The sequence below is a fragment of the Sebastes fasciatus genome, chromosome 19 (assembly GCF_043250625.1).
Source record: "Sebastes fasciatus isolate fSebFas1 chromosome 19, fSebFas1.pri, whole genome shotgun sequence".
In the NCBI taxonomy this organism is placed as follows: Eukaryota; Metazoa; Chordata; class Actinopteri; order Perciformes; family Sebastidae; genus Sebastes; species Sebastes fasciatus.
In genome coordinates this window covers 6687254-6801772 of record NC_133813.1, presented here as the reverse complement: position 1 = coordinate 6801772, position 114519 = coordinate 6687254, and the positions used below count along the sequence as shown (strand labels likewise).

The 114519-nt window shown below is 40.2% G+C and overlaps 5 protein-coding genes across 7 annotated transcripts in view; 1 reads left to right on the top strand and 4 right to left on the bottom strand.

Moving 5' to 3' along the window:
* nfil3 (nuclear factor, interleukin 3 regulated) overlaps positions 1-5326 on the bottom strand; it is a 5986-nt gene extending 660 nt beyond the window's left edge. Inside the window, exons 1-3 of one of the 3 annotated variants that reach the window (XM_074618133.1) lie at positions 5072-5300; positions 4044-4162; positions 1-2939 (exon numbers count right to left, since the gene is read on the bottom strand). The exon at positions 1-2939 is cut by the window's left edge and continues 660 nt beyond it. In XM_074618133.1, the coding sequence (XP_074474234.1) occupies positions 1514-2857 (1344 nt within the window). In that variant the 5' untranslated portion in view covers positions 2858-2939; positions 4044-4162; positions 5072-5300 and the 3' untranslated portion in view covers positions 1-1513. Of the gene's footprint in view, positions 2940-4043; positions 4163-5071 lie in introns of all 3 variants that reach the window. The other 2 variants (XM_074618134.1, XM_074618132.1) reach the window with 2 other exon arrangements.
* Positions 5327-9699: 4373 nt separating this feature from the next.
* ror2 (receptor tyrosine kinase-like orphan receptor 2) lies at positions 9700-51937 on the bottom strand. Its single transcript, XM_074618125.1, has 9 exons — positions 51625-51937; positions 25670-25741; positions 18866-19162; positions 18642-18672; positions 13673-13794; positions 13207-13521; positions 12716-12970; positions 12360-12544; positions 9700-11357 (listed from the first exon to the last, which is right to left on the bottom strand). Exons 1-9 carry the CDS (start codon positions 51686-51688, stop codon positions 9876-9878), a joined length of 2823 nt encoding a protein of 940 aa, XP_074474226.1. The 5' UTR covers positions 51689-51937; the 3' UTR covers positions 9700-9875.
* Positions 51938-53106: 1169 nt separating this feature from the next.
* sptlc1 (serine palmitoyltransferase, long chain base subunit 1) lies at positions 53107-60660 on the bottom strand. Its single transcript, XM_074618131.1, has 15 exons — positions 60554-60660; positions 58732-58839; positions 58540-58634; positions 58351-58444; positions 58181-58253; positions 57726-57858; positions 57315-57444; positions 57063-57152; positions 56803-56910; positions 56253-56348; positions 55568-55664; positions 55329-55383; positions 55027-55144; positions 54518-54591; positions 53107-54290 (listed from the first exon to the last, which is right to left on the bottom strand). Exons 1-15 carry the CDS (start codon positions 60605-60607, stop codon positions 54197-54199), a joined length of 1419 nt encoding a protein of 472 aa, XP_074474232.1. The 5' UTR covers positions 60608-60660; the 3' UTR covers positions 53107-54196.
* Positions 60661-62240: 1580 nt separating this feature from the next.
* Positions 62241-67212, bottom strand: chsy3 (chondroitin sulfate synthase 3). Its single transcript, XM_074618126.1, has 3 exons — positions 66235-67212; positions 64874-65157; positions 62241-64746 (listed from the first exon to the last, which is right to left on the bottom strand). Exons 1-3 carry the CDS (start codon positions 66812-66814, stop codon positions 63175-63177), a joined length of 2436 nt encoding a protein of 811 aa, XP_074474227.1. The 5' UTR covers positions 66815-67212; the 3' UTR covers positions 62241-63174.
* A 3040-nt stretch (positions 67213-70252) lies between these two features.
* Positions 70253-113498, top strand: megf10 (multiple EGF-like-domains 10). Its single transcript, XM_074618486.1, has 25 exons — positions 70253-70462; positions 77149-77284; positions 78835-78936; positions 79499-79599; positions 82596-82688; positions 96606-96852; positions 97448-97568; positions 98926-99062; positions 101821-102033; positions 103019-103193; positions 103493-103613; positions 104393-104556; positions 104876-104978; positions 105104-105250; positions 105983-106117; positions 106352-106480; positions 106650-106778; positions 107219-107347; positions 107903-108031; positions 108269-108493; positions 108621-108736; positions 108832-108955; positions 109455-109499; positions 109595-109801; positions 109973-113498. The coding sequence occupies exons 2-25, from the start codon at positions 77166-77168 to the stop codon at positions 110131-110133; spliced, it is 3372 nt and encodes a 1123-aa protein (XP_074474587.1). The 5' UTR covers positions 70253-70462; positions 77149-77165; the 3' UTR covers positions 110134-113498.
* Positions 113499-114519: the final 1021 nt, after the last annotated feature.

Here is a 114519-nt window from a genome sequence, read left to right as displayed (position 1 = left end):
TATAGGGAAAATAAGTGTCCTTAAAGAAATACTTCTAAATTCATGTAAATATGAGGTAACACTTCATTTTACAGGTCCGCAAATGTCCTGGTAATTAGCTGATAATTAGCAAGTAACTTATTTGAAATTTCTTTGGAATTGCTGCCAAATTACCCCAATATTTACCTCAACATTTAACAAAAATTACTTTATTATAAACATTATTTAAGAGTATGAAGAAGAAGAAATTTCAAAGAAGTTATTTGCTAATTATTATCTATTTACCAGCAGACATGGAAATAAAGCATATCAAATAACTTTGTGTTCTTTTCCTGGAAATGTAATAAATAAATTACCAGCTATTGGGAAATAGCGGAATATAATATTATAATATAAATTTGCGGACCTGTAATATTGCAAACTTTATGTTCAATTATAAGTTTGTCTGCAGACAAATTACATAGTTTTTCCATGTTCAGCTGACTTGCTTTGCACTGGACTAAATAATCTCTTGGTTACATTAGCAGTTTATTTGAATTATAATTGGAAGATTAAACATATTTTCCCTATAATTAGTACCAAATTACAACGTTCTCTCTAGATAATTCTTGGAAATTATTCAGAAATTAAAAACCCATAAAATTAAGCACACTTTACAGAACATTCCCTTTAAAGCAGAGGCATAGACTAAACCTGTCACCACACACCAACATACAAATGAATACGACAGCCATACTACATTATTTAAAACCAGCTTTAAAGCAAATACCGGCCTGACTGACCCACAAAATCAGTGTTCGGTGATAGTCGTTGTATACTGATTGGCAGAGGGACGGGGACAGCAGTCATGAATAATTTGGGAAAATAAAAATAAAAGCTTCACACGTATTAATATGTTAATATCCTACACATGAAGGATGTCAGTCTCACATCATCGATTAACAACTTAATGTAAAATGTGTTTATTTGTCGCATTTTGTTTTACAAAGTTAGGAAAGCAATGTTAAAGACAGGTCCTTACACATAAAAGAATGATCTCAGTCACTTCGACACAGTGAGGCATACAGACTATTAATAAAACTCTGGTATCGGTTGTGATGTTATGTGCTGTGCCGAGGCTTCCGAGCGTGTGTCGAGTAATCCAGGAAGTTTTCTGTGAAGCGCGTATCGAGACTTGTATCGTCTTAGACCGATGACGTCATTGAAGACGCCCGAAGCCGAAATACAGTTGAAACTTATTATTCCTGAATAAAAACGAAAAAATGTCTCCCATCTATCATTTTCCTATAGATACACAAAATATATCTGCCTGTTTTACACTATTTGCCTCGTGAAATGAACCCTTTTGTCGAACCAATTTGCTGGAGAGCTTCAGTGCTTCATGAAGCTTCACCTCGCCATCACTACGTATCGGTACTCGGTATCGGGACTGAAAAAGTTGGATGATCAAAACATTGTTTAACCCCGATATCGACCACACAGTGCAACAACAAATACAGTGGAAATGCAAAAAAAAAAAATACAAAAAGGTCATTCAAAAGGAAAATCTTTTTGATAATGACTCGTGATGATCAGCTGTGCTTTTGGTCGACTCTATCACGGACCCTTGCTGTGCTGTGATCGGTCTTTTCAGAGAGACCGCTTTTGCAGACAGGTCGGCGGGGCCCTGGTACGAGTCCTCTGCATCCGAGTGTTCTTTCACGTCCGCAATGTTTGAGACGGGGCTCGTGGTAAGTTGGAAGCGATTGGGCAGCGTTTCTGTGCTGCTTTTATGCCACTGCTCGGACTGGTGGGTCCAGTCTTGCATGTTGGTGACCTGTAATGACAAAGGGCACGGGGAGGACTGAGGGTACTCTGGAGAGTCCTGAGCGGTCTGGTAGTATCCTCCCTCTGAAAACCTGACGGGAGAGGAGGACTTTCCGGAGGACTCGTACTCGGGGTCATTGGCCTCCACTTTGATTTGGATGGTTCTGGCTTTGAGCCGCAGTTTATGGGGCAAAGCCGAACAACTGGCATCTGGCACTTTGTGCGTGGAGACGATGACGCTCCTTGGATCAGCTACAGACGGCGTCAACCCTTTGGGCACCTGCTGCTCGTCCTCGCCGTCTGATGATTTGCTTACAGCGCCATCATCTGAGCTCCTGGGGGAGTTACTGGACGACCTCGCGAGCTGCAGGAATGAAGCAGGCTGGGAGTAGACTCCGGACAAAGGGCTGGCCATGTAGTTTCTATACAGTTCGTAGGGACTACTCCTCTCTTGTGCATAGCTGCCGTTCTCTGCTGGTTCTTGCTTGCAGATACTAAAGCTGCCTTGAGTTGTCTCGGGCATGTGAGGTGAATGCTTGATGACCGATATGCAGCTGCTGTGTACGTGAAGAGGCTCCAAAACCCTGCTGGAAGAACTCTGGTCGGCATTGGGTGGAACAAACTCCTGGTAGAGGTCGATATTGGCGGCGCTGGATATATTTTGGACTTCTTGGGCGTACGCTGCCAAGCTCACCAGGCCAAACTTCAGCTTCAACGACAGCAGCTCAGCCTTGAGCGAGGCGTTTTCCTCTCCGAGGGCCATCAGCTTGTTCTCGAGCACCATGTCGTTTATGCGCCGCTTCTCCCTGGAGCGCTTGGCTGCCTCGTTGTTTTTGCGACGCCTCTCCCAGTAAAGGTTGTCTTTCTTCTCCTCTGGGATAAACTCTCTTCTCCTGCGACAGGTAGTTTTACTCTTGAACGGGATTGCAGAGATTTTGTGGCCTGTCGCATCTCTGTTAGCCCCTTGTAAAGCCAGGACCAGGGCATCCTCTCCACTGTACGACTCACTGGAGTCCACCTCTTGCTTGATTGATTGCATATTATCACTGTTGACGGCTGTCAATATGTTCATAGGTCTTTAACTGTTCACCATAATGCTTGGATGCAGCAGTAGTAGCTGGCACGTTGGATTAATCCACTCGAGTTGAGAAAATCTGTGGAATAACAGACAATGAGAGAGGTTATGTCAGTGTCAAGTTAACGATATTCTAACGCATTTCCCATAAAGTAAGTACGTCTCCCTTGCCGATGATACAATATGAATGTAGATACTAGGGCTGGGACGATTCACCTATCTCCTGATTTGATATGTATTGCGATTTTTAAGTATTGTGATTCAATATTACAATTTATTGCGATTTTTGTAAACTTTTTTAAGTTAAATCATACACTTCTAGGGACTTTTACTTCGGAAAATCTCTAAATGAATACAGTAAAAAAGTTTGATTTTCAGCATGTATGTAGTCAGAGATGTCTTGAAGTCAAATATATCACTTAATGTCAGGCAGTATTATTTTTTTTTTCCAGCAACCCAAAAATCTACAAATAAAGACATTTCCCTCACAAATTATTTGTATTTTCTTTTTAATTTATATTTAAATTTAATTTTTTAATTTTTTGTTGTTAACTTTTTTTTTCTTACTACTTAATTTTGAACCATCATTCCCTGTGTAGATATGTTATTAAACGTTATTTTGTATAGGCAGTGGAAAATATTCTATGTTAAATATCTGTGAAAAATTTTCTTTTTCTTAAATAAAAATATTAGTAAAAACAAATAATAAAGGTAAGGGGTGTGGTAAAATGTCCCAAATAAATGTCTCTCCTGACTTTGTGTCCTCATTTTGTCCTTAGCTGGAGTCTATATTTAGAAAGTAAATGATTAAGGGAGATGAACATGATTACTAAATGAAAGACTAATGTATAACCTGGTACCTTTACTATGGAATGGGCTTGTGGCTTAATGAGATCCTAAGTCCAATGTCAGTTCTTAGGTAGTCTATAGGCAACTTGCAATTCTGTGAAATTGTTTCTAATTTTACCATTTGAAAAAACAGCCACATGCTTTATACTAATCTACTGTTTTGATTGTTTTCTTTGTCTATTTTCTGAGATCACTGGAGAAAGATTTTACAGATGTTAAGATTTTATATAACGCAGCTGTGGCTGGATGCGAGGATCCTTTCTAACAAGGCAACAACATATGACAACAAGACTAAATCTGGATCACACGTGATAAAAATGTGTGGTAATATTACCGCAACGTGAGCTCGATTTAGGGGTGTAGTGGAGCGGGAGTTCAGCCGTCGGTTCAGGGATCGGCCCGGACCGGCTCGGCCCGCAGCGGACCGTCAACACGTCCTATTGTCCCAGATTCCTTCATTGTGTCAGTAAAACACAATAAACTCCCCCCGGCCGCAGACTATACTAGACATTTCTACGGCTGCAGACATCATCAATGTGTGGCAATAACATGTTTGTTCTGCTCTATAACTTAAAATATCTCTTACTAAATATGTGTCAGTCAGATATTCAACGGTAAGTGTAACAGACAATGTGTCCATTGACTGTGTTGACATCATCGCATCGCTGCTGTCTTCTATGGTGCTTACTCATGATGACAGTGTGGCGGGTGGAGAGCGAGGGGGTCTGTCTGGTCTCTCTACGCCCTAAAAAAGTACCGTGAGGTCGGCTAAAGTACAGTACAGAGGACGTTGCTTTGTTAACGTCATTAACTTACTGACCCGTAACAGTTACACAACGACAGCAGCCACAGCAGCAGGTTTGTTTAGAACGTTGCTGACAACACTTCGAATTCCGAGAATTCGGAGTTAGAACGCTGAGAATTCTGATTCAGAACGTTGTGTTGCAATCTGTAAACTCCTGCTGCCGGGCCTGAACATGAACGTTCCGTGCCTTGGTACAGTTCGATACATTCAGTCTCATTAACCGGCCATCATTAGCCTGCTTTTATAGCAGTAATGCACAAACTACTAATACAGTAACGGTACAGTTTAACCTTAACTAATAACAGCCAATACACCTCGAACTTCGGCACCTTTATTATGAATATTAACGTGGTTATTCTACATGTTAAGTGGGTTTCTAGCAACGTTACGCAAGAAAAACATAGAGGTTATGACACAGAATTAGAAGCTAGCTAATGCGCTGCTGTGATTCACGGACGTTCTTCCTAACACGTAAACACAACACCATCCCGCAGGAACACTAGAAGAAGAAGGTAGAAGAGTTTAATTTGTTAATCTCAAATAAAAAACAACTGTACCTTTTCTAACACCTGGTTGAGGGTTTGGTGTGGTTCTCCACTGCGTGTCAAGCAGAGTAGAAGTTTATGTTCCCCGTCAGCTAATAATAAGGAAATAACTGTCGACGAAATCCTACAAGTTGTGAAGTACCTGGCTCTCTCCTCCTCTTGGCTTTTCCCTCTAAAGGTGGCTACAGACTGGATCTGTGTTAGTAGGTCACTGCTTAAGTGTATTGGCAGTGTGGTATTAGATGACAGCAGCTGCAGCCAATCGGAATGCAGCATTTTCCAATTTGAGCCAATGACTCTTGGCTTCAGCAGAGAGAGCTCAAGTCTCATAGAAACTGTATGTCGTCATCCACAAAGCGTGTGGGGCTTTTAGGTGCGGCAGTTCACGACACAGTACTTTGTACTTTGTACTTTTAGGAAATCTTACAGACATATTTATGCTACTACTCTTAGTCCTCTGAGACCCACAATAGTCAACAGAAGATGTCACATAGAAGTGGTGTACATCAACTGAAAGCTGAGAACCTGAAGATTAATTTGAGATGCAGCTCAGTGCTGTGTGTCAAGTTGTTCTAGTCATGAATCATATATAAACATGAGTTAATTAATTATTTAAAATTAATTGTAAAAGTGTATAAGGGTTTAGAACATTGTGATTTCAATTCTCATGCTCTATTATGTCTCATAAGTTGTTGCAGCAATTTCTGGGTTGATACCATTTATTACATAGATTTGGTGCTAAATTTAACCTTTTTTTACCACTCGAGAATTATTATAAATGATCAATAATCCCTCCAAAATGCCACAATAAGACACCAAGACCTTGAGGAACACCATAGAAAAAGCCATGCGGTGATTTGGTGTAAAAAAAAAAAACTTTTGACACTTGGAAATTTCTGCAAGAATTGCATTTTTTGGCGATTGGATGGCAAGCACTTCTGTTGTGGAAACTGCTCAGAAACCCCCTTATTGTCAATCTACCTAGGAAAGCCATCCATCCTCTGAATGCTCCAGGTCTCTAGTTTGTGGCTGTAAAGTTTCATGAGGCTGTGATTATCCTAGAGGTCACCACAGGTCATTTTATACAGTGAGGTCAAGTTTTTAAAAAAAAAATGGTCTCACTACAATGAAATGGCTGCTATGGGGACTAACATTATCACACATGAATACAGTTGGGCTCATTGGATCCACAAGAGTCTCAGCTTTACAGTGATACACAATTTATGTAATTCAAAACTGTTTAGGGACCCCAGTATGCAGAAATATTCAAATACACCATTTTAGAATAGGAGACAATAACACATTTATACTGCATGAAAAAAACTGCATGTGATTATCATAAAGTGGGCATGTCTGTAAAGGGGAGACTCGTGGGTACCCATAGAACCCGTTTTCATAATTATTATCAACAAAATGTATTCTGGCTTGAAAAATGCATGTTCACATAATTTAATGGATTTGGATAAAGTGACAAAGTGAGGTTATAGGCTGCGGAAAATATAAAACATGCAAGTGAGAAAACAGAGCAGAATTCTGTAATAGAAAAAGAAAATAATTCCAAAGACTTAACTGAGATCAATACAAGAACATTAAAAAAAACTATAATTTATAAAAATAATAAAATGCATAAATGGTCTGCAAAGGATTTCCCTTAGATCCACTGCAATATACTCTGCATCATCATTTTTTTTAAAAAAAATGTTGTGCATGTGTGCAACCCAGATGTTGTAGGCTAATAACTGAGGGACCCGTTATCATCCAACTCTATGTTGTGTTGCATCACTTCATTTGCTCCTCATACTGCACCAACACCTCTAGAGGTCACTGTTGGATAGCTGGTGTAAACCTGCTTGTACCTGGAGGATCAGCGTTAAGATGGCTGCTGCATTCCAGAGTGCATGAGTTCCTAGTTGTTCCCAAATGTTTAGATGGTGAGGTTGAGTGCTACGAGCCTTTCTCCAGCCTGAATGTCCTTGGCAATTATTATAGAGGACACTTGTGTTGAATCTACTTCTGTGGGTTGTGAGTCTCTCTGGTCTGTGATGCCTGTATTTGGTGTTCAGCCAGGCAAAGAGTGTAGTGTACTTTGTTCCTGAAGTGGTTGGTATATAGAGATAGATTCTTTCTGCAGATTAAAATACTATGATGACCTCATGCTATGTTTCATTACATTATACACAATTTACTATATCCAAATAGCTTCTATGTTTAATCTGTTAATTTCAAAAACAAACTTGACACCCACTATATGTCTGGCAGAGAATATTCATTCTTCTGTTTGACACCCAACTTTTGCACACACCTCATGTGTTGAGATCAGGAGATAAAACCAGTATTCCCTAATAAATACACACTTGATGTTTTGAGAAACAAAGACCTTTCAATCAATATGTTGTTTAATATGAAGGTATTATTCGGATATTGTGTTTTGGATGGGTCATTGAATCACCCTAAAAGAATCTTTGCACCTTTTTATCCATTTTGTCCTTTCCTATTGGTCTTAACACTTTTATTATTTTAATGTCCTGTTGGTTTTACATTTTAAAAAGTCTTTATTGTGTTGTTTTTATGTTTAATTGTACAGGACTTTGGTCAACTTTTTTTTTTTTTTCAATGTGCTTTATAAATAAATTTGGATTGGAATTGGTTCTATCTCGTTTCTTTAAAATTAACAATTTTGAAAAGTTTCCATCAGTCTTCCCGTCCAGGAAGGAGTCCAGCTTGTCACCTCACACTCTTTTTTAATTTTGAGGTGGTGTGAATGGCTAAATAGTTGAGGACAGTTTAAATGTGTTGGGCCCTGCAGTCTGTTTTTTTTTCACACTTGTTGAATAGACTGGCACTGTCGCCTCACAGCAAGAGGGTCGTAGGTTAGAATCCGGCTTGGTGGCCCTTCTGTGTGGAGTTTGCATGCTCTCCCCGTGATAGCGTGGGTTTTCTCCGGCTTCCTCCCACAGTCCAAAGACATGCAGGTTAATTGTTGACCCTAAAATTGCCCTAAAATCGTGAGCGTGAATGGTTGTCTGTCTCTATGTGTGTCAGCCCTGTGATAGTCTAGCGACCTGTCCAGGTTGTAGCATACCCCGCCTTCGCTCAATGTCAGCTAGGATCGCCTCCAGCCCCCCAGGTGGTTACAGATAATGGACGGATAATCCCAACAAACCAATATATAAAGTAAATGAGAGTTGTTTAGATTGTTTAGATTATTTGATTAGTATCAGCAATACATGTATTTCTTCACTACAAGTATATTACTACTAAGTTTATTTTTGGCCTAATGTAACTTGACTGCGCAGTGCACCATATATTAGACTCTCTGCACATGTAATGACAGATGATGACCATATATAATACCATTTTTTTTCATATGACTTTATTCGATACTCCATAGATGGATGTACACATTATATGGTAAGCAAAAAAAACTACTTAAACAAAGCAAACATGTGGTGGAAAGGACATTGTACTAACACCAGGCTTAGGAGTCTTCACCAATAAAGAAAAAAAACTATAAACAAATAAAATGTTCAAACCAAAGTACATGAATTACAAATGTGTACAATTTGGTTATAAGTTGATGTTAAAAGTATCAACCTTGTGGGAAATAAGTCATGTGGGAACTTTGGCCTGAGGAAAAAAAACATATTTTTTGTTTAGTTTGATTGAAAAAACATCTCGGTGAGTATAATTATTAACAAAGGTACCCATAGCCTGTTTCTTTCAAAACTGCTACAGCATTTCTATTCATCATACATTCTTTTGCTCTATGATTGTGGCGTTCACTAACCATAGAATAATAACCTCAAAAATAAAAAAAATTTCATTAAGGGGTGCACAACGAGCAAAACGTCATCACTACAGAAACCTGGGTTCAGTTCTGGGTTCTGGTAGCAATACCTCTGGCTTGGTTGTGTCTTACGATAAACACCAACTGGCATTGTGAGTGAAGAGGGTGAGAGATCATCTCACTTTTTGCTGAACTAGCAATTCTTTCTGATAGGTCCGGGTGCCTGTATAGAGGGGTGTGGTATCTGAAGTTGGGAGGGCGGGCGCTGGGGGCATGAATCCAAGCCCCCAGGAAGAGCACCGGTCGTTGATCCCAATTTTCCTAGTGGCCAAACGGCGGTACTATAACTTCCGTGTCCGTCATGTGATGCCATTGGGCCCAAAAAGACTTTTTCCCATAGACTTACATTGGGAAAGACACGCCTTCCAGTACGAACACTTGAATAGTCCTTATTTAAATCATTAGGTCTTAAAAGTTGTGGAATGCACTAATAGCCGAATCCAGAGTTATTTCCCTTCCTCCGCTCATGTGGCTCAATGGATGCGGAAGATCGCCGGAAGTCGAGCCATTTTGGCATCATGTGCCACTGAGCAACTTTCATAGGAATGAACGGGGCCCCGCCTCCAACGCTGTATCCAGTTCTCTTTATACATCCGTGCGTGAATCACACCCTTTTGGCCTCCCAGTGAATAGCTTTGCTTACAAGTGAAAATAAGCAGCAACCTCTACGTATTTGTGGATAAGAAAATGTTTTGTGTTGCACAGCAACGGCAAGAACATGAATTCCTCTGAACGGCAACGTTACAAAAACAAGGTCTGTAGAAAATTCATTTTGCTTAATTGTTGAGTTTGAGAGGTGCAAACATGAGACACACTTGACATTCAAATGTGTCAGTACAATCTAAGAAACTCGTAAAAAAAAAAAAAACATTCAGTCACTGTTCCACTTCATTTTATGCTGCTTATTGATTTTTTTTTTTGGCAAGCTCAGCTCACAGAATATTTCAGTTCTTCAAACAGCACCACACTTTATGTGTCTGACAAGTGTATCACCAGTTCGTCAGTCTGTGGAGGGTCATTGTCACCTAGCAATTCTGTTTCAGGCACTAACGAGTCCTTGTTTTGGTCCGGCTCTTCGTGGGACGCCCTGTCGGCCAAGTCCTCATCCTTGGTCTTGGTGGAGTCGTCGTTTAGCAAAGCTGCTCGCTCTGTGACAGACGTGTTGGAAGGGGCAGTGGTGACGTAGCCGGTAGATGTAGATCCACTGCCGCTGTGGTGAGAACCAGCTTTCGTAACCATCTGTGGCGGGTGGTGCATCTGCTGCTGCTGGTGCTGGTGCTGGTGCTGGTGGGGAATGGGCATGGGTATTTGCATGGGGTAAAAGTTCTGCAGGTATGGGTAAGCTGGCATGGGGTGGTATCCGTTGACGGGGATGTAGAGCTGCGGCGGCACCATCGGCCGATGCATTTGACCCTTCATGGGTATGAACTGGGGCTGGTGGAACGGCAAGCTCTTTTTAGGGCTGGTGTAGCGTGACGCATTCGCCGTGCTCATGCTGATGTTGCTAACAGGGCTGGTGCTGAGAGAGCTGGTCTGGGTGGTGTTGCTGGTGCCAGACGTCTGAGCGGAGCTGTTATAGTTGGACAGGCTTTCCCAGGAGCGCAGGCGCGTGTGGATGTCCTTGAAGCGAGGCCTTCTCGCTTGGAATTCACTCCAACACTCCAGCATGAGGGTGTAAATCCAGGCGGGGCAGTCGTCCGGACAAGGCAGGAGCTGGTGGCTGCGCACCATCTCGATCACGTCCTGGTTGGAGTAGCCGCAATACGGCTGCAGGCCGTAGCTGTAAGTCTCCCACAGCAAGACGCCGTAAGACCAGATGTCGGAGTCGGTGGAGAATTTGCCGTAGCTAATAGCTTCTGGGGACATCCAACGAATGGGGAAAGGGATTGGGCCCATGAGATTGTAGTAATCAGCAGAGTAGATGTCTCTGAACAGACCCAGATCCTGGATCTTGATGCTGAGTTTTTCAAAGACCAGAATGTTTCGGGCAGCGATGTCTTTATGGACTACTTGCTGGCTGGAGAGGTACTCCATCCCGGCAGCAATCTGGGTGATAACATGAAGGAAATCAGCCTGCTCCAGAGTGGATTTGACTGTCTTGTCATCATCTGAGCTGCCGACATCTGAGTTGGGGGAGCGCATCACCAGATACTCGTGCAGGTCGCCGAGGCCGGAGTAGGTGAATATGCTCATCGGCTGCTCTTTGGTGACCACACCCAGCAAACAGACGACATTTTGATGTTGTATGTGTAAGCGGAGCATGGCTTCGTGGCGAAATTCCTCGCCGAGAGCGGCGTCGACCTTGTCCTTTAATGTTTTGATGGCCACCACCTGGGTCTGCTCACCAGGTGCGGTGCCGTACATGTGGCCCTTGTAAACCTTGCCGAAGCGGTCCTCGCCGAGCTCCTCCATGAAGCGCACTGCTGACATGTTTATCTCCCGCAGCTTGGCCTGCAGCCACAAAAGCAATGAATATGATTACATGTCATCAAAGTGTACGGCCGACAATAAAACCCTAATGTAATACTTTACCACTGGAATGCAACAGTTCATAATTAAAGTGTACAGAGGTTTCTTTCTTTTTCATTACTGGGTGTTCAGACCAAAACCAGCACTGCATTAAAAAAACAAAAGCATCTGCGTTGGTGGGGGTGTGCTGCTTCAGTTACCGATGAGATGATGAAATAAGATACACAGATACGAGTTTGACTGATGAGAAAGACCTTAAATTGACGCCAGCATTATTGCATAATCTTCAAGCCCCATCTTGTGGAGAGGTCTTGAGTTTAAAGCCTTTATTATGGCACAAATTCCTCAATGAATTTGAGCTTAAAGGACCAGTGTGTAACAACTAGGGGGATCTATTGGCAGAAATGGAATATAATATTAATAAGTATCTTTGCTTTTAGCGTATGATCATCTGAAAATAAGAATCGCTATGTTTTTGTTACCTTAAAATGAGCCATTTATATATATAGAGAGAGTGGGTCCTCTTCGTGGAGTCCGCCATGTTGCTACAGTAGCCCAGAACGGACAAACCAAACACTGTTAACTTTTCCTGCTTGGGCCGGAGTCAATGACGTTATTCGCTGCCGTCGCTGCCACTCTCTCTCTCTCTTGCTTCACCACTCACTTCCCACGTACACACACACTCTACACACTGGCTCTGCTCCAAATGACCTACGCTACTCTTAGAACAACTGGCTCTAGAGAGGGCTAATTCGCATTTTTGCGTCAGCAACTGTAGTTATTCTACACGCTTGGCACACAGAATTCAGTGAGTTGCAATCTGCAAACTCACCGCTAGATACCTCCAGATCCTACACACACTGTTCTTTTGTGTTAAAATGACTGAGGGGGGCTGCATTTTCTAATGCAGTGCTAACGTCGGTCTGAACACAGCCATACATCAGAAAATGTAAAATGAAGTACCCCTATCAATGAGCCTCTTACCGGGTGTTTTTGCTGATTGAGAAGAGACAGCTCCACATCCTGGCTAGGTATTAGTGTGTCAGTTGGGTCCTTTTGCTTATTGCGACACATGCACACCAGAAAGAAGAGGCAAGCGATGACCAACGGGATGGCAATCGCAGGGATTAGAATGAACAGGATCTCCTTCCTGGGACTCTCTGGAGGCTCTGGAGAGAGTAAGATAATAGAGATAGTTGCTCAGTGTTCCAAGTGTCAGCCCTGTGATAGTCCCGCCTTCGCCCAGTGTCAGCTGGGATCGGCTCCAGCGCCCCCCCGTGACCCTGAATAGGATAAGAAGGTTACAGATAATGGATAGATGATGGCATTATTGTACTTACTGCAGGGTTGGATGTCACACAGGTCCACCCTGACCTGAGGGTCCAGGGTGAAACACCAGGGCGCCTGCATCTGGCCCCCTGGGTTACGACAGAAGTTGTGACTTCCCCAGAGCTCGGGGTAGTCCTGGGTCAGGTGGTGAGCGTGAGGGTACTGAGCGCTCCACGGCTGGCAGTGATGACCAGACGCAGTGACGCTGACTGTGCCCCTGTAGTCATCCCCACCTTCATTGTAGCAGCTGTGGTCTGGCGGGGAATCTGTAGAGCAGACAGGGACTCCGTGTGAATGCTCCGAAAAGAGGTGACTTTACGTTCTAATGTCTTTTCCTAACCACTTTTCCTTGACCTCGATGGAAAATGTCATGAGGTCAAGGAAAGATGTGAAGGAGAATTCATAAGAACCGAGGAAAAAACAACCTTATTTCATTCATTTCATGAGCAGGGTGCTGTTACATCAATATGTGTAATGCTTGCATGCCGTAACGTCCACCTACATGGGCCCAGTTTTTCTGGCGGTACTCCTATCCTCATACAGGAGGCAGCATCAGGCGTGCCCGGCCTCGGCAGCAGGTTGCAGTTGGGCAGCTCCAGCTGCATGAGGATCATGGGATTGGATCGGGCGATGGTGTACTCGGTGTGGCACAGGTCGTTCTCCAGGGCCTCGCACTCGTCTCTGCAGAGCTGACGCCGCCGAGGGGCCCGAGAGCCCTCGTCACACTGAGGGAAGACGTAGTAGCAGAAGGACGGGATGGCGAAACTGGAGCACTGATCCGACAGGTGGGTGGAGGTGCCGATCATAGTGAAGGCAGCTTTGGAGGGAGGAAACAAGAGACACATTTTTTTAACTGTTTCCCACATGCTTTTGTAATCTCAGATATCTTTAGTAGTTAGAATTATACCCAGCTGTTTATTGGTAATAACTTCTTGTAATGCAATATGTTAACTAAGAGATTTTCTTACCTGTGATGCGGTTTTCACTCTCCCCCTGCATCTGCAGAGACTCGACATAAATGCTTTGGTTGCCAATAAAGCGAGCACAGGCAATGCCTCGGTATGGCTGGCAGAAACCTTTTTCACGTGACCTGAAAAGTAAAACAATATTTTTTTTTTAAAAAAAGCAGAGAAAACAAAGAGAAAACAAAATAACTCCTGGCGTCAGGGGAGGGTGGCCAACTTTGCTCTGTTGGTAGTCCAGCCTTGGTCCACCAGAGGGCACTCAAAAATAATAGTTTTAAACTGAAATGAACGAGCCACCATGTATACATTTGTTATCCATAGTTTGAAACATCCATGTCTGCAATTTGTCTGCTCTGCCTTTGCACATACACACACACACGCACGCATGCACCACGCACACGTGGCCAACAGTTCACAACTTATGACTGCGTATGACTGTGTGGGTCACTCGTTCCTGGAAATCTATTAAATCTATTATTCTATTCTTGTTAATCTATTCTTATTTGTTTCACTCCCCATATCTCATTATGAGGACTTTAAAACATTATGTAATGGAAAAGTCATTAGCAAACGGGGCCTCTGGCATTCCTTCTATGAAGAGAAGCAGGTCCCCTGGAAGTGTTGGGCTTACTGCGGAGCTCTGCATTTACTCCTGGAAACTTATTTAAGAACTGTTACTGGAAATGTTGAATGAGTGAAGAACCGATAGATAAATTAGAGAGGAAAATTTTCATTTTTGGGAACACAAGTTTTAAAAAAAGAATAATCATTACTCAAGGTCCACTTAGTAGCCAGCTTATACACCGATCAGCCATAACATTATGACAGCATGGGCACCCTGACCGGTCTGCGGCTACACAGCCCCATACTCAACAAACTGCGATGCACTGTGTGTTCTGACACCTTTCTATCTGAACCAGCATTAACGTTTTCAGCAGTTTGAGCTACAGTAGCTATTCTATTGGATCGGACAACACGGGCCAGCCTTCTTGGACCACTTTTGGTAGGCTGCACCACTGCAGACCGGGAACATCCCACAAGAGCTGCAGTTTTGGAGATGCTCTGACCCGGTCGTCTAGCCATCACAATTTGGCCCTTGTCAAAGTCGCTCACATCCGTACGCTGGCCCATTTTTTCTGCTTCCAACACAAAGTTTAAAATGTTCACTTGCTGTCTAATATATCCCACCCACTGCCAGGTGCCATTTTAAAGAGATAATCTATGTTATTCACTTCAACTATCAGTGGTCTTAATGTTATGGCTGATCGGTGTAAAGACCGGTGGTGAGGACCCTCTACACAGAGCACAACATGTCATCAGTGGGGAGGAGGATAGAGAGAACTATAGGTGCAGCAGATCCAGGCCAATGGGTACAATGAGTGGATGCTGAGGATCCAACACCAGACCAGGACAGACACCGCTAAATCATCCCAGAAGCATTCCAGTGGGACTCCTTACGGGGCTGCACTGTTTGTTACACCCCACAAGTGTTGGGGGAAAAAACAAACCATCTAAATACAAGTGATTTTGCTATTCATTAGTGGAGCTCATAATGTAAAGTTTCTCCTGTGGGTGGTGCTAGAGGAAAGGTCATGTGGTCATTAAAATCTCTATGATTGATGAATGTGAATGTGCTCAGTCAAGCTAGATTGTGATATTTCATGTATAGATGTGGACGAAGATCTGATCCTGACACGAGAGAAAGGATCAGAACATCTCTGGCAAGGCAATATAAGAAAAGAAAGAGATGTTTCTCAAGATATCTTTCTCTGGACTATAAAGTACACAGACATATGAACCTACTGAGCAATATTATAATCTGACTGCTAACAGAGCAAAGACATCTTTTAAACATATTAACAAAATGAAAGTCTATAATGTGATGAATTACAGTGAAATACAAGCAGGGTATTCAGCCTGGAAACACCAGACCTGAACACGCTCTAACACAGTTTATTGGTACTTGTCACCTGAGGATCTGAATCCACCGATTGTCTCAAGTAGACGACAACAGTTGGTCCACAAATGAATCAATGTTGGCCCTGCTGAGATACACAGTGGGTGGATTGTAAAGTCTGATGGCGGCTGGGAGAAAATGACTTCCTGTAGCACTCTTACCCCAAAAACCTTCCTGGGGCTCTTTGCAGAATCCGACTCCCATCATGAGCTCCTCTGGTGTCCCAGTATAAAAACCATGCATTGTGCAATCACAACGTGGTCTAAGTCACGTATTTAAACACGTAGGAGCAATGTGTAAATTACTGCCATTAATTGTTGTTTGATGTTATTATAAAGCCTGTGACACTAAAAGATAACACAAAGCAACTATGGTAAGCCGTTTTAACATTTAATAGCAAAACAGGATATTCATGAGAGATATCTGCAACGTCATTTTGCCTAGTCAAAACTCTAATTCAAGATATCCGTAATTACATTTTGACTAGTACGATTCAAACTACTTTTGCAATTCATGTGTATGGGGTTTATCATTACGGATATCCACAATTCAAGTTTTTGATATCTACAATTTAATTCTGACTAGTTATAATTCCAGTTCAAGATATCTTTAATTCCCCCTCAATTGTAGATATCTACATTGTCCTTTTTAGATATCTAAAATTAAATTATGACTAGTCAGAATGATGTTGTAGACATCTCAAACTGGAGTTACGGATAGTCAAAATGTAATTACAGATATCTTGAATTAGAGTTTTGACTCGGCGATATGACGTTGCAGATATCTGTAATCACGTCAGCTGCTACGGCAAGTGGGAGGTGCAAGCTATTCAAACATACTATGGCGCTGCACTGCAGCCGTACGGGTTCATAAAGTGTGTCTGGAGACAATAAATCTACAACACGTTGTAAATTTCTACCACAGATCTCTAGAGAACAAAGCTCTCGTTCCCCACATATTCCTTCATGATCAGCTCTTTCTATTTCATGGCGTTTTCTAACTATCTGATCCACAACGGTAGAGACCGATGTTATGTGCCGTGAGACTGGGTTGGCTGGTCAGTGTGGGTGCTGTACAGGAAGTTGTTTGAACTTGTTGTCAAACTTGGCTCTTCACTAAGGTCATTGTGATGTTATGTTTGTACTTGGTTTAGTCTCCCCGGCCTGACTTGAGTCTTAATCCACAAAACAAACATTCTGAGCCCAAATCTCAGGATATACACACAGCAGAGGCCTGCATGCTTACAGTACTATAATTAGAAACTCAAAGCTGGTTAAATGGTGAATGATGTACTGGTGGCTCTGTCCTGTGCCGTGATAACAGGCTGGGAGTCTTTTTGCTTTTGAATACCCAAAGTTATAGAGCTATACACCTCTTACTTTTACAGTAGGTTCACCAAATAAATCCACTGGTAATAAGGATAAGACTGTTGTCAGGCTATTAAATAAGCATTATCAGTCAGTTTTTATCATCTATTCACATGGTAGATCACTGAAAGAAGGTATAAAAGATGACAACAGCGACCTCTAGCAACCGTAGTAATTATGACAGGAGCAGAAGCGGAAGTCAGGCGCTGTAGTTCACCCAGGAGTCTTTGTGTTCGTAGTTATTTTAACCCAAAACAAGGTGTTTTTCCGTAAACTTAACTAATTGTTTTTTTGCCTAAACCTAAAGAAGTTGTAATTTTGTTGCCTAAACCTAAAAAATCCTTTTTGTTTGTGTTCAAAATGCAACGTTTCATTCAGTTTGTGTTGCCTTTAAGTTTCACTTTCACTTTTGCAACATAGTAGGTGTAGTAGGCCCCTATTGACCCACATCTATGGTGCTTATAGCGACTAATAACGCCTATTTAATGGCTTGATAACAGTCGAATCGGGTGCAGCGTGACAAAGTAAAACTACCCTTTACTTTGACTTTTCTGATGAACTATAAAGGAAAATGTATATGTATACCAAACATTGCTTAAATAGACAAAAAGGCATTGTAAAATGAATACTTCCCCTCCCCCCAGCTCTAGATAAAAGACATTAAATGAGTCATATTATTGGCTGATGAGATAAGCTCCTTGGACGAGGCATTCAGAAACAGTTGGTCTGACTGAGGACGTGAATCAGCATTCTTTCCAGTTCAGAGCAGGCCGGTCCAAACCACTGGCTAGTGTCTGACTGCTGGTCGAGGAATCTATTCTGAGCCCCGTACTGGTGAGTCAAAACCACAAGAGAGAGAGACTGCATGTCCTGCTACCCTCATGGTTTGGTTCCATCAATCAGCGAAGCATTTCTTCATCATTTCTAATAGTCAGTCAAAGCAGTGGAGGTGTGAGTGTTAGCTGACATGTCATTGCTTGCCCATTTTTAGCTTTGGGCAGGCACTTCATAACACCACAAACATGCATTTCCACTTTGTCACACACGTCAGAGGATATTCATTAACTACAGTAATTTCCTGAAAACAAATCTTCAAATCCATCCTCACTACTACAAACCTTAGGGTGTTTTCACATATAGTCCTTTTTAAACAAAACAAACTCAGTCCTCTTGGACCAAAAAGTGGACTAACCGAAAAGGGACTTGGTTCATTTGAAAGAGGGCTCGGTTCTCTTTCTGTTCACACTATAGATAGCCAATTATACACTTTTGAACTGTTACTTTACAAAGTATTTTTGTTTTGTTAAATAATAGAAAACAGATTAATCAAGAATTAATCAGTAACCAACATCACATTGCAGTAATTCATTTCGCTTTTTGTAATTTAAAGGAAATTTCTTGCTATTATAATTCACTTTCACAATAAAAGACCAGCCCCTTGTTACCTGAGAATGTGGCTATAAAAAGTTAGGTGTCTTTGTAGTGTAGTGGTTGATCTTAATTTTAAGTTTTAAATTTTTTTGTCTGTAATGAAAATATCCTTAAATTGGAGGGCTTTTTCGTTCTATTGCTGTAGGATATTTATTCACACACACACACACACACACACTCGGACAAACACACTAATGTATAGGAGGTGTTCACTTACGATTCATCTGGACTGTGTGTGGGCATCTGTCCTGTGAGCCAAAAATAAAAAGCATAAATAAAACATTCATAATTCATATTGAAGAGAGACCTATTTAGCTTTGTGACTCTACATGCAAAGAACCACTATGGGCTTAGAGCTATGATCGGGCCCGAAACATCAGGCCCAACCCAACATGAAGCCGCATAGTTTCTATCTAAGCACAAGCCTGATGTGAACCTTACCTAGTTTGACGTACAGGACGCCTGTAGCAGAGATGACCTTGAGCGAGTTGGAGGCGACACACTGATAATAGCCGGTGTCTGTTGTGTCTAGGTCCTGGATGCGGAGCTTGGATCCTGCCTCCATTTTACGGATGGTTATGCGTCCCTGCTCCTGGACCACGGGGGCGTCGTTTTTCAGCCAGCGGATGGACGGTCGTGGGTTTCCTGTCACTCTGCAGTGCAGCGTGGCCGTCTGGCCCTGGAAGTGGGTGATGTTGTTGACCGGCTCCTGGAACTCCAGGAAATGCCCTTGAGGAACTGAAACATAAAGGGTTAAAAGATTAAAGGAAGCATCAAAACTTTAGAAACCTGACAGCATTGTTTCAGGCACCGCGTTAACATCAGCTGTTTCATTTATGCTTCAAAATCACTGGCTCATTCTTCAGCAAAGTCCAGTCATATTCACGTTCGACCCCGGTTGACAGTCACGCCGGGAATCCCGTCCCTCCCCACAGGGAGAGATGGTGCAATGCGCAGCGAGAACTCCACGACCCTCGTGCAGCGGCAAGACCTCAGATGATGCGCCCGGCGAGGGCCAGCTCAAAGTGTAAAAATATTTTCGGTTAATTATGAAACTGTAGCGGGCTGGATGTCATAACGAAATGTGGATAAATATATTATTCAGTGCTTTTTTTATTGGGCATCAACCATAAAAAAATAAATAGACTCTTAGCGTAAATAAACGTTTCAGTCCAGGTTGCGGTTTCGTGAGACTCAGCTGAGACGGAGCCGTGCAGACGGCTGCTGCACAGATTAAAATGAGAGTGAATCTGTTGAGTAAAAACACTTCTGACACCCTCCAGTCTGGACATGCACGGCGTAAACGCAGAAACGTCTTTTTTTTTTTTACTGTGTTGCAATATAGGGGCATTTGCAGAAATACAGTGATTTGCGGCCTTAAAAAGAAAGTGGGACAGGGCTGTAAAGTGGGCGGTCCAATGGCTCAGTACACTTTAAAAACAAATATTACTGGGGCCACTACAGAAAATGTATTAAAAATCCAGGAATTCACTTAATAGACACTACTACTGACTATCCCTGTAACAGTTTGACCACAGTTTAGCATGCTGACCAAACACGGTCCAGCCATATAGTAGTATCCACCTGGTCTCGTTCCAGTACTTTTGACTCTCAGCTGGGTTCTGTCATGCAGATTACTGTATAAGGAAATAAAAAGGACCGGTCTGGGTGCAGAGACAATGATAAACACACACTTCGAAGTCTCCCGGCTCTTCATACCATCTGCATTTCAAGCAGCAGCCAGGCTCTGGAGTTTATGCAATGGAAAAACAGAGATGCGTGGCCAACTTCCCATCCTGGCAAAAACAAAAGCTCTCCACAGAGCAGGCTACCGATGAGTGATGTCACCACGCAGATCTTTAATTATAACATCTTCATCTTCATTTAAGGATGTGCTGCAAACTCTCAGCTCTTCAGGAAAGGAAAGATGAAACAGCAGATCAAAAACAGCTTGAATGTTTCTTGCAGTTTAGATTAAAGGGCTCAAAACAAACGACTGACGACTGACGACTGAGTATTCTGACCCTCAATGTTGCTCTGCAGTCAGGGTATGTCATAATATGACCACAAGAACAATGTGAGCCGAGGCTCTAAGGATAAAGGGTGTCGTATGCTGCACAGATTGTAAAACCCTCTAAGGCATTTCTGAGATATAAAGTAAAAATAAGATAAAAGATAAAAGTAAGTGGTACGATGTTACATAACGTCACATTACGGAGTCAAATAGAACTTGCCTGTACCTCTGTCAGGCGCATAGCAAATTTGTCTGCCGCATAAATATGAACATTAAGGTACTCATTATGAAGAATTATGTTATTTAAAGACAGGTGGTACTAATAGTAGTGGACCAACAAAAGAACACAGAGAAGAAAATATAAAGCCCAGAGACACATTTCATCATTTTTACAGAGCACTGTTTTCGTTAAACTAAGTTCACAAAGCTTTGCTGTGATGACACTCGGATTTATTCAACCCTCTGAGACCCACAATAGACCTGTTTTTGTCTTTTTTTAGGGTGGTACAGGGGTTCTTTAGGGGGAGATAGCAGGTCAACAGTAGATGTCACATAGAAGTGGTGTACATCATCTGAAAGCTGGGAACCTGAAGATTAATTTGAGATGCAGCTCAGCACTGTGTGTCAAGTTGTTCTAGTCATAAATCAGATATAAACATTAATTAATGAATTATTTTAAATTAATTGTAAAATTGTATAAGGGTTTATAACATTACGATCGAAGTATATGATTTCCACCCCCATGCTCTATCATGTCTCATAAGTTGCAATGTTTGGGTTGATACCATTTGTTACACAGATTTAGTGCTAAATTTAACCATTTTTTCCAATCAAGAATTGATAAAAATGATCAATAATCTCTCCAAAATACCACATTAAGACACCAAGACTTCGAGGAACACCATAGAAAAAGTCATGCTGTGATTTGGTTTCAAAAACTTTTGACATTTTGAAATTGCTGCAAGAATTGCATTTTTCGACGATTGGATAACGAGCACTTCTGTTGTGTAAACTGCTCAGAAGTCCCCCCTTATTGTCAATCTACCTAGGAAAGACATCCATCCTCTGAATGCTCCAGGTCTCTAGTTTGTGGCTGTAAAGTTTCATGAGGCTGTGATTATCCTAGAGGTCACCACAGGTCATTTTATACAGAGAGGTCAAGTTTCAAAGAATGGTCTCACTACAATGAAATAGCTACTTTGGGGACTAACATCATCACACATGAATACAGTTGGGCTCATTGGCTCCACAAGAGTCTCAGCTTTACAGTGATACCCAATTTATGTAATTCAAGACTGTTTAGGGACCCCAGTATGCAGAAATATTCAAACACACCATTTTAGAATAAGCGAAAATAACACTTTTATACTGCATACATAAAACTGCATGGTTTTGGCAGGTATTTCGCACAAACTATACTCGGGTAATTCCTTTAGCATCCAACACATCCATGAAAGGAATTTCTGACCACACCATCAAAATCCTTGGCCGCTGGTCATCATAATCTTACCACAGCTACACCCACAGCCATCTCAACAATATCCAAAGAGCCCACTCTCACACCCTGGGTTCCTCGACACCCCCAGGCCCGTTAATACCATTGGACCCAGTTTTTATCCCTCCAGGACCCCTGCCATTTCAATTAACTCATTTGTTTATATAAATGGTGTTAGTGAAGTAAGTCCTGTGTCAGCTGTGTTGGTATAATGACAGTCTGTGTGGATGAGGAATCAAAATCTGAAGCACACACAGCACTGCTGCAAAATACTGCAAGGCAATGGCAAACAGATCTTCAACCAGGGGGAAATGGAGCCTAGTCCAGATTACAATCTTATGGCTACATTTAACACTTCAGCAATACGTGTTTTTGCCCAATCATGGCCGTATTGTCGTGAATCAGCACTTCCAAATGTCTTATCAATCCCCACTCTCTCAAAGAATGTAATGCAATCCTGCAGAAGTAACGGCGGTGTGCCTGCATGCACGCTGGGCCCAATTTCAATAGCCCACTGGGAGATTCAAACATCATCATTCCTGGTCAAAAGCTACTTTGTGAGGTACTTTTATGGAGGCATGACAGTCTCAAATATCAAGGCCAAAGTGCTTGATTGATTAGTCCTATCCCCAAGAGATAGAGGCAATGAAAAGCTGCTTTCTCTCACAGCCAGCTCTCTGGCAAGCTTCCAGAGCTTCGGTCCACTCGGACAACCGGCCTGTTTGTCTAAGAAATGACTGCTCAGGGCACCTAGTGACACCAAAAGTGGTTGCGTTGGAGTTAACCTAACTTCATAAAAGGGGAAAATCCTGAATCAAACAAGCTGATTTAGGGGGGGGGGGGAAAGAAAAGCATCTGGTCTCAGACAGCTGCAGAATTGTGGTGCATTCTTGTGCTGATAAGAGCTTGTGAAGTCGGAGATCTAAGAGTTGTTTGGAAGAGCTCTGTTGTGGGACAATTAAACCCACAAACCACACAGCAAACACAGAGGAAATAGATCATGTGAACACCAACAAGCACATTAGGAAGGCTGGCATGAGGAGCTTGATTCTTTGGTGGTGGTGTCAGAGAGGAGCATCATGGACGAAGACTCTCACCCTCTCCACCATGTGCTGGTCACGCAGAGGAGCACCTTCAGCAGTAGACTGACAACCACCATGATGCACCACAGAACTCCCCAGGAAATCCTTTCTTCCTGTAGCTATCAGAGTATACAAATCATCCACCTCATGTCGACAGATGGACAGCAGATTCATGCGCTGCTGAGGAGGCTCCAGCCTCCATTTCAGCTCTGAATTTATTACCTCCGCCAAGGCCGAAGGCCTAGGAAGGAGGTTATGTTTTCATGAAACCTGCCTTGGCGTAGGTCTGCTCTCTCTGAGTGCACTTCTAGTTATCTTGTGTTCCGGGTTTAAATAAAAAAATCATCAATTTTAAACTATTTTCATCCTATCTTATTTGATCTACTTTATCTAAGTTCTCATACTTGCTTGTGTTTAGCAAACATTTGACATTTGAGAACTTATTGCTCACCGTTAGATTCAGTTTATCACTCCGTTATTCTACTCATCATCTCTAACAGTAAGACGTGATAGGCATTGTTTTTATTTATTTATAAAGCCCTTTAACGGCAACTTGCCGTCATACATCACGTCCTTATTAAATTGGTCCTTTAGTCATTACTCAGCTCGTTCAAGTGATCGGCTAAAGCTTGAAGTCCCGCGTACAAACAATACATTTGGGGAAACTGTTTTTGGTGTTCAAAACTTTTATAAAAACATTATAATTAACCACATTTGTATCTCTAGGTGATTTTAAATCCATGATTACAAACTACTCCGCTCTTGAATGCAACTGTTTTTAACATTGTTCTATTATCTTCTGGCTGATTGCTTCTTGTGATTCGTTAACTATGTTCTGTGTGTATTTATTCTTTAGTTTTATTGTACTCTGGACATCATTTTAAATGATGATTCAAATAAAAGGTTGAATGAAAACTGGATGAATGAATTATTGATTCATTTAAGAAGCTTTTTTTCCTAATAAATTAAGTTGTGTAGAGAAATATGTTTATATTCCTCATAGAAAAAGTATTGTTTTGTAATAAGCACCATCACTTCCCTCTCCCTGCTGTGCTGAGCTTGTCACTTCCTCATGGGGAGCGACGAGGTCAGAGCCTTACCACATTTACCACTTAAATAACTGGCATATACGAAAAATGTGCTTTGAAACTACATCTAAAATAATGATTATAACAAGGAAAAAATAATTACATAGAAAGCTCTGCAAAGTTTCCTTTCTCTTCAAAAGAATGAATCCAAAACGTTCATGTAAACTATTACTGCTCGGTGCTCATTTCAGTCCCCGGAGACGTGACGGTCAATGTCTTCACATTGTTACATTCCTTTTCCCTACCCTGGTATTAAACAGACACCGCTGCAGCAGTATTGACGCTACCCTTAAATTATGAAAATGATTGATGCTCCGGGGCCAGGAGTCCACGCTGAACACCCACCGTGCTGCACGACAGAGAGCTAAGCTGAGAGGACGGGGCTTACAAACCAGAAGGCATGAACATTAACAAACCTTTAATATGCAGCTGATAGGCCTGATTGGTGCCATGAATTAACTAACGCTGACTTCTGAAGGACGGACTGACTGAGGAAAGGCACGGTGGTACAGCGGTAACGCAGTCGTCTCACAGCAAGAGGGTTGTGGGTTCAAACACAAGGCCCTTCGGTTTGGAGTTTGCATGTTCTCCCCGTGGTAGCATGGGTTTTCCTTCTTATGTATATACGAATCGAAAAATAAGTGTTCAACAGAAACATGATACTACAGGCTTCTCTACAGATGACTCTGGGAAACTCCAACTATACATATAACATATGTATAAATACATATAAATAAAGACATTGTTTACAATAAAAAGAAAACGTCATAATGACGCTTAATTAATTACTAAGCAATTAATAAGTTTGCCACTCTTAATGACAAAATAACGTCAACAATTTGTACAGTTAATGGAATAACATCATTTTTTTTAGATTAGCAGCCGACACTATAAACATGTCTGACAACTCACAGACACTTTGTACGATTTATATCGGTAACCACGGGGCACACGATCTGCACATCACTACAGTCAAATCATATTTAACCCCAATATACATGTGGGCAGACCTCTCAAACAAAGTGTAATTAATGAGGTGTCTGAAGATTAAACCGTTAACAGCTTGATAAAACTATGTTAAACATGAAAAGCCAGGTTAATAAACACAAATGAAGAGCATCAGTGTTCACCTCTGGTTAACCTGAGCAGCAGCCACCACGGCTAAATAGTCACAATATACAGTTTATTCATAACTACAACAACCATTTACCAAAGGAATGAATAATGTCACACAACTGAACAGTGTGGGCGGTTAATTCTGGTCCCCAAACATGGTCCGTGCAACGCAAACGTCAACGTCTGGCCCGACCGGCACAAATGTGCGACCCTGGTGAACAAACTCAGCATGCCCTCCCAACCCCTCGTACTTGACCCCCTTCATCCCTCCAACAACTCCTCAGTCCTCAAGTGGGCGATACAGAGCTAATCAGAGAGTTTCCATGACCACCGTATATACGTTTTCTATAACATTCTTGTGTGAAGGAAGAGGTGACAAAGTGTTGTATGGTTTAAACACATTATATACAACATAAAAATGAAAACTAAATGATAAAATATTTATCTTACCTTCACCTGTGGGTGCAGCTCCACTCTGAGCTTCAGCCAGACCATCGGTATCCGGGGACAGACCTGGATCAGCTGCAGAAATAGACAGAGAGAGGATACAAGAGTTAAAAACTAAAGCCTAAATAAAAGACGTCTAACTCTGGGGTGGTGGTGGTGGTCCCTTAGAGGCTGAAAAGTTTATAATAAAAAATACAAAAGTCATGAACTAAGCTATCCTCAGTTGAGTCCTGAGCTCCATCAGAGAATCATTTTTTTCCCCTGCAATAATATTTATATTATTACCTCTGCCAAGGAGGTTTTCATTCGGTTTGTTTGTCTGTTTGTCAGCAGGATTACGTAAAAACTACTGGCCCGATTTTCATGAAACTTGGTGGACGGATGTAGAGCCAAGGAAGATTTTTCACTTTCATTAACATTACGAGTTGGGAAACTGGCCGTGGCGAAGTCCTGCGCTCACCGGGTGCCCTTCTAGTTTCTCAGTGTTATGCAATAATATCTGCAGTACTGCACTGCTACGTGCATGAGAGACAATCTATTGTCTAACGCTTATCTGGGGCCAGGTCGCGGGGGCAGCAGGCTTAGCAGGGTGCTCAAGACGTCCCTCTCCCCAGCAACGTTTTCCAGCTCTTCCTGGGGAACCCTGAGGCGTTCCCAGGCCAGACGAGATATATAATCTCTCCAGCGTGTTCTGGGTCTACCCCAAGGGCCTCTTACCAGTTGGACATGCCCGGAAAACTTCAAGGAGGCATCCTGATCAGATGCCTGAACCACTTCAGCTGGCCACTTTAGAGCAATGGCTCTACTCCGAGCTCCCTCCGGATATCCAAGCTCCTATCTCTAAGGCTGAGCCCAGCCACCCTACAAAGGAATCTCATTTCAGCCGCTTGTATCTGTGATCTCATTCTTTCGGTCACTACCCAAAGCTCATGACCATAGGTGAGGGTCAGAACGTAGATAGACTGGTAAATCGAGAGCTTTGCCTTTCGACTCAGCTCCCTCTTCACCACAACGGTGCAGTACAACGCCCTCATAACTGCTGACGCCGCACCAAACCGCTTGTCCATCTCCCGCTCCATTTTACCCCCGCTCGTGATCAAGACCCCCGAGATACTTCTCCCTCGCTTTGGGCAGGGACTCACTCCCAACCTGGAAGGCGCATTCCACCATTTTCCGGCGTCATACTATCATCCCGACCGCTTCACACCGCCCCAGTGCGTGCTGAAGGTCACGGTCACGATGGAGCCAACAGAACTACATCATCTGCAAAGAGCAGAGACGCACATAAGGGTATCGTATCTATATACTTAAGATAAGGCAATAGTAAGGCATCAAATAATACAAATTAAATCACATTTAATTGTACTGTAAGTTAAGATTTCATCTGCCACTGACAGCATATATACTCGACTACATCTCCTAGTCTGTTTAAAGGGTTACGTTAAACAAACTAATTTGGTAATTTGTGTATTTGAAGCATACTGAGACATCAACGCCCGACTGTTTCAGTGTTCTCTGCCACGTCTCTCAGTTCAGCTGTGAGGCAAACTGGGTTTTTGCTCTGATATACACAATACATATATATTTTTATGAGCAATATGTGTAATAGATACTCTGGCTGCTCTGTATGATTGGGCCTGGCTCTCCCTGGGAGCTAATCAGGATCAGGCGCATATGTGAGCAGACCCAACGTATGGCTTCGGCTATTAGCTCGACTTGACTTGGCAATGGCTCCTGCTCCTTCCCTGTGATACAGAGCATGTGCTTGACAGATGTGGTGGTGGAGGAAATTGGTGGTGCCGTGGACTTCAGTGAACAAAAACCATACAGCATTCCTTTCAGGAGCCACACTTCCCTCTAGATTGGAGTTTAATCCAGCCCATAGACGTCGGCAGCGAGAGAGACGGAGACTGGTCTCCTTCAGAATGATATGGGTGGATTATTTCACTGAATATTTCTGCATCAGATGCAAATGCTGGATTTGTATTCACCACAGACGAATGTCAAGCATAGTCCTCTGAGATATTAAGCAAGTACGTCTGACCAGTCCTAACTTTTAGACAACACATTCTCCCAACTCGTAAAATACCGCCACTTGATCAGTGGTTGCGTTACTTTTGGACGGGCCGGGGACAACTTTTCAATATACGCTCATTACATGCTTAGTATCCTTTCAAAATAAACTTCCGTTTTCACAGGAAGTTATGTTTAAGCAACACCACCACTTAGTTAGGGTTAGGACACGGTCTTGGTTGACGTTAAGTTCACTGACTAGCGACTCACGTGACTCACAGGACTGACGATACCGACGAGTCACGTGACTAAAGACTGACGTGACAAAATAAGTCAAGGTTACTTTTAGTTTCACACGGGACATGAACATCGTCCTCCTGGTTGGAAGTCTTGCGTTTGTTTGCCCGCCCTTAGCGGACTCTCACCCTCTTAATACTACATTACTTGCTCTGACCGTTGAATAACACCACGGGTGGGTTTACATTGGAGTAAGTTGAAAGCAGGTTCGTCACATAATGCTGCTACGAGGTGCCTCCGTGCGTCGGTTTCCACTTACCAAATGGCGGTATTTGACGAGTTGGGAGTGAGAACGGGAATGCCTTTGCAATGTCTGCTAAACAACTTTAATAGTTATGAGCACAATGCATGGACGAAGCACAGGCATCAAAACAAGTCTTTGTTTGATCTCTCCGTTGTTCACACTCGGCCCGCTGCTCCCATCTGTTACAGATTTATTGCAGAAGTAAAAGAACTAAATGGACTTAATGGAAACAACACGGAGTGATCTGTTCCTGAAAGAACATGAAATAACACTGAGAACAACTAAACGTTTTCAATAATTTCTATCGTCAAACTGTCTGTTTGATTGGTTGGGTGGTTCAGTATTGCATTTCAATAAAGTTGGGGGAGTTCTGTTTTGGATCCGGTTAATAAAATACTTGGATTTGCTAAGCATCTCTCTCCAGATCTGAAGTCCCTCCTTGGACTTTTTTTTATTAGCAATGTGCAAAACATTTGGGTAAGCTGACTCCATCATTTTCAGTCTCCGTTGTCTCTTTTGTTTTAATTTTTCTTCATCTATTGCTAAAAATGTTGATTGATCCATTGCCCCCTTTGCCTTAAGCCCTGTATTAAAATCACATTGCTTGTGAACTTTTTTAAATGTATTATTAACAATAAAAACCACAAAATATATTTTTGTCAATCATTACATTTTTACAACAATAAATAGATTTTTTTTAAAGATTTTTTCCCCAAAATTCATTCTGTTTTAATTCACGTTTCTACTGTATTCTCTTACACATAGACCTCTGTAACTTGTCATACACTAACGCCTACAACACACTAATAAGTTAACACAGTAATCACTAATCCCAGTCATGGTTTTGTTTTTGGTCAAACCAAAGACTTTTAGACTAGAGCATCAGTCAGCCTTTGGACTTGGAGGTCGTTGTACCTCTTTCCTTTTCTAAAACAGCTGATGGCCAAGGTTTTCCAGGAAAGTGCAATGCTTATAACTCTACGAGGTTCCCTCATCAGTCCTAGCTTCTCTTGGGACCACTACTTGGACGGTATCTTGACCGTTGTCCCATTCAGAGCTTGTGATGTCTGAGCTATAGCTTTGTCATTCTCATGCTCCAGTTCTGCTTTTAAATGATCTTATTCATAAATGGCACAAAATCAATATCATCAGTAGGTACAGATACATCTTCATATCAAGAGCTGTCATCAAAACCTTCCAATATCAAAGAAAATGCTGCTCTGCTATAAAACTGTGTCCAGGTGCTGCACCATCATGTTACTGTGACAGAAAGCTCATATTAACAAACTTTAAGGTAACACTTAATTTTACAGGTCCGCAAACTTCATGGTAATTAGGTTTTGATTAGCAAGTAACCTATTGGAAATTTCTTTGGAATTACTGCCAAATTACCCCAATATTTACCTCAAAATTTATCAAAAATTACTTTATTATAAACATTATTCAATAATTATATTCCACTATTTCATATATAATATAGCTGGTAATTTATTAATACATTTCCAGGCATAATTGATATGTTTTATTTCTATGTCTGCTGGTATATAGATAATAATTAGCAAATAACTTCTCCCTGAATCATGACATCAGCTACCAGGTTACATCTGTGTAGACAATAATCACACAATGGTGAGATTTGTGCCTGATCAGAAGTGTCTTCTATTATTATTATTTTTTGTCAAGCCTATGGGCCCTATTTTAACCATTATTTGCTATTTTAGCATATAATTATTAAATAGTGTTTATAATAAAGTAATTGTTGATACATTTTGAGGTAAATATTGGGGTAATTTGGCAGTAATTCCAAAGAAATTTCAAATAGGTTACTTGCTAATTATCACCTAATTACCATGAAATTTGCAGAGCTGTAAAATAAAGTGTTACCGACTTTTTCAATACATATTTATTCATGTTTGTTTCCTCTAACACGCTTGTACTGTGGGTTGTAATGAAACGCTGCAGCCTCTGGTGGCCACTAGTCTTGTTAAGAAGCTGCTACCATGCCATCGAGCCCCCCTATACACCCTGCACCCCACAACACAGTGAAGTAACACACATATCAAACTCAGGTTTTGTTAGACAGTAGCCTACACTAGAAGAAAACCAAGACAAACAAGAGCTGAGCTGAGCTTCCTAAAGCCTGGTTACAGGCGTCCCATCAGACAGTGGCTGTGATTGATTACATGTATCCCCCTGCCTTGGAAAATGAGGGATTTGGGGCAATAGGATGCTTTTCCATCCAAGGCTGAATAAGACTGCTGGCTGCTGCATTCCAACAGCCTGCTGCCTCCGCCATGAAAGGGCCCTTTGAGAGCTGAGAGGCCAGGCCACGGCTCCATCTACTGGGGTTTTGACAGAGGGCCCTCTGGCACACCTCAACACTTTCCTTCTCCCTCCTGTTTAAACTGCTTGTATGTGTGTGTGTGTGTGTCCTCTTGCCTCTCTAACCTTTGTCTCTGTTATTCCCCATCCTCCACCCCTCTACATTTTCTCTGCCCTCACTTACAACCTCTCCTCCCGAGTTTTCAGCGAGGGGTTGATTCAACAGTTCGCAGAGAGCAGATCGGAGTTATACAAACATATCTTGGAGGCAGAGCTACTTTAGAGACAGACGTGATGTTGCTGGCCGAGTTGAAGCTCAATGCACGGAAGCAAATAACCACAGAGTGTCAAGAAAGAGGAAAACATGGCTTAAAACTCAGCTACTGCTTTTCTTCTCTCCAAGAATGTGAGTGTTTAATGAAGTGTTATGAAGCTGCAAGCAGCCATTATGTTGTTTTAAATCATTTGGAGTACGTGGTGAAGGATGTTTAATGAAGCACGTCCTGCTGAGATTGACAGTGCCAATACATATTCATACTGGAGTTACCTCTGTTAGATAGCTGGGTAACAATGGTAAAGAGGTGACACTAATGGTACATGTCCACAGGGGCGTTTTGGACGCTTGCTGGGCTGTCACTAGACACAAGGCTGTCCCCACCTGATTGGACGAATGCTTTCCCGCCATTGGCTGCTGCTCCCAGCTTTCAAACCGGAATCAGTATGGAGGTTCGTTTGGAAACTTTCTTCTCTTATTTCACGAAAATAGTTCACTGAAATGTGTTTCTGAAAACATTTGAGGTGAGAAATAAGACATGCAGTTGCTGAATCTGTCTTTATTTTGGATCGACAACGTTTATTTTAAAAGATTCTCGGGAGTTTTGAGAGGCGGCGAGTCGCGCCGGACGCCCGTGATTTACATAAAGTAGACGAGCCCTCAACCTTTTGCAAATGAGGAGCGGGCGTCGTGACGCCTAGACTCTCGAATCGCGACGCCACGCTACCAAAATGCATTGCGCGGCTGCTTACATAGACAATGAATGGGGGGCGTGGAAAGCACGGAGCCTGTGGACACGTACCATAGGGCTGTAAGAATCTAGCGATACGATATAAATCATGATACAGGGGTGCGATTCAATATGTTGCGATACTGAAAGCAAGATTTTTTAAATCTAATTTTAGGAAAACTGTTTAAGAACACAACGCCATATGCATAAAATCTGAGTATTTTTTTAAAAACTTTTTTATGTAAAACTGCATTTGCATTTATTACAGTCCCTGTAACATCCAACATCATAGCACTACTTTTGGAGCAATCTGAGGCACACAAAACTTTGCATTTAAACTACTAATTAAAACTCTATAGTGTTTTTGAGAATATAAATAGTATCATAAAACAAAATATTGCGATACTCAAGTGTATCAATATTTTCTTACACCCCTAGGTGACACTGTGCAGCTTACTAAGGGCACCTCAGTGACTCTTACCCTTAACTCCTGACAAACTGGAAGTGAAGAAGTGATATTTGACGTTTCATTTTGACACAACTTCTGCTTATGTTTCCACCGTTCTTCTGTGGAAGTTTCTAGAACTAGATAGAGGTAGAGATACTTTCAGAGTTTGGTGGCATTGCTGCCAATAGTCAAGATGTTCTCATCCCAACTTCTCACATTCGAACATGTAGAACAGATGTGAAATCATATTACAACAAAGATGGCCAAAAGATTCCTCAGCTTCTGACAGATGTGGAGATACAACACAGCCAAATAGTGCAGGGGAAAAAAAGTAAATGCATGAAGTGGATATAACAAAAAAATAAAAAATAGTAGGTCTCACTGTAGCCTGTAAAATACAGTGAAACACAGGAAGTAACACCGTAACAAGTCCTCATAAGGTTCTTAAAAGTTCAGGTTATAGGGAGGTTGCAGGTTGTTAAAATACCTGCAGTGGAAACTAACTATTAGTGTGAATGGAGGCCAAAGCTTAGAGGAATAGTGTTCACATTTAACCACATTAAAGTGGCCATGCTTTGAGACTGCCAAATGTAGTTTGCTTTGAAGTTTAAATGGTAAATGGACATATATATAGCACCCTCCTAGTCTTCCGACCGCTCAAAGTGCTTTACACTACATGTCAGCATTCACACTTTATACACTGATGGCACAGCCTTCAGGAGCAATTTGGGGTTCAGTATCTTGGCCAAATTACACCAATATTTACCTCAAAATGTATCAATAACTACTTTATAAAAAACATTATTTAATAATTATATGCTAAAATAGCATATAATGGTTAAAATAGAGCCTTTAGGCTTGAGAAGCGGCTGTGCGCTGCTCTTCATCGGAGGAGGAAAACTAATAGAAGACACTTCTGATTCAGCACAAATCTCACCATTGTGTGACTTATTGTCTACACAAATGTAACCTGGTAGCTGATGTAATGATTCAGGGAGATTTTTAAAGACATTTCAATTAATTTATTTGCTAATTATTATCTATTTATCATCAGACATGGAAATAAAACATATCAATTAACTTTTAACTTTTTCTTAACTATTCTTTTCTTGGAAATTTATTAAATAAATTACCAGCTATTGGGAAATAGTGGAATATAATTACTAAATAATATTTATAATAAAGTAATTTTTTATAAATTTTGAGGTAAATATTGGGGTAATTTTGCAGTAATTCCAAATAAATGTCAAATAGGTTACTTGCTAATTATCACCTAATTAATATGAAACTTGCAGACCTGTAAAATAAAGTGTTACCAAAATCTCATCCTGTTACAACCCTGATTAGTTGTACATGCTTCTTATAATTATTCAGCCCCTCCAACACTAGCTTGTGTTGTATGAAAGACTTCTCTCTCTGCTCTCAAAGTATCAGCACAAACGCTGCGTTCTATCTGTTGATCTGGCACTTGACCTGATGCCGTTCAGACTCTGTATATATATTGCTCTGGTGTCAGTGTAGCCTGAGGGGCGCACATTATCTCCCCCGTTTAAACAAGTCAATTCCTGGTCAACCTCCCTCTTCTAGATATCCAATTCAGACCGCGCTGTGTGCCTCCTCTGTCTCTCTCACTCTTGTCAGCCTCTCAGTTTTCTGTCATGGGAGTTATTCAGGGCCTCCTCAGTTACACAGACAAGTGCTGTCTTAGAAAGAAAGAACCGAACGGCTGTTTTGAGGGTTTATATTAATGGGATCATTACATACATCCCTAGATTGTTCTCAAAAAAGTAATGTTTGTTTTGTTTCATAAAGGTATGGTTTGGTTTGGTTCTACATGGTTTAAATTAGAGATGCACCAATCCCACTTTTTAAGTCCCGATACCGATACCTGGGCTTTGGGTATCGGCCGACACCGATTACCGATCCGATAGTGTTTAATTAATAAGCTGTATGCCTCACTGTGTGGAAGTCACTGTTCTTTTGTGTGTAAGGCAACATCAGATTTGACTTTAACAATGCTTTTTCTAACTATATAAAACAAAATGTAACAAATAAATAAAAAAGTATATATTTTACTTATACAAATTTTTATTTATTATTAAAATAATAAATCGTACACCAGTAATTTAGTAAAAAAAAATCTTGAAAATTATCAGAATATTTATTTATTATTAAAATAATAAATCTTACACCAACAATTTGGTAAAAAAAATTCTGATGCCTCAAACGTTATATTTTCGATATCAATAAAACTTAGCGCACATGATCACTGGCAGCCAGCTGTCCCTATCGGACAAAGCAAACAACAAACTGCTGCCAAGAAACTAAATCTTCAAAAGATCTTCTTTATCTTTTCACTCTTCCCTGATTTGAGTCAGTGGCTGAAGCAGAACTGAGATGGGGGTTGAGCATACCATCCTCACTTTGTTACTGGTTGAAACAGGAATGGCAGACGTAGGACAAGCAGAAGACAGACGTGGTGAGCTAGCCCTCCATAAACTTAATTTGACTCAAGCAATGTCCTGTCTGGTGGAACTGAGCTATCAGGGAAGGAGAGTGAAATGAAGACAAAAAAAATCAGAGCAGATATCCTAAGTTAGTTTCCCAAGCCAGTTAAGAGTGGGTTGTAAAGTCTGAATGCCACATGTTTGAAAGTGTTTCCGGTATTGCAACAAATCTCTTAACCTGTCCCGTCCAGCACACACCTTCTCTCAACTGTGAAAGAAGAGACAGACGATGCCCTGAAATTATGACCCCTCATAAAAGCTCGGGGTCAGCGTATCTGATGGGAGCACCTCCGGTGAAAACAACCCAGACTGCCCTGAAGCTACATACCGTGCACTCACTCACTTTGTTATGCGGCTCCAACACAAAACAGGTCAAATAAAAGAAAAATAACGTGATTTTTTCTGCTACTTTATAACTATAACATACAGTATTGTACTATTAATTAATCTCATAGACATTATGTATTTAATTCATCTGCTTTTAACCCTCTGAGACACACAATAGACCTGTTTTTGTCTTTTTTAGAGAGGTACAGGGGGTGTTTAGGGGGAGATAGCAGGTCATCAGTAGATGCCACATAGAAGTGGTGTACATCATCTGAAAGCTGTGAACCTGAAGATTTGAGATGCTGCTCAGCACTGTGTGTCAAGTTGTTCTAGTTCAGATTGAACCGAGATCCTGAAGAGCTCAGCTTGCATTGTCTTCAGATACTAGTAACACTTCTGTCTGCTCATTGCTGCCGATGTGTGTGACCAGACCTGAATTTCCTCATGCACACTATGTTCTTTCTCTAAAATTTGAGCTTGTTGAGTGTTTGTCACTCTAATTAGATTGGAAACGGTCAGTGCTTTAGCTGTATTGCATCGGTGTGTTAACAATGTAGTGGCTAACAATGCTGACCTTCTGTGACCTTGTTGGGTCTAGATGAGTCTATGAATAATCACAAATAAAAACACTGCTGCCCCCCACTGGCTTTAGGTCAGTTGTTTGTGTAATGCATGGAGTCATGGTGTGAACTTTCCAATATAACTGATCACTATGTAACTGTAGAGTTCTCGTCAACACTATGGAAAGGTTTAGCCTCTTTCAGCTTGTTATTTTGGTTTGACAGTCCACAACTTTACTCTTTGGCTCAGTCACTTCTTTCCGGAGTAAAGACCAAACCAGGAGCTAAATGAAGAGTGAATATTGAAGTTCTATTCATCAGGTTGATATAAATACCTGTGGCTTCAAATACCTACGCTTCAAACTTAGTTTTTTGTGTCAAACCTCCTCCCTCCACACCCTTTAAACGTTGTAGGAGGGCACGACCACAAATATGCCCACATTCATTTGAAGCATACCAGCCGATTAGACAGTTGTCAGGCTATTAAATAGGCGTTATCAGTCACTATAAGCCCCATAGATGAGGGTCAATAGGGGCCTACTACACCCACTAGTAGGTTTTGTCATCTATTCACGTGGTAGATCACCAAAAGAAGGTATAAAAGAACACAACAGCGACCTCTAACGACCGCTGACTGACTTAACCCAAAACACTATGTTTTCCCTAAACCTAACTGTTTTTTTTTGCCTAAAAAAGTTGTAGTTTTGTTGCCTAGACCTAAAGAAGTTGTAGTTTTTCATGCCTAGACCTAAAGAAGTTGTAGTTTTGTTGCCTAGACCTAAAGAAGTTGTAGTTTTTCATGCCTAGACCTAAAGAAGTTGTAGTTTGGTGCCTAGACCTAAAGAAGTTGTAGTTTTGTTGCCTGAACCTAAAGAAGTTGTAGTTTTTCATGCCTAGACCTAAAGAAGTTGTAGTTTGGTGCCTAGACCTAAGGAAGTTGTAGTTTTGTTGCCTGAACCTAAAGAAGTTGTAGTTTTTCATGCCTAGACCTAAAGAAGTTGTAGTTTTGTTGCCTAGACCTAAAGAAGTTGTAGTTTTTCATGCCTAGACCTAAAGAAGTTGTAGTTTTGTTGCCTAGACCTAAAGAAGTTGTAGTTTTTCATGCCTAGACCTAAAGAAGTTGTAGTTTTGTTGCCTAAACCTAAAGAAGTTGTAGTTTTGTTGCCTAAACCTAAAGAAGTTGTAGTTTTGTTGCCTAAACCTAAAGAAGTTGTAGTTTTATTGCCTAAACTTAAAGAAGTTGTAGTTTTCCCTAAACCTAAAGAAGCCTTTCTGTTTGTGTTCAAAATGTGACGTTTCATTCAGTTTTACATGTTAGAACGTGTTGCTTTTGAGTTTCACTTTTACAACATAGTAGGCATAGTAGGCCCCTAATGACCCACATCTATGATGCTTACAGCGACTGATAACGCCTATTTAATGGCCTGATAACAGTCGGACTGGGCGCACCCAGAGATATTCCCCCAAAATTCCCTCTATAAAAATGAAACAGGACTTTTGAACTTGGCTTTATCCGATGTTCTCATTTCTGTTCTGGAAATGTATGCACATATTTAATAAGGAAATGCCTCATTTATCCCTGTATTAACTACAGTTATCTGAAATGTGAATCTATAAGACTGCTGAATCTTAACAAACATGCACCAAGAGCTTGCTTTTTTCCAGCTGCACTGGAAGCATTCCTGAGATAGAAATGTGATGGTGGTGAAGTTCTTCTCAAACACAAACCATGTCCAGATGTGACTACTTTTGTGACACAGGCTCCATCACTATCATCTAGACATAAACACGACAGTCTTTCTGCCATAATGACTGTATCATGGCACTCTCTGGATTGTCAGATTGTATCACGTCTTGCCTGCAATGGAAATTCTCCTTTACTGGCTCTGATGCTGTTTCCCACCTTGCGAGCCCTCATCACGGCGGCGGCTTACAGAGGGGTAACTCCATCCCTGTGACTGAGTTAGAACAACAATAGCTATCTCATAAAAAGGGAGGCACTTCCCTTCAAATATTTGGCCATTTGGAGGCTCAAAGACAAGACAATAAATGAGACTGAAGGTCGTGATGGGGGAAGAGCTGAGTCATTTGCATTTTATTGGCTCTCTGATAAGCGTGTGCATACCAAGCTAGGTCTGTGGAAAAACTAGGGTCAGCCACAAAAAAGAAAAGCTTTTGGATGCATGTAAAACAAAGCTCTAGTGTCAGTTGTTTATCTTTCTCCAAACCAACTCTTAGTCATTCTTTCCTTCACCCAAACAGACTGGGGGAAGAGCATAAATATGAAGCTGAAAGGTACGACGCAGCAGAATATTACTGAGATTTTAGTTGTGAACAAACTCTGCTCCCATTTTCTTTTACGCTTCCTCTTAGGCCCCCGTCTCTGAGCTATGATTAACAAAGCATCTGCTGTAAGAGGAGGGACAGGCTATTAGTTTGACAACCCTGCTGTTAACATATTTCCACAGACCAATGGGAGACTGTAAAGGCCAACCACCTCTTACAGAGAGCATGTTTTACTCATCTGTCTCCATGAACAGATATGCTTCACTTTCAACAGATGAATCAATCAACACAAAGTAACCAAATGGGACCCGTCTCTTTTGTCAACACTACTTTAGTCCAATCTCGTTGGAGTCTTCTTGCTGGCCAACTGTTGTGTAACGCCCATAGTCCTTCAAATCACACACATATCCTTCACTCTGTATATGCTGAACTTGGGAATAGTGATCCAAGATCCCCAGTTTCACTTTGATGATCATGTGTTTAACTCCAGTGGTCCACTACAACAGACTGATGTTTTCCTGGTATTTCAGGTCACGGCCGCTGTCCTTTCAACACATTATTTACAGGACAATATACAAACTATAAAGCAAAATGTCACAAAGTACTTGAAGATAAAGTCCACTGAAAAACCACAAAACCGTGTGCCTAGCTGGGCATGTACTGTACGATTTTAGAAATGTTGTTGTGTAACTCCTACTCCGACTGTACGAGTAGATCGTTTGCGATTTAAAGCCAAAGCTCACGATTTATGTGCTCACACTGTTCGGTCCGGTCGGCTGCTGCGGTCCATTCTGGCTGTTGACCGTTGTCAATAAAGATTCGATTGAAAGCTCTGAGGCAGGTAAAGTTTCTTTGCTACCAGACGTCTGTACGGGTCACAATGCTAACGAGGCAGAAACGTGCTGCCTTGATCATCTGTGTCATCCTGTCTGCTGAGACGTCTAAAAAAAAGAGACGGCAGCATAACGTTATATGGACTCGCTGTGGCGAAGAAGACGTGGACAGTATGGCTTGTCCATTTTACAGAGAGAATTGGAGGTAAGCTTTCTATATCTATTGTAGTCTACATTGTTATCTTGATAGCTACGCACTGATTATTGTAAAAAAAATAAAGAAAAAAGGGTTCTGACGTTGGGGAATCGGCTCGTGGCTCTGCTTCAACTGTGCGAGAGCCTGTGGTCGGCCGACCAAAATTTCTGACATGTCAGATATTCATCCTACTGTTCGACGGCCGGTCGGGAGGAGTTAATCGGTCCTCCGTCCCCCCTGTGCTCTGCACGGCAAACAATGCCTGACGAAGCTGTCCGACTCAAAAATGAGTCAGGCGGCTCAAAATTCGGGCCAGAAACGGGCTAAAATCGTACAGTGTATGCCCAGCTTTAAATGCTTTCATATAAAACCTGCATCACTAACACACAGCTGTTTTTCTTTGTTTCCTATAAGCTCCACATCGTGGAAATAAAAGGTTTTCACCTGACGTCAGCAATTTGCTTTAATGCTGAATAATCCAGGATCCAGGACACATTGCACAGAGCCGTAACGCTGTTTCTATTAAGTTAAGAAGGAATGTGAGAGAGATCCAGCATCAAATATAACCTACATAAATACAAAAAAAAGCCCCTCAGAAGACAGTTACACAGGTAGAGAAGTATGCACCATAAAACATGAGAACACATCCTGGGACACTTTAACAGGATAATTATGAACAGACTCAACAACACTGCCTTTGGCTCCAAATATCTTCTAATCCAAAAAAAAAACGATGGCCAGGCACATGTTGGAATTCAGCAAGATTAAAAACATCCACAAGCCGTTCCTCTTCTGGGAAATGAAAAAAATAGACTTTGTTGTTTTTCCACAGAAATATATTCTTGATTAATAACCGTTGTGACAAAACATCTTATATATGCAAACTGAGACACAAAAGGTCTGGCAGCTTCACAAGCTTTTAGTGGACCTTTGACCTCTGAGTGTGTGTAGAGGGGTTGGAAGGGGCGGGGCGCTCACTCGCTTTAACAGACTATACAATTTATGTAATGCAGTTCAAGAGGTGGTCCAAACCAAACAACTGATAAAACCTCCACACTGAAGGGAGTGTGATCCATGACGTGTGTTTTGTCTGATGAGAATCCAGCCGCACTAATTCGCCAAGACACATTCAACCTCCTCAAGTCCCCACACTTTATAAATTCACCCCAATTACCAACTTTTTTGGTCACCATGAACACTGGGGGAAAATCGGCTCCACACAGGAAGTCACAAATTTACCTCCCATTTAAATGTTCCTCCCTAAACAGCTAGGAGTGATAACTCCTCACCACCCACAAACTTCTTAAAAGAAGTCCTGGTAGAGCCTGAAAGGAACTCCTCACTGACTGTCACACCTCCTTTTGAGTATATTCTGCATTTGCCTTTAGAGGGCTCTGTATCCCGACTGTAACTAAGTACATCTACTCAAGTACTGTACTCAAAATGTTGTACTTTACTTGAGTATTTCCATGTTCTGCTTCTTTCTACTTCTCCTCCAAGGTTCTCTATTTGTCAAAGCAATCCCAATGTCAAATTGCGCGATACACACATCGCGAAAGATTGCAATCAAGGATTTTTTTTTTAGTTAGTTGAAAGAGAGTATCATTAGAAAACTCCACTTTAAAATGTAATTATTCTTTTTTTATTGGTGCCTTTTGTGTTCAGTTCAATTTGTTCAATAATTTGTTGTTTTTAGCAGTATAATGAAAGAGGCAGAACTTAGTACACTTAAATATCTGTATAATTATCGCAAGCAATATCGTTATCGCGATCGCGACAATGTAGTTTTTAGCAGGTGAAAACTGTATTTTATGAATTGTAATGGTCCTTTAAAGGAATATCAGCAGGTAAAAAGGACTGAGTGGGATATAATCTGTCAGATATAATTCTCATGAATGAAATCAAACCATTCTGAGGTAGAAAAACTTTTCTGTCACAAAGTAGGAGCTGCAATCAGTTTCTGGCAGGTGAAAACTATGAGTTGTAATGGTCCTTTAAAGGAATCTCTGCAGGCAAAAAGGACTGAGTGGGTTGTAATCTGTCAGATATAATCCTCATGAATGAAATAAAACTATTCTGAGTCAGAAAAAATTCTGCATTCTGATATCGCATATCACATATTTTCCTTATATCGTTGCAGCCCTATTGGCTTATGAAAATCTTTGGTCTCAGGTTCCTTCAACAATGCTCATTAAATATGTTTATATATAAAATGGGAAATCACACAAATAAAAGCAAAATGATAATCTAAAATATAGTGCAGTTAAAATAAATATGAACATGAGTGAATATAAAATAATAATGTTAATGTAAATTTGTAGTTTAGTTGAAGACAGTATTTCAGATGGGAAAACTGAATATAAACAGGATGCAGTATGTATAGAGAAGAATAATATGTTAATATATAGTGTATATACCAGCTGCAACATTGAACACATTAATGCAGTCACATTTTTATGTGTTTACGTTGTTATAAAGCTCTGTTGTGCAACCACCTGATGTTAAGTTTATTTTAATTGTTTTAATTGTTCTACCTTTTGGTTGATTTATTGGTGATGTTTTTGTTTTTTTTGAGTTTTTGTTTTTATATTTGTGATTGTTTTCTTTTCTTTTTATGCAAATACAATTATTATTATTGACATTGAACTGTGTGACACCCACTCCTGCACTAATCATCCCGGTAACCATAGGTGTAATAATGTATTTGCCAGACAACCAATAGGATTGTATTAAAAACTAGGGCTGTCAATCGATTAAAATGTTTAATTGTGATTAATCGCATTATTGTCAATAGTTAATCGCAATTAATCAGAAATGAATCACACATTATCTGTTCAAAATGTACCTTAAAGGGAGATTTCTCAAGTATTTAATACTCTTATCAACATAGGAGTGGGCTAATATGCTTGCTTTATGCAAATGTACATATATATTTATTGTTCGAAATCAATTAACAACACAAAACAATGACAAATATTGTCCAGAAACCCTCAAACCTCCTTCCAACCTGGGAGCTGGCCACATATAAAAAATGCATCCTTATCTTCCAACATCATCCAAGGCCAAAAAATCCTTTTCTCTCTGGAACGCTTCAGAAAATAGCAGTTCTCTGCTATTGTCTTCTTTCTGTTCACCACTTCAGCGCCGTCTCGTACTCGGATACAAAACGTCCTGTTTACACTCCACACATAAATACAGACATCACACCACGGAGCATTAGAGAAACACAGGGCTCTACACTCAAACCATGTCATACTGCCTTTCCTCCTACAAACTAGCCTACTTGTGGGCCTCCACTTCTGTTTCTGCTTACCCGCTCCAGTAATTAACAGCATATGTGAACATTATGCCCCTTTGGTTTCTTTTCAAAATGCAATCAAGATAAGGCCATCTATGATATGAACGATATCGTCTTTGAAGCAGCAGCACTAGCGGTTATATTAAAACCTAAAGCTCTATGATTGTTTAAACTACTGATCACCAAGTAAACAGGAAGTTTGCCGAGAAAAAGCCAGCCAACTAATATGTCTCAACTCTTGTAACAGCAGTATGCTAAGTCCAACAGAGTCCATCCTGTCGACAAGTCCATCCACACAGAGCCCTGTCCATGGGAATGCCTGCGTTGCTCTAATTAGTCCCAGATCCAGGACTATAATGAGTACCATACCAAACACACACCAACATACAGCAGAATGCTTCCTGTTAGTCATTTCTCTCGGTGTTGTCACCTCACATCAACAAACACAGGAAAGAGTTGAAAAGCTCCTAAGCGTTACTGTGGTTTCCAGCTGATCGTTGTTTCTGGATTTCTTTTTTTTCTTCAAATTTATGATGTAATTTATTTACTTTTATGCATAAATGATGGTTGATGGTTCCCAAGCCTTTGGCCATGGGCCGGTACCAGACCACGAACATTTTCTACCAGGCAACAATATATGATTCTGCAAAATACACCAGAAAAATAATTATATAATGGCAAAAGGTATTAAAAACCATTGTCATTACATTCTGTCACTCCCCAATAACAGTATAGTAGGTCATCAGTAGCAGATAACCAGTCCGGCTTATTTGTTCGAGTGTGTTTACTGTTCATCTTGACTGCTCTCAACATGACTTGATAGCATCTATATGGCCCTGTTCAGGCCTGGTATTAACATTCGTCCTGAGTGAGACGAACACAAGTGGACAGCTTTAAGTACGTCTGTTCACAGCTAGCATTAGAATGCGTTTCCACATGCGTCTCGAGTGGCCACTTGTGATCCGATCTCACTTCCCCACTCAAATAAATGCGTGGTAAACATGTGGCTAATACAGCAGATGTTGTGACATAATATTACAGGAATGTCTGTAGTAATATCCTACATATTCGTGAATTTGTGTGGTCCCCAAAGACCTCAGCGCACGCCGCCGGCACCGCTGCCTTTGCCAGACAACAGCGGGGTTACAGAGCTTCAGAGAGCCGGGGAGGAGAGAGAGCAGGCGGGCGTCAGCTCCATGCAACGCAGCGGAACAAAAACACAGACACATCTCCGACAGTATGATAATAATAATGCACTTCCTGTGCGTAGTTTCATAGTCTGTATATTATGTAGCCTATAGATAAGATATATTTGAATCAAATACACTTGTACCAACAGAATACAGTAGAGCACAGAGGCCGTTTTCATTCCGCGGATCCCAACGGGACACGAGTTGAGTGGGCGGTCCTTAATGTGGCCCGGGACACATCCGCATACACACTGCTAAACGAATGTGGTTATTTGTGGCCCAGACCACCTCTGAATGTGGTCTGAAGGATCCGATCTCAATGCGTCTTGAGTGCGTTCACACCTGTACTGAGAGCTGTCCTTTTTGGAGCTCTGGCTGTCTGTTGTGGTACAGCTCTGTGTATATCAACACAATAGCACCCTGCAGCCTTCCTCGAGCCATTTCACACTCCTTTGAGAGCTTGTCACCAGCCAGCAATTAGCTGCAACTTAAGAACAAAGCCACCACTGTTGCAGTCAGGATGACTCGGCACTATAGACTGATACAGTGATGAGGCAGCAGATGAAAAGGTGACATTAAAAGAACTGCAGGTGAAATTTAGGAGGAAAAAAAACTAAAACAAACTGCATTGTAATTAAACTGTGTGAACTGTAATTAATAAAACCGCAATTTCCTTTGGGAGGGAGGAGCAGTACACAGATTATAATACACTAAGAAGATAAATGGTTAACTTTATTAATCCCCATGCATTGGAAAAACAGCTTTAATAGTACAACAGCTTTGAAACAGCTCAATCTTATACCAGATATCAGAGGTAGATAAAAAATATGAACTTTAAAAGCTACACTTACTGTGCGTTCCGATACCCATACCATACTATTTATGCTGGCTTGCATACTATATTTATATATCTATAATATATCTATATTTATATATTTATACCCAGAATCCTCTGCGCAGTGGATATATGAGCAAGAGAGTCAAAATTCAAGGAGCAAAGTTATGACAAAGTAGTATGTACATGCATACTGCATGCAACAGTACGTACTTTGTAAGGGCAGCTGCATTACGTACTGAGGTAAAGAGAGAAAGTATGTGATTTGGAACGCAGTGCTAGTTTGTTAGAAGACAACAGTGAGCTGGAACAGTGCCGGATCTGGAGAAATATTTATGAGGTGGGGGAAAACGGAGCTGCTGCCCAACGCCCGCTGCAGCCAGAGGATATACAGTATGTACTGTATATACGCATTAATGCAATCAAACTTTCGAGGTTGTAGCGGGCTCAGTTTTAAAGAAAAAAACATGTCATACTAGCTTGTCACAGAAGAGGTTAAATAACACTCCAAATTTATGCTAAATTTTGGCGAGGAAAAACTGGCATGGACATTTTCAAAGCTCAATGTGAATGAAAATGGGTTCTATGGGTACCCACGAGTCTCCCCTTTACAGACATGCCCACTTTATGATAATCACATGCAGTTTGGGGGCAAATCATAGTCAAGTCATCACACTGACACACTGACAGCTGTTGTTGGGCTTCAGTTTGCCATGTTAGGATTTGAACATATTTTTTTATGCTTAATGCAGTACCTGTGAGGGTTTCTGGACAATATTTGTCATTGTTTTATGTTGTTAATTGATTTCAAATAATAAATATATACATATAAGGGCTTCACCCATATAATCCACTCCAACTGTCTTTTGCTTTCATAGCAAATATTTTGATAATCGATCACTTAATTTGCTGGGTTTCTGAGTTGATCTTCATAGTAAATTTGGACTGTTGGTTGGACAAAATAAGCTATTTGTCAACTTTGGATTTAGGAGATCGTGGCCAGCAGCTTTCACTAATTTCTGAGATTTTATAGACCGAAATACGGAGATTAATCTACACATTGATTGATAGTGAAAATAATTGTTTGTTTCAGAGCTGTGTTAAACCACCTGAGACTCGGTATCGAACGGCGACGCGTGACAAAGCCACCTAAGTTTGCAAACATTAGCTGACATTAACCACCATAAACTACTGGTACTACAGGCTGCAGCAGTAAACCCACGAGTGTATTGAATTTAATGTTTTATTCAATGTTTTTCACTTGTAAGAGGAAGATTGTGTTTTTTTTCTTTATTCTAAAGTTACGTAGTCTTGAAACATGTTATTGTCTTGTTGTCCTTGACAGAAGACCACTCTGACTTCATGTCCAAACATGGGATAAACTGTACTCCAACTCAACCGTCTTATGTCGCTCCAAAGTAAAGTTTTCACGTCTTAGCGTGGAATTAAGTTCCTTGCTCTGAAAATTGTGGGAAAAGCCAGGGCCCTGAACGCTTCCCTTACATTTCCACAAACTCCAGATGAATGGATTGACCTCTGGCTAACTCCTCTGGTGTGTCCAGTGCTTCACTTCACAGCTAGACGGGTAGGGGGAAACACGGACAGGAGGTAAAAACCCAGTTTGTAATACATTAGATGGTGTGTGGGCAATAAAACTTTAGGAAAAGCTTTTACGGTGGGTTCCATGCAACACTTAATCATCTCTCCTTATGTTTATGAGTTACATCAGTGCCTGGCCTGTAGCTAAATAACAAAGCCATTAGTTCATACAGTACATCCAACCACAGACAGGTTCCACCCCGCAGTGGCAGATGGATTTATTAAGCTGCGTCTAATTTGATTGGTGCGGCACCTGATTACAAAAGCCAGCATTACTATTTCCCCTAAATAAGAATGAGACTCTGCATTAATCACCCTCACCTGCTGTTTTATGTCTGCATTTAAACATGGTTTCAGGAAAGGAGTATATTACCAATAAACTGGCGGGGATGGTTTAGCACAGAATGAAGCAACACGTTGTATTATTAAAGGAAAACGGCACTAGTTATAAGAACATTGTAGTCACCAAAGTAATAGCTAAGATCTATGAATATGGCAACATCACTAAAGGGAAAACAAACTTGAGCAGACACACAATAAGACAAGGTTGTAAACAAAGTGAGAGATTAGCTACCATTTTATTTGGAGGTGAACCCATAATGTCAATAATAACCTTTAATTGCAAAGGAATCCCTACTAGAACTACATTAAATATAGGAGGTTAAGTTGAAGCAGAGAGTGGTTCTGTAAACTGTGATGGATGTTTGCAACTGGCAATTTTGGGTACCCTGATTCGACTGTTATCAGGCCATTAAATAGGCATTATCAGTCGCTTTAAGCCCCATTGATGTGGGTAAATAGGGGCCTACTACATCCACTAGTAGGTTTTATCATCTATTCACATGGTAGATCACCGATAGAAGATGTAAAAGAACACGACAGCGACCTCTAGCGACCGTAGTAATCATGACAGGAGCAGAAGTCAGGCGCTGTAGTATAGACAGTGTGAAATTCCATAGGGTGTGGAGGTCGGGGATGATGGATGGGACACAAAACACAGGGTTTTCACCCAGGAGACTGGAGTTCACATCAGAAATACAATGTTTTTCCCTCCCTAGTTTTGTTGCCTAAACCTAAAGAAGTTGTAGTTTTTGTTGCTTAAACCTAAAGAAGTTGTAGTTTTGTTGCCTAAACCTGAAGAAGTTGTAGTTTTGTTGCTTAAATCTATGGAAGTTGTAGTTTTTGTTGCTTAAACCTAAAGAAGTTGTAGTTTTATTGCCTAAACCTAACTGTTTTTTGTTTTTTTGCCTAAGCCTAAAGAGGTTGTAGTTTTGTTGCTTAAACCTAACAAAGTTGTAGTTTTGTTGCTTAAACCTAAAGAAGTTGTAGTTTTGTTCCTTAAACCTAAAGAAGTTGTAGTTTCGTTGCCTAAACCTAAATAAATTGTAGTTTCGTTGCCTAAACCTAAAGAAGTTGTAGTTTTGTCGCCTAAACCTAAAGAAGCCTTTTTGTTTGCCTCCAAAACATAACATTTCATGCAGTTTTACAACATGTTAAAACGTGTTGTTTTTAAGATTCACTTTCACTTTTACCACACAGTAGGCCCCTAATGACCCACATCTATGGTGCTTATAGCAACTGATAACGCCTATTTAATGGCCTGATAACAGTCGAATCGGGTGCAGCGACTGTATTGGGTAAAGGGCAAATACCTTGTATGTTTATGAATGGGGTTTGGCATCAAACCTTTTTTGGTAACAGAAAAAGAATCAAAAACTGTCAAGTACCAAAAGGCGACAATGAGTGTTTGTTCAGATTCGTAATGTTTTTCCTGACTGAAATCAAAGTCTTGCCAGTTCTAGGCTTTCTATTTAGCTAGAGTTCTTGTGCGGCTGCTAATGTTTGGACAACATTTAATATTTGGTTTCTGTGCTAAATGAATAACGATGTGCAAGTATGCAGCTGGGCTGGTTTTTCAGTGACAGGGATGATGGAGCTCTCTTTAAACACCCCCCACAGCAAAGGAAGGCCCTCTGGCCCCATTTCCACCAGCAGCTCCGCCTTTCTACTCTAACCCCAACACGGTGAGTCATATAGCTGCGAGTACTCATTAGTAATACGCTTCCACTTCATTCACAGCTGCTGCCTGGGCTTTCAGCTATTTCTGGTTCTTCCTCCAAATGATGCCCTCACATCATTTCAGTTACTCAAATCGCTCTCACAGATTTGTCAAAAATACTTTAAATGCTGACCACTCAACTGGCACGTTGAATCGGTCCGTCTCATTCTAGGATATAAGTGATTTCACCCAATGACGGTTATAATTGCTCTCTTTTTTTAACGCCATCTTTTGTTTTCTTCTTCCACAAGCAAGGGCAACAGGCTAAATAATGACGGACACATTCTCAATTTGATTTCTATAGCACATGACGACGGATAAAGAATAATTACATCAGATTCACAGTGGTAGTGGTCAGTTTGTCTTTCCAACACGTTCTTTGTATTGGAACACAGACACTAGCTGTTACCACTCATGCCGTCGCAGCTCATACGTGCATGTGGTTTGTTGTTGATGACATTATCTTGTTGCGTCAGAGCCCTTATTTTTTTGAGTGTATTTTCTACCTTCAAGGCAGCCATTAGTTTCACTTCACTACACTATGAAAACAAACCTGTAAAGACTTGAAACAGTAACAGCCGACAAGATGTCTGCTGCTCTAGATGACCGAACTCAGGCATGTTTACATCTTGACTTTTATAGCTAAATGAATGGAAGCCAATAGCTGCCTTAAAGACAGGAAAACCAAGGCTGCGGTTGAAAAGTCAAAAAAATGACGTCATAATGTCTTCTCATAACCACTTTTCCTTGACCTTGATGGAAAACGTCATGAGGTCAAGGAAAGATGTGATTGAGAATTCAGAAGGACTGAGGAAAAGACAACTGTGGTATTAAGAGAATCCGTAATTATGATGCGACGGCGGCGGGTGTTAGTGACGCTGATCTGCCGTGGTTAAACTTCAATGTTCCGACGATGGACTAGAAGAGACGCTGCTTCCCCCCGTGCGTTATTAAATAGCTCTTTCAGTGACAGACTGCTTCACCCGCGGTGTGTGGAGAGAGATACCACAGGAATTCAGGCTTGAATTCAAATATAAAGGTATGTATGTTAAATTAAAGAGGACCTATTATGCTTACTTTCAGGTGCATACCTGTATTTCAGGCTTCTACTAGAACATGGTTACAACCCCCGCTCCAGCTACGCTCAACTTGCTTTGTTTAGAGGGCGTGCAAAACTAGTCGTTATGCAAATGTGTTACTTGGTGACATCATCACATTACAGAAGAAAAGGCAGCAATTTCAAGAGCAGTGTTTCTCTGGGGGACAGTAACTCCCTTTGGTGTGGACTTTGCAGACTTTCTACATGCAATTTTTTTTTTATATAACACACTAAAGGGAGGAAAATAGCACAAATGCATTATAGGTCCTCTTTAAAATATTTAACAAGTGAAATGAATCTGGATACCGGGATGTGTGGGTTTTCATACATTCACACGTGAAAACATTAATTTCACCTGTGCAATTTTCAAATTAATTTATAACAATGTTCCACAATCATGAATATACACTACGCTGTCCTATAAAGGACAAGGGGGATGCACAAAATGATGGACACATTGACTCATGTATGAATATCAAATAAGTTACCATATAAGGACAAGAGCTGCTTTTTCTTCTAGAAGAACAACTGCATTGATTTCAACTTGTCTTTTGAAGAACAGAGCGAGTGTTGCCAGATCTTGTGAGAGAAACAAGCAACCAGGTCTATAGAAACAAGCCCAAAAGCAGCAACTACCCCCCCAAAAGAAGCGACCGTACCTACCACAATATAACAAAGAAAGGCAGCCACGTGATCACTTCATATATATGTATGAATTTATTGGATGGATTGCATGCATTAGATTGCATTTTTGCATCCATTTATCCAGTTATAAAGTTGAAGGTTTCACATAATTTTTGCATCCATTTTAACCTGTAACTTTAAATTGTTCTTGTTTGAACTTAGAGTTGAATGTTTCACATCATTTTTGCATCACTTTTTAGCTTGTAACTTTGCTTTTTTTGTTATAAACTTAAAGTTGAATGTTTTCTGTCATTTTTGCATCCATTTTTAACTTGTAATTTTACAAGATTAGATCTAGAATTAGATGCATGGATCCTGCAACAGGATAAACTAGACAGATTTAGAGGAGAGAGACCGGAGCAAGCGCAAATAAGCAACTACACTTTAGAAACAAAGCCCAAAAAACGCAACCTGTAACTACCAATATTTGTAAGTGACTTCAGGAAAACAAGCCCAAATTCGCTTATTATAAGCAGACTTGGCAACTCGGCACAGAGCCCTTCTGCACTGCTTCTTCAGTCCTCAGTGAGGTCATAACATGAAGAAATGCTGCTTTGCAGAGCCTATAAGGGGTTAAAGGAGCTAATCATTTAGCTCTACCCTGCGCCCCACCTCCTCCCATGCCCCTTTAACTTCATACCAAATGGTGAGTCCTCAAAGAAGCCAGAGCTGAAAACAGGAAATCTCCCCAGCTCTCTCACCTCCCACAGGGGGAGTAAACGAATTAGCATGACTGACAAAGACAAGAGATCACCTCGAGCTATGCATTCAATTAACATGACAAGGAAACAGTGGCCCTTTGAGTCTGACACAAGCACCTTTTTCTAAGAAGAGTAGGAGCTGCAAGGAACACATGTCAACAAGCTGAAAGAGGACAAAGAGGGTTTAAGTGATCACATAAACTTATAGGGGGAGAAAACCCCCACCTCCACCAAAACCATCACACATTCCCCCTGAAAACTACCACAAACATCTGCAACATTAAGGTGAAATGTGTGTGAACAGATGCCTTTTAAGGGCAAACAAGCTCCATCTTAAATAAATGACTAAAAGTTTTAGAAAGAGAATACGATAGCTTTTGCATCTCTCTTAGCTAGACGACTTATACTTCTTAAATGGAAGGAGAAGTATACTCCAACCTTTAGGATGTGGTTTAAAGATCTCATACATCCTTTGGTATTGGAGAAGATTCGCTATACTACAAGAGGGTGTGCTCAGAAATGTTATGCTATATGGAGACCCTTTTTAATCTATATAGAAAAACTGCTGACCCCATATTACATATAATTCACAATTTATACTTAGTTGGTTTTTTTTAATTTATTATTATTATTTTTAATTTACTTATTTTTATGGTTTTTTTTATTCTTCTTTTTTGTATATGTTTTATTTAATGGTGCAGTAATATTGTTAGTAGTAAAACATTTTATTTAATTTTTAACTTTTAACTTTAAATTTTTCTTGTCAACTAAACTTAAAGTAGAAGACCATTTTATTTCATTTTTGTATACATGTTTAGCTTCTTACTTTACAATTTTTTTGTCAACTAAACATAAAGTTACTTATTTCATTTTATTTATTATTATTATTTTTAATTTACTTATTTTTCGGGGTTTTTTGGTCCTTTCCTTTTTTTATTCTTTTTTTTGGAATATGTTTAATTTATGTTGCTATCGAATTTAATTCATTTATATGTATAAATGAAATTATTGATGAAATTAACTCTGCTTAATTAATGGTGCAGTAATATTGTTATAGGGATGGGGGGGGGTATAATTTTATTTTATTTATACAATTATTTATTGGATTTTGTACAGAATACCAATAAAAAGACTTTGAGCAAAAAAAAAAAAAAAAGTTTTAGAAACTTCTTTAAAGGAACTTAAAAGGAACTTTTTTTTTTTTTGCAACTGGGATGTGGAATCTCCAGCTCCAATTGAGCTGATACAACTCTGTGAACTTTTTTACTGCAACTACAACAAGAACAAGCCAAAGAAAGAAAACACATGAATGCCCAAAGCTCTTTTAACCAACTTTCACAGCTGCAAAATGTGCGTAAAATGTGCGTAAATGCTGCTTGTTGACTGGACTACACGTTGTGTTTTAATGCGTAATTGTGTCTTTTAAGAAGTTTGGAGTATATGAAAAGAGACTTACCTTCACATCTCAGGTTTGGAAACAAGAAAAGCATCCAGAGCAAACTCTTCAGGAAGGTGGTCATAGCGACAGTTTTCACTCTCAACAAATGATAATTGCATCCAGTTTTAGTGAGCTGGGCTTCTTCTGCTGGAGCTTTTCTTCTCCTTCTTCTTCTTCTTAGTTTTCCAGGTTAGCGGAGAGAAAGCGCACTATCCAGGAGTCAGACATGGAGGAGCTGGAGAGAGATGCGTTCATCTCTTGTGTGTGAGACCTTCGATGGCCGAGCTGTTGATCCAGACTGGCCTCTCTCTCTCTCTCTCTCTCCTCTGTGTCCTCGCGGTGAAACGAGCGAGTTTGGGAAAACTGGAGCGGACGCACGCGCGTTGGCTACGCGCACTCGGTAACGTGCAGGTAACGTTTGTGTAGAGGGCTCCATCTAGAGATTTAGTTTGGATTGTGTGCACTTCATTTCATTTTTGCATTGCATTTTGCATCCATTTTTAGTTTGTTACTTTACATTTTTCTTGTCAACTGTCCTTAAAATAGTTGAACATTTTATTTCATTTTTGTGTTTCACTTTTAGCTTGTAACTTAACATTTTTCTTGTCAATTAAACGTAAAGTAGTAAAACATTTTATTAAATTTTAGCTTGTAACTTTACATTTCTGACCTTAAAATAGTACATTTTATTTAATTTTTGTAAAAATGTTTAACTTGTAACTTTACATTTTTCTTGTCAAATAAACTTAAAATAGTTGAACATTTTATTTCATTTTTGTGTTTCACTTATCTTGTAACTTAACATTTTTCTTGTCAATTAAACGTAAAGTAGTAAAACATTTTATTACATTTTAGCTTGTAACATTACATATCTGACCTTAAAATAGTAGAACATTTTATTACATTTTTGTATAAATCTTTATCTTGTAACTTTAATTTTTTCTTGTCAACTAAACTTAAACAAGTTGAACATTAAATTTCATTTTTGCATTTGCAAAGACCGTGAATCCAATTTCGGTAAGCCCCAGTAAATTTCTGAACGCTTCTCTACCACAAACACACTAAATTGTCCTCACCATTAACGATAAGATAAGGACAAAACTTAAAAACGAATTTAATTTGAATGCTCACCTGTGCAACATTAACATTGTCCTCTCTCATTGAGGTTGATGCCTGATGTGATATATAGATATATATATCTATATATCTATATCTATATAGATATAGATATATCTATATATATAGATATATAGATATATCTATATATATAGATATATCTATATATATAGATATATATATAGATATATGTATCTATATATATACATATAGATATATGTATATATATATATATATATACATATACATATATACATATATATATACATATAGATATATATATATATATCTATATGTATATGTATATGTATATACATATATATATATATACACATATACATATACATTCAAGGTAATTCCACAAAAAAAAAAACACACCATGACTCAATTTAAATCAGATATATTTACATTTCATAAAAATAAAGTGGTCAGAATGCAATGACTTAACAAAAGAGAAGTAACTTTGAATAAAAAGCAAAGAAAATAAAAAAATAAAATAAAATCAAGGTGTAAAACTCAGTGTCTATTTGTGGCATATAAAATCCTCACATACAGTTAATGTACAAGTCGACTGCAAAAATATTAAATAAAAACAATAAGAACAATGTCTCCTCTTTGGTCAGTACATGAAAAGCAACAAGTACATTCGGTCTGTGGAGATCAAGTCTAATTCTCACCGCAGTCGTTTTTCTTTATTAGTGACTGGGGGCGTCTGTTGAAGCCTCAGTCTGACATTCATAACAATATACAACGTGTAGTACGATTATGACACATGATGAGTGAGAACAAAGAGAGAGGCAAAGAATTAAAGGATAACGGTATTTTTCAACCTGGACCCTATTTTCCCATGTTTTTGTGTCTAAATGATTAAACACTTGTTGGGGTTCAGTATCGAGGGAGAACGCTGCAGCCGCCAGCCGCTAAACGAGCTGGTCATTTGGGGCCGTTGCACCGTTGCTTTCCGGCAACAAGTCACACGACACAATAACAAATGGAAAGTGAAAGGTAAGAAAAAGGTTTCATTTCTCTGTAGGGTTCTTTCCATAATGTTGTAAGACACTTATAAAAACAATCTGAGCCTGTCAGTGGCAAAAACAAGCACTTTTAGTGGACGTAAACTGAAGAGTTGCCCCAAATGATTACATTATAGCTTGTTTAGCGGCTGGTAGCTGCAGCGTTCTCCCTCAATACTGGAACAATTTTAAAAAATTTTGTCCTCATTACTCACTTAGACACATAAAACATGGGAAAATAGGGTTGCAAAATAGCAAAGTTATCCTTTAGAGACAGATATAAGATATAATGTGTATTTATCAGTAATTATCCTCATGACACGTACAGTGTTCAGGGCTCACAGTCTGTGGTCGGAAGTGTTCCCCTCACAGGGACGTCCTATCCAGTCCAACTGAGTGGACTCCTGCTAAAGTAATCCAGTGACGTCTGCTTCGTTTCAGCAGTGACAAACACGACATTGTCATTTGAGGACAGCTGAAGCCGCCTCTTGGATACAACACACGGCCTTCTGGATGTCCTCCTCCGTCTGTTCGACGGTGACCACCACTCTGATGCTGAGGACACACACAGGTGGAGCAGTCAGGTAGTGTTCAAGGCTAATGTCATTCACACAAATGGATCATTTCTATTGTAAGAAAGCATAAACCACTACATGTCGCCAAATCCTACACACTGTCCCTTTAATCAAATGTTACTCAAACCGGAGGAAATAGTGCATTTGTTGGGAAAAAGTACAATTATACATTATGTATCAACTACATAGTACAGCAGAGTCCCTTACCTTGGTGCGGGGAGGAAACGCTCCTCTTTTTCCAGGTAACGAGCGAGGGTCAGAGCCACGCGTCTCTCCATACACTGAGATGGAAAACATGGAAACTACTATGAGCCACTTCATTTAAAATCTCTGTTGTTTAACACAAAATTATGTGTCACCATTTGAACTATAGATGGTTGTTGGAGAACTTTGAAATATGGTAAAAAAATATTCCTCAAATATATAATTCGGAGCATAAAATATTTCAGATTAAAAGCGACAATAAATGTCTTGTTGTTTGCGTCTTCACTTATAGTATTAAAAATGTGACAAAGCTGTAATTGTTATTTGGAGCCTCGTCAGAATCAGCAGTTTCAAACTTGATATTGTGACGTTACATCTGGACTCCTGAACAGTTTCTCATTATAGGAACCTCTGTGTATGTTAATAGAAACAGAGGTTTCAGACGAAATATTAAAATTAAATATCATGGTGTGTGTGTGTGAGTTTGATGTAATCAGCTATAGAGGACTCACATAATCTACGATGGAGCGAAGCAGCTGCATGTCGGAGTCTCTGGAGCCTGAACTTGTCTCCAGCTGTAAGTGAAGAGCCGGGGCGAACTGGACTCCGACTAACTTCAGACCTGGAGTTCTGTCATACGGCAACAAAAAACAAAAATCATTTCATTATACAACACTGTTATAGTAGGGAAAGCAAGACTGCTATTAAATATATTTAATCGATTGACAGCTCTATTTTAGATACATTCACACATAAATAGGTCTTTACTCAACCCACAGTGACAGACTAATCACCGTAGTGCAGGTGAACTTACCCTTGTAAAGCCTTGTAAACATGTTTGCACTTTTTCCTCAGGACAGTGAAAATATCTGCAAAACAGATGAGGATAGATGGATGAGAGGACAGAACTGCTTCTGATTACAAATATACTTCTAATCAGTGGGAATTAGAAATGGAAAGTGCTCCGTCTAGAACAGCTGCTTGTCGAAAATAAAGACTCAAATGCCCTCAAAATGGAAAAGGTGGAGAGAGAGAGGAGAAAGCAGCCGCTACCTGGATCCTCCTCCATGATATTCAGGGCCTCGATGGCAGCAGCAGCCAACATGGGAGGCAGCGAGGCAGAGAAACAGTAGCCCTGGCCTGACAGACGCTGTAAAACACACAAAAGAGAGTTTTTAATGAATCACAGTGGATGTCATTAGGATTATTATTCTAACACTGAAACTGAATATTTTAATAGAAGTAAAAAATACCTACAAATGGACCTAAATTAAAAGAGGAAAATAGAACCGACTGCATTCAGTCCACGTGGACAGTCATCTACCAGCTTTATTTCATTAGTCTGGTTTTACTGTCAATGAACGGCTATTCTGGAGGGAAGTCTGGACTCTGGAACCAGGACGTCAACATTTTAAAAGACATTTCCGTGTAACTCTGGCTTTACAAGTGGCTTTGTTGTCTGCTGGAATTTGTTCACACCTCATTAAATCTGTTTTTTGGATACTTCTTAAAAAGACTCGAGACCACTCCCTGTACCATATTAAAAAGAAATAGACCAAAAAAATCGAGATGCCATCCAGGGAAAATATGAGGAATCCGTGCACAATTATATGCAATAATTACAGATGTCATGCAGAAAAGCAGCTGTGGAACAAACCATTAGTCTGATGTGTGAGCCAGTTCATGACAAAATTGTCATTTATTCAACTTATCTCAATAAAATCTTGTTGTATTTTACCTGGTGGTCGATGACAAAGGAGCGTCCGCAGCAGAAGCCGCCGATGGAGGCCACAGCGTTCTCCATGTTGGCACTGATCAGGTCAATGTCATCGATCTGCATATTGAAGAAATGGTTATTATCACACACACATACAGTATATACGCTATGGACACAGACGTGGCCAAAATGTTTCCAGATTTGAGAGACTGATCAAGTGTACTCTGGATCCCAACGTCACATTAGTCATCTCTTTTTTTTGGTTATTGGAAAAGTTTATCAAATTAAATCTATTATCTATGATAATATACTTCTTATAATAAATCATTATCGGAAACAATGAATTTTACCAGCACACCAGAGGAAGGCATGCATAAAGCAGCATATTTGCCCACCCGTTGATAAGAGTATTAAATACTTGACAAATCTCCCTTTAAAAAAGGTACATATTTGTGGTTTTAGCTTTTTGAGAGCAGCTACTGGTATGACAGGGCTCCCAACAGTAGTAACATTTTAGCCTTTTACTGTGCCAATATACAGCATTTCTTTATGTAAAGTTGAGTGTACTCACATTGACCCCAAAGTGTTCTGTGACTCCGTGGCCGTGCTCTCCCAACACACCAAAAGACATGCTCTCCTCCAGAAAGATCCGCACCTTGTACTTGTACTTGAGCTTCACCTGGAGGTTACACACAACACAATCAATGGGCAATAGAATTAAAGCTGTCCACTTGTGTTTGGATCACTCAGGACGCATGTTAATACCAGGTCTGAACAGGGCCAAGGACATTAGGTTTATTGTGGAGGATAAATGGCAGCATTTCTTTTTACCAGTTCAGGGAGAGGACAGATGTCTGCAGTGTTGATGTACAGCCCCTCCACGAGAATGAACTTCCGGGTCACTCGAGCTTTACGAGGATTCTGCAACAGAAACAACGTATGTTAGTATATAAGACAGACAGTAAGACCTATGTCATTCATTAAAAAATCAGTGTGAAAACAGGATTATAAAAATACTATCTGCAGTTCAAACACTCCGGGCTACACGAAGCACATTGTGACACCCACCCCCTATATACTAACCTTCTGGTCCTCCAGCTCCTGCTCCTTGAGCATCCTCTCCAGATCCTCCATGTCGTTGTGCTTGAAGTATTTGATGAAGCTGCGGGACGCTTGAAGACCCTTCTGGATGGAGAAGCAGGCTGCTTCATCCCTGAACACACAACCAAGGACAAAACACTAAACTATGGAACACAAATCCAAAAAGCTTACATAGAAGCAGATACAGTCTTCAGCAGATGGCAGATGTGGTTTTCTGTGCTGAACTTTCGAGGAACTAAGCCTGACAGTAATTGTAGTTTCAAGTCTTCACTTGTCATATACACAACAATTACAGTGGAGCAATATGCATAAAGAAAAACATGCAAGTTAAGTGTGATCACTGATTCCTGGTTTAATGTTGCTCTATACACGGTAGCAGGAGATCGTACTTACACAAAGATGATGTCCCCTCTCTTGGAGTAGGCCGGGATCGCACTAGCAATGGTTGCAAAGCCATACGAGTAGATGATGGCCTCCTCTGTTTTCATGAACTTGGCCAGGCGACTCTCCAGCTCCAGGTGAACATCTGGGGGAGAGAAACAAGAAAGTAGTTGGAGCTAAGAAGTTACACCAGAGTTCAGGGTTAATTTTACAACACTGCTGCAAAGAAGATCTGCCGTTACGCCGGCTTTGTTTCATCAATCAGCAGCTCTGCTTCTTAACTTCTCAACATTTCATGGTGAATTTGTATTATTAATAATGTGTATTACTTCTGATTCTGTAGTGGTGCACCACAGGTGACTCTATGACTAGACTTATGGTAACAGCCTCTGTGTTTGCTTACAGTCTATTGCATTATTGGGATATCAGATAGTGGATGAATGTTAATAGAAGATTCTTTCTCTCACCAAAAGTTCCATAGAAGCCTCTTGGACCGCATGTGCCCACACCATATTTCTTCAGTGATGCCAAAGCTTTTTGCTGTAATGGAGAAGAAAAAGTTCCAATTGTACACTGATGCCCACCGGCAGCACGTCAAAATGAAGGTAGTAATGGCGTAAATAATAAATAAACTGACCTTAACCCGCTCATTGTCGAGGAGACCCAGGAAGTTAAATGATGCAAAGTTAATGCACTCTTTTCCATTGATTATGATTTTGTGGCTGGGAGGCCTGTAATGGAAAACAGTGCATTCAGTTCAGTTTGGATCCTTAGCTTCAGATAATCTTTAAAAGCAGTAAGGGGAGGGGTGGTCTGTGTGTTTTACCCCGTGACAACATCATAATTGAGGGAGGGATGGTCTTTGGAAACAGGAGGAACGAGGGGATCTGGCTGCCACTCCTCAATTAGGTCCTCCTTTTCCTGCAACATGGAACCACATGACAGTTGTTTGGTGACACATACACACACAAACACTACTGCGGTTTGTTTTTCTCTGCACTGTGCTGCTTTAGTTTACCTTCTCTGTCAGTTTATAGGTCTCGTGGAGTTTGTAGGTCTTCGAGAAGAGAAGTCTGATGATCCACAGTATGAGGATCCCCTCCAGAATCAGGTGATAAGCAGGAGCCTGAGGAGGACGGGGAGGGACATGAAGATAATTTTGTTATGTTACAACTTTTTTTTTAAAACTTTATTCTCGTAATGTTATGACTTTTTTTCTCGTAAAGTTTTAACTTTTTTTCTCGTAAAGTATGATTTTATTCTCGTAATATTAAGACTTTTTTTCTCGTAATATTGTGACTGTATTCTCGTTATATTGCGACTTTTTTTCTCGTAAAGTTATGACTTTATCCTCGTAATATTACGACTTTTTCTCATAGTTATGACTTTATTCTCGTAATATTATGACTTTTTTCTCGAAATCTCGGATGTTTTTCCCCTCAAATACATTGTCTCTTTGGCCCTCACTGCATTAGACTTATACACTATATACTTAGACTATAAACTGTGTTACCTTCATCACAATACTTAAATGTTTTGCGACTCCAGACAGATATATATATATTTTTTATTTACCTACATGTAAAATGGCTCTTTTGATGATAGTAAAGGTTGCTGACCCCTAAAGTCTAAAGCTATAAAAGTGTTACTATCAAACAGGACATGTTCTTAAAATACCAATTGTACAGATGTACAAACAATAAATCTGTGCAATATTAATACACTGAATGTGAAATACATTTATCTGTGCAATATATCCTTGATGCAATATACACCTCAAGTGCAACTACCTTTGTTTACATTTTATTTATTACATCTACCCTTAACTATTTTACAAGTGCAATTACCTCTGTTTACATTGACACACAGTACAGCTGAACTGAATGGACTGTAATGCTGTACAATATGCTGCCTTCCACTGTGTAATTGTCTGAAATATATTAATTATTTCTTTTTTTAAATATCTTTGAGAGTTACAAGTTCTTTTAACATGGTCATGGAGCATATACAGTATAGTGTATATTTGTATTCTGAGGTATCGTTCTTATGCAGAGGGTAGTTTAGTTTATTTATTGACTACACTGAGGGTGTTTTATATTTTAATAATTTATTTATTTATTGTTTTGAGTTGAATATGCTACTTATTTTGTACTGTAATTACCTTGTGCCTTTTCTACCTTTTTTCTTTTCTTAAAGCTGACTCAGAGTTCCAATGTGCTTAGAGGTATAAATGGCAAATAAAACTCTTTAATCTTGAATCTATTTTATATTTCTAGTGTAACACTTCTGTTTATATTTATTTATTTATTACCTGTTTTACCTGTTTTATTACCTGTTATTTACCTGTTTTATTTGCTTTATAGCTGTGTGTGTTTTACCTGTTATATGTTTTATCTGCCTCGTTTAGTCTTGTCAAGTATTTGTTTTAAAGCACATGACCAGAAGTGGCAAACTGTGAATCTCTGTATTTAATACAATGACAATAAAGCTTTCTATTCTATTCTATATATATATATATAGTTAATCAAACCTTATAGTTTCAGTAATGTTTTCTAGTTGTGTAACTAGCTACAGAGGACGTCCTTGTTGCTGTTCCTCTCCTCTGACTGGTTGTAACAGTAGAGAGCAGTTAACCGACAAACAGCTGATTGGCTGTCAGACTGCGTGTCAACATGAAGTCAACCTCCTTCTCTAAAGACTCGGGTACTTCCTGACTCACAACTTTATAATAAACAGCCTCCGACAAAAACTAAAAACATCAACGAGTAGCTAAACATTCGAGGAATATATTTGTAAACGTCATTTTCTCTCAAGAGAGCAATAGGGAGGAGAAACTTTACCTCATAGAATGCTTGCACCATTTCCACCAACACCCATTGCTGTCCGGACGCCATGTTTAATCTCCCCTCTGTGACGTCATCAGCAATGCTGCATTTATGGTCCTCAAGAAAATAGTAAATGTTAAAACGGCTTGGGCAACGTTTGAAACTTGCAGTAAAAGTTAAGTAATGTACCATAAATAAATAAAGTATATACATATATTACAAAAAATATATATATATATATAATATAAATCAATGAAATTATATTTAACTGTACAACAAAACTAAATATTTACATATATGTAAATATTTAGTTTTGTTGTATATATATATATATATATATATATAAAATAAGAATTACATAAAAGAACCAGTAGCTAGTTTATTATATTTGATAAAAGTAAAAAAAAATTAAAATTTACAACATCATTTTTTATTTATTTTTATCTTGAGCAAATTATAGTATAAAGCAATGAAATTATATTTAACTGTACAACAAAACTAAATATTTACATATATATGTAAATATTTAGTTTTGTTGTATATATATATATATATACAATGTATATATATATATATATATATGTATATAAGAATTACACAAAACAACCAGTAGCTGGTTTATTATATTTTTTAAAAGTAAAAAAAAAAATTTAAATTTACATCATTTTTTATTTATTTTTATCTTGAGCAAATTATAGTATAAAGCAATGAAATTATATTTAACTGTACAACAAAACTAAATATTTACAAATAGATGGATAATTAACCAATAAAAAAATAAATACATGTATATATTAATTAGATTATAAATAACTACACAAAACAACCAGTAGCTGGTTTATTTTATTTTTTAAAGTAAAATTAAATGAAAAATTAACATCATTTTAGGCTTGCAGTAGAAATTAAATAATGTACCATAACTTAATAAAATAAATATATATATTACAAAAATAAAAGTGAGAATGAAGAGTATGGAGGATCTAGTCAGCTTGGAAAATTATAGTATAAATCAATGAAATTATATTTAACTGTACAACAAAACTAAATATTTACAAATAGATGGATAATTAACCAATACAGTATATTCCTCACTGAACATGTGCAACTGTGTGAGTGTGAAGCATGGTGTTGCTGAAAAAGAGGATTCACACACAGATTTATCGAACAAAAACACCGATTCAGCTTCTTGTATAGAATGAAAACAAAGACAGACAGCTGACAAAATATCTGTGTTTAAACATTTATTATAAATAACCAGTTGTTACTATAGCAGTTGTTATTGCTAGACTTTAAAGCCATTATGCTTGGGTAACAAAACCATAACTCTCTCACACAGAATCTATGCAAATGATCCTACACAGTGAAATTTACAGAAGTGCAATGCAATGCACTTAAAATGTGGTCCTGAGGCAGAAGTGTAAATGTCATAATAACTTAATAAAAAGTTATTATAACAACAATAATTACAGTCCAGGAGAAGCCATGAGGTAACGGCTAAGAAAACCTTTACTTAGCCTGAAAATGTCCTTTGGAAGAATTCATTATTGAACTGAATGAAACAAAAAAACACTATCTGAATGTACCATCAGAGAAAGTGACCCTGCAATGAAATCACTACAGGTGTCAGGTCTGGAACTGATATGGAGATTTGTCAAGTATTTAATACTCTTATCAGCATGGGAATGGATAAATATGCTGCTTTATGCAAATATATGTATATATTTATTATTGGAACTCAATAACAACACAAAACAATGACAAATATTGTCCAGAAACCCTCACAGGTACTGCATTTAGCATAAAAAATATGCTCAAATCATAACATGGCAAACTGCAGCCCAACAGGCAACAACAGCAGTCAGTGTGCTGACTTGACTATGATTTGCCCCAAACTGCATGTGATTATCATAAAGTGGGCATGTCTGTAAAGAGGAGACTCGTGGGTACCCATAGAACCTATTTTCATTCACATATCTTGAGGTCAGAGGTCAAGGGATCCCTTTGAAAATGGACATGCCATTTTTTCCTTGACAAGATTTAGCGCAAGTTTGGAGCGTTATTTAGCCTCCTTCGCGATAAGCTGGTATGACATGATTGGTACCAATGGATTCCTTAGGTATTCTATATATAAATATATTACGTGAAATCACCTGACAGGCTGATATAGCTTGTTCTTTGGATCATTTAAAAAGCTCGGGACTCCCCAAAGCTATTTGGCAGCGTAATAATACATCAATAAATCCATAAAACTGTAATGAACTGTACAATGTCCAATGTACCAACTAACAGCCAATTTATATTTAGTCAGTGGTTTCCCTAGCTGGTTTGGAACTGGACATGGTAGCAGATACTTTTTTTGTTGTTTTGGGTCCAGCAATCCTCGACTCGGTTCTGTTCGTGTACCGTTTCCTCTGGATCCCTTCGAGGTCGGGTCTACCTGCTGTCAGGTCAGTTTGGGTCATGTGTGGTCTTAATTGGTTAGGGCCATCTCTGGTTTTGGGTCCTTTCTGGATCAAATTTTCCAGCCTACAAAGACCTGTGATCCACAGTCACACACACACACAGTCCATCGCTGTCTGCATTCAAGCAGAACTGAGGTAAACTTAGACGGAGTAGTGTACAGGAGGGCTGGGGTGTCAGGATGAAGTTCTGTTATAACCTGCCTCTATGTGTTTCTCCAGCCACAGCTCTGCTAACTGTATCGTTGACGCAAACGTACTTGCTCTTGACCCAAGGCACATTTTGTATTGCTTCTGCTCGAGACTTGAGTTGCAGTGGACAGGATGATGAATGTGGACAATTCCTGGTTCTTGACTGCGTAGCACGTTCAAACCAGAATTGACAACTTTTGTGAACAAGTCCACGTCTTCCAATCCCCAGCCTAAGATCGAGGTGTCAAAACCTCCGGCTCTTATTAAATCACTCTTGAAAACGCAGGTGATTCCAAATCCATAATCTCGCCAGAAACCACTTTTCTTAGTCAGCACAAATTTGTTTTCTCTCGGGGCCTTCTCAGAATACACTATCTTGGGGTTGTACTGACTGAAAACAACAGGGAAATAGACTTGTCTCCCTTGGACGGCGTTGTCTCTGCAGCGCTGCAAGGCATCGCCGCTAAAGATGAGATCGATGTCGCAGAAGAAGAGTAGAGAGTCGTTGTCGAGCTGCGAGGAGCCCAGCTCAAGAGCCAGTCCTCGTGAGAAATTGCCCGTCATGGGGATTATGGACAGGTCAGCTTTGGGATACTTCCTGTAGTAGTCTTTGATTAACTGAGCGTGTTTCCCGCTGCTCTGATTGCTCTCGCTGTCCACCAGGATGATGGAGAGCTTAACATTTTGTTTGGGTATCAAACACACTTTCTCAAAGTTTTCCATAAAGCGGACAAAGACGTCATAGCGACCGGATAACGGGACGAGGATGTTGACTTTTCTCTGACTTTGCTCCCACATTTCCCTGTTTGATTCATAGACCTGGAAGGGGGACAGGAACTTCAGAGAGTTGGACAGGAAAGACAGGGATTGGGACTCAGAGTTGATGGCAGCCACGAGTTCAGCCACGTCAAGCTCTTCAGTTTCAGTAAAGAAGGGTCGGCTGAAGGATTGCTGAAGGTAAGCGTGCCGCCTCACGGGCACTGTGATTTTGCGTCCCTTGTGTTTCTTGTACAGAAGCAGTAAGTCTATGATGTATTCGGCGCCGTGCATTGGATCCACCCTGTAGTAGCCATACTGAATCTCTTTAAAGTCAATTACACGGCCACGTGTTTTCGAATTCTCATTAATCATCTCCATGACCTGGAGTATAATGTCTTCCAGTGCAGTCCGGAGCAAGTTCCCGAGGCTTTGCCGGGCGATCTTGTTCTCGGCGGCAGAATAAATATGGCGGCCGGTGAGGAAATCCCATTCGATGACATCATTTCTCTCGCTGGGCTTGTAGCGCATGTAGGAAGGTGGGGATCCCAGCTGCTGGTCCTCCCACAGTACTTCGGTATCACTGAGGTAACTCATAACCAGGCCTTCACGGTGGAGCAGGATGGTGCGGTAACAGAGTCTGGAGATCTCGCGGCTCAGCATGAAGCTGTGGAGCCGGTACTGGTAGGCGGGCTTCTTGTTGGGGTGAAGTGTAATGGCGTTGTGGATCTTGCTACTGTGGAGTTCTTCGATGAAACCTTTCTTGTTGTGTTCGTAGTTCTCGTAGAAGAGCTGCTGCATCTGTGGAGAGAGTTGCAACAGCATGATAAGAGCACGGAGCACCAGTACAAACAACGAACTTTACCATTGATCAATTGGGCAACACACTCTCAAACCTGAAAGAATAGAAAACAGAGTCAATGCACACCTCATACGACCACACACACTGTGTTCCTCCAAAGCGCCGCACACAGCGACCCACTTCCACATCCTCGTGAGTGGTGTACATCTCCCTCAGACAGGTGCTGATGTGAGGGACCATCCTGCGTAGAACCTCTCTACTGAAGATCATCCCAGGGCCTCCCATGCAGAAGTTCTCTCCGGGCTCCAGGGCCAATCTGCCCAGCTCCTCAGCCATGCCCAGGCCCGTCTGGCCCAGGTAGAGGGGCTTGCTGCTGTTCAGTGAGCGCAGGAACAACTCCAGCTTCTCACCTGGCAGAGGGGGAAGTGGGAGATGTTAGATGGTCATAATACAGTCATCCTGGGCTGGGTAAGGTTTGAAACTTATGGAAAATGCATGTTCTTTTTTGGATGTATTACTTTGCGGAATATAAACATATCTTTCTATATATCTTTCTTTGGAATTACTGCCAAATTACCCCAATATTTACCTAAAAAGTGATTGAAAATTACTTTATTATAAACATTATTTAATAATTATATTCCGTTATTTCCCAATAGCTGTTCGTTTATTTAATACATTTCCAGGAAAAGAATACTAAGTTAATTGATATGCTTTATTTCCATGCCCACTTTATTTTTACTCGTAATATCATGACTTTATTCTCGTAATATTAAGACTTTTTTTCTCGTAAAGTTGACTTTATTCTCACAATATTATGACTTTTTTCTCATAAAGTTATGACTTTATTCTCGTAATATTACAACTTTTTTCTCGTAAAGTTATGACTTTATTCTCGTAATATTACGACTTTTTTCTCATAAAGTTATGACTTTATTTTTCGTAATATTATGACTTTTTTCTCATAAACTTCTGACTTTATTCTCATAACATTAGGACTTTTTTCTCGTAATATTATGACTTTATTCTGGATATCTCCCAATTTTTCCCCTCAATGTGGCCCTAATACTCCTTCATACATTTGCACTTTGGCCCTCACTGGATTAGATTTATATACTATATACTTAGACTATAAACTGTGTTACCTTCATCATAATGCTCAAATGTTTTGCAGCTCCAGACAGATTATTTTCTTTTTTTTGCCTAAAATGTCTCTTTTGATAGTAAAGGTTGCTGACCCCTGGACTATAGCAACATAATATCTCATAAATATATATGAAAAAAATATATAAATTTAATATGCATGAAAAAATATATAAATTCAATATGCATTAAAACAAAATTATAAATTTAATTTGTATGACAAAAATATATAAATTTAATTTGTATGAAAAAATATATATAAATTTAGTATGTATGAAAAAAACATATAAATGTGGACTATGGGATCATTGTGCCTCATGCAGCTTCACCTCTAGAATAATCACCTCTAATATAAACATCATCATCTGCCCTCATGAACCACTCGTACTGATCCAGGTAGTGGTCGTGGATGTACTTCAGCATCATGAAGGACTTCTTCTGCGGCGGGTACGAGTCGTCCACGTCCGCCAGCGACACCACCGGTACCGGGACCGGGACGTGGATGGAACCGGACCCGGAGCTAGAGAAGAACTCCACTTTCCCCGGTATGGAGCTGGACCAGGTGTTGTAGGCGGCCACGGCTCGGGACCGCAGGTACTTCTTGGCTGTCATGACGCCGACAAAGAGGAGATGCCGGGGGGGTCTAGTGATGGGTCTGTCGCCGGTACTACTGCTGCTGTTCCCGGCTGTACTCGATGTCCTGACCGCCTCCTCCTCCTGGATGAGCTGCTGCGGGCGGTCCTGTTCTCTTATCCCGAGCATAGCGGGACTTTTACCGTCACTATGGTACAAACACATGGAGGGAGATTTCTTCCCTTTACTCCTCTCCAGAACCTGAGGCACGATGAGCCAGGAGGACACGGTGAACCCGAGAAACACGCCGAAAATCACCGCCGTCCACGGTCTCCTCGACTTCACAGCCATCGCTGCCTCGCTGCTGTTATAACGGTTGAGTTTCAGCCGTTAGCTCTCTGCGGTGTGTTAATGGATGAATGCTATCGTTGTTGTCCGCCGAGCTGCTGACGTGTAGGGACACCCAGCATCTCTCTGTAGTCTGGAGGCTGGTACCTGATGTGGAAAAATACACTTTCCACCTCTGACAGCATTCATGAAGCTAACAGACATTTAACCCGTTAATATAACAGACAGTCCTCGAGGCTAGCCCGTCCCATTAGACACCGCACCGCACAGCCCCCCATGACGTTGTAGCCAACTGCCATTACGTTTACATTGGTGTTGTGGCTAATGTTAGCATTCAGCTAACGTTAGTTCGGGGTTCTCTTTGTATGGAAGCCCTGAAAGGCAAGAGAAAAAAAAATATAGGTTGATTTTTCTAAGTTCCTTTTTTTCTTTGCTTCTTAGGGGAAACAGGTGAAATTTAAAAATCAAAATATATATATATATATTAAAAAATATATATATATATATATATATATGTATATATATATATATACATATATATATATATATTTTAGGCTGAAGTTCCTTTTTTTATTTGCCTCTTAGGGGAAACAGGTGAAATAAAAAAAAATAAAATGTATTTTTTAAAATATATATATATTTTTTAAAATATATATATATTTTTTAAAAATATATATTATATATATATATATATTTTTAGACTGATTTTTCTAAGTTCTTTTTTTTCTTTGCTTCTTAGGGGAAACAGGTGAAATTTAAAAATCAATATATATATATATATATATATTAAAAAAAATAAAAATATATATATATATATATATATTTTAGGCTGAAGTTCCTTTTTTAATTTGCCTCTTAGGGGAAACAGGTGAAATAAAAAATAAATAAATTATTTTTTAAAATATATATATATTTTTTAAAATATATATATATTTTTTTTAAATATATATTATATATATAGATTTTTCTAAGTTCTTTTTTTTCTTTGCTTCTTAAGGGAAACAACTGCATTTTTTTTTTTTTTTTTTTTTTAGGCTGATTTTTTTAAAGTTCCTTTTTTGAATCTTAGGAAAAACAGGTGAATTTATTAATTATCATTGAGGCAGATTTTTCTAAGTTCCTTTTTTTCTTTACCTCTTAGGGGAACAAGTGAAATTTTATTTTATTTATTAGGCTGATTTTTCTATGTTCCTTGTTTAAAAAACAATAATGCAAGTGATATTCTGATATTGATATTGTTCTAATTCTTAATAAATCTCACAGCAGAGTGTTGGCGCTTTTATTTTGAAGGGTAATTATCCACCTTAACTATCTCGCGAGAGTTTCGCAACATGGGGGTTACCCTTTAATAGATAGATAGATAGATAGATAGATAGATAGATTGATAAGATTTTAGACAGGACAAATCAAACAATAAACACAAGCCTGCACCCTAATTGGCAAGGACAAAACAACAAAAATATAAGCTTCCTTTGAGCTCCTCATTAGATAGGGGCTCACAGGAATTCAGTAATTATTAATAATTATTCAGTCCAATATAAGCAAATTTAGATTTTGAAAATGGTGGGAGGTTATTTAGATTTTAGATATCATTCTAATGATGAGATTTTAATATGCTTGCTTATTTGCAGCTTATTTTTGATAATATACCAGCAGGTGGCAGCAGAGTCAAAGTGATGTTGCACTGAAGCCCCAGAATGATTTATTGATTGATTGATTGATTGATTTTTTTTTTTACATGAGCATTGTCACATTTTGGTCAACCAATCAAATAACTCCTATATGCAAAATAATATTAATCTAAACATAAAATTAAAAATAAAAAAAAATAGCAATGGAATCACAGCTCACAGGTAACTGGCAAACAAAACTTGTATGACGAAAGACAAACCGACAAAGAATAATTAGTGAGAGTAATGTGGAAGTGGGAACAGGTGAGCAGGAGGAATAGTGACAACTGGGCTGACAAGTGAAACTAATCAGTGTGGGGAAAACACAAGACAGAAGTGAAGACATCTAGAGGAGAGGAACAAAATAAAACAGGAAACAGTAAACATGAATGAGTGATATGAAACAACAAAAAATAGCCTAAGGGCGAAGGGGAAGCACATTTGGGTACGAGACACTTCCGAGTTTTTCGCTTCATAAGGGTCCGCACCCGGTGCACCTGACCAACCACACTGTTTCCAGAATTGTACAGCTCGTTTGAGGAAGTCTGACCGGCTTTTCGTCTGCCACGGCATGAGCCCAAAGGGCACCAATGTCAGCTCAACGGCTCGCACATTGGATTTGTAAAAAAATACATTTTAGCGAGGAAAAACTGTCATGGCCATTTTCAAAGGGGTCCCTTGACCTCTGACCTCAAGATATGTGAATGAAAATGGGTTCTATGGGTACCCACGAGTCTCCCCTTTACAGACATGCCCACTTTATGATAATCACATGCAGTTTTTTTCAAGCAGTATAAATGTGTTATTTTCATATATTCTAATATTATGTATTTGAATATTTCTGCAAACTGAGGTCCATAAACAATCTTGAATTACATAAATTGGGTATCACTGTAAAGCTGAGACTCTTCTGGATCCAATGAGATCAACTGTATTCATGTGTGATGATGTTAGTCCCCATAGTAGCCATTTCATTGTAGTGAGACCATTTTTTGAAACTTGACCTCACTGTATAAAATGACCTGTGGTGACCTCTAGGATAATCACAGCCTCATGAAACTTTACAGCCACAAACTAGAGACCTAGAGCATTCAGAGGATGGATGGCTTTCCTAGCTAAATTGACAATAAGGGGGTTTCTGAGCAGTTTAAACAACAGAAGTGCTCGCCATCCAATCGCAGACAAATGCAATTCTTGCAGAAATCTCAAAATGTGAAAAGTTTTTGATACCAAATCACAACATGGCTTTTTCTGTGGTGTTCGTCAAGGTCTTGGTGTCTTAATGTGGTATTTTGGAGGGATTATTGATAATTTTTTATCAATTCTTGTGTGGTAAGAAATGGTTAAATTTAGCACCAAATCTGTGTAACAAATGGTATCAACCCAAAAATTGCTGCAACAACTTACAGACATAATAGAGCATGGGGATGACCATCATAAACTTCGATCATAATGTTCTAAACCCCTTATAAACTTTTTTAATTAATTTAAATGAATGAATTCATGTTTATTTCTGATTTATGACTAGAACAACTTGACACACAGTGCTGAGCAGCATCTCAAATTAATCTTCAGGTTCCCAGCTTTCAGATGATGTACACCACTTCTATGTGACATCTACTGCTGACCTGCTATCTCCCCCTAAAGACCCCCTGTACCCCCTAAAAAAAGACAGAAACAGGTCTATTGTGGGTCTCAGACATGCAGGAGTGTTACACAGCCTGTGATTGGTGGAGAGGATGGTGACGTCATGGCAGCAGACCAAGTGGAGAAAGAGGGAAAGTTAGTCTGTGTGTTGATGAGACGCTGGAGGAGACTCCTCACTGCACACTGCAACAAAATAACGCCTTCAATGACTCCAGTTTCTGGGCTTTCAGGAGGACAGCTCTGTTATTTATCATTATTAACTACTGGATATATCAGCATCAGCACCAAAGGAGGGATCCATGAGCAGAGGAGGGATCATTCTCTCATAGATAAGGTAAGAAAAAAACTCCCAGTGCATCTGTTGTAGGCTTTTATTGTTTTATTAAGCATATTTTAACATCATCAATGCTCATTTGTTTAATAAAGCTGAAGACTTGCATGCATGAAGTGTCTAAAACTTGCAGTGTTATGCCATCGTGAGAAACTCTGGAGGGATTAGAGAGTATACACTCTACTTAACCCCCTGAGACCCACAATAGACCTGTTTTTGTCTTTTTTTAGGGGGGTACAGGAGTTCTTTAGGGGGAGATAGCAGGTCAGCAGTAGATGTCACATAGAAGTGGTGTACATCATCTGAAAGCTGAGAACCTGGAGATTAATTTGAGGTGCTGCTCAGCACTGTGTGTCAAGTTGTTTCTGTCATAAATCAGATATAAACATGAATTATTTAAAATTAATTGTGAAAGTGTATAAGGGTTTAGAACATTGTAACATAAGCATATGATTTCCATTCCCATGCTCTATTATGTCTCATAAGTTGTTGCAGCAATTTTGGGGTTGTTTGTTACACAGATTTGGTGCTCAATTTAACCATTTTTTACCAATCGAGAACTGATAAAAATGATCAATAATCCCTCCAAAATACCACATTAAGACACCAAGACCTTGAGGAACACCATAGAAAAAGCCATGCTGTGATTTGGTATCAAAAGCTTTTGAAATTTTGTAAGATTTCTGCAAGAATTGCATTTTTCAGCGATTAGATGGCGAGCACTTCTGTTGTGTAAACTGCTCAGAAACCCCCTTATTGTCAATCTAGCTAGAGAAAGCCATCCATCCTCTGAATGCTCTAGGTCTCTAGTTTGTGGCTGTAAAGTTTCATGAGGCTGTGATTATCCTAGAGGTCACCACAGGTCATTTTATACAGTGAGGTCAAGTTTAAAAAAAAATGGTCTCACTACAATGAAATGGCTCCTATGGGGACTAACATCATCACACATGAATACAGTTGGGCTCATTGGATCCACAAGAGTCTTAGCTTCACAGTGATACCCAATTTATGTAATTCAAGACTGTTTAGGGACCCCAGTATGCAGAAATATTCAAACACATAATTTTAGAATAAGCGAAAATTACACATTTATACTGCAGAAAAAACTGCATGTGATTATCATAAAGTGGGCATGTCTGTAAAGGGGAGACTCGTGGGTACCCACAGAACCCATTTTCATTCACATATATTGAGGTCAGAGGTCAAGGCACTGAAGCTGATGCCTTGCAGTGTTGGTGGTGTGCATGGAAACACTCTGTGTGGTGTTTCCCCAGTGAAAGTGAGTGAGGGAAAGTCCGGTCACACTGCAGGAGATGCACAGCTGACTGTGTGAGGTGAAAGCCAAAACACAGCATGCCAACAACACAGGACAGGATACAACACACATACACTCTCTCACACTCTCTCTCACATACACATATGCAGCAGCTGTGTTTTCACAGGGGGTTTCAGTTCGCCAACCAGAAGAGACGGATGTTTTTGAGTAAATAATTCAAAGATATTTAAATATTTGCTGCTACATCTTCCAGTTGAGACTGTCATTACAGAATTGAGTTGAGAATTTATTAGTGATTGTTAGCCCTACTGGAGAGTCAGGGAGGTTGTTTTTCATTCTGTACTACCACTATTCCAATGTTTCTTTCACATCCTCAGTATGACAATCATTTTCGCACTTCATGGGCTCACCTTGTCAGAGTCAACACTTTGTGGTCAGAGTTGTATATTATAATCAGTTTAAGCTGCGTCAGGCTTGCTCAACATCCATTAGAGTCAGCTGTAGTGCCGACATCATCGGCTTCAGCTGTTGTTTTGTCAGGCTCAACCAACGAGCCCCGATGGGAGAGTGCTGCCTTCGCCCACTTCTTCCCCGAAGAGCCCCTCAAACAAACAAGCGGAGAAACGACACAGTAGCCTGGGATGAAATTGGCATTAAATAAAAGACTATCTTCCCAGAATGTAAAAAAAATAAGAACTAAATCATGAGCCCCAGTTATTTCTTGCCCAGATTCTGTATAGGACATTACTGTAATGTGCATTTCTTTTTTAGTGGAGCTTAAAGCTGCAGTGGGTAGAAATGGAGAAAATAAAAGTTAAAAAAAAGTAGTTTTTATAAAACGGTCTCTATATCCTGACAGTAGTGCATGAGACAGGTAATCTGGAAACAATCACGTGTCCTCCGGTGCTCCCAATGGCATCTGCAGGATTTCACAGACCGGAGGAAAACAACCAATCAGAGCTGATCTGAAGTCTGCCGTCCAGCTGCCGTCTATGAGAGCCATCGTCATATTAATCCCCAGCTGCTGGAATTATTTCCACAAAGAAAACAGACATCATTCAATTTCAATTGTATGCTTATACCTGGCAGCATCTCTCTGGTTTTGAACAGACACCTTATCGGCATATCAGCCCTGTGAGGAAACTTAAGCCTGGTTAATGCTCACCGTATTGAAGCCGGCGCCAGGTGCGTGCGCCAGAAAATTCCGTCATCACGGCTTTTTGCATGGTGCACGAAGGCTCCGCAAGTTGTCACAGTGCTCTGTTGAACATCTCTGTACAGACATCTCTACAACTGTTCATTGAGAGACTACAGGGTCAAATGACATTAAATACTTGGAAAGAAACAGGCAACACTCTGAGGACAGAAGAGGCTTTTCGCTGCAGGCTGTGAAAGAATATGAGAGATCGTTTTGTAAAAGCTAAAAATAAAAAAGATCTCATGGACAGAGTGGCGACCCGAGGGGAAGCACCGAGAGAGAAAGTCATTTAGACTTGGAGTTAAGCGACAGTAATAATTACAGTACATAAATGCAATGCTTGGCGGTACGTCGGAATTTACTACTGTTGCCGGGCACTTACATTTCCGATATCAGTCGTTGACTTCTTGCTTATCCACACAATATTTTGTGTCTACGCCCTCTGGCGTTTCGGAGCATATTGCAACGAACAACGAGCTGAGCATAAACACCTCTGTGCATGCTCGTAGTGCACGGGCCATCTACGGAGGCCTGCACCACGGCGTCTCGCGTGAGCATAAACAAAGCTCAACAGCTCTTTGGTCACTTGTTAGATGTATAAAATACTAAAGCATTTACTGACAGTGGAAAAAAATGAGAACAGAGCCGACAATAAAGATCACACAGATCTGTACATCTCATCTGTACAGGAATTGAGTGCAGCCTTTGTCTCTGGTTCTGGAGGGACTTCAGACAGCAGGTTCTTAGTTCCTTGCAGTCCTTTGTGAGTGGACAGAGAGTCGTCGATACTGTGCTGCCTGGAACAGTGTATCAAAGTTGTGCGGCCCGGCTCTAATCCGCTCCATTAAGGGTTGTGTGTCTGGAGCCCTTTCACACACACAGCATGGCCCTTGTTTGTGCAGCAGTGCAGTTGTCTTGGGGTGGGGAGGGTTTTCGGCATTGGTGGCTGTGCAGCTGTGCCCTCTCTTTGCTCAGTGAAACCAGAGAGGACTGGCCCTGCTGGCCCGTAAACTGCCCGTCCAGACACACTGTCAGCAGCCATACGGCCACTGGAGACATCTACCAGTCTTCCTCCATCAACCAACATTTTGGAAAGGAAAGGAGGCTAGCCAGAAGACAGAGGGCTAACCGCGTTGGTCTCTAGACGTTTAGCTCACTCAATAGACTAGACACAGAGAGGTTCATCAAACAGCTGGAGTAATAAAGTGGCCACAGCTGTTTCTGTACCATTAAGGAAGAAGACCAGACATATTTAGTGTAGACACAATGTCAAACCCTAAAGATCCCTCCAGAGACTTTTATACTTGATACTTTGGATTAGAGTTTAGCACCTTTTTTAGTACAGGTCTTTCTCACATTATTCTAACAGTGTACATTGGTGTGTAGTTTGGTGTGGACTTTTTTTAGGGGGGTACAGGGGGTCTTTAGGGGGAGATAGCATATCAACAGTAGATGTCACATAGAAGTGGTGTACATCATCTGAAAGCTGAGGACCTGAAGATTAATTTGAGATGCAGCTCAGCACTGTGTGTCAAGTTGTTTTAGTCATAAATCAGAAATAAACATGAATTAATTATTTAAAATTAACTGTGAAAGTGTATAAGGGTTTACAACATTATGATCAAAGTATATGATGGTCATTCTCATGCTCTATTATGTCTCATAAGTTGTTGCAGCAATTTTTGAGTTGATACCATTTGTTACACAGATTTACCCCCTTATTGTTAATCTAGCTAGGAAAGCCATCCATCCTCTGAATGCTCTAGGTCTCTAGTTTATGGCTGTACAGTTTCATGAGGCTGTTATTATCCTAGAGGTCACCACAGATAATTTTATACAGTGAGGTCAAGTTTTTAAAAACTGGTCTCACTATAATGAAATGGCTACTATGGGGATTAACATCATCACACATGAATACAGTTGGGCTCATTGGATCCACAAAAGTCTCAGCTTTACAGTGATACCCACTTTATGTTATTCCAAGACTGTTTAGGGACCCCAGTATGCAGAAATATTCAAACACACCATTTTAGTATCGGCAGAAATAACACATTTATACTGCTTGCAAAAAACTGCATGTGATTATCATAAAGTGGGCATGTCTGTAAAGAGGAGACTCGTGGGTACCCATAGAACCCATTTTAATCCACATATCTTGAGGTCAGAGGTCAAGGGACCCCTTTGAAAATGCCCATGCCAGTTTTTCCTCGCTAGCCCAACTTTGCAGAGTTATTTCCTTCCCGACATGGTAAACATGGTTAGTCATGCTTAAAGTGTCCCAGTAAGCCATTATACAGTGAGCCAGTATGCACAATCACGGGTCACTTCAACAAATAACACTGTGCCATTTGCAAATGCCAAAGGCGACACAAATACCCTTTTAAAAAACCCGATGATGAAATTCCCTGTGGACACACTGATATGTGTGAGGTATTCATCACTGCAGTTGTTTTTCTGTTTTTTGCTTAGTTTACTTCTTTCAGCCGGGGCTTCTTTGGCCGTCTCTCAGATGAAGTCCACACAGGTGATGTGACGAGACTGCAGATGCTCAGGATTGTTTTGTTCATTGGGCCGACGGAGAAATATGCTCTGCTGAATGGCTGTGAGAAACACTCAAGGGCTGGGGTGTAGGACACACACACACATTGGGTTTTCTGTGTCCTCCTTCTCCCTGAACACACTTTAGCTCTGAGATCGGAGACTTGCCTTCGTGGTAGTTTTGGCCCATTTACATCAACTTCATGGGCCTCCCTGGGGCCAGTTGTGCTTTTTCAAGGGTCCAGGTAAATTAACCCTAAAACCAAGAGCACTCAGTGGTGAAGCGTGAGAACAGTTTGTGACAGATGATAGATAGGTTTGGGAAAAAAACATCATGATTACCTTTTAAAGGTTCCATTTCGTGCTCATTTTCAGGTTCATACTTGTATTTTGTGTTTCTACTAGAACATGTTTACATGCTGTAATGCTAAAAAAAAAACTTTATTTTCTTCATTCTGTCTGTCTGAATATACCTGTATTCACGCTCTGTCTGAAATGCTCCGTTTTAGCGCAATTCAACGGAATTGCAACGGAATTGCGTTGCTAGGCAACAGTTTGGGTCCATGTTTACTTCCTGTCAGCTGATGTTATTTACATACACTGCAACAGGAAATAAACTGGGACACATTTAGAATGTTTATATTTAAAACCTTGTGATGATCTATATATATTGTATATTTGTGACATCACAAATGGATAGAAATCCTAGCGGCTTGTTTCAAACGCACAATTTCTGAATACGGGCTGTGTGTATTTCTCCGTGTATGAGCGTTTTGATAGTTTAACAGTATTTATGTAGCACATAAACCTGCTTTATAATATAAAAGACATGAAAATCTCACTTTTTACAATATGGGACCTTTAAAATAAGTATATAAACTATGTACAATACGCACGGAAACAACATAAGTATGGAAAGCACGTCACAAACATAACTTACTCCCGGTCCTGTGTTTGTTGGACCCATCCACCTCCCTCTACCGCCCGCCATAAGCAGTCTTTCTCACTTTTTATTCTACGTCTCGAGCTCTGAACGTAGCACATTAAACGGATGCATTTACATTGCCGTCAGTACAGACTACATTGCGTACAAATGACACGGCAAAAGCAAGAACGGCGTTCTTATTCCACGCTTTTTTTCCTTGCGCATTATCCTGTCATTCATACGTCCTTTCGTGGCTGAACATTAAGTCGGCTCTAAATTGTTTATTTTTTTCCGCCGATTTTAAGAAATATCAGCTGTTACTAATTAACTTTATAGTCACAAGTTATTTGGCCCAAAGGCCAAATGTCTGGTTTTCTGGTGCTCTGCTGTCTGCAAGCTGATGTTTGTACTCAAGATCAAAGATCATATGTGAGTTAAAGCACCACTCAACATCACCGTATCACTGATGTGAACTTTCATTCATATCATATCAATAATTTAAGCAAATCAGCTCAATAGTTCAGAATCAGGGCCTCTGGCATTTGGATCAAGTAGAGACATGTTCAATCGACATTTCATATGTTGCTCATCTTATTTTCAGGTCTCAGTTTTAGTTTTAGTCATATTTTTTAACTTTTGTTACAGATGCTGAAAGCTGCATATATATATATATATATAAATTTATTTTGCTCTATTTTGAATATTTTTTTAATATTACCATGTGTCCTCTCCTTATCCTTCCCTGTCTGAAGGTGCAGCTCTGACTGAGATGGCCACGTCGCTGCGCTGCCACAGGACGGTCATATTGGCCGTGGCCTTCTGTTTCCTGCCTTGCATCACTTCCTCCCTCAACCTGGAGGATCCTAACGTCTGCAGCCACTGGGAGAGGTCAGTCACAATGCTGCTATCTGTTCTTTAAAAGCGTCAGAGGGCCTGTGTTATGAAGAAAGCTTAAGTTCATGTTGATTTCAGTTGCCATGGTGACTCATTCTGCTTGCTAAATGTGCAAGAAGCAGATCAAAACATATGAAAGAACTCAACCTTCTCACTGATCAGAAGATCAAAGTTCAATATCAGTCTGTGTGTTAGGCTGCATTCAGACCAACTTGAGCCTTGTGTGAAAAACAACTCTCATTTATTTGACTGGAGCCGGTCCGTCTGTGCAGCGGGGGCGCCAACGCAGGAGGCAAAAAACTTGAACCAGGCTCAACTTTTGCAGCAACACAATGTGACGTCATCAACCAGTTGTCCCTTTATCCACTTTATTACAGTCTTCATATGTACATATATACATACAGATCCATCCGAAGCATTTTTAGGAGCAGTGGGCTGCCGTGAAGCAGCCGGAGGGCAACTTGGGGTTCAGTGTCTCGCTCAAGGACACTTCGGTATTTGGACAGTAGGAGGCGGGGATCGAACCCTTTTTGATTATTAAAGGCACGACCCGCTCTGCTGTACCCATTGAGCCACAACCGCCCCAAGTGAGATGTAAAAGAAGAAAGGTGGAGGCAGATTTCCCAGCTATATTGCCTTTCACTGACTAATCTGAGGAAACAGCTGCATACACACTCAGAGCCTCGCTTTGTGTTGTTGTCCTGAAGACTGACAGCAGAGAAAGACCGAAGAGACACACAAGCTGATGATAATGAGGCTTCTTAAGAAAGTCCCACTAAGAACTTCAGATCTTTCCTGTGCTGTGTGAAAAATCGGAAATCAGTCAGCAGGAGAGAGCAGGAAAAATGCATATTGTTTAACCGTACTATACGGGAACTAGAATGGCACTCGGAGAGCGCAGACCTCTGCCAAGGCGCCCGAGTACGATTGCCCCCCCCTCTCCGTTCAGCTTGCACCATCAATCCACGTGTATTTTTGTTTATGTTCAGATCAGCTGCTCTCAGTGTCATCTAGAACATCTTTCCCTATTCACTTTCTTTGGAGAGCTTCTAGACTTTATACCCTATGACATCCCAAATTTGAGTTTTAGCACTCTGGAGTTGTTCATATTCACAAATATTTTTTGGACTGTCTTAGACCATACAGAAAACGAGTGCAGCTCCCCTTTAACTGCAGCCATAAGTGATACAGTAAATAACTGAAGTGACATACAGTATGCCTCCAGAGAGCCTCTGGTAAGACCAGTTCACGAGGCAGTCACAAGGTAGCTTTTGTCACCGCCTCACTAAAGTCTTTTTGATTTGACTGTGAGACATAAATAATGGAGGGCCACACACAGTTAAGTGGGGAGTGGTACATCGAGCATACCGGAGCACAACACACACACACACACACACACACACACACACACACACCAAGCAGCTTAATGACGATTAAAACAGTCATAGATAGTATAATGTCTAGACCTGTTGGATAAAGGAAAAACTGATTCTGCTGATTATGTCTGATCTCTCTCTCTCCTCTCTCTCTTCCTGTGCTTTCAGTTACTCTGTGACGGTGCAGGAGTCGTACGCCCATCCCTTTGATCAGATTTATTACACCAGCTGCACCGACATCCTCAACTGGTTTAAGTGCACCAGACACAGGTGAGGAGCAAATCGCTGAGGCCTGATACTAACAACAATGTGTGTGTGAGAGAGTGTGGAGAGAGAGGGTGGTTTATTAAAGGACCATACCATTGTTTTTGCATGCTTTAGCCTATATACTCTACTTCACTTACCTGTCAACCATTTTCCAAACCATAACCAGAGTGTTTTTACCGCCTCCCAGGCTTGAATGTTTAGGCAATCCAGTACTTAGAAGATACTGTCTTCTTTTATTTTGGTCAAACATATGTTATTGTGGCATGGTAACGCTGTATGGACAACTAGATGACCACACAATGACAACAGTCAAAAATAAAAGCAGTTTATTGTCAAGTTAGAAAATAGCTGTTTCCCACCTCCTTTTTTTTTTTTTTAAATTTAACCTTGTGTATGTATATGTATATATACTGTATGTATATATGTGTGTATGTATATTTTATATTTTTTATTTTATTTATTACTGTTTATTTCGTTATTCTTACTTTATTTATTGCTTTTTTCTATATTTTATTTTATTTATTACTGTTTATTTCTGATCCTGTATGTGACCTCACTTGTGCAGAGTGAGTTATCGGACAGCCTATCGAAGAGGAGAGAAGACCATGTACCGGAGAAAGTCCCAGTGCTGCCCAGGCTTTTTCGAGAATGGAGAAATCTGTGCTCGTGAGTATCTTCATCATCACTATCATCATCGGCGTCAACTCGAGGTCGAGTGTGATTGTCCTCTCGTGGTCATTTGTGGTTTATCAGGTGGCTGCAGAAAAATGTTAAACAAAAAAAAATTTCTGAAAATTTCCGCAAAAAAAATGTCCAAAAGTTGTCCAGAAAAATGTTCGAAAAATTCATATAAAAAAAAAAATCTGAAAATGTTTTTTAAAAAAAAATCTGAAAAATGTCCCCCAAAAAAGATCTGAAAGTTGTCCAAAATATGACCAAAAAAAATCAGAAACAAAGTCCGAAAATTGTCCAAATTGTCCCAATAAAGTCTGTAATGTAAAAAAAAAAAAAAAAAAAGTCTGAAAAATGTTGATAAAAAAATAAATCTGAAAAATGTAGATAAAAAAAAAAAAATCTGAAAAATGTAGATAAAAAAAATCCGAAAATTGTCCAAATTGTCCCAAAAAGGTCTGGGAAATGTCCAAAAGAAAGGCAGAAGAAAAGTCTGATACTGGTGTTACTTATTGCACAGGACATTTTACAAGAAAAGATGATGCCGGGACCGCTGGTACAATAACCTTTTATTTTGAAAAAAGTTAAAAAAAAAAAAAAGTCTGAAAAATGTAAAAAAAATAAAATGTCCGAAAAAAGTCTGAAAAATGTCGATAAAAAAAATCAATCTGAAAAATGTAGATAAAAAAAAAAAATCTGAAAAATGTTTTTAAAAAAAGTCCGAAAATTGTCCAAAATATGTCCCAAAAAAGTCTGAAAAATATCCAAAAAATGTAAAAAAAAAAGTCTGAAAAATGCCCCCCAAAAAAGTCAGAAAGTTGTCCAAATTGTCCCAAAAAAGTCTGGAAAATGTCCGAAAGAAAGGCAGAAGAAAAGTATGATACTGGTGTTACTTATTGCACAGGACATTTTACAAGAAAAGATGACGCCTGGTACAATAACGTTTTATTTTGAAAAAATGTAAAAAAAAAAATTAAAAAAAAGTCTGAAAAATGTAAAAAAAAAAAATGTTCGTAAAAAGTCTGAAAAATTTAAAAAAAAAAAAAAAGTTTGAGAAATGTAAAAAAAAAAAAAAATTCTGAAAAATGTTTATATAAAAAAAAAGTCTGAAAAATGGCGATTAAAAAAAAAATCTGAAAAATGACCCCCAAAAACGCGTGTTAATACCAGGTCTGAACAGGGCCACATTCGATGGCTTTCACAGTAGGAGATTTTGGTGTAAAGTGTGATTAAACTGGGAAACATGGTTTAGCTGAATGACTGCACTAGTCAGAAAAACTGAACCTTTGTCTACATGTGTTGTCGTTATTCTTGTCAGTTCACTTGCCAGCGAGGCTACTGTGCACGCCCATTCCCCCGCCATCCCCATCCACCCGTCCTTCTCGGTAGCCAGCAGGCAGTAACAGGTGTGAAGCCACAGTGGCAAAAACAACAACTGTGGACAGTAAAAGAAATCATTATGTTAACACACAGCCTGCTGTTATGATGGTCGGAGATGTTGGTGATATAAGTTATAATATCTGGAGATGGAGACCACAGTTTGATTCACGCAGGAGCTGTGAAAAATGTGCGCCCCGGGATATCAGAGGGGAATTTATTTTGGACTGAAAAGGCTCTCTTGTATGAGCGACTATCACATGTTGCTCTGAGAATCTGGATCTGAGAATCTGAGGATTTGCCAGATACTCCAGGCTGCATGGCGTATTTCCAGATGGGAATCAGATAGTAAAGGAAGTCAGATTGTATTAATTGAGTTAAATTTAGTACATTTTTATTTGGATGGAGTCAGTGTGCCAGCTTCTTCTTCTCCTTCTTCTTCTTCTTCTTCTTCTTCTTCTTCTTCTTCTTCTTCTTCTTCTTCTTCTTCTTCTTCTTCTTCGTCTTCCTTGTTAGTGTTACGAACAAAAACAAAAAATCTGGTAAACCCTCTGAGACCCACAATAGACCTGTTTTTGTCTTTTTTTAGGAGGGTACAGGGGCTCTTTAGGGGGAGATAGCAGGTCAACAGTAGATGTCACATAGAAGTGGTGTACATCATCTGAAAGCTGGGAACCTGAAGATTAATTTGAAATACTGCTCAACACTGTGTGTGAAGTTGTTCTAGTAGTTAATCAGAAATAAACATGAATTAATTATTTTAAATTAATTGTAAAAGTGTATAAGAGTTTAGAACATTATGATGGAAGTATATGATGGTCATCCCCATGCTCGATTATGTCTCGTAAGGTGTTGCTGCAATTTTTGGGTTGATACCATTTATTACACAGATTTGGTGCTAAATTTAACATTTTTTTCCACTCAAGAAACTGCATGCATAAAACTGCATGGTTTTTGCCCTAAACTGCATGTGATTATCATAAAGTGGCCATATCTGTAAAGGGGAGACTCGTGGGTACCCATAAAACCCATTTTCATTCACATATCTTGAGGTCAGAGGTCAAGGGACCCCTTTTGAAAATGGCCATGCCAGCTTTGGAGCGTTATTTAGTGTCCTTCCCGACATGGACATGGTAGCATGACATGGTTGGTACCAATGGATTCCTTAGGCTTTTAGTTTCATATGATATCTCTAGCCCTAAACTAAAGCCCTGAACCTACTACATCCTCTGAAAGACAGTAAAGTCAGTCGGGATCGCCCGCAGGTCTCACCCAAACTGCTCTTTTGAAAACAATCTGGGTATTTTCCAGTGAAAATCAGTTAGAGCTGAAACCAATGATTATTTATAACTTGAGTGACATGCTTTAAAACAAAGTGCTCCAATCTTATTTTGGATTAAGTCAAGTTGAGCCTTCAGACATGAAAGTCTCAAGTGTACCAAGCAACAACAACAGAAGTCCTGACTTTGCGACGCCATGTCTTAATTCTACAGTTCCGTTAAAGGGAACATTTCATTTATTTACCCCTACATGACTAATTCTAGTGCAGACATCTTGTTTAAAAGTTTTTGTGACTGTACTGATCCCCGTCTTCCTGTCTCCTCCATGTCCAGCCCATTGCACAGAGAGCTGTGTCCACGGCCGTTGTATGGCCCCCAACACCTGCCAGTGTGAGCCGGGCTGGGGGGGCCCCGACTGCTCCAGTGGTAAGTCCTCCAGCTGTTGCTGTCTGTGAGCACTCATTTCTTTGTGTGTGTGTGACTCTGGTTTTCTGTGAAAGCACTCACCAGAGGAAAAACAAAAAAAAGAGGGTGGTATCGTCTTACTGACTGCTGCACTGTAGCACACCAACACCAACAGTCACAGGAGCTAAACACCCTGTTTGTTCTCATGGCTTTATGTTTTTCAGACATGCATACATACAGTTTCCTTAAGTACTGTACATAGGTACAAAAAATATAAAATGTATTGTACAGTACAAAGCCACCCGATTCGACTGTTGTCAGGCTATTAAATAGGCGTTATCAATCGCTATAAGCACCATAGATGTGGGTCATTTGGGGCCTACTACACCCACTGGTAGGTTTTGTCATCTATTCACATGGTAGATCACTGAAAGAAGGTATAAAAGAACACGACAGCGACCTCTAGTGACCGTAGTAATTATGACAGGAGCAGAAGTGGAAGTCAGGCGCGGTAGTATAGACAGTGTGAAACTCCATAAGAGGTGGAAGACAGTGACGATGGATAAGAAAACGCAGAGTTTTCAACCCGGAGACTGAAGTTTGCATCCCGTGTGAAACCAACAACATGTAGTTGTCTTTGTGTTCGTAATTATTTTAACCCAAAACACAATGATTTTCCCTTAACTTAACTGTTTTTTTGCCAAAACCTAAAGAAGTTGTAGTTTTGTTGTCTAAACCTAAATAAATTGTGGTTTTGTTGCCTAAACCTAAAGAAGTTGTAGTTTTGTTGTCTAAACCTAAATAAGTTGTAGTTTTGTTGTCTAAACCTAAATAAGTTGTAGTTTTGTTGTCTAAACCTAAATAAGTTGTGGTTTTGTTGCCTAAACCTAAATAAGTTGTAGTTTTGTTGTCTAAACCTAAATAAGTTGTGGTTTTGTTGCCTAAACCTAAAGAAGTTGTAGTTTTGTTGTCTAAACCTAAATAAGTTGTGGTTTTGTTGTCTAAACCTAAATAAGTTGTAGTTTTGTTGTCTAAACCTAAATAAGTTGTGGTTTTGTTGCCTAAACCTAAAGAAGTTGTAGTTTTGTTGTCTAAATCTAAATAAGTTGTGGTTTTGTTGCCTAAACCTAAATAAGTTGTGGTTTTGTTGTTTAAACCTAAAGAAGTCTTTTTTCTTTGTGTTCAAAACGTGACGTTTCATTCAGTTTTTACAACGTGTTAGAACGTGTTGCTTTTACGTTTCACTTTCACTTTTAAAATGTAGTAGGCCCCAAATGACACACATCTATGGTGCTTCTAGCGACTGATGACACCTATTTAACGGCCTGATAACAGTCAAATCATTTGGTGACCTAAACTGACCTTTCCTCTACTGCCACCAAAATCACTCTGGTCAGGACAAACAAACTCAAAACTAGAGGCCAGATTTCAATAAAGTTTGTCGAGGATATCAGTCCCTGAGATGGTAACCCCCTGACCACCGTTAAACCACAACGTCTATATGTTAACAATCATGAACCCTCAGTTTGTGCTTCCTTCACTGTGGTCTGGATAAGCTCAACAGGCTCAACTCACTTGAGACTGACAGTATTTTTTCTATTGAATTAGGCGGCACAGTAAATTACAGTCCTGCCTTTCATTCAGACATCCATCCATGATAACAACGCTCAGCCATCAGCTGCCATGTGTCACTTTAGGCCAGCTGCAAGTAGCTCCTTCATTTTCTGTAGAAGCATTGCATTATGGGTATAAATGTATTTTCCAAACATGAGCAGAAGTAGTATCTTGTGAGCAGTTTGTCACAGATAATACAATTGTACTGGGCCCTTTCTCTGAGGTCCTGTCACTACAGCTTGTTCATGTCAAATGAAGGATCCTGAGACTGAACAATGGTCAGCTGTGTGTGTGTGTGTGTGTGTGTGTGTGTGTGTGTGTGTGTGTGTGTGTGTGTGTGTGTGTGTGTGTGTGTGTGTGTGTGTGTGTGTGTGTGTGTGTGTGTGTGTGTGTGTGTAGAAACCCTTTAGTATTTACTGGATTTACTGAACCTCATTGAGCCATCTTTGGCACTCGGATGAATTATGTTAAATCCCCCCGGGGACGCTGCTATTTCAATAACCAGATCTTTTCAAGTGGTTTTCCTTCAGGAAGTTAAAGAAAATTGCTTTTAGTATGTATGTTTATGGTGGAGCTTTCAAAGATAACCATAATCCTTGATGTCGTTTCAGAGAGCTTACTGAGTAGAATGATGTAAATAGCAATAGACAACTGGTTGATAGATGCTCAGAATTATAAAATTATGGTCAGTTAAAAACAAAAACATATCTTTTTGATGTTACATCATGGGACTTAGAAATGTTATTATATATGTGTCTTTAGTTGGTGACACCAAACTTCTTAAAGATCCCATGAAATAGTAGCGGTTAGGTGACTGGTAAAAAAAGAATCTGGCAAACAATATTTGGTTCTTTCAAAGTCAAACGATAAGGAAAGAGGTCCATGTCCAACACCAAAAGCATTTCAAAAATCTGATCACCAAGCTTTGAATTCTGCTTTGTGTGTTTTGCTTACGCTTGTGAAATCTCAAAAGAGCTTAAATGAGTTCACTTTCAGCTCCTGATTGATTCAACGACTATATTACCGTTTCTTTGTTCCCATTTTGCAGCAACGGATCATTCTGAATTTGCTACAGCTTTGATTCACATATCTGAATGTGCGTCCCTAGAAATGAAGTTCATATTTGACCAACTTTCAACCCGTTCTCACTCCAATCTCGTCAAATAGCGCCGCTCGGTCAGTGCCCTTCGGTGTCTAATACCGAGGCACCCTTTAGCAGACACACCGGACGTTCAACTAACTCCAATGCAAACCCATCCACGTCATTCTTAGACGGTCAGAGAAACTGACGTGCGAGAAAGTCCGTGTAGAACGAGGGGGAGGGAATGATGGATGGAGGGGTCAAACAACTACAGGACTTTCACCCAGGAGACAACTGTTCATGTCCCGTGTGAAACCAAGTCAGCGTTGACTTACTTTACATCAGTTTTGTTACATAACTTGGGTACTTAAGTAATGGCACGTACACAAGTCACGTGACAAGCATACTTATTTTAACCAAAGCCATGATCTTTTCCTCAACCTAACCAAGTAAATCTAAGTACTGAGTAAACCTATACGTGGGAAGTTTATTTTGAAAAGACACTGTATGCATGTAAATAGCAGAAACTGACAACGTCATCACTGACAAGTCCAATCCGTTTTGTATTAAAGGCAATGTGAGTGTGAGGGGGTGAGGATGGTGGATGGATGTGTTGCACGTCGCATATGCAGGAGACTGGAGTTCACATCCCATCCCAGGCTGCAAATAATGTTTGCTTTTTAAAAACATTTTTCAAAAGCTTTATTAGAATCATAATATACATACAAGTACAGACATGAAATTTGACCTCTCGCTCAAGGACACTTCCACATGCAGACAGTAGGAACCGGGGATCTGCAGTCTTTCCTTAACTTTAACAATTCTGTAGTTGCCATACACAAATATAGTAGAAGTCAGTTTGATTTATATAACCCAATATCACAATATAAAAAAGATGCTATTGGTTGCATTATGGGAAATTTAGGATCCAGTGTTATTGGAGCGTGACCCATACAGACTAAATCAGCATATGTGAGACTCTGCTTGCCTGCGTCCAGACCTTTGTATCTACCCTCTCCACCGAGTGGACTGAGGGAGTGTAACGTGTTGACAGTTCTGTCTGATATTAGGCAAAGTCTCTGCTGCTTTGATGTCGACCACTTTCTTTTCTTCATCAAAGTGAAACACTAAAATCTGGAGAACTTCTATCAGTCGTTTCTTCAGTGGATGAAGATGTTCCCACGCTGATCAGGTCAGCACTGGAAACCGTGCAGACAGTGTCCACTCCGTGTCTGTGGGAGGTTATTTTTTGCTTCTGCTTATGAGCCTGTGAATGTGTCTCCATGCAGGACTATATACTGATATGCATGAGGAGCCCACAGGGTGTGCCCATGCTGTCTTCAGTTTCAGCCTGTAATAAAGGAGCTTATTGTTGTGTCTGGGCCCCGGGGCTCCCCTGGGCCCCACTAGGTCCAGCCTGTCTGCCTGCTCTCTCACACACACTGTTAAATAAAGTATCTCGTTGATAGAAAACTTAATGAAAGTATGAATGGCTTGGCAATTTGATGCTTAATCGTGGAAATAAGAGGTGTGATTTGGGAACCATGAGGTCATGAATGTTATGTGTATTCCTTCTATTTTTTTCAGTTTTTATTTTCTATCTCATTTATTCATTAAGTGATGAGTAAAACTGGTTGGTTCCGTCATACATATTGTATAATAATAAAGGTTGGGATGGCTAAAATGTATTAATTTGAAAATAATGGGGAGGGAAAGGAAGATTTTTTCACATTTTTTATGTGTTCAAAATGTACCTTAAAGGGAGATTTGTCAAGTATTTAATACTCTTATCAACATAAGAGTGGATAAATATGCTTCTTTATGCAAATGTATTTATATATTTATTATATGAAATCAATTAACAACACAAAACAATGACAGATATTGTCCAGAAACCCTCACAGGTACTGCATTTAGCATAAAAAATATGCTCAAATCATAACATGGCAAACTGCAGCCCAACAGGCAACAACAGCTGTCAGTGTGTCAGTGTACTGACTTGACTATGACTTGCCCCAAACTACATGTAATTATCATAAAGTTGGCATGTCTGTAAAGGGCAGACTCGTGGGTACCCATAGAACACATTTTCATTCACATATCTTGAGGTCAGAGGTCAAGAAGGGACCCCTTTGAAAGTGGCCATGGCAGTTTTTCCTCGCCAAAATGTAGCGTAAGTTTGGAGCGTTATTTAGCCTCCTTCATGACGAGCTACTATGACATGATACCAATGGATTCCTGAGGTTTAATCTAGTTTCATATGATACCAGTATCTTTACTCTAGCTTTAAAGCTGAGTCCGCTACAACCTAAAAATCGCATGTTGCGTTAAAGCGAATTTGCGTTAACGCAATCTTTGGATAGACACATAAAACTTGTTAGTATTTACATTCATTGTCGGTTTGGGTCTGCACATGGGAATTTTTGATATTAAGAAAAATATAGATTACCACCCGTCTGATCCTTTAAGGTCTCATTAAGGTGAAGTTGAGCCTTTTCAAACTTTCCCATTGGGCCTAAATACTGTTATTCTAACTCAACTAGGTTATCCTACGTTGACTCGTTGGTTACACCACCACATCATGTTTCCTGGGTTTAGTGTCTCTTCTTCTTAATCTTAATCTCTTCCTCCCCGGTACCCACTGGTCTGTGTCTCTTGGACAATACATCATCGCAGTCAGTCCACAGATCAATACCAGGCTGAAGGCCAGACGGACCACCTGAGACGTGCTCTGTCACTATCAGTGTGTGATAGAGTCGCTGCTGATTCTCCCACTGACTGATATAAAATGTTTTGTTGCTATGTGAGGAAACATATATCAATATATACAGTAACATAGCAGCGCTCTAATCCATGTGATTTTACTTGAAATGATGGATTAAAGGGAGAACTATACTATATATGTTACTTTGAAAAAGCAGCATATTGGGTCAGTCACTACATTCAGCCTCCGTTCTTTCACCGCCTCCTTCAATAACTTTAATTTCCTCAAGAGCCACCAAAGACTCGGACGCATTGACTGCGTTTTTCAGGTCAGCGGGCCCCAACAATATGTCTGAGGATCAATTGGAGGCCAAGAACAGGAAATGGGGAAGGCAGTGTTCATGCAGGGAAGCAGTAATAATAGGAGGAGAAAATTGTGTGGAAGGAAATGACCTGGGGCGCTGGAGCTTGTGATTTAGTACACATGATAAGTTACAACACAAGATGCTCAGGAGGAGGCCTCAAGTTCAGCTGAGAGAATACAGCACAAACAACAACATCATGTACTGTATATCTTACAGAGCCTCTTCTTTGTGTGTTTTAACCAAGGGACCTACAGTTCTTCAATTCGTCATGCTTTAGTGACATGATATCGGTCTTCACAGCACATTTGTCGCATTAATCTTCTCCAATATATCACGCTTTCTAGTCTTCATCAAACTGGTCTTATATTGAGCCCCAGACTGACAGATGTTATCAGACGTGTCAAAAATATCACTGATTACATCACTAAATGACACTGTCATTTAAATAATTAAAATATTGAAACATTTCCCTTAAACCCCAATTAGTTGGTAAAATATGTATTATTTTCCTTGTCTTCTATCATTTGATAATAAAATCTGCATTCATTTTACTTAATTGCAATTTTTTTGTATCAAATTTTTTTTTTTTAAATAGTAGTAAAATGTCAGAGACGTATTTGTGAACTTTCCAAAAAATATGTAATAAAATATGATAAAATGTCAGAAAAATTTCCAAAATGACATAGTAAAATGGAAGAAAAACATTGGTAAAAATGTCCCAAAAATATTAATAAAATGTCAGAAAGATGTCAGAAAAATATTGGTAAAATGTCTGAAATTTGTAAGAAAGGTATTAGTAAATTTTCCAAAAAAAACTGTAAAAGAAATTGTAAAATGTGAGAAAAAATTACAAAGGGAAATAGTAAAATGTCATAAAAATAGTGGGAAAATGTAAAAGAAAAATATTATTAAAATGTCTGAAAAATATTAATAAAATGCCCCAAATTTTTTCCAAAAAAGATACAGTAAAATGTCAAAAGAAATTGTAAAATTATTGAAAAATATTAATAAAATGTCCATTTTTTTCCTAAAAAATTATTGTAAAATGTAAGAAAAAATATTAGTAAAATGTCTGAAAAATATTAGTAAAACCCCCAAAGTTTTTCCAAAAAGATTTTGTAAAAAATCCAAAAATATTAGTAAAATGTCTGAAATTATTAGTAAAATGCCCAATGTTTTTCTAAAAAATAATTGTAAAATGTCAGAAAAATATTAGTAAAACGTCTGCAAAACTACACCCCTTACCTCTCCCAGTGTCACACAATTACCCCTGGACTTTGTGTGGATCATGTGAACTTTAATTCAACTTGACTTTGACCCAGATCCTGCTTCTTCAAACTTCTCTTTTTGAGTTTCTCTGGCCCTCTCAGTTCACAGTTGGGTCAGGGTTTCTACCCCCTTTGGTTTCTTTCAACACCTATTCTCCTGTCCCTGAACACTGTACAGTCTTGCAGTGTTTAAATGACTTTAACAGACGATGCATACATATTTTACACTCTAGTCCACATTCCAGATTTAAAAGGCAATTCTTGTGACTAAATGAAACCTAAAACGTGCGGGAGGAAGCACAGATGGAAAAAGAACAATGAAGTTGTATTTCCAATTACATATATACAAGTATCTTTGATGCCTCAGAGGTGTGTATGTGATATTTCTTTCCTCAGAAAAAGCTCACATTTATATTTTTTTTGTGTTTTTGTTACATGAACAACTCAAATTAATTGAGTCTACCAGAGATTCCAGTCTTTCATAATGTTTAAAAGACACAAGTTTGTCTTTCACACCTCCAGTTTGTAACTCAGTCTGTCTGTTATGTTTGTAGTTTCAAAGCCCAGACTAGAGATAACACTGGCACCACTTTGACCTCATCAGGGTTATTTTCAGATTTAACAAAGCTCCTCCAGAGCCACAGAAGGCATAATACAACGGTTTTCTAACCATGACAAAGTAGATCTTGGTTAGTAAAACTGGTGGTGTTCCCCTTTAAAAATACACTTCTTTGTTTTGCTGTTGACACCAATAAGGACATTTTGCAGTTTGTGAGTGCTGTTTATAACATCGGGGAGGGCAGCTTAGACAGGCAAACCGATCATTTGTGGTTAGACAGTTGTTGGGGCTATTAAATAGGCGTTATCAGTTGCTATAAGCCCCATAGATTTGGGCCGATAGGTGCCTACTACACCCACTAGTAGGTTTTATCATCTATTCAAATGGTAGATCACCTGAAACAAGGTATAAAAGAACATAACAGCGACCTCTAGCGACCGTATAATTATGCAAAACAGACCGGAGACCGGAGTTCGCATCCCGTGTGAAACCAACAATGCTTAGTTGTCTTCGTGTTCATAGTTATTTTAACCCAAAACACTATGTTTTTTCCTAAACTTAACAAAGTGTTTTTGTGTTGCCTAAACCTAAAGAAGTTGTAGTTTTGTTGCTTAAATCTAAAGAAGTTGTAGTTTTGTTGCCTAAACTTAAGAAGTTGTAGTTTTATTGCCTAAACCTAAAGAAGTTGTAGATTTGTTGCCTAAACCTAAAGAAGTTGTAGCTTTGTTGACTAAACCTAAGGAAGTTGTACTTTTGTTGCCTTAACTTAAAGAATTTGTAGTTTTGTTGTCTAAATTGAAAGAAGTTGTAGTTCCGTTGCTTAAATCTAAAGAAGTTGTAGTTTTGTTGCCTAAACCTAAAGAAGTTGTAGTTCCGTTGCTTAAATCTAAAGAAGTTGTAGTTTTGTTGCCTAAATCTAAAGAAGTTGTAGTTTTGTTGCCTAAACCTAAAGAAGTCTTTTTGTTTGTGTTCAAAACGTGACGTTTCATTCAGTGTTACGTGTTGCTTTTAAGTTTCACTTTCACTTTTACAATGTAGTAGGTGTAGTAGGCCCCTAATGACCCACATCTATGGTGCTTATAGCGACTGATAACGCCTATTTAATGGCCTGATAACAGTCGTATCGGGTGCAGCGGTGTTGGTTCTTTGTTTTACCAATTTAAAAGCTAAAAGTTTCCTTGTGTAAAGACGCTGGTTTAATGGTGAGATTATTGTATAGTGATAAATAAAACTCTGGAGGAGGACAGCATGGAAAACTGGAGGAATGCTACAGATGTTCTTTCTCACTGGGAATCCTGCGTATCAGTGTGAAAGGCGTTTTTCTGTTCCCATGAGTGCACCATGCCTGGTAGACTGGGTAATCACTAAATAGATGGAAAAACATCCCGGTCCCAATCCCTCCCCAGTGTGGACAGCCTGAGCTGAGCCAACTCTCAGCAACTGGCAGCTCAAGTTACTGGTTTAAGGCTTTGTCTCTCTTCTTGACTAACAATTTTCCCCCTCGGTGTGAGATACATCTTTATGACTTGTTGTGTCTACATGGATACTAAAGAAGATACATGTATGCAGACGTTTTCCCCGTCGATCTAGTTTTGTTCACTGCTGTAGATAATGACACAGCCTTATGACCGAAACCCTGGCACAGTGCAGTCTTTTTTGTTCACAGCCAAGTTGAATAGGCCGATGAAAGAGAACAGTCTGTTCTTCTGCAAGCATGATGAGGAGCCCCGAGCTCCTGGAGTTTGGCCTTTCTTCAATCTAGGTCAGGTTTCACAAAGGTACCAGGATGGCAGATTTGAATGCAGGAGGGTTTTTACGTGTGCATCTTATTATCCCTAATCTCCTCCTCCTCTTTGTCCACCAACCCTCCCCCCCTTTCGGTCCTCGCCACTGTTTTGTCACACAGCGAGCCAGACTGCCTGAGGAAAAGGAAGTACCGTATGCGGTTTTCAGGTCAGAGTGAAGCAGGCTAATGCAGGAGGAATAAAAGGAGCCTGTTAATCACTTGAACAACTTCAGGATTGTGGAATGGTTGGAGATGTTGCTCTGCATGCCGGGCACACAAACACCGGGTTGTGTTTATGTAGTAGAGGAGAGGATCCTGAGCGCAAAGGAAATTCATTGTTAATTTAACAAAAAATATAATATATATGAATAATTATGGCTTAAGACAATAATGTAAGTTACCAAAACCTAAATAAAAAAATAAATAAAATTGAGTTTGACAAAATTTATCTCAAAGTAAAGCTAGGGAAGGCAATTTATTTTCGAAGAATTTTTTATTATATTTGTTGAAATTGTCTTAACATCCTGACAGCAATCAATAAATCAAAAAAAGTTTAAACTGCAGGAACTTCCCCCCGAAACTACAAAACCTTTTGAGGAACTCACTGTGTTTTGACTAGGGATGCGCCGATACCACTTTTTTTCAGACCGAGTACGAGTACAAGTTCTTACATTTGGGTACTCGCCGATACCGAGTACCGATACGAGTACTTCTCTGTGCCAAAATACCCTCGTTAACAGCCAGCTGGAGGGTGTGAGTGACACACGGCAGGCTGGGGAGTCCCGCATACGAGACGGTGCGCCGTGGACAAAGGGCTCGCTGTGCCGTTGTATCAGAGCCGTTTTGCGAGTACGAGTACATGAGCACGGTATCGGACGCGATACTGGTAGCGGTATCGGTGTATCCCTTGTTTTTACCACAGGGTTCAGGGTCTAAATTAAGATCCAGGGACATTTTACAGGGCCTTCTTACTCCCCCAAAAGGCCCTGGTCGGGGGCAGTACTTTCTGAACGATTGGAGACACACACACAGCGTTGCTGCTTCAACGGCTTCAACTTGTGTACCGCTTCATTCATAAACAAAGAAGTACTCTAGTATCGATTTAGTAGGATGAGGGGAGAACATTTTTCTTTGTCTGATAACATTAAAAGCAAAGTTAGGCCCTGCTGTCAGCCTCTTGACTCATTAAAAATCAAAGAGAGAGAGCGAGAGATGGAGAGAGCGAGTTGAGAGGGCGAGCAGTAACGTTAGAAGAGGGCGACAGCGCTGTGGTTCTGTGAATGAGAGAAAGAAAAGCTATTTTCTGATTGTTTCACGGTGGTTACGTTCTAAAGCACAAATAAATAACCCTCAACAGATGATTTACTGTCGAGACAGACGCTCTTAGCTTCATTTTCCTCCTCTGCATTACATTCATTACATCCAACGTGCATCAGTAAATATATGCAGCCGTAAATGTTGTCTCAGTGAGAGAAAAAACAACGTGTTTCTGAGATAAAACAGGCGGACGGACACGCTGAACTGTAGGCTGCAGAGTGTGTTTACCGCCGTGACCACCAGCAGCTCTCGTCACATGTCATGTTTGCTTTTTCATACGTCAGAGGATTCATTTGCTGGTGGAAACGCGGACATCAAAGGGCTGAGGGAAACTTTTAGTTCCTTGAAAAGTAGTTCTAGGGACTAAAAAGTCCCAGGAACTTTTGGTGGAAACCCGGCTACAGATGCAGAAAGTAAATACTAAGCAGACACAGTTAGAGACTGGTGAACATATTGGAGCATTTAGGGGCTTAAGTGCCAGGTATGTTTCTCAGGAGTCGGTGGAGACCAAAACAGAGCTAAAAGGAACGTGGATATTGGGCTTACATTCATCAGGTGGGCACAAACACGACTACAAATTAATTAAAATGTTGCTCTATTTTGCTTTGCTTTATTTTTATTTTTTATTTTGTATTCTTATTTTTTATATTTTATATTTTATATATATATTTTTTTTTTATTATTATTATTTTTTTTTAATGCAAAATAATATTTTTTTTTATGAAAGAGAAGTTTGTACTATTGTTAAGAAATTTAGAACCATCAATTATTGATTTATTGATTGATGATTTTTATGGCATTTGTGCAAACTGACATTTTTGAAATAGTCAGCTTTTCAAGCTTGTAAGGATTATAACATCACCCCTTTAAAATGGAATTTCTTTTGAATTTAGTTGCACTCTTATGTATGTCTTTAATTTTAGTAGTACTCTAAAAAGTTGAAAAGACCTCAATTAATTTAGTATTTTCTACCTCGAGTCCCTCTCTGCTTACTGTTGCTCATGAAGTGACAGTGCATCTGCTCTCTGCTCTACACCTTAAACACACATTCGCAAAGAAAGTCACATCTGTCCATAAACCACGAGGACACCGTTACTGCGATCACTTGGTTTTTACTGCCCCTGCCGTGTGTATATTCTAGTCGGAGCAGTGAAACCACAATCAGCTGCAGAGGTCAGTCGCAGCCAGCGGGATCTCACAGAACAGATGGGAAACCGTTTTTATTATTAGCAGACGCGCTGTGCTATTAGGATCGGAGGTGAAGATCTGGAAAGCGTTAGCCAGCAAAGATTTTTGACTGAGGATTTACCAAAAATACTCAGTAAACAGTAGTCTAATAAGAAACAAATATCTTAACTCAAGCTCCACTTACTAGCTTTTCTGGTGCGAAAACATGAGCAGTTAGACAAAGGTTGTAAACAAACCCACAGGTTACTTATGTGGCGGAGAAAACAAAGGTGAAAGGTTAAATTATGACCCAAACTGTCTGTTATAAACAACCCTCACAGTGTACTTCACTACTACACTACTGACCTACTGGACTTAGTGTGTAGTTCAGTCAGCCACATACTTGCCAACCTTGAGACCTTTAAAAAAAAAAAAAGGGGAGGATTTCAACACCAAAATTAGAGCTTCAGAGACTTTGTTTCCTGCAGACTGGTGACTTTTAAAGAATGAAATTACCCAGTACACGGCAACAGCATTTTTATGTTAAACTTTTACTTTAATTTTACTTTTAATTCTCAGGAAAGAAAACTGAATAATTGACCCATCTGGCGTGAATTTGTTTTAATCTCTGGCATAAGCTAATATTCAACCGTTTTTATTGTTTGTTGTTTGTTAAATAAATAAAAACTGATGAATATGATATGATACTAGAGATTCACACACCTAAGGGGTGAATTATTCAGTTTTCTTTCCTGAGAATTAAAAGTAAAATTAAAAGTAGGCCTATTTAACATAAAAATGTGGTTACAGTGTACTTAATATTTTGTTATATTCAGTCTCGATAATGCAGGAATCAAAGTCTCTGAAACAAAAATTTTCAAATCCTCCCTTTTTTTTGACGTCTCAAGGTTGACAAGTACGAGTGTAGCTGTGAACTCGAGTCGACTACCTGAGATTGCAGTTTTTGTTTCCATGTTCCAGTAACTTAAACACAAAATGTGTCTTTTACAGGAATTTTATCTATGAATGGAACGGATGTTTGTCCTTTGTTTCACATCCCCCGTGCATATGTTTTGGCCATTTTTCAAAGTGTCTTTTTAGTTTGTAAAATATAACATAAATCTTGCATTGGAGCAGAAATATGACCGAGGAGGCTGACGGAGTTTGTTGAGCTCATGCTTTGATTGGTGCCTTGAAATAAATCAATCAATTGGTGACAAATTGTACAAATGTTGGCCAAAACTATAAAAATAAGACCCAGTAATATACACAGTGTAAGTAATGTAGTCGCTATCTAAACCTTCAATTTCTGTCTTTTTTGCTGGTAAAAAGAATTCACTTTCCCCTGAACTCAATATAGACTTGTATGACGCAGACTCCCGTAATGAAAGGTCTGGCAGTCTCTGTAAACCTTTTCTGACTCCCTCCTATTCTGCCCCTAGTCATCACCAGGCGCTGGCAAGAAGTGACGCGACGAGATGAAAGACATCCAGAACTAAACAACACATTCTCAGTTTTTACCAGTTTACTGCGGCTACGCGTGGTGAAGCTTCCATTGCTAGCGGTGATGGGAAGGCCAGACACATGGCAGAGCTCGCTCGTGTGTATATATGAGGTGTGGTCTGATTAAGGCTGAAAACCGACAACCCAAAGGTTGATGAGGTGGGTTCAGGTCGTAGCCCGCCTGGCCGCACAGTAATTGAGACTCTGGCTGCTTGCAGATGGTTTTCATGTCAGTGATACGGAGCCAGGAGCTGATTGAGGATTGATGATGTGGTGGCACGGAGCTCACTGTCAAATCTCAACATTTGGTTCAGGTGGCGCTGTGGCTCATAAAAGGATTAACATGTAGCCTAAATAAGGTGATTTGGAGCTTGACCATGCGAAGTCTTAGAAGTTATCATGTTGAGCCACAGGGAGCCGATGCAAAGAGGCTCATCAGAAACTGAGAGAGAGACTGAGACCCGAGATCCCGACTAACGTTTTTTTTTTTTTTACCATTTCACAAATGACAACTTGTGAAACAAAATGAACTGAATCTTGATCTGAAATCTTCTTTTCCTTCATCTCCCCCTCAGCTTGTGACAGTACCCGCTGGGGTCCCCACTGCAGTAACAGATGTCAGTGCCAGAACAACGCTCTGTGTAACCCCATCACCGGAGCCTGTATCTGCACTCCCGGGTACAGAGGCTGGCGCTGCGAGGCCCAGTGTGAAGTGGCCACCTATGGAAACGGATGCCAGCAGAAATGCCAGTGCCAGAACGGAGCCGCCTGCCATCACGTTACCGGAGAATGCAAGTGTTCACCAGGATACACCGGAGCTTTGTAAGTTGGGAGGAGAGAGTGTGTGAGAATCTGTTTTCCTTCTCTTATCCCAATAGTCCAGTGCTCGTAGTGGGGTCGGTACTCAGAGGTACCAGCCGTACCAGCACTTCTGCATTTTACTCCTTGGCGTACCGTGATTTTTTCTTGTGTACCGGAACTTCTCCCAAGCTGCCGGTACTCTTCGCTGCATCTCCATATTAGGCTCTAATAATGCAAAGTTTCGTGCATCTCCAACATCTTTTCACGGGTCAAAATCTACGCTTATTATGTATGTTATGTTCATTTATCAACCAAAAATCCCAACCATTGGCTGGTTCCAGCTTCTGAAATATAAGGATTTGCTTATTTTCTTTGTTTTATATCCTTTAAATGAAATATCTTAAGGTTTTGAACTGTTGATTTGATGACATTCAATGATAATCAGTTAATTGAAAATGTGATCAAAAATGAATTGATATTGAAAATAATGGTTAATTGCAGCTCACTTTTACACATCTCAAGCAAGTTTTACGATTGTTATATAAACAAAACTTCCGTATGTGACCTTTTAAAAATGACCAATATTAACCGGATGCTGTTTTGTTTTTCCTCATAGCTGTGAAGACCTGTGTCCGCCGGGTAAACACGGGCAGCAGTGTGAGGAGAGATGTCCGTGTCAGAACGGAGGAGTGTGTCACCATGTGACTGGAGAGTGCTCCTGTCCTGCAGGATGGATGGTACGCCTGTTGGTTTCAACTCATTATAGAAGAATCGCTTATTGTCCTTTGTCCTCCCAGTGATCTTCTAAGAGTGTGGAGAGGCACAATGCATAACATGAGCAAAATCACCTAAAATGAATAAACAATATTGTGTACAAAACATGGGAAATCCTCAGACAAGTGCTGCTAGTGTCCATTGATAACATGTCAGTATGGGCTGGACCAGAGGAGAGCAAGTCATGATATGAGTCAAGTAATGAGCAACTCCATTAACAGATTTGATAAAGTTAAAGGGCCAGTGTGTAGCATTTCTGGGATCTGTTAGCAGAAATGGAATATGTAAGGGATAATGTACAGCGAGCCGGTCATTGTTGTGAAAGAATCCCCGACAGGGCGATGCCGTCTCTCATCGCCTTGAAGGGGATTCTTTCACAACAATGACCGGCTTGCTGTACATTATCCATTGTACACAGCTACTTACTTAAGAAATCAATAGTTTGACACAAAAACGGTCCGCCAGAGTCCGACATCAGAGCTGTGCCCATAGCAACGGTCTGTTATACAGAAATTACAGACCACAGAACGTCGTAATCGACCAATCAGAATCGAGTATTCAACATAGCCGTGTAATAATGAAGTTTATAAATATAATCACTTGAACCTGAAAGAATTGTTGTGTTTTCATTAGATTAGAACGGGCCCTTCTACATAGGGAGCGGGTCCTATTCACAGAATCCGACATACTGTACATGTTTTTACAGCAGCCCAGAACGGACAAACCAAACACTGGCTCTAGAGAGAGCCTTTCGCGTTTTTATGTTACCTGAAGGCCACCATAGTTCTCCGACACGCTGCTGAGTGCGAAACCGTGGTACCGCCAGCCGCCGTGTGACTTCAGTTGGTGCTAAAGTAGTGTTATTATGGTAAGGATAACCTCTGAGCGAGGCGAACAACCTCACCACAGTTCTGCACTCGGGGGCTCACGTTACCGCAGTCTTGGAAAGGGAGGAGTGAGCGCAGAGGTACTCAGTTGGTTGCAATCTGCAACCACATCACTAGATGGCGCCAAATCCTACACACTGTCCCTTTAAAAGGCTCACAGAGATGCATATCAGTCTCCTTAAATCGTTGTCTTGATGTCATAATGTGAAAGGAGCTCTGAAGAGATTGGATTTGAAGCTATAGACTACAATACAGAATAGAGGAGTTGTATCCATGATATTTTCCAAGGATACATAATACATAACAATCATGAGTTCTCTTTTTCAGGTCACACACATGAGCAGTCCTAGAAAGCATAAAGGCATGTATTCAAAGAGTTTAAGGTGCTCACATGATCAACATGTAATGTTCCTGTTGTCGTTGCTGTGTGCAGGGTACAGTGTGTGGCCAGCCGTGTCCAGAGGGGAGATATGGACAAAACTGTTCCCAGGAATGTCAGTGTCACAACAACGGCTTCTGTGTGTTGTCCACTGGACAGTGTCTCTGCAGCCCCGGATACACAGGAGAACGGTAAGAGCAACCTCTACAATACACCACACAGTAAACAGCAGTTTGGAGCGATAGAGCTTGCTTTCGAAGGCACTGGATACATAACAGCATTTCACACATATATTTCCAACCAACAAGTTCATAGCTGCTTTTGACAAGCTTCCTGCGCATATACATGTCTACAAATATCGAGAGAGAGCTTCTCTAGGAAATCATATTGGTATCATGATGGTGCAGCCATAATTTAAATGATGAATGGCGAGCATGTTTCTGTTGTGTAAACTGCTCGTAAACCCCCTTATTGTCAATCTAGCTAGGGAAGTCACCCATCTTCTGAATGCTCTAGGTCTCTAGTTTGTGGCTGTAAAGTTTCATGAGGCTGAGATTATCTCAGAGGTCACCACAGGTCATTTTATAAAGGGAGGTCAAGTTTAAAAAAAAAGGTCTCACTACAATGAAATGGCTCCTATGGGGACTAACATCATCACACATGAATACAGTTGGGCTCATTGGATCCACAAGAGTCTTAGCTTTACAGTGATACCCAATTTATGTAATTCAAGACTCTTTATGGACCCCAGTATGCAGAAATATTCAAATACACCATTTTAGAATAGGCGAAAATAACACATTTATACTGCATGAAAACAACTGCATGTTTTTTGCCCCAAACTGCATGTGATTATCATAAAGTGGGCATGTCTGTAAAGGGGAGACTCATGGGTACCCATTGAACCAATTTTCATTCACATATCTTGATGTCCGAGGTCAAGGGACCCCTTTGAAAATGGCCATGCCAGTTTTTCCTCGCTAAAATTTAGCCCAAACTTGGAGCGTTATTTAGCCTCCTTCCCGACATGGTAACATCAACATCAGTTCCTTTTTTCCTTACAGAAGACGATAGACTGATAACAGGTTACAGAACTCATGACCTTTGTCGTGTTGAAGAGTAAAGCAAACAAACAAAAAAAATCCAAATCAAATCATCTGTATCTGCTTAAACTCGTCCACATCCTCCAGAGAGACGAGAGAAAACAAAACCAGGAAACCCAGTCAGTGTTTTCACAGACAAATCTCAGCAGAGCGCCACGCAGGGCTTCAGGCCCATATAATTAGCAATATCAGAGAGCGCACACCATATACTTAAGCAGACCAGTGACGAGACAGGAATAGCCTCGTCCATGTGCCCTTTCATGAGTAAATGAGGGTTTAAGGGAAGCCAAACGTCACAGTATGGCACTGCTTAGAGAGCTGGGCTGGCCATGCCACACCCAAACCCACTGGAACTAGTGGGGAGGGGGGGTATTTGTCCCTCAAAAATGTGGTGTTAAAATATCAGAAAAAACAACATTAACTGTAAAGTGAAGGTTCAGTAAAATCTAAATTAAGTTCATATTTTTCTGCTTCTTGTCTGCGCTAAATGACGGGATAGCAGCGGGTCATTTAATGTTCAAACCCAGCTTGATTTGGTGGTCAGACTGATATACGTCTGTACTGTAACTATGGAAGAGATAATGAGGACCCACTGCATTCATTTCCAAACTGTTTGCTTTACTTAGCTGCAGCCACATTAGCTGAAGCTCTGTGCTCACCACAGAGCCTTTTTACTGCAGTCAGCAGTGGATGAAACAAACTGCTTAAATCCATGACACTTTTATACGCTCACCACTGGACAAAGAATGTCTGTATGTCACAGACTAACTAAACTAGATATCTCTATGTGACAAAAAACTGCATCGTCAGTTATTTGTGTCGTGGATTTACGGCCGTTTTTGGACGTATCACAAACACATTTCTTGGATCTGGACGAGTTTAAGCAGACACAGATGATTTGATTTGGATTTGTTTGCTTTACTCTTCAACACATCAAGGCCATGTCATCTGTAACCTATTATCAGTCTATCGTCTTCTGTAAGGACGATGAACTGATGTCGATGTTACCATGTCGGGAAGGAGGCTAAATAACGCTCCAAATATGGGTTAAATTTTAACGAGGAAAAACTGGCATAGCTATTTTCAAAGGGGTCCCTTGACCTCTGACCTCAAGATATGTGAATGGAAATGCGTTCTATGGGTACCCACAAGTCTCCCCTTTACAGACATGCACACTTTATGATAATCATATGCAGTTTTTTTCATGCAGTATAAATGTGTAATTTTCTCCTATTCTAAAATGGTGTGTTTGAATATTTCTGCATACTGGGGTCCCTAAACAGTCTTGGAATTACATAAATTGGGTATCACTGTAAAGCTGAGACTCTTGTGGATCCAATGAGCCCAACTGTATTCATGTGTGATGATGTTAGTCCCCATAGTAATCATTTCATTGTAGTGAGACCATTTTTTAAAATTTTACCTCACTCTATAAAATGACCTGTGAATTAATTCATTCATGTTTATTTCTGATTTATGACTAGAAGAATTTGACACACAGTGCTGAGCATATCTCAAATTAATCTTCAGGTTCCCAGCTTTCAGATGATGTACACCACTTCTATGTGACATCTACTGTTGACCTGCTATCTCCCCCTAAATACCCCCTGTATCCCCCTAAAAAAGACAAACACAGGTCTATTGTGGGTCTCAGAGGGTTAACATCCCCTTTTCTATCTTTTGCGTGTGAACATAATATGTTCCATAACATAATTAACAGGAAACAGCTGCAATAAGAGTAACAACACAGATATGGATTTAAGTCTCCTGAGAGAACTGTTATTGATCACCTCCACCTTTTCAAATCATTGCCCGTGGACATCACTGTGTCTCTCGTTGTGAACAGGTGTCAGGACGAGTGTCCAGTTGGGACTTATGGCGCCGGCTGTGCAAAGACGTGTCGCTGTAAGAACAACGGCAAGTGCTACCACACCAACGGGATGTGTCTGTGCGAGCCGGGATACACGGGGGAGACGTGTGACGTCCGACTGTGTCCTGAAGGACACTACGGCCTCCGGTGTGACAGGAAGTGTCCGTGCTACGCCAGGAACACCCGCAGGTACGCAGTGTTCAAACTGTGTCCTGCATATAGTAGATTTAATGTTCCAAAATTGGAACATCTTGAAAAATAAAACGTCGTAGGTCAGTTGCTTAAAATATTCCTTACTCTTAGTGTTCAAAACAGCTGTTGTGGGCCAATAGTCGTGATCAGTTAGGCTGGCACAGCTGGCGGCTGCATGTGTCCGCAGGGAGCAGCTGTTCTGCTGCTCCTCAATGGCAGCGTTGTGGCAGGTGGGTCAGCTGTCAGTCAAACACAAAGTCTATGCTTCTCACTTGATTCATTACCTCAGTAAACATTGTAAACATGAGTTTGTGTTCTCAATCACTAGTTTCAGGTCTTCTTCAATACAGCATGATGTTCATTTTAGTAAACTATGGTCCCATTTAGAGTGAAAGCAGGGGATGCTTTAGGGCGGGGCTACCTTGTGACTGACAGGTCACTACCACGGCGTTGTCCGGTCCGTGTTTTGACTTAGAACTTTAACCTTTTCACAGTGTGTTTTCAATTCATGAAAGTTATTACATTTAAGTTTTACTTTAAATACTTTTATGATTTTTATCAAATTACATGAACCAGTAGTTTGTCATCTTGCAATTTTTAGAGACCTGAATATGATTTTAATTTATTTTTGGCCGCTTTTTTAAGCAAAATCTCCAGATATCCAATATCTTAACTATGTTTTACCAGGTTTAAGGGTTTAAAATCTGTTCTTAAAGATTATTTCAACTACTTTTATGATTTTAAATTAATTAATTAATTTTTAGAGCGAGTCCTGTTCTCGAATTTGACAGCCGGGTTCGAGTCTTAGAGATGTGGGTACGTTTCTGCTCTTGATTTTAGGCCCTTGCAGAACTCTAGTCTCTGTGGCCGTACGTTTTTGTTTTATGTTCTGAATCTGAACAATGTCCCAGATAAACAGCACAAAACTAAACAAGAATGAAGTACAATAATGTGACTATTATGTTCCTCTCTTGTCCCACAGCTGCCACCCGATGTCAGGGGAGTGTACGTGTCAGCCCGGCTGGTCCGGCCTCTACTGCAACGAGACGTGCACCCCGGGATTTTATGGCGAGTCCTGCCAGCAGGTGTGCCAGTGCCAGAACGGTGCCGACTGCCAAAGTGTGACTGGAGAGTGTGTCTGTGCTCCGGGCTTCACGGTAAAACCATTTCTATCATCACAGAATGTCAGTGAATGCTTAAGGTCGTATATCATGTGCAGTATTTGTGATATAGTGCGTGGTTGCAGGCTCATCATCTGGCTCAAAGCTCTGTAGGCAAATTTGGGATTTGTCCATACAGCTCTTTAGTGACATCTAGTGGCCGTGGTTAGAACTATAGCAAGATGATCACGATCAGGTCTCTTCAGTGCTGTCGATGACAGAGCTGTACTCTTAAAGGATGTGTGATATCCTCACTGCCAGTTCCAACTATTGATCGACTGTATTGATCTCCTCAGGGTCCCAACTGTACCGTCGCCTGTCCAGCAGGAACTCATGGAGTGGACTGCTCCTCCAGATGTGACTGTAAGAACAGAGCTCAGTGTTCACCTGTCGATGGATCCTGCTCCTGCAAACCAGGTGAGCTGAGGAGGACGAGGAGGAGGAGAGGGAGGAGGAAGAGAGGGAGGAGGAGGGGAGAGAGGAGGAGTGGGAGGAAGAGAGGGAGGAGGAGAGGAGAGGGAGGAAGAGAGGGAGGAAGAGGGAGGAAGAGAGGGAGGACAAGGGAGAGGAAGAGAGGGAGGAGGAAAGGAAGGAAGAGAGGGAGGAGGAGAGAGAAGAGGAGACGGAGGAGGAGTGGGAGGAGGGAAGGGAGGAGGAGAGAGAAGAGGAGGGGGAGGACGAGAGAGGAGAGGAGAGAGGAGTGGAGAGGGAGGAGGAGAGAGAGGAGGAGAGGGAGTCAGAGACGGAGAGAGGAGATGAGAGGCAGAGGGAGAAAGAGAGGGGGGGCAGGAGGAGAGAGAAGAGGAGAGGCAGGAGGAGAGAGAGGAAGAGAGGGAGGAGGAGAGAGAAGAGGAGAGAGAAGAGTAGAGGAAGGAAGAGAGGAAAAGGAAGGAAGAGAGGGAAGGGGAAGAGGAGAGAGAAGAGGAGAGGCAGGAGGAGAGAGAAGAGGAGAGGAAGGAAGAGAGGGAAGAGAAGAGGAGAGGGAGGAGGAGAGAGAGGAAGAGAGAAGAGGAGAGGGAGGAAGAGAGGGAGGAAGAGAGGAAGGAAGAGAGGGAGGAGGAGAGAGAAGAGGAGGGGATCATTTTACTGTCAGCATTATTTCAGAGAGATTGTTCTGTTAATCTGGATGGTTGAGATGTGAGCTAACTGTTAGTGGAGAGTAAAGTATACGTGTGTGTTTGACATTGCTTCATCAGGGTGGCATGGAGTGGACTGCTCCATCAACTGCCCCAGTGGTACCTGGGGTCTGGGCTGTAACCTCACCTGCCTGTGTGGGAACGGAGGTGCGTGTAACGCCCTGGATGGTTACTGTACCTGTGCTCCAGGCTGGAGAGGAGACAGGTGTAATCACCACTGCCAGGTGAGAGGACACAGATGCTCCCAGCACAAATATTTATTTATTTATCCCTCTATTTATTTATTTATTTATCTATCTCTCTATTTATTTATTTATTTATTTATATATTTATTTATTTATATATTTATCTATTTATTTATTCATCTATTTATTTATTTATTCCTTTTGTTATGATTTGGATGTGTCAAATATTATTTGTGTTGGAAAGTGAGTGAGGAAATCACAGCTCTAGACTAAATCACAAAGTTTTGACATTCCTCCACTGTATAATTGATCTTATACTGTACAATTTTAATCATATAAAGCGCCTTGTTCTCCTCAGGACGGCACCTATGGTCTGGACTGTAAGGAACGCTGTGACTGCAGTCATGCTGATGGATGTCACCACTCTACTGGTCACTGCCGCTGTCTGGCTGGATGGACTGGTAAGACCTAATAATTAATAATTCTCATGGCTGATTTGTCTAGAGTCTGAAGAAATATCTGAGCATTGCAGTATACCAAAAATATATACACTAAAAGGTATTTGTGTTTGTGTGTGTGTGAGTAGGTATCCACTGTGACAGTGTGTGTGCAGAGGGCCGCTGGGGCCCGAACTGCTCCCTCCACTGTAACTGTAAGAACGGAGCGTCTTGCTCTCCAGATGAAGGAACCTGTGAGTGTGCTCCAGGATTCAGAGGCACCACCTGTCAGAGGAGTAAGACCTACTGTACCACATGCACTGCAAGATCACCACACATCCATTCATATATAGTACTAATAACATTGAACATGGTTACATCACTAAAAATGAATCAGAAACATGAGTAGTGCACCCGATTCGACTGTTATAAGGCCATTAAATAGGTGTTTTCAGTCGCTATAAGCACCATAGATGTGGGTCAGTAGGGGCCTACTACGTTGTAAAAGTGAAAGTGAAACTTAGAAGCAACACGTTCTAACATGTAAAACTGAATGAAAATCCTCTGTTGAACACAAACAAAAAGTTTTTTTGAGATTTAGGCAACAAAACTACAACTTCTTTAGGTTTATGCAACAAAACTACAACTTCTTTAGGTTTATGCAACAAAACTACAACTTCTTTAGGTTTAGGCAATAAAACTACAACTTCTTTAGGTTTAGGCAATAAAACTACAGCTTCTTTAGGTTTAGGCAATAAAACTACAACTTTTTTAGGTTTAGGCAACAAAAAAAACAGTTAGGTTAACGCAACAAAACTACAACTACTTTATGTTTAGAAACGTCGAGATTCAACATATCTGTGGTTTGCAGAAACGTACAATGCCAACGTTTTATTCTGGCGACTGGGCTGCTAAAAAACAATCCCTGTTGTTGATTGCATAATTAGCAGTTACCTTAAAAAAAATAGGTTTAATTTACATGCAGATTAAATGAACTCATCTTTGTGTTTCTCTGCGTTCGCCTGCAGTCTGCTCTCCAGGTTACTTTGGTCACCGCTGCAGTCAGACGTGTCCACAGTGTGTCCACAGTAACGGACCGTGTCACCACATCACAGGACAGTGTGACTGTCTGCCGGGCTTCAAGGGGGCCCTGTGCAACGAGGGTGAGTTATCCTGCAGCACACTAGTTTCTACTGTGTTACTAAAGCTACAAGGCTCAACCTAAAGGGGGTTTTTAAAGGCTGATAGTGGTAACAGCTTCCTGTTGGTATTAGAAGTGCTACTCGAAGAAGTCTCGTTGTGTTATGACAGAATTTCCCCGTAAAAAATCAAACTATTCAACAAGTACTTCTAGCAGAAATGTGGTTGAATAACACTCACACATGTCTTGTGTGCAGTGTGTCCCAGTGGTCGCTTTGGGAAGGAGTGCGCATGGAGCTGCAGCTGCACCAACAACGGCACCTGTAACCCCATCGATGGCTCCTGTCAGTGTTATCCAGGATGGATCGGCAGCGACTGCTCCCAGCGTGCGTTCACTCAATAAAATGATCAACAAGATACATGATGATGTTTTATAATGTTGCTATCCTGTAAAGCACTTGTTTCATGACGTAAAAAAAAAGTTATTTAGAAAGGATTTTTAGTTATATGACTAAAGATTATACTCACTTACATGTTGTCGTCTCTGTGTTTCAGCGTGTCCGCCTGGTCAGTGGGGACCCAACTGCATCCACACATGCAACTGTCACAACGGAGCCTACTGCAGCGCTTATGATGGGGAATGCAAGTGCACACCAGGATGGACCGGCCTCTACTGCACACAGCGTCAGTAACAGATCTTCAGTTTTTCACCTACAAAATGTCACTCAAAGAGACAAAATACCAACCATGAAGAGACTTAAAATGACCAAAGAAACATAAAACGACTACAAAGAGACACAAAAAAGTCTACAAAGAGATGAAAAACAACTACAAAGAGACTGAAACGGACCACAAGGAGATGCAAAACACAGAAAAAAATAACTACAAAAAGACCAAAACAATTACAAAGACACTCAAAATGAGCACAAAGAGACTCACAGCACCTATGAAAAGGGTCAAAACAACCATAAAGAGACACAAACTGACCACAAAGAGATGCAAAACACAGAAGAGACACAAAATAACAACAAAAAGACACAAAACAACTATAAAATCTGTGACGTTTATTTTATAAATGAAGCTTTTTGAAGGTATATCATGTGATGTGTGATTCCTCCCTGCAGGCTGTCCGTTAGGTTACTATGGGAAAGACTGTTTCCAGACGTGTCAGTGTAGGAACGGAGCCGACTGTGATCACATCTCTGGACAGTGCACCTGTCGCACCGGCTTCATGGGACGACACTGTGAACAAAGTAGGTTACATCCCGCTACCTCTTTCTTTCTTCCTTTCTTTTGTTTATTCTTCTTTTGTTTCTTTCATTTATTCTTTCTTTCTTTCTTTTTCTCTCTTTTTTGTCTTTCTTTCATTTATTCTTTCTTTTTTGTCTTTCTTTCTATCTATTTATTGTTTATTCTTTCTTTTTCTCTCTTTTTCCTCTTTGTTTCATTTATTCTTTCGTTCTTTTTTCTTTCTTTTATTGTCTCTTTCTTTCATTTATTCTTTCTTTCTTTCTTTTTTCTCTTTCTTTCTTTTATTCTTTCTTTTTATTCTTTCTTCCTTTCTTTTTTCTTTCTTTCTTTTTATAAGCACTTCAACTTCAGAAAGTACTCCAATACATACACATCGAGATCAAATGCTTCAATTAATCAAAATGTTAAAACCTTTTTTATATATACAAGTTTGTATATATATACGTATATACATATACATATATAATTTAACTTTCTCATTGTTTCCAGCAGAATACTGTTGTTTTGTCATTAGGGTTGGGTTATCCTCAAGTTGAATTATATTATTATTTTTCCAGAGTGTCCTCATGGTTCGTATGGTTATGGCTGCCGTCAGGTCTGTGACTGTCTGAATAACTCCACATGTGATCACATGACTGGTACATGTTACTGCAACCCCGGCTGGAAGGGACCTCGCTGTGACCAAGGTATCAATCAATGTAGCATCATGTTAATGAAGAAAACAGATCAAAATGCCTGCTGTCCATAGTCAGTTCTCAGATGTGACGGTTACCGTAATCAGAGTCCCTTGGTTGTCTGATTATTGACAGTCATCTCCTTTTGATCGATGAACTACTTTGTCACGTTTTATTTTGAAAAATGGACTACCGTTCATCTGGAGTGACCAAACAGCCTCTAACTCTGGTTCTACATCCTGTCTGCAGCTGGTGTCGTGGTGGGCAGCCTCAACAGTTTGACCAGCGCAGCCATGCAGGTGGACACCTACCAGATCGGAGCCATCGCAGGAATCATCGTCCTGGTGCTCCTGGTGCTCTTCCTCCTCCTCCTCTTCATCATCTACAGGAAGAAGCAAAAGGGCAAAGAGCCCACCATGCCGGCTGTGACCTACACCCCTGCTATGAGGGTCACTGCTGACTACACCATCACAGGTACGTTACAGGTTGACATGCTGTAATGTACTTAATGCTTATTATTATTATTATAAAACACTGTTCCACCGGTTGACAGTTGATGGCGGTAACGCGCCAAGAAGTAAGAGTTCTTGTCATTTTTCAGATGCTCACCCACCAGCGTGCGAGTCCCACCCCAGCAACTACTTCTCCAACCCCAGCTACCACACTCTGACCCAGTGTGTCGGCCCGCCACATGTTAACAGTGGTCCATATGGAAAGGTATGGACTTTGAGACTGTATAGTTATTCCATAAGGAATGTGTTTATTAATTAATATCCTAACTGATGTTTGTCCCTTTAACTTTAATTATTCAGGCCAAAAGCAACCAGCTGTTTGTGAACTTGAAGAATGGAGATCACAGAAAAAGGGCTCCTCTATCTGAGCACACCAGCACACTGCCTGCAGGCTGGAAACAAGAAGACTGCTTCAATGAACTAGGTGAGACATGGAATACATTATAGTGTACTCATAAATATCAACATTAATGCTGTAAGTGGGTATCTGTGTATTGTCTCAGTGGGCGATGTGTGCTCGTGATTGAGGGAGAGTATTACTCATCACCCGATCCGATTCGACTGTTATCAGACCATTAAATAGGCGTTATCAGTTGCTATAAGCACCATAGATGTGGGTCACTGCTATGTTGTAAAAGTGAAAGTGAAACTTCAAAGCAATACGTTCTAACATGTAAAACTGAATGAAATGTTACGTTTTGAACACAAACAACAAGACTTCTTTAGGTTTAGGCAACAAACCTACAACTTTTTTAGGTTTAGGCAAAAAAAAAAAAACTTACGAGGTCGTGAATACGACAAGAGTTCATATGGGCTCATCTCGTAAACACGGTAAACACGACCCCATTTGAAGGCACCATATCACATAACTTTTGCTTCCACCATTTACTGACCTTCGTCATTTCCATTTTTCCTCACAATAGGAGCCTACGGAGTCGACAGGAGGTACATGGGGAAATCTCTACGAGGTAGGTTCTGCAGTTTTACAAAGAAATCCTGAACTGCTCAGTTTATAACGCTGAAATTCATCCTCTCACTGGCCTCCTCTGTCCGTGTCACCCAGATCTGAAGGGCACGCTCTATCACGCCAGCTCCTGTTCCCTCAACAGCTCTGAAAACCCATATGCCACCATAAAGGACCTCCCACCGCTGACGGCCAAAAACACAGAGTGTGGCTACGTGGAGATGAAGTCGCCGGCCAGACGGGATTCACCATACGCCGAGATCAGCGACGACAGCCCCACCAATAACCGGAACGTCTATGAAGTTGGTGAGTGACATTTGTTTGTTGTCATTGTGAGTGCTTTATAGAGAAATAAGCTTCAATCGCATTAACTACATAGTAGTAAAGTTAACTGTATTTATTTACAGTAGGGCTTTATCGCAAATTACACATTTGTATTCTTCCTGCAACTGCCAACTCGCCTTTGTTTGATTTCAGAGCCGACTGTAAGTACCATCCTGCTGAGCGGAGACAGCAACGCACAGTTTGGTCAAGATCCGTACGATCTACCAAAAAACAGCCACATCCCCTGTCACTACGACCTCCTGCCAGCCAGAGAGAGTCCGTCCCCGGAGCACAAGGAGCTGGACAGTGAATGATGGCAGAGAGACTCAGTACAGAGACCAGATGTCTCACCTCCAGTCTGCAGCTCTGGCTGTTCCACGAACAGGCACACTTTATACCCACCAACATGCTTTCACTTGTTTCCTCGCTGTTAAACTTTTATCATTGTAATTATGTATCTTATGTAACTTCTCTCTGAACAAAAGTGAAGAGTTTGGAGGTTAGTTTTTGAGGTATAGCTGTTATTTTTTACAGCAATTTTGTAAACTGCGATGAAGCCTTCGTAGGTCATTCCACATGTCTGGGAGGTGAGGTCTGAGTATGCTTTGAACGAAGCAGTTTGTATCATGTGTTGTGCCGACGACTGCTCACGGCAGAGCCTCCTTCTGACTGCCTCCCCCCGATCTCTCTCTCCAAGAACTCTTTTTGCGTGTCTTGTAGTCTTGACGCGACAAATCGTACAAACGGCGATAAGGCGACAAAGCATTTGTGGTGTTGCACCTTTCCATACCTCCGCAACACCTGGCTACACCCACCCATGGATGTATAAAGAGAACTGGATACAGCGTTGGAGGCGGGGCCCCGTTCATTCCTATGAAAGTTGCTCAGTGGCACCAAAATGGTACCCGGATCTTGTGGCGATCTTCCGCATCCAGTGGGCCCATGGGAGCAGGCGCAGTAGCGTCTGCTCGGTCACATGGCTCTGTCACGGGGTCACAGCCGCAAAAAATTATCTGCTGAGTTACAGATGTCTTTTTCCCAATGTAAGTCTATGGGGAAAAGTATTTTTGGGCCCAATGGCGTCACGTGACGGACACAAAAGTTGTAGTACCGCCGTTTGGCCACTACGAAAATTGGCATCAACGACTGCCGCTCTTCCTGGGGGCTTGGCTACACCTTGCTGCATAAAAGTGGGCGTGATTGTTGGATTATTCGGAAAGGTACGGAGATTCTCGGACGCAACCCCACCCAAAGGTGGTTTCAGATGCTGTTAAATGATCGGAGTACTTCGTTTCAAGCATACTGAAGCCTTTTATGATGTTTGTGTATAACATTCAATACCAATCAAATCTCTATTTTTGTAACAACAGTATTAGAAAAATGGCTAATTTGATGGAATATTAGCAATTATATCAAAGATTAGATGTTTGTGTTTCATGAGGAAGAGTAGTAGAGTCAAGCTGCTGACCGTGTTTTTGAAGTTGGAATAGAGTCAGTGTTGAATTAGTACATTTCAAGTTAACCAAAGGTACAAGTTCCATTTTAAATACTATTTTTTTATCAGCGTTAGTTCAAAGCGCTGCAACTTGTTTTAATCCAAGAGGTTCCGAGCTGAGCCTCGCAACAATATTCAATGAATATCATATCAGTCATACATAATGCTCAGTAATCATTACCTGTTCTGGGTGCACCATGTTTTTTGACAGCCTTGCATATCAACAACATCCAATCACAATGTGGGCAGAATCAAGACAATAAGAACATCCATAAGAGTCCCAATTTTCAAGCACTTGTCCTGGCCTACCTACTGGGATGCTATTCAGTAGTTACACTGAAATTAATCTTGAATTTTCTGAAAACAAACACTTCAAATGACAGAAAAAAGACAGAATCACTGAATGATTTGGTTACCATATATAAAATGCTCATCACAATTTCCCTATATCCTGATATTTTTCATGATACATTATTTTTTTTGTTTGTTTGCTCATTGTGTTGATGTATATAATAACTTGGTTTTATGAATGAATGGAGTGTTATTAAAAAAAAACATTATTTAATGTTCTGTGTAAAAGGAGACGAAGCGTGCAGCGTGGTGAAAGTTTCCACCACTAGATGGCAGCAAATGTAGGAATCCAACCAGTGAGTGGATGAGCCCAGGTGAAAGTCCTGAGGTTGATTGACCCCTCCACCACTGCTCCGTCCCACCGTTAGCGGACTTTCTCGCTCTTAAACTGAAGTAGACGAGATTGAAGCAAATATTATTAAAAAAAAGTTATTTTTATAAAACGGTCGCTATATCGTGACAGTAGTACATGAAACAGGTAACCTGAAAAAAATCATGTGCCTCTGTTTCCTCCGGTGCTCCTAACGGCATCTGCAAGATTTCACAGACCGGAGGAAAAAAAGCAGTAAGAGCTGATCTGAGGTCCGCTGTTTTTTTAAAACTAGATTTTTTTAAAGCCTGAAAACAGCCATGAGGAGGTGCAGAAGTCTAGTTTTCTCTCAGAACACTTGAATTACAATATGCTGAAAGGTTATTATGGAATTCTTGCCCAATGACGCCAAAAATATACTGCCTACTGCCACTTTAATACATCAGTCGCACTGACTGTCAACTAATGACACAGATGTGTTTAGATTGGAGTTAGTTGAAAGCCTGGTGCGTCTCATACAGACGCTAAAGGGTGACCTGTGTGTCGGTATCAAGACCAGACTGCCAAAGCGCCCGTATTTGACGCCCTGGGAGTGAGACCAGGCTGTCAGGAGGCACTTGAAGCCCTTTTCCACTGCAGGAACCTGAACCTTGTAAGCTTTGGTTATTAATTTTGTTTCCACTGCATTGTACAAACTGGGATGTTTCGTATATATATAGCATCAAAAATGCAAAAGCGAGACACGCTTCATCGTTAATGTGGGACAGGCAATATGCCATCTTTTACTGCAATTCACGAGTTTCCATCAGTGACCCGGATTTCACAATCATTACGTCTTCATCTTTTCTTCTTCAAGTAAACATCTTCATATCACCAAATTAACGCAGTCATCTCTACAATAAGACCTATAATAACACGGTTGCTAATCTTTATTACTATACAGTTTAACATATCTAATGGAGTGCAAGCTTAAGCTGGACTTTGGCTTTTTTGAAAGGATAATTATGACAGGAAAAATTGACATTATTAATCCTCCCTGTATTCTGAATTGCCTAAAATAGCAAACAGTCTTAAGCTATTTTAAAATGTCTGTAATATAATGTGCATAGTATGATCGGTTCTGTAAAAATACTAACATCACCCAGCGTTTTATGTCCGAAATTGAAAACACATTTTGGTTTAGTACTGATACAACGATGTTATGACAACTGGGAAACTTGACACTCTCCTCTACAGATACGGCATTTCTTTTGTGATATTTCCCTTTCTGCTCCTCCAGAGTAGTGTGTATTTTAAAGATGTCTACTCTGAAAGGAATGCATGAGATTTCCTCAAGATCTTGACTCTTTATTGGTTCATTAATCCTCAAGCACCAGAAGAAGAATCCTTTGCACATGAATAACTTGACAATGATTTTGACGTCGCCACAATGGGATTCTGTTACGCTTTTTGTTTTGTTTTTTATTTTTCATTATAGTGCTGTTTGTGTAAATGCTTTGGAATAAAATGACATAATATGATGATATAGTTTGGCGTCTTGTGGAGATTGGGAGCACTTTATTTTTACATTTTGATTTCTGTTCAGCACTAAATATTACCTATTATGTTCGTCTTTAAAATGGCCAGCCTATACTGTAGTTCATGCAGTTATATGACATGCCGCAGGGACGTGTACTTGGGCCTATGTTGTTCTGCATTTAAAGCATTCTAAATGTGCCCCCAGTTCATTTCATGTTTCAGTTTATGTGAATAACATCAGCTGACAGGAAGTAGACATTGACCAAGCTGTTGCCTAACGACGCAATTCTGTTGCAATTCTGTTGCAATTCCATTGAAATGTACTAAAACGGAGCGTTTCAGACAGACGGTATGAGGAAAATAAAGTTGTTTTTTTAAACATTACAGAAAGTAAACATGTTCTAGTAGAAACACAAAATACAAGTATGAACCTGAAAATGAGCACGATATGAGACATTTAAAGCTGAAGTAGGCGAGATTGGAGCAAATATGATTTAAAAAAGTTATTTTTATAAAACGGTCGCTATATCGTGACAGTACTACATGAAACAGGTAACCTGAAAAAAAATCATGTTCCTCTGTGTCCTCCGGTGCTCCTAACGGCATCTGCAAGATTTCACAGACCGGAGGAAAACAAGCAGTAAGAGCTGATCTGAGGTCCGCTGTCCATCTGCTGTCTATGAGAGCCGGCTGACAATCACTCGCGAACTCCGACCAAACGGTCAAACTAGGCAGCACTGATCAAATATGAATCAATATTATGTTACGTTTATGCCTATTTCTCTCCTCAAATGTTTTCAGAAACATCTTGTAGTGCACGGTTTAGCTGTAAAATGAGAAAGTTTGTGAAATCTGGTGAAGGAACGCCAAGTTCCGGTAACATGACCAGAGCACAGCCAATAGGAATGCTGTCTCTCTCGGAAATGACCTGTGATTGGTCAAAGTCTCCCTTCACGGGCTAGATTTCTTTAAAGCCTGAAAACAGAACCATGAGGAGGAACAGAAGTCTAGTTTTCTCTTAAAACA

Coding starts and splice junctions, on each gene's coding strand:
- ror2 (XM_074618125.1), bottom strand. CDS start 51,688: ATGACCACCTTCCTGAAGAGTTTGCTCTGGATGCTTTTCTTGTTTCCA. Junction 13,795..18,641: donor ACACACAGTCCAGATGAATC/GTAAGTGAACAC, acceptor TTTACTTTTCAG/GTCACGTGAAAAAGGTTTCT. Junction 11,358..12,359: donor TCAATCAGCAAAAACACCCG/GTAAGAGGCTCA, acceptor TTGTGGCTGCAG/GCCAAGCTGCGGGAGATAAA.
- sptlc1 (XM_074618131.1), bottom strand. CDS start 60,607: ATGGCGTCCGGACAGCAATGGGTGTTGGTGGAAATGGTGCAAGCATTC. Junction 58,635..58,731: donor CCTATAAACTGACAGAGAAG/GTAAACTAAAGC, acceptor TCCATGTTGCAG/GAAAAGGAGGACCTAATTGA. Junction 58,254..58,350: donor TCGACAATGAGCGGGTTAAG/GTCAGTTTATTT, acceptor TCTCCATTACAG/CAAAAAGCTTTGGCATCACT.
- chsy3 (XM_074618126.1), bottom strand. CDS start 66,814: ATGGCTGTGAAGTCGAGGAGACCGTGGACGGCGGTGATTTTCGGCGTG. Junction 65,158..66,234: donor TGATGATGTTTATATTAGAG/GTGATTATTCTA, acceptor CCCCTCTGCCAG/GTGAGAAGCTGGAGTTGTTC. Junction 64,747..64,873: donor AGTGTGTGTGGTCGTATGAG/GTGTGCATTGAC, acceptor CTCTCTCCACAG/ATGCAGCAGCTCTTCTACGA.
- megf10 (XM_074618486.1), top strand. CDS start 77,166: ATGGCCACGTCGCTGCGCTGCCACAGGACGGTCATATTGGCCGTGGCC. Junction 108,737..108,831: donor ACAGTGGTCCATATGGAAAG/GTATGGACTTTG, acceptor TTAATTATTCAG/GCCAAAAGCAACCAGCTGTT. Junction 108,956..109,454: donor AGACTGCTTCAATGAACTAG/GTGAGACATGGA, acceptor TCCTCACAATAG/GAGCCTACGGAGTCGACAGG.